This window comes from Scomber japonicus, chromosome 11 (assembly GCF_027409825.1).
Source record: "Scomber japonicus isolate fScoJap1 chromosome 11, fScoJap1.pri, whole genome shotgun sequence".
Classification (NCBI taxonomy): Eukaryota; Metazoa; Chordata; class Actinopteri; order Scombriformes; family Scombridae; genus Scomber; species Scomber japonicus.
In genome coordinates, this window is record NC_070588.1 from 29031428 (window position 1) to 29175606 (window position 144179).

Genomic DNA, 144179 nt, shown 5'->3' on the forward strand with positions numbered 1-144179 from the left:
AATAAGGTAAACAAGTCAGAATTGCAAAAAGTGTCCCACATTTCCCTAATCTCCCTAATCTCTATGTTTACCCATTAAGCACCAAAATCTAAATCCAGCAGTTTTCATGGATACTGACATGATTTATAAGAGAGATAATTTCTTATAAAGCAACATTTATCTCTCATTAGAAAATATATTCATTAGTTCATGTAGATTTTAGAATATAAAATAAAGATATTTGATGAATAAAGTCAAATGTCTAGAATGAGCTTAATTGGTTCTGTGACTCTATTTAATATGTGTGCTCCTAATAAGCTCATGCCATGATTTATTATTAAAAAAAAAACTCTCCTGATCTTAAAGGTGTGACTTCAGATGTAATCATCAACATTTTCATCAGTAACTGTAACAGATTTCACTTACATTTATTTTTATTAAATGGTAACCTTGGTTATTGTTTTAAACATAAGCATTCAATTCTATATGTTTCTTTAATCAAATCCCATGTGTGTGATGATATATCTTAGTCATCTGTTGTTGTCCAAAAACTATAAACATTACAGACATGTCAATGAGCCACACAGCTGTGCTGGCTGATGTTCCTTACCTCCAAAGACTAATAACAAACTTCTTTGAGAACAATGGACAATGTCTAGCTAAATTAAGAGGTTGTTATATGCAGCACAACAAGCTGTCAAACCCTTGTAAACAGAGCTGCTTGCACATGCTCAGTAGTGTCTACCATACAAAGAACTGCTCTCCAGAGAGTGAAAATGCGATCGCTGTTATTAGTCTTTGGAGCCGTTTCTACACAAGCTACACTACCTGAGGAATAAGATATATCATATAACATTTAAAGGACAAGTTTAACATTTTGGCAAACTGCATGTATAGGCCTGACATAGTTGTTTTACATCACTTTTTGTGTATGGATTAAAGAAACAAGATTTAGTGTGTCTTGCATCTCATGGTGAGCTTTAGGGCTGCTAGGTGTATTATCCAGCTGTTTCCCTCTGCTTCCAGTCTTTGTTAACCTAAGCTAAAAGCCTCCTGACACAGGCTCCATTCAGTGTCTGCGGAAACACACTTTTTTCACTCTGTTTCTGAGAGTGAAGCCGTTTATGAACTCCAAACATTTTCTGGACTTACCCTTTCACACATGTAGCACACACAGCAGTCAGACACGTTCTCTCACCTGCTGGAAATACTGCGTTTGGTTTAGGTGAGGGGTGCAGAAAGGAGGACATAACACAAAAAGCGTGCTGCGGTTGTAATTCGCTATTTTTAGGCTTTTCAAATAAAACGTTTTTTATTGTAAAATCACAGGACGTGTTCTATCTAGAGCTAGCATCAGAGTGGAACGTTGAAGCCCAGTCAATCCATGTTTAAGTTTATCTTCTGTCATTTGATATATTGCTCGTACTGCTGTGATTTTGTTGCAGACAAATGTTCAGGTTTGCAGCGTGAGAAGGTCTGGATAAGAAGAACAATACCATCCTCATGTGTGTGCATTACGAATGGAGCTGACACTAGGAGGCTGTTAGTTCAGCATAGTTTAATTGATGAAGACCAAAACTGAGGGAAAAGAAAAGTGAAAATATAACAAACACAACTCTTAATAAGTGCTAATGTTGTGAGGTTTGCTGCATGTGGATAAATAGGCAAGTGTTAGTTAACAGATCTTGCTTTGGAGTTATTCTGCCATCTAGTGGCCAGAAATTGATTAATGCAGCTGTAAATAAAAGTAGGTTTCAAAGATTAAAGATATGTTTAAGACATAAGAACACTCTGCTTTGAATAATAATGTGTGACAGATATAGTTTTTAAACTCTTAAAACAACCTTCTTCACTGAGAAGTCCATTGTCAGTGTATGAGCATTGGAGTCTTCTTATAAGTTTCCACATCATAACACTATATGTTATGAATTATTCAAAATGTTCTGAGTTTTTTCTACTTTGTGAAGTATTGAATAGTTTACAGTTGGCTGTAGCAGCACTGTGCGTTACTGCTGCTACTTTAAAAATGTGAACTGCTGTGAACTGTTGTATATTGTACAGACTGTAAATCCCTGAGGTAATTGTGATTGTAGGTTATATAGATATGATTCCTCCATGGACGGCGTGTCAGTGAAGCTCCATAAAGTCGCTGCTGCTGGCTGCGGTTGCTGCACCAGCGTCTTTACAGACTACATGCCAGCTTTCGAGGGCTTTGTAAATACCACAAGTAATGAAAAGAATGTAGACAACTTCACTGCCTGGTGCCAGTTCTCCTCATTACTGTCATCAGTGGCTTGCTGGAAAACCCCCCACATCACTTCATTTGCCAGCTCATTTTCAGTATTTGGCACATTCCAGTTGACAGCATACAACATGTGTCATCCACCTGTGCAGCACACCCTGTGTGCCATCCAGCACGTGCACACAGGATACATGACAAAAAGATATATATATTTAAACATGGCAGCATGTCTCTTTAAATGTGTTGTATGTATGGGCATCGCATAAAAAATTCAACACAATGTGGAAGTTGAGCAGTTACTGACAGCTGATTACTCACAGCTGGAAAATGTGGAGGGTGATGTGACAGATGTTTTCTGATTTGAAATTGACCTTAGTTTCTTGCAGGCTGGATTTTGTCAAGAGGCAAATTTGTTACTAAAATGTTATGGTTTATGGTTAAGTTTAAACATTAATCGAATGCAAAGAAAGCAAGTATTTATTATTGTTTGATTAAATGCAATTGTTTTGCATTGTGTCTTTAAATTAAGCAGATGAGCGATGTAACAACATCACTAGCTCAGACCTGTGTGAAACGCTACAGGGCTTTAACTTTAAGCTGAAGCTTTAACTGAAACGACGGATACAGGAAGTGCAGACACGTGGCGACCAAGCCTCCAGGAAGTGCGCTGGGCTTTGTCTGAAGCCAATTGGCTGTGTTCGGAATCACATACTAACATGCTGCCTACTACTTACTCAATCAGTATGTACTATACTGCCTACTGAATGAACCTACTGAAGCCTACTGAACATCAAATGTGCCATTACCTTCTGATTGTTCATATTGAAGTATTCTCAAGCAAGACACTCGTTATTGTATAAACTGACCACATATTGGGAATGTACATGGTAACTGTATCACCTGAAAAAATATTACATGTTAACAGTCCTACACCGAGCATTACAACAGCTTAATCTCTCCCATTGCTGCCACTTGGTACAAAATGCATCTTGGGATACTGTACATGGATTGGGCGGATCATGTGGGAAACACCATAGGGCTTTTACTTTGTAACAAAGCCTCCAGGAAGTGTGATTGTGGTCTAGCCAAAAATAATGCCATCAAAATATTTGGGGTGAGAAACTGCGCTAAAGCTCCTCATTCAATTTAGCAACTAATGCCTATTTTCTTTATCCTTTAATTAGACGTCTATTTTCCATCTATAAACTGTCAGATGAAGTTGAAAATGTCCCCAAAGTTAAAGTTGATGTCTTCAAACTGCTTCTGTTGGCTGACCAACAACCCAAAGACACTTAATGTCACCTAAAGCTAACGCTTGAGGTGTAATGTCGCCCTGTGGCTGAACCTTGACCCCAGGTAACCCTTCCCACCTGTCAACTTGAAATCGCTCCCAGCCATGAGTCCTCCCTCTCTTCTCTCTCTCTCTCTCTCTCTCTCTCTCTCTCTCTCTCTCTCTCTCTCTCTCACTCTCTCCTGGAGACATGTCGAGACAAGCTGAGAAACACTAGGGGAGGGAGGAGACAAGGGGGGAAAAAAACAAAAAAAAAAACAAGAAAAACCAGAGAGCACAAGAGACAGAGGACTGAGTGTGGGAGGTGTGGGGTTTGAACGGAGGGAAGGGAAAGAGCCCAGGACGTGAGAAACAAAGGGGGAATTCCATGCTGCGGCTGCAGCCGTGTAGGATCGATACAGGACAGAAACTGTGAGGGAAGACAGTAGCTGAGGACGGCTCAGGCAGGGGAGGGGTGAGATAAACTGTCATTATATATCTGTGAATAACATGCTGTCAGTTCCTCTATTGACTCATTTCTTTCTTGTCTTTCTGGTAACTGACAGAACAGCTCCAAGATCTGCAGTGCAGGAGCTGGCTCGATGAACGGCGCTAACTATGAATCCTCCTCTTTGCTTTGCGATGTCAAACACACCAACGACAAGAAGTCAAAGACAAATCCGAAAGAAGGAGGTGAAGCAGTAGCTGACATAACCTTTCGCTGACTCCCCCTTCTTGTCAGTCTCACTGGTGTAGACCTGCAGGGGGAAAGACAGTCACTGATAGTAATCACCTGATGCAACACTCTCAGGAACTGACAGACTGAGGAAATATCCAGGCCTTGTCCACAGCTGTCACGAACTAGAGTTATCACCACCTGCAGCTTAAAATAAAAGTCGGAGTACTGAAGGAGCATGGGACGTGGAGTTCCTAACACTGAGTTGTATCCTGGATGTCACAAGACCAGGAATCAATGAGCAGCAGTGGACTTGGCAGCAGCTCCAGCTTGCTTCAGGGCCGGCGTTTCTACTGTCGGGAATGGGCCCTGGACAAGCTGCGGCGTTGCCTGGACGCTCGCTCCATGCTGGGCCAGATGCCTGGGCTGCTGGTGATAGGGGGTCCCGGCACTGGCAAGACCGCCCTGTGCACCGAAGTGGTGTGGCCCACTTCGAAGGCAGGGATGGAAGTCGGGCTGGCACCTCGCTGCCTGGCATATCACTTCTGCCAGAGGGAAGACCAAAGGAGTACGGTCTTGTGGAGGTTTGTCCTGGGCCTGGTGGAGCAGCTTAGGGCCTCACCAAACCTCCCTTCAGGATACAAAGAGATCCTCAACAGCCCATCTGTATCTTCAGCTCTGGAACCTCTCGCCTGTCAAAGAGACCCTGATGACACCTTCAAGAGGTTTGAGTTAAAGTTTTTACTTGAAAGTTCTCAATGTGAGGATGTCATTTCCACATTTTTATTTTAGATGTGACAATTACAAGCTTGATGTTGAAAGATAAGGTTTTATCGAAGAAGATTTGAGGGGAATTTGAAGGTTGTCAAATGAGAGGGGAAGAGGAAAGTTGCCAAAGGTGCACTGCGTGTATGTGCATGTTCAAGAGAGCGGCTCATCCCTCAATAGCTCAATACAACAAAATATATGTGTGGTATCATGTAGGTTAGATGGTGATAGAGTAGCTGAACAATGTTACAACCAACATGTGTCAGCAAGTAAGCAAAAGGTTGATCACGTTCAAACAACACGCTGAAAACCGGTGTCAGTTCTTGTTTAGTAAATGGTCTGCTGTCAATATTCAAGTGTTGTGACTGAAAACGTTATTATAGACATAAGAGATCATTCATGTTTATACACACCATTTTTTGTTTTTTGGTGACATACACGCTCACCTGATGGTCCTTATTGACCTTAATGACAGTTGAAACTAGGTCTGGGAGATATATTAAAACAGTATCACAGTAAGAACATGTTTAGACTATCAGTATCAGTAATATCAAGGTTGGCTAATATGTAACCAATTATAACTGACGAGGTGTAAGTTCCATGATTGTAATCAAATCATAAAACAGTAAAATAAAGTGTTATCCTGCTTATATGATGGCTATAAATGACCATGGTATGAAACTAGAACATCAATCATTTAATTTAGAAAGCACATTTTTTATCTTTTAGGCCACAACAAACAATTATTTTCATTATTGATTCATCTGTCCATTATTTTCTTGGGTAATAGTTTGGTTGTTTGATCCACAAAATGTAGATCATTGTTTCCTAGAGGAAGATAACCTCCTGTGTAGTGTTGTCCTGACCTACAGTCCATAAACCAAAGATATTCAGTTTTGAGTCGTAGCAGACTCAAGAAACCAGAAAATATTAACAAGCTGGAATCAGAGAATTTGGAAATGTTCCTATTGATTATCTAAGTAGTTAGTGATCAATTTAATAGTTGGTAACTAATCGATTAATTGAGCAATCATCGCAGCTATAATTATCTTTTATCATTCGTTGAGAATGGTAAACAAACACCCACCTCATAGGTGTACAATTAAACTGTGAAGGTACTAAAGGTTAATCCACACCTTCCAACCAATTGGAATCCTGAATTTTCAGTAGCCATGGTATATGGCAGTATATACCATGATATATGAGGTCAACCGTCAGACACTCTGTGACAACAAGGTAGATATCTCTGCAGTATCTCTGATTATATGAGGCAGTTGGGGGTCATACAGTGAACACAACACACATATATATACACACTAGAGCCCGACTGATTTATCACTCAACCGATATTATAGGCTGATACTGGCCTACCACAGATATATTGGTAGTGGTGATTATTGTGGTTGGATATGTGCTAAACATAAACTGTATAATATCACAGTCTCCATTAGGCTATATACTGTATCTTTGTCACAAGTGTTTGATAGCCATATTTGTAAAAGAAAATGTGTGTTTATGTCTATGAGATTATCGGCCAATATATCAATATTGGAATTTTTTTATTCCCTAATGACGGTTTTGGTATCGGCCCAAAAAATCCAGTATCAGTTGGACTCTAATACACACATATAAACAAATATATCATGGAGGTTTTTTATCCATATCACCTTCTCCCAGATAGTGGTACAGTATATATTACCATATGGAAAATTTAAATAAAAATCATATATAAATACAATCAAACTGATGTTCACATCATGGATACATGGAATTATCAGTCGCAATATCAGCAACAATGTAATAAAACACCCATGTATAAACATATATGTACTCAAAAATGAGTGCGTGAGTGAGTGAGTGAGTGAGTGAGTGAGTGAGTGAGTGAGTGAGTGAGTGAGTGAGTGAGTGAGTGAGTGAGTTGAAAACATTGGCAGCTCCTCCTTGTGTCATGGTAAGAAGCCTTAAAGCTTTTCTAACCCGTAAACTCTTGAAAGGCTGCAAGCATTTTTTTCCTAAATAGAGGTAATTCTGTGCAGGTGTTTAGACTGTCAACAACCTGTAAATTTAAAGCCCTGTGGCTATTATCAGCAAAGTAAAGACAAGCAGGGGCAGTCACAGGAACACAACTGCACCACCTATTCTTCCTCGTCTTATATTTATTCCTCCTCTCATAATGTGGCCCATTCAATGCATACACAATGGGCCTCCAGTGTGAATGAATGCTACAGTGTTATTTACGACACAACATCCTTTCAGAGAGAGGGGGCAAAGAAGAGGAAAAAAAAGAACAAAGAGGTGAAAAATGCCTCTTGTACCCCGGTGACTGTCTCAGCTGCAGTCAGTGAGGTCACTCTCCTCACCAGGACTTTTTTCACTCTCTCCTGGTGTGTTTACTCTGCGATGAGTCGGAGCCCTTTTACACTCCTCCCGTGTTTGCTCTTCTCTGGTGTGAAGTACCTATCTGGATTCAACATTCCCCTCTGACTGGCTCGCGGCCAGCAGCTGTTTGTGTTTGGTGCTCCGCGGGTGAAACGCAGCCATGTGAGAACAGCCGTTGACAAACCGATGAAACGAGGGCTGGAGTTGGCAGTAAATGGGCATACATGGGCCCTATGCCTTGAACTGGTTGGTAGCTCTCTGTAGTCAACGGGTTCATAACCCTTCACTGAACTTCAATGTAGAGCTGGTGCCTCTGTCTCTAAGCTTCTGCTTTTAGATTTAAAGTTCAAAAGCTTGATCTCTTTCTGGGATTTCAGATCATAGCTGCAGAAGCCAGTGTGCTTTATCTTCTGATGGCTGATTTGGATGAAATACAGATCGCTTTCACACCTGTACTGTAGTTTTATTAATGTGGTTCTTCCAGTTCTGATGCTATCTGTGTTCATGAGTTATGCATGAAGACTGATGGACTGTGTTGGTGACAGGAAGTCACAAAAGACCTTACAAAGAAATAAATGAGGATAATTAGTCAGGACTATACAGCTGGACTGCCTATTGTACAGTATGTGATAAATAAGACTGTAATGTTACTGGGGGAAATGATGATGATGGTGATAATGATGATGATGATGTAGAAATCCTCGCAGACTGTAATAGAAAACTTCACTGGGAACTTATTATGTATTTTTATATATTGCTTATACATGTTTTCTTTTAGGTTCCCACTTGATTAAATAATGGTAAAATCACATCTCTAGGAGTTTAGGTCTACGCTCTACTCCGCTGATTTAGCATTTGCTCTATTATTCTTCTTTGTCCAAACCTGCTGCCTACATTACCCACAATGCTGACTGTGAGGTTGAGGATTTGGGTGTGTGGTAGGTAGTAGAAAAATGTGTCATACAACTATTAGCCACTAAGACCTTTCATGTGTAAAACTGGTGGCATTCCCCTTTAACAACAGCTTTTACACCAGTCTAAATGAACCAAACCTAACAGGCAAATGCAGCAGAGTTTGTCTGAGCTCCAGCTAACATGTTAAAGGTTTTCAAATGGAAACATCAGAGTAAACCTTTAGGAGAAGGTAGAGGGGATGAGCATTGGCTTAGCGTGAGATTTATATAACGATGGAGATAACGATATAGATCAAATACAAGAAAAGGCAAGAATTACAAAAGAAGAAAGAATATAAGACAAACTACCCCCATCCATCCATCCATCCACCCACTCAGCCACTAAGCCACTCAGCCAAAAACAGTAAGGAACCAGACATGCAACAGAGACACATATCCAGTCAGGCATGTGCAAACAATAAGTCATCATGAGTGTGAGGAAACAGAAAAGCTTTCACTTTTGCTTTTGAGCTTGAACTCAGGTGTGACAGATCTGAAGTCATCAGATAAGGTTCTAGAGGAGAAGACCAAAGTCATCTGGATGGAATTCTAGATACAGTTAGAAGGTGACTCAAGAGGTGAGACTGGGTTGTAGTCACTGAAGTTGACTCTGTATTTCACTGGAAACCAATGAAGTGGTTTAAGTACTGGAGTGCCTTTTCTTAGAAGGTTTAATTGTAACATGCACCTCTTCATAGTCCAGTTAAAGCTGGTGGTCACCCACAAGCCCATAGTCCTCCACCCTGACTGTGGGCTAGATGGAGAGACAAACATTAAGCAGTAATAAAAAGGAAGGCTACATTACACTTCCTCCTCTGCAGAGTGGAGCGTGTGCTCAGAGTGGGAGTGTCACTTTAATCAAATGACTAAAGCACACACACAGAGAGGTATGATAAGCTGGAGCTGTCACCCAAGGCAGGGTTTAAAGCTGCTTTTAATTGCAGGTTATGCTCAGTGATAAAAGTCAAAGGCTACTGTAATGTTTTAGTAATGAGATGATTCCCTGACATGAAGGCTAGTCTTTAAATATCCTCTACACAGGAGATTGATAGGAAAGTAATTACTGCACATGAGGATTATTGGTGTTTAGCACAGAGTTAATCATTTGAATTCATTGTATAAATCAAACAAACCTGTTAAACACTTGCTGCTTTTGTCTGTTTTACATCATTGTGAATTGAATATCTTTGGGTTTTAAACTGCTGGTCGCACAAAACGTCATTTATAGACTCTACCCTGGTATTTGGGAGCTTGGAGCATTTTATAAGGTGTAAATTACCAATAAATCAATCAATAATGAAAATAAGCCACCAAATCAGTTGCACTCTCAATGAGATTCAAAAAAATGTTGGTCACCCAAATGTCAATCAGAATTGTGAGACCACAGAGTTTCTCCTTAGTTCTTATAGTTCTGGTGGGCTTCCTGGCCTGACAGACCACCTCTAATTTAATTTTAAAAAAGTGAAATACAAATGAACCTGATCTGAAAAGAGCAGAGGCAATCTTTCTCATAGTGAATGTCATATATTCAATAAAGTGTGGCTGTTGTTTAGGCTGTCATCCAGTGGCTAAATTCATCATGAGATGAGATGCGTCAGGAGATGGGCCACTAAACGCCTCTGCTGAATAATTTCCTGGTGTACTCTTCTCACCAGTAAATGATGCTCTTCTTAAGAAGTGACATTAAATTCCGGTATGTGAAATTAATTCTATATTTTAAGTTTAAGGGATTGTTTTAGTCTTACTAATGTATGATTTCACTCAAACAAGGTTGATTATCATTTATCAAAGTCTCCAACATTTCAGATGACTCATCATCACTCCCTGCAAATATATGAGTCCTGAAACTGATACTGACTTGTTGACCTAGGCGTGTTAAGTTAATGACTTATTCTTTCAGCTTCACAGGTTCCAACTTCAGCCAGCTGATATTTTGGTGCATTTCTGGCACAACAGCTCTGTTTACAGCACAGATTACCTCTTCAAGCCGTCTTAAAAAAACCTCTGGCTGTTTCCTTCCTGCTACTGTAGCCGCCTATTCTGCTTTTACAAGATTGGAAGCTTAGCTCTGTTTGGATATCAACATCATATATGCTAAATACTCTAGTGATTTTCTTTTTTATCCAAGTTGAAAGAAAACCTGTTTTTTGGTGACTAAAGGTGACTGGACCCTTTGGTTCATTCTTAAACATAGACATTAACACTAATAACAGCACACACACACACCCTGTGTTTGTAATTGACTGGAGTTGAGCCTCTATTTGACCTGTGACCCAACACTGCGGTCACAGTTTAATCACTGTTTGTCACCTTTCAGACAAAGTCTTCTTCAGCATGTGTAGCTGTGTACAAATCACTGCTGAACACAACACAGGATTAAACCAGAGCTGGTGTAAATATATTTACTACACTTGTAGTTGACTGTCTAGTCAGTAAAAGTGGTGTTTGTAATGTTTGCAGTGGATATTCAGCATGTCATTGTGCTGCAGGTACATCGGTGTGTATTTGGCTTTTGGTTTATTGACACTAATCTATTAATTAAAATGCAACATATCAGAATTTGTAAGAAGATGTTATCCGTGATGCTTTTACAGTCTGCCAACCTTAAGTTGGATGGATGATCAGTCCATGTCTGACCTGAGAAATACTGGAAACTAAGAAATAAGACTGATAAACATGAGGAAAATTGAGATTTTTCTAAGTTTATGAAAAGGTCAGACGATGTTCCAATATAATATTACCATTTGTTACATTCAAAAAGCAACTTTTATGCTTGAGGCTGCTAAAATCAATCAGTCTTTATTTATATAGCGCCAAATCACAACAAAAGTCATCTCAAGGCACTTTCCACATAGAGCAGGTCTAGACCGTACTCCTCTTTAACGGGCTTTAGGTGGGCGACCATCTGCCTTGACCGGTTGGGGTTGAGAAGTCAATATAAGTTTTCATTATAGGATTAGAATCTATCATTAAATCGTCTCAACCCTGGTCTTAATCAAATCTCCCACTGTTCAGCTAAGTCAGTACAGGCTGAACATTGCTTTCTATAATAAGCAGGGATCGCTGTACAGTCAGCAGCATTACAGCTGTTAGAAAACATAGCTGATTGTGTGTTTTTGACTGCTGCAGCACAACAGTGGCCATCCGGCATGCATCGCCTTTGTTCTCAAGAGCCTCCACTTCCTCCACACAACTTACACTTTCAAGATGTTGTAATGGAGTTTTCATTCTCCAGCTAACCTCTACCTTATGTTAGCTGCAGGATTTCATTGTCCTCATTTAAACTTGCCTCATGCCTTGAATCTAGTTGTAACTGGAGTCAAAGAAACCCTTTGTGTTTTGTGTTTTTACACTGGGTTTATGTCCACATTCAGGACTTAAATTGCTTTCTCTCCCAACATTCCCTTCCTCTCCTGACCTGGATCTGTCTAGTAAGAAGTAGGAATGATTGATGCATTATAAACAGTGTATGATTTATGTTTATATGTAATTACTGTATCCTTTGAAATGTTTTAACTGATTGTGAAGTGAGTTTACGCTGCATCTCTACATGAAAGCAATGACTACTATGATTATCTTTGTTATTCGGCTGGTAAATGGAGTTCCAGTAGCGTGCAGGTGAGAGAGAGGGAGTAAAGTTTCGAATTCGAGCGTGTCAACAGTGAGGAAGTGTAAGATTTAAAGGTCAGGAAATGAATGTAGTCTGTGGGAGGACGTCAAAGAGAGAGATATAAAAGTATGCGCTGGTATGTGAGGATTGTGTGTTCACAACCTGTGTACACATAAACTCATGTGTGTGTGTGTGTGTGTGTGTGTGCGAGAGTGTGGCCAGGGTGGAGCAGGAAATTTCAGAGGCTCCATTAACCTGACTCACCATCTGATCACAGCAGGATGTGGGTGCTGATTGTGCTCTATAAAGAACAGTTACACTGTAACTCCATTTTTATACAAACTTAACATTTATTGCTTTTTTTCTTTTTGGTTGTTTGAATGCTGCTCTGTCTTAAAAACAAGATTTTAATCCCAATGTTCCAATGTTTAATTGCGGTAGACGATGCAGTATTTTGTATTCCATAATAAATACTGTTGTTTAAAGTTAAAGATAAGATATTCCTTTATTAGTCCCACAAACGGGAAATTTACAATATTTCAGCAGCAAATAAAGAATAAAAAGAGTGAAGAACAATAAATAAGTAGTACAAAAGCAATAAAAAAACAATAGTAGTTTGAGGGAAAAGTTTGCGGTAAATGCTGTCCTACACAACTTCTCACAGTAACACACATAAAAAAAAAGGGTGCCAAATTTAAACCATCACACCAGCCAGTGTCAGCTGTTGATTTCATAAACTATTGCTCGTAGAAGCATCTTGCATCAGCCGTCAGTTGGCCCTCTTGAGGTATTTGTTTGACTGGAATTACTTTCAAAATGTAAAAATAGGAAAATTGTGTACTTTAGTTGTTCACACGGTATCTAAAAGGCTGAGAGGCATTGTAAGAATGTTTTCAAAATATGTCAAATGAAAAAACAAAAATAAAAAAGCCAACAAAACACGTTAGTGCTTGAACTGGAATTGCCTGGAGTCATGGCAAAACGGCTGCCTGCATAGTGATGGAATGATTTCATTTAGTGTCACTGACTTTATATGCAAAATATTTGGCTTATTTGTTTATCTGTGCTGTAGCAGTCAGTATAAAAGAAAATGTTCACACTGTCACTAAATTTAAGCTCTTCCTCTGTTTCTGTCTCTTTTCTCTACATGTTCATAGGTCAGTGCTGGGACCCCTGTTGGACCTTCCTCCCCCAGCCCAGTCACTGATGCTGGTGGTGGACTCCCTGGATGTAGGCTATGGGATGGGCGAAGGAGGCAGGAAGAGCGGCTCCATCGCAGAGCTCCTGGCTGCTAATCAACACCTGCTGCCTGGCTGGCTGCTGTTGGTCTGCTCTGTTCGCCGCCACAACAAGGCCATCTGCAAAATGTTCTCAGGTATGAAGAAAGAATAACTCATCATACTTTAAGATATTACACTGTGAATTTGAGTCTGTGAGGGGTCTTTGTGGTAGATATCAAGCAGCCATGATCGGACTCTCAAGATGACTATCTATAGGCATACAGTAGATACCTTTGATCATGAAGTCCACCTTTTATTTGACTCATCCTGATTAAATCATTGTGGCAGGTGATCTTAACATTATCTTTGCCATCTGATTTCTTATTTTGGTACTGATTTCTTATAGCTGAACAAGTTGTTCTTCTTTGTTGCAGGTTTTCGTAAGCTCTGCCTGGATGATCTTCGGAAGCCCCCACCGGTCCGTGACGTGCAGCAGTACATCCTCTGCCGGCTTGACAAAGAAGCAGCTCTTCGCCGTCAGCTCACCCCCGACACTGCTGACATGCTGAATCTGCTGCACATCAAGAGTGGCGGCTGCTTTCTTTTCCTTGAGCGTGTGTTGGACGGCGTGGCGGCTGCCCTAGTGGGTCTGAGGGAGATCCGGGACATCCCAGGGACTCTCAATGGCCTCTACCTTTGGCTGTGCCAGAGACTCTTCCCCCGTGGGCTCTTCATCTACGTAAAGCCACTCCTTAATGTACTCTTAGCTGCCCCGACGCCTCTCACGCCCAAGCAGTTGTTCACAGCAGCCTGGACTCATGACACCACCCTCAGCATCGTGGACTTCCAGAACAAGCTCCGAACCCTCTCTCCACTCCTGATTGATGGCCCTGGGGGCAGCAAACTACTTTTTCACGCCAGCTTTGCTGAGTGGCTGACAGATGTCAAATACTGTACACAGAAGTACCTGTGTAGCAGAGCAGAGGGTCATAGCATGCTTGCCATGGCTCTGACTCTGCAGGGACCTCACCTGGACATTGAGGACACTTGTCAGCTAGCCACACATTTAGTTTGCTCAGGTCACCATAAAGATAATCCTTCATTATTGGCACTATGGATGCTGTGGGCAGGTGTGCCTGATCTTACACCTAGCTGCAGCAGTGCCCTAAGTACATCCTTAACTCAGCCTCCTGTTCTTGTCAGTCAGGATGTCCTCCAGCTGTTAATGAGGACTGGGCTCATCACTCCAGCCTGTTTTCCAAATGCACACTCAAGTGTTGGAGTGCTTTGTATAGGTGAAGAGGGAACTAATGTAAAACAGGCATCTGAGAGGGAGGGGTCTGTAAAGAAACTGCTGGACAGTGGAGTGTCTTTAAACCCGTTTGGATCTACAGATGGACAGACTTTGTTGGCCAGCGCAGCCCATGAGGGTTCTGTAAATGTAGTAGAACTTCTCCTGACACAAGGATCTGATCCATTGATCAGTGATCATCAGGGTCAAACACCACTGACCTTGGCTTCCAGGCAGGGTCTTGTAAAAGTGTTGTCTGTGCTCCTGGAATGGGCCAAGAACCAGGAGCCAGAAAAAGCAGCCGGGATGATGGAGCATGTCGACAATGAAGGCTGGACAGCACTGCGCTCTGCAGCTTGGGGAGGTCACAGCGAGGCAGTCAGGCTTCTGCTGGATGCAGGGGCAGATGTGGATGGATGTGACGGTGAGGGTCGAACTGCTCTCAGAGCTGCAGCCTGGGGGGGGCATGAGGAAACAGTCCTGACCCTGCTGGACTATGGTGCACAGGTTGACAAAGCTGACAGCAAAGGCCGCACGCCGCTTATTGCTGCTGCTTATATGGGACATCATGAAGCTGTGGAGATATTGCTGGACCACAATGCAGATGTTAACTTAGCTGATGGAGATGGGCGCACTGCTCTGTCAGTTGCTGCCCTCTGTGTCCCTACAGCAGCAGGGGTCAAAGGTTATGGGGAAGTAGCATGCCTGTTGCTGGAGCGTGGAGCAGATCCTGGACACAGAGACCATGATGGAATGACACCACTGCTCCTTGCAGCCTATGAGGGTCATGACGACATCGTTGAACTTCTGTTAGAAGCTGGTGCTGACGTAGATGAGACAGCTGGCCCTGACGGCAGTGCCCCTGCTGCAGCTGCTGTTACTCCCCTGCTGGCTGCTGCAGCAATGGGCCACATGCAGACGGTGTCACGGCTGCTTTTCTGGGGAGCAGCTGTGGACGCCATTGATTGCGAAGGCAGGACAGCACTGTGCCTGGCAGCGGCAAGGGGCAGTACTGAGGTTGTCCGCGCCCTCCTGGACCGAGGCCTGGATGAGAACCACAAGGATGACCTTGGCTGGACACCACTGCATGCTGCTGCCTGCGAAGGCCATCGAGCTGTGTGTGCTGCTTTGACAGAACGAGGCAGCATGGCACGTGTTGGCGAGCTGGACATTGAAGGACGTACTCCTCTTATATTGGCTGCCCAAGAAGGTCACTGGAGCACTGTCAGGCTGCTGTTGGACAGACGTTCACCTATAGACCATAGGGCTTACGATGGACATTCTGCCTTGAGTGCAGCACTTCTGGAGAGCCATGCTGAGGTGGCAGAGCTGCTTATGAGGCGAGGAGCTGACACTGATGTCCGGGACGCTGAGGGACGGCCTTTACTCTACATCCTGGTCTTGGAGAATCATCTTGAAATGGCTATCCTCCTCATTGAGAAAGGGGGGGTGCCTCTAGAGTCCCGAGATTCTGAAGGCCGTACAGCGATACATGTGGCCTCCTGGCAGGGGTGTGTGGAGATGGTAGAGCTACTTTTGAAGCATGGAGCAAACCCCAATGCACAGGATGCAGAGGGGAGACCCCCACTGCATTCAGTGGCTTGGAACGGACATGGTGAAGTGGGGCGTCGTCTCCTGGGAGCCAATGGAGTCAATATAGACCTTGCTTGCCACCAGGGGGCAACGGCTCTGAGCATTGCCGCCCAGGTGGGACATGCTAACATCGTTGCAATGCTTCTGGAGAGAGGTGCAAATCCCAACCACATGGATAAATATGGCCGTAGTCCTGTCAAAGTGGCAGGGAAACACAGGCACTCCAATATTGTCAGGCTTTTGGAGAGCTACGGAGCCAAGCCATACTTAGGCATGCTGCCTCACTCCAGTACTATCTCCCCTGCAAAACCCAATAAGATCCCATCCTTAGGCATCTCAGATAGTAATGGAGATGAAGTCGCAGCTGCTACCTCCTCCTCTTCAATATCTTCTCCCGGCTCCACTGCAGAAAGATTTCACTCCATTCAGAGCTCCCAGACGTCATCGACCTGCCACTCGCTTGCCACGGTGCAGACGGTTCCAGCTGACAGCCTCAGCTTCATCCAGCAGATCCAACAGCACTCCCTGCCCCGCAGCCGTAGCCGTCCCTCTACCCTCCCTCCTCCGGGGAGCTCAGGTATGGGTAGCCTCCATGGAAGCAGCCAGAGGCATCGCAAAGGCAGCCCTCCCCCTACTGTTTGCACAGTCACTGCCATGGTGCACAACTGTGAACTGCCTCAGAAAGGCTCCTCATCTGGACTTGAATATCACGACAAAATAAACAAACAAAACTTAATAACAGCAGACAGGACTGCTTACACAGGTGGTAAATGGCACTCAGTCATGGCTTCTTTGGGGATAATGCCTGGGCAAGACAACCCTGCTGTAGGTGCTAAAAGCAGAGAGAATCCTCCTGTTGGCTACCCATATAGGTTACAGAGCCCGCTTCAAGGGGATGCTTGGGATTCTCTACCCCATAAGAACATTCTGTCACCTTCTTGCTACAGTTTTGCGCCAGTCCCACCTTGTAGTGCCTTGCCAGAGGATGTTATGGTCACCATGACAACCACAGACCCCCAGCTTAATCTTAAACAGGCCATCAAACTGCAATTTGAAGGTCCCACCAGTTCAGCCTTATACAAAAGAGAGACACCCCTGTGACTGGTGCTCCAGTAAGTGACTTAAGTTAGTTATTATCATAATTGCTTCACATATTGCTTTTCCTTTGTTAGAGCATGTCGATTAATGCTAAAACAATTAGTTGATGAGTTAATTAAAAGTCATTTATCAAGCAAAACAGCTAAATGCTAAATTTTGTGGTATCAAAACAATAATAGTTGTCTTTGGGGAAATATTTTCCCCAGAGCATTTGGGGTCAAATATTAAATGACATCATTTTGTTTTGGGTTTTTTTCACAGAAGTGGATGGTGGTTTTCGCCATGTAAAATGACTTTATGCGTTCAGATGAGAGAGGAAGAAGAGAGGTGATCTCTTTCTCCACCCACCTTCAGAAGACCACAGGAAGAATGAACTGAATGGCATTGACGCTGACTTACATTCCTGCCCTTTTGGTTTCTGTTGTATACTGTATGTTAAGCAGGGCTCTCCGAGACTAGATGATGCTGATTCATTTAAAATGTAAAGCACAACTGTGTTCATTTTCATTATACTGTCATCAGCACCAATATGCTTTTTCTTATTTTATTTTAATTTATTTGGTCCAGTAAGACTTAAATCTAGAGCCATATGTTTTTTCTTAGCTCTATAGTGATTAACACTCGCTATTACGAGAGAAAGTCTCCAGGTTATGTTCTGAATTTTTTTTTCTAGCAAAGATCCTTTTTGTTCAAGCAGTAAACAACTTTAAGAGCTTTAAGCATGTGGCCTTGATCTTTATTGAAGGCTTTGATATTTACTATAAACTGTTCCCCCACACATTCATTGCTGACAACCAAAAAACAGTTTGTAAGAAAAGCGAGCCGACCAAAGCCCAACCTAGTGCGGGGTTTATGATAAAAAAAACTAAAAGACACAGCCAAGTTTACTGAACCAACTTGGCTTGCTCTGAGTGTGCCTGTGAGCAAGCTGGAAGGAAAATGAAAATTGGACTATAAAACCTGAGGGTGGATGTGGGAGGGTTGTTAATTCCAAACTTGTATGTGGCCTAAAGGAATTTCGAGTTCTTTGTCATTTTTCATTGGATTAATATTTAAATACATTAATTAATTAAAATCGCAAACTGTGCCGTACTTATCTACTCTGTTTGCTTTTATTTGAGACTGTACATGCAAATGTGTACTCTAGTTGTATTTCATGCACTTTACTCCTAAATGTCAGTGAGAGCTTCTGATGTGGTAGCAACACACAGAGATGAAAGACTGGCAGTGGGTTTATGGTAGCCACAGGCGATGATACAACAAGTGATTTTGGACAGTTTTGAAACAAGAGAAAGGAAGGCTCTACACACAGGTCCAGAAGTTATTTATGTTGTGTGTCTGTAAAACCTTTTAGATGTTAAATTGGACCTTTGGGACTACATGTCCCACGTGTACTTGCATGAAAAAATGCAGGTGTGTTCTATTTGATGTCATTAAAAGTTCCTCTTTTGTCAAACATTTGCCCTGACCAATGAAAGTTTAGCTTTATTATTTGATACAGTTGTAAGCTTATAGTGATCATGTCTGTGTGGTTTAAATTTATCACAATTAGCAGATTGATTATTTATATATTTGTTCTTTTTCTTTATTTCTCATGCATATTTACAATTTATTGACATTTGTATATTTATTACATGAATATAAAGTAATGAAGCAGCCAACATCACACTGAATTTTACTGACTGTTTCAAAATACAGTTCAGCTGTCCAACTTCCATTGCAACAAATCAGACAGTGATCTGGTTTCTCACCAAACTCTGATAATAATTCTCATTATTTTTAAGTTATCGTTCTGAATACAGGACATGAAAGCTGTTTTTTAAATGATTTTAGGTTAGTATTACATGCTGGGCCTGCTCCCAGCTTTTTGAGAAGTTGACAGCCATGTGGACACCACGGCTGGCAGAGCTAGCGGCTAAATGGAGCTAAGGACTTACCTCCTGTAATTGCTGGATTATTGCTGCTGGTTGTCAGATATATAAGGCAGTGTCTAAAACAGACTCATGTGTTACTTGAGAAACTGCAATTTCTGTAAATATGGTGACAGATACTGAGCTGTCTGGGATCAGCCAACTACTTAACCGGCAAGCTAAACTGCAGTCCAGCCTGGTTGAGCTGGAGACTAGTAAACAAGACCCAACTACTTGATTTGTAGTGGATTATATAAAACGACATTCTGTCCCGAACTTTTTGATCAATATAAGTGGATGATCACTGTAACTTTGATGATTGTAAGCAAGGACCAAAGTACTAGAATTGGACCGAAGTGTGCAGAGCCTTTCTTTCAACATATTTGATGTTTTTGGCTTTCCTGCACTTAGCATTGTGTCATGAGCACAATGAATTCTCAAAAGGATAACTGTGAAGTAAAAATACTGCTGGTAGAGTCATATTTTTTTCACTTATTTACTTACCTCCTGCACAATACATTATGCACAAGAGTTTTTTACGGTCCGTTGTACATATTGTATGACCTGGTCAGATGCTTTGCTTGGTCTCAGCATTTTAAATCTCTCTTTTGTCCCAACCCACTCTCTGTGATGATTTATTTTATGTTTCATAACCTCCCTCTTACTTAACCTCTTGCAAGGCTCCGTCCTACTTCTCTATATTTTCTCATTGAGGATTTCTTTCAGTTATCTCCTTGAAAAACTACTACAGAACACGGCAGTAAAATCTAAAGACCTCATCACTGTAACTGGCAATTACTTCGTAGGTTGTCCAGTGAACATTTCAATTTAATCACAAGAACTGGCTCTTAGCTGGAGCTGTTGAATGTGAACAAAATATGAACTACTTCTATTTTCCAATAAGGAGTTCAAGGTGTTCTGTAGTAGATACACATTAGCTTAGAGTAAATATGAGGAAGCAGATGGACAACTGCACTTAGAATGGCTTGATTGAGGGTCATAAAATGCTGTTTGCTAACCAAGGCTAATGGAGCTTTTCTATTATACAGTTCTAACACTACTTGGCTCGACTCTACTCGTTTTTTGTTTTTTTTTGCTTTTCCATAATGGACAGTACCTGGTAACTGGTACTTTTTTTGGTATCTGCTCTGGCGAGGTTCCAAGCGAGCCAAGCTGATACTAAAATGTGATGTCAACAGACTGCAGGCCACTGATTGGTCAGAGAGTGACGTCCCACACGAGAATTAAAACCCGTCATTTTTAAATACCAGCAACAGTAGTTACAGCGAGTTTCATGCAAGTTAACATGGCTCCTATGTGCAAAACTACACCGTGGTCCTTCGACGAGGTGCAGACGTTCCTGTGACCCCGCCCGTGTTGAGGAGGTACTATGAAGTAATGGAAAACGACTACCTGGTACCAAACCGAGTAGAGTTGAGTTGAGCCGAGTAGTGCTAGAAATGTATAATGGAAAAGCGCCATAACAGTAGTAACCTACATTTAGACCCTTGATCAAATCACAATGTTATTGCGCTGTTGTCTCAAAATTAGCATAGTGTAGTTTAGCTTATACAGCTATAGAGGAGCGAGGCTTAACACACACTTCACTCAAGCTACTACATCCCACAAGTAGTCAAATGCAGTTCTATAGCTATCACGTTTGCTTGGATACAGTTTTTTATACCGTACACCCATCATTACTTACTGACTTATTTAATAATTTTATTTGAATAGCATTTTTCAAGCTAGGAGCATAAAAACAATCATGAATACGAAAATAAAAGACACAAGAACAGCAAGCTATATAATACAAGCTCACGATTATAAGACTATAAAAGAAATATACAAATGAATCATCCAAAAGGTGAAATAAGTGAAACTATTCAACTTAAAATAACAACGTTGCTGTATTAATGGAAAAAAGAAGAGGATGGTTTGTAAAAATGTGTCCTAAGACAGTAAAAGTAGGAACAGTGTCAGCAGACTGAATACTAAAACTGATGTGCCAGTACAGCAAAAGCTCCATCACACTTTAAACTATTCAAAGAAATGACTTGTAACTTATATTTGACATGTAACAAGAGATATCTGAACAACACAGGGACACGAGGTTATGAGAAAATGTCTTTTTTATTTCTTAAAGACATCTCAGGGACATCTTGTGTGGTGTGTCTGGCCAGACTGAGCGATTGCAGAGAGTTGGAGGCAGAATGTTTCTGTTTGTTACACCGAATTCTCGACCATGTCTGTGACGTCTGTCAGCCATGTGTTTGCCAAGAAGCTTTTCTTCCCCTCACATATTTGTTCCCGTCTGATGATTATTTTAAAAAGTTCTGCTTTTAGGGGAGAAAAAAAAGTGCTTTGAAAATCATACACATTAGTGAAGACATTAAAAGGCTTCTTTCTGCATCCAGCAGCAGCGTTTAGCATCGCAGTCAGCACTGTCACCAAGGTGACAGACAAAGAAATAGCAGTGTGTATATGTGCTGTAGCCTACGTTAGTATGCATAGTCAAGACACTCTACTCCTGTCCTGCTGACAGCTGTGGTCCTGCTTTTATAGGACTGACTGAAAAGGTCAGCAGTAACTTTCATCCACTCTGCCTCCTTTTAAACCTCCTGGAAGAAACACTGTCTGCATGTAAGGTGAGAAACAAAAGACTTTGCAATTGTGAAAAGGATTACATTTAACATTTAATGAATTCAACGGAGGCTGGAAAAAAGGATTTAAAAAAAAGGTATTATTATCTACTTCACACTTATACTGGAGCCAAGTCATTTCCATTATTCCTCCTCCACACCTCAGTGTCAATTAAAGCAATAATATCAATGAATATAGCATGCATTCATCTGTATTTCAAATGACAGTGTGATTACTTTGTATAGAACACAATACAATCAGTTTGTTAGCCAATCAGCTTCAAAATAAGTGTTAAAATCTAGAATATAAGCAGCATGTGAGAGAATTAGCTGTGGTGAGAAGGGAAAAGGCTGATGTATGCAAAGATTGGACTTATTTTTGTGGTATAATGTTAGATCATTGGGGGAAAAAAAGAAATAATCTGGAAGGAAATGTAGATTAGTGGTCAGAGAAAAGGAGACAGCCACAGCAAGTGAGGAACAGGAATACTGGATGACAGACAGACAGGATGAGCAGCTGGCTATAGGAAGCAAGAAGGCTCAGTGGAGAACAATGAAGAAACAGGATAGTTCATCAGTTAGGAAACAGCTGATGGGAAGCAAGTGGACGTGCAGATGGAGAAACAGGAAGATTTACTGTGCAGAGAAAGAGGAGATGCAGTTCACAGAGAGAAGAGAGAAAGCAACACTCTACAGATGAATGATAAAAGGGTTGCTATTAGTGAAATGAGTGTCTTTATAACAATATCTACTGCATCTCCCTATTGTTTTTTTCCCCTGAGCTGTACAACCTACATCTAGAAATATACACGCAACTGACTTTGGTGAGCTAGCAGTAAAAAGTTAAGTTAGACTGCCTGGAAGTGGTCTCAGACTTTTGAACACTACTGTAAATGTATATACTTGTGGTTAAAATAAACATACTTATTCTTTTTTTGTGGAGCCAGCATAACATTTCTGCTTTTAATCCATAAAATGTGGTTTAACCATAAAAACTTTGTATCAAATAATTCAACTTGCTTAAAAACACTAAATATCAATAAAACACCGTATCAACTAGTTTGGCATGATCAGTGGTGGACAGTAACAAAGTAAATTTACTTGAGTACTGTACTTAAGTACAGTTTTTGAGTATCTGTACTTTACTTGAGTATTATTTTTGGGAGATACTTTTACTTTCACTCCACTACATTTGAAGGACAAATATTGTACTTTTTACTCCACTACATTTCTATTGATGCTCTCCTTACTTGCTACTTTTGAGCTCACGTTACCTGATGATTTTTTTTTTTTTTTTTTTTGCAAAATTCTGAGAAAAATAAACGTTCTGCTGATTTGCATATGGTTTGTCTTAGTCGTATTGCCGTACCTGTACTACGTCATGCCATACAAAGAAATGAAGAAACTCCCACCGAGCAGGTCTTATCTCAAACCCATGATTGAGATTTTTGTCACAAAAACTGATCACGGCCTACAAAAACTCGTCTTCCAACCTGAAAAGGATGTCGCGGTAAAGTAGCTACTAGCATTAGCTAGCTTAATGTTTGTTAAATTGCAGATGAACATTTTAAACATAAGTGTATGTGCTTGTAGTATCATAGTTGCCATTTTTAAACGGTTTAAATATATGGCAACTGTTGCAGTGCAGTTGAATGATTAAGTTGACTTTCTGTTCATGTTTTTTATATAATTCATATCAAAGAGTCCAAGGTAGGGGTTAGGGTTTTATGGGTTTATTTTTGAGCTATAAACATGTCTGGAGCAGAATCACATCAGTGTATTGTATAATGACAATAAAGCTACTTTCCTGTATTTTCTGAGATATTTTAAAATACTTTTACTTAAGTAATTGTTTAAGCAAATACTTTAGTACTTTACTTAAGTAATTGTTTAAGCAAATACTTTAGTACTTTACTTAAGTAATATTTGACAAGGAGTATCTGTACTTTTACTCAAGTAGTGAAGTTGTGTGCTCTGTCCACCTCTGGGAATGATCTTACATTATAACTTTTATATTAAATAAAGCTAATGGAATACAATTGTTCTAAATATTACATTTCATCTGGAGAATCATGGAGATCAGGAAACATTTATCATTATTAGTATAAGTCCACTTAAATACACTGTAGGTGGATAAAATATTGAATATTTATCATTCTTTTGTGGTTACACCATTTGACATTTTCAGGAGCATTCAGTCTTACTTTTGGTAAAAAATGGTGCAAATGTTATTTTAACAAATCTGATGCTGCTTTTAAAACAATTTTTTTAAACATATTTTTGAATTGCTCAACCTGCCAACCCCTATTGGTCACTGACCCACATAGCAAAGCCCTTAAAATGATGTATTACCTGCTGTGTAGAACCTTATAAAAGTCTGTATTGGCACACAGTTTGTAACCTGGTTCATAAATTCAGTGGGGAAAACATCCTTCTCCTTACAAAATAAAAAAATAAAGGGTTAATGTTCAAGCTTTGCCAAGGTTGGATTAGTACCCCAGTGGCCCCGGGACTTCATTTTTAGCTTATGTGAAAAAGCCACTTATTTCTCAGCTTTTGCTTACAGTTGGCGCTGTCCATTTTCCACTGGTTGATCATTTTTTCCCACACTGTCACTGATACAACCTACCCACAGTGTATTGTGGCCTGCTAACCAATCACCAGCTGTCAAATTGACTAATAAAAGAGTCAATCATGACACCGATCTTCTTTTAAAACAACTTTTTCTTCTGATCAGATTGGATAATGTTGCTCTCGGGTGGAAACCTCGTAACTCCATATTTTGTTTTGGACATAGGTTTGTTACGTGCCGTGTGGTTTCTTGCTTGTTTCTTGCTTGTTTTTCCTTTTCCTTTTCTACAGGGTTTTCCTTTTCTGCCTTCTGAGCTGTGTGCTGAACTGAGCTGTGTGCGTGATCCTGGTGTTGCTGTCCAGCTGTCCAGCTGTCCAGCGGTGTGGTTTGTCTGCCACTCATTGATCTTCCAAGAGTTGTGCAGACTGACCAGGGTACAAATTTCCTCTCTAGAGTCTTTAACCAGACCTTGCAGTCACTAAATATCTCTCATTTGGTGGCTAGTGCTTATCACCCAGAGTCCCAGGGAGCTCTTGAACGTTGGCATCAGACTCTAAAGTCTATGCTGAGTAAATTCTGTCATGATAGTGGTCAGGATTGGGATGAGGGTGTACCATTTGTGGTGTTTGCTATTCGGGGTGCTAAACAGGAGTCTCTTGGTTTCAGCCCGGCAGAACTTGTGTTTGGCTACAATGTGCGTGGCCCGTTGACATCTCTGAAGGAGCAGTTGGTAGGTGGCTCTTCACCTAGACAGAACATCTTGGATTTTGTTTCCCAGTGTAGAGAGCGTCTCCACCGTGCTTCCCTGCTGGCGAAAGAGACGCTCCTTAGTTCACAGGAAACCATGAAAGTTCCAGCCAGGCGATCAGGTGTTGGTGTTATTACCTACGCCCGGTTCTGCTCTCACTGCCCGTTTCTCAGGTCCCTACTCAGTGATAAGTAAGATCGCAAACACAGATTATGTCATCCGTACCCCTGAGCGTAGGAGGAAGACACGTTTGTGCCATATAAACATGCTTAAGGCATACCATACTCGTGAGGCCAAACAGGACCCAGTTGAGAGACCTGCCGTGGAGAAACTCGCCATTGCCCCTTCACTTGTGTGTGTGAAATCTGAGGAGGATGATGTGATGTTGCCCTCTGATGGACAGCAGTGTGGCAGGCTGTCTAACTCAGTATTTTTGTCTAGCGCTGAGCACCATCTGTCTTACCTTTGTCCTGCTCATAGACAAGATGTGCTTAACCTGCTTGAGGTTTTTCCCACCTTGTTTGGTGATGTGCCAACCCGCACCAATGTGGTGGAGCATGATATTGATGTAGGCAGTGCTATTCCCATCAAGCAGCATGCTTACCGCTGTCCTTTGGAAAAGAGGGTGGCGATGAAAAGGGAGGTTGCCTATCTGGTGGAACATGGTCTTGCCCAGCCTAGCTGTAGTCCGTGGAGTTCTCCATGTTTGTTAGCGCCCAAATCTGACGGAACTCCTCGATTCTGCACAGATTTTCGGAAGGTGAACGCTGTCACGGTACCTGACTCGTTCCCTTTGCCCCGCATGGATGATTGCATTGACAATTTTTGCCCCGGCTGCCTGTATCACCAAACTAGATCTGCTGAAGGGATACTGGCAGGTTCCCTTAACACCCCGCGCATCTAATATCTCTGCATTCGTCACTCCCAATGCTTTCATGCAGTATACGGTTATGGCTTTTGGCATGAGGAATGCCCCCGCCACGTTTCAGCGCCTGATGCAGCATGTACTTGGTGATGTGGAGAACTGTAGTGTGTACTTGGATGATGTTGTCATCTACTCCGATGAGTGGGAGAGTCATATGTCCAGCCTGAGGGATGTGTTTCAGCGGCTGGCTGATATGTGGCTGACGTTAAACTTGGCCAAATGTGAGTTTGGCAAGGCTACTGTCACGTACCTGGGGAAACAGGTTGGCCTTGGGCAGGTCCGCCCTGTCACTGCTAAGGTGGAGGCAGTGTTGACTCTCCCCACTCCCACCACTAGACGTGAGCTCAGGCGTTTCTTGGGAATGGCAGGCTACTATCGGTGTTTCTGTAGGAACTTCTCTGTGGTGGTGGCGCCCCTGACTAAGCTGTGTAGTCCTTTTACTTGGAATGAGGATTGTGAGCATGCTTTTGCTGCTGCCAAGTCTCTGCTCTGCAGCGCTCCAGTTCTGGCTGCACCCAACTTCTCGAAGCCTTTTAAACTGGAGGTGGATGCTAGTGCCCTTGGAGCTGGGGCAGTGCTGCTCCAGGATGACGCTGATACGTTGTGTCACCCAGTGTGCTACTTCTCCGTGAAGTTTAAAAAACACCAGTTAAACTACTCCACTATCGAGAAGGAAACACTTGCCATGCTACTTGCCCTACAGCATTTTGAAGTTTATGTAGGCTCAACCTCTATGCCCGTAACTGTCTTCACTGATCATAACCCGCTTGTCTTCCTTGCACAGATGTACAACAGCAACCAGCGGTTGATGCGCTGGGCACTCCTGGCCCAGCGTTACAACATTTTGATCAGGCATAAGAGGGGGGGCTGAGAATCTGGTGGCCGACAGGCTGTCCCGTGGATGAGAGTGGGTGGTGGTATAGACGTGCAAGTTTGTTGTTTTGCTAGGGCATCCTGTGGGATGTTGCTTTATGGGAGGTGGGGAGGTTGATTTTTATGGGTGGGGGTGTTATATATGGTTTCTTGCCTGTTTCTTTTCCTTTTCTACAGGGTTTTCCTTTTCTGCAGGTACCGCCCCCCCCCCCCACTGATTGGCATCAGCTGTGGCTCATTAGGCTGTCTGCTTAAGAACCCTGTGGAGTTGATGCCAGGCTGGCAGTTGACTTCTGAGCTGTGTGCTGAACTGAGCGGTGAGTCCGGTGTGTTTCACGGTGAGTAGTGGTGAGTAGTGGTGAGTAGTGGTGAGTAGTGGTGAGTAGTGGTGAGTAGTGGTGAGTAGTGGTGAGTAGTGGTGAGTAGTGGTGAGTAGTGGTGAGTAGTGGTGAGTAGTGGTGAGTAGTGGTGAGTAGTGGTGTCTGAGTGCCATCAGCCTGCGGTGCGTGGTGTGTGGCTTCCCCAGTTCAGTCAGGTGAGTGTCCAGCTGGGCTGAGTAATCGGCCTTTCCATCAGGCACTCTTTTGTTGTGTTGCCTTTTTTATTTTCGGGGTCAACTCCGGGCGGGGATGCTATTCTCCAGAGGGGGCTGGCTTGTCAGGGTTTCGGCCGCTGATGTTTAGGCCTGTAAGACGCCTCGAACCCGGCACACCTCAGAAGATAGTTTGTGTTTGGGTAAGTTTGTGTTAGGCAGGTTCTGGGGGGGTTTGTTTTTTGTTTGCACCATTGCTGTTTGGTCTCTGGCGTCCTATTTGCCGTGTTTGTGTCCGGTGGTGGGCAGCCGTGTTGCTGTGTGGTTACAGTGTGTGGGTGTGTCTTGCTTTTCCCAAGGTGTGTGGGACGCATGGCAACCTTTGAGATACATGTGTTTGTCTCCAACCCGTCTTTGACTGCGTTGGATAAATGCAAGAAAAGTGACTTGCATGTGATTGCGGATTACTTTGGGATTGATGTGTCACGGTCTCTCCCGAAAGCGGAGCTCAGAGCCGTCGTGCTGGAGGGTTTGTTGAGGAAGGGAGTGGTGAGTTTGCCGGCCCCTGGGGATGTGTCCCAGGTTGCGGTCGGGGCAGAAGCTTCCCCGGGTGTAAGTCACCAGGAAGCGGATGAGCTCTCGGCGGCGGTCTGCTCAGGTCATCCGACTGGAGGGACTGCCTGACAGCCAGTTAGTTTTACTCCGGGCATGCAGGGGGATCAAGTTATCATGAAGCCAGTGACGTTACCTCCTTTTGTTCCATTCTCTGCTGAGTCAAGTCCTGGCTCCAAATTGGATGCCAGATTAAAAATCCGATTAGCTCGACTGCAGTTGGAAAAGGGCGAGCGCGAGCGCGAGTATCAGCTTCGTAGAGAGATAGAGCTGAAGAGGCTGGAGGCAGACACCGCTGTCAGGCTGCGCCAGGTGGAGGTGCAGGCCCGTGCAGCTCTGTCCTCTGAGGTCCAAGCTACATCGGGCCCAGCTGTCTCCTTCGACGTGAGCAAACACATTTCCTTAGTTCCTACATTTCGCGAAGCAGAGGTTGAATCCTACTTTAGCGCATTTGAGCGTATTGCCGCTGCGTTACGCTGGCCGACAGATGTGTGGGCTATTCTGCTGCAGTGTAAGTTGACAGGCAGGGCTCAGGAGGCTTGTTCGTCATTGTCAGTGGAGGATGGGCTGGACTATGAGCAGGTAAAAGGCGCTATTCTGCGTGCTTATGAGCTTGTGCCGGAAGCCTACAGACAGCGTTTCCGCGGTCTCAGAAAAGCCCAGAACCAAACTCACATTGACTTTGCCAGAGAGAAGGGGATGTTGTTTGACAGGTGGTGTGCAGCATGTAAAGTTAGAGATCTTGCTTCGGTACGGGAGCTAATGCTGTTGGAGGAGTTCAAGAACTGTGTTTCCGAGCGTACTGCTGTGTACTTGAACGAACAGAAGGTCTCTGCGGCAGGCTGCCACTCTGGCAGATGAGTTTACGTTAACGCATAAGGGTATGTTTGATGGGCGTGAACCTGCCAATCGTGAGTGGTCTTCTCCAAGGCCTAGATCACCGGTACCCAGTGCTGAGGGTTCCACCTCCCCCAAGTCTGAGAGAAAGTGTTTTTTTTGCCATAAAACCGGTCACTTAATCGCCAACTGCACTGCCTGGAAACATAATCAGGGGGTCCCATTAAAACCGAAAGGGGTGGGGCTGATCAAAACCTCCCTCAGTGGCACCTCCAACCTGTCTGGGGTACCCGACGACTGTTTTAAGCCATTTACTTTCTCCTGTTACGTGTCTGCCACAGAAAAGCCGGAGGACCAGCGTCTGGTGAGGGTTTTGCGTGACACTGCTTGTTCTAAGTCACTTATTCTTGCCAGTGTCTTGCCTACAGCTGTCACATCTGACATGAGTGCTGTGATTGTAAGAGGGATTGAAATGGGTTTTGTTCCTGCACCCCTATATCGTGTACATATAACATCTGGTCTAGCCACGGGTTTCTTCCCTGTTGGTGTCCGTTCCTGTTTTCCCATCGATGGCATAGACTTCATCATGGGAAATGACATAGCTGGTGGTAAGGTGTATCCTGTGCCTGAGGTTGTCACCGAACCTGAGTCTAAGCAGGAGGGTCAACTCAAACGGCACCCTTAGTGGACGTGTTGCCCTCTGGTGACAATTCAGTAAACTGCAGGTTGAAGGAATCTGAGAAGGCAACTGAACCTGTGGTTACTCCTGCAACCCCCTTGCCCCTGGACCCTAAGGCGCTCATAGCTGCACAGGCAGCTGACCCTTTGCTTGTGTGTGCAAACTCTGAGGGGGTTGATGTGATGGTTTCTGGACAGCAGTGTGGCAGGCTGCCATTTCAGAGTTCCTGTCTGTGGTGTTACATGCTGTGTGGTGTTTTGTGCTATCTGACTGAGATGATGATGATTGTGACCATGTTTTTGTTATTGCCAGGTCGAGGTGGATGCTCGTGCCCTTGGAGCGGTGCTATGTCAGGCTGGTGTGGTGTCACCAGAGGCCTGTACTACGAAGCTGGATTAACCTATCCAGTCTAGGATAAGCGGTACTACGACGCTGGTTATCAACTCGGTAAATCAACCCAAGGTTTTCAAATCTGGATCTCTGTGCGCTCACATAAAGGGGAGGTGTTTGCAGCGTCTGACCAATCACAAACATGCAGAAACTCTGCAGAGCAGACTACTTTACCTTGGAGGAGCAGACAATTATTCTTCAAAAATATGAAGAATTCAATCACATCATCCAGGCCAAAAGCAACACTGTTGATGCAGCAGCAAAAACCAGGAAGGAATGCTGGCAGAAAATTGCCGACTCTGTTAATGTGTAAATTCATGAGATCATACAATATTAATTTATCGGACAATATAAACGGACAACACTCTGATCACACAATGCCACTTTATCACGGCACAGACGTTTGGGGCAGAGCGCTTCCTCAGTGCCCTTCCTTTCATAGAGACATTAAGTTAGTTTAATATTCAACATTCAAAATACAAACCTATTATGCTTCAACCATTTGAGTGAATGATTTCAAACCAACTGTATAACATACAGAATAATATAACTCATGTGCCTCAATGATTATTTAAATATATATTTTGGTCAATTAAAAAATTGCATCTATCACTAAACTCTTTCTCTCCTAAGCGCTCCTCTCGCGATCCGCGCACCAATGTTGACAGGATCTTATAAGAATGGGCAGGTCATTTTCTAAGAGAACTGATTGGTCAGGAGGTGGTGCTTTTGTACTCATTGATCTCTTATCCAGAACATAACCTGCTCCGGAGCAGGTTAGCCGTTCAGCATAAGTTACCATGGTGATTTACCCCGGTAAGAAGTGAACCAGCTTCGTAGTACGGAAAACCCAGGGTTTACCCTGAAGTTATCTTGATAAGAGAAAATCCAGCTTCGTAGTACAGGCCTCTGGTGTGCAAGCTTTATTGCTGTTATTTTGTTGGGATATCTTGTGGGATGTTTGTGGAAGGTGGGGTTGATTTTTATGGGTGGGGGTGTTACGTGCCGTGTGGTTTCTTGCTTGTTTTTCCTTTTCTGCAGGTACCGCCCCCTTTTCTCTCCACTGATTGGTGACTGGCATCAGCTGTGGCTCATCAGGCTAACAACTTAAGAACCCTGTGGAGCTGATGCCAGGCCCTGGCAGTTGACTTCTGGCTGTGTGCTAAACTGAGCGGTGTTCCTGGTGTTCCTGGTGTTCCTGGTGTTCCTGTCGTTCCTGTCGTTCCTGTCGTTCCTGTCCAGCGGTGTGGTTTGTCTGCCACTCATTGATCGGTTTCCCTTGTTGTTTTTGGAAGCTCGTCTTTAGTTCATCGTTAATAAATTGAGTTTTTGTTTTGGATCTCTTGTGTTTCGGGTATACTTTTTGTTTGTTGTTTTGTTTGTTACGTCCCCACCCCTAGACACAATCGGGGTCGTAACAGGTTTCTTACCGCAATCGTTTTTATTAACATTTTTTTTTCTCCCATCATTGAGGGCCCCTTCCTGCTCAAGGCCCCCTAAGCACTCTCCTAGATTGCCTTTATAGTTCATCCAGCCATGAGCTTTGCAACCAGCAGATATTACACTGACTGTGGGAATGTATTAACTTGAACCTGTGATTGCACATTACTTACCGTGGTGAAATGTACCACGACTCAAGTGTTAAAAAAAAAAAAAAAAAAAAGTAGCATGACTTGAATATGTTTTCTGGATTTACATTTCAAGTATGCCCCCAAGCATATTGCTCTTATCGTCATGGCTACAGCTCCCATCAGGTGTTGCCTGCTTTACTTTCATTTCTGTGGAATCAGTCATGAACTCTCAAGTAGAGTCAAACCTACTGTAGGGTTTGATCAGTTGCAAACCATCTTGAGTGAATTCATCTTTAATTGATGGAAGATCTTCTTAATTGGAGGACACTTTCACTGTGTGGCAACAGTTCCATTCCAAGCACCACAACTGTTCAAACCTATTGGCTGTCTGGCAGACTCACCTCCAAATATTTCTCGCTTGTGATTGGCAGTGCTTTTTATGTTCTGCTCAGCAATCATAGAGCGTTTCCAGGCTGTGAACACAGCTTTGAGAGGGAAGTGCTGAAATGCTGATTAACAAGGGGTATGTGAGGAATGAGGGGGTGTTTCATCTGCCAAGGGATGAATTTCTCAGATGTGCAGGAAATTGACTGAAAATGCAAACAAAGCTTTTGTGTTATTCTTCACTTAGCGCTTGCTGCATGAGTAAGGTTTGTTAGAATCCTCCTCCAGTTCTTCCTCTGTGCGCAAAATCATTCTGTGGTTAATTTTCATTGACATCGAAATTGTAATTTTGGTTGTGTGCTGCAGATTTAGACTCGTGTTTTCTGACTGTGTTGCAAATGATGGCAGGCATGCAGTATGTGTGACAAATAAATGAAAGAAAATGGATGATGAATAAAGTGCTGAAAAATCATAATGACTCAATATGATGTTCATATGAAGCAATACTCAAGTTACTCCACACACAAATTAACTATTGACTACAAAAGGGATGCGAAACATGTCTGTAATGTTCCAATAATCATTTTAACAGTAAAAAAAATCTGGATAATGTTTAATCAACGTTATGTTAAGGTTCCACCATTGTAATTCTTGTAATGATGCTGTAATCTTATAATTTTGCATGTGTTAAGCATGTGAGACAAAACAGTGAGTCTGAGGAAAAGATCACAATAAAAAAAACACAAAATTTGAGCCAACTTTTTTTTCCATTTTTACTCTTAACATACAAGTGGTCCCAACAGCAGATTTTCCTAGAATAAACACATCTTTAACACCATTATTTCCTTTCTCAGCCTATACCAATGACAACAAAGTGATAACATACTGTTAAACCAGCTGTTTAATAAAGGCTCACATCCACAACTGTACTGCACACAACTGCTGACGTATAATCTGTCTTGATGTATCATGGTTTAATCTAAGAGAGCATGGGGGTAGAAAAGCACTACAAACTAAAACGTCATCATAACCACAAAAAGCTCTATAACATACATAATTGCTGTATTAAAATGCTATCTTAACCCTTACATACTATTCAGGGTCATATTTGAATATTTTTTTTTACATGTGAGAGCTGTAAAAACACACTATACACATTTCCTTAGCTGGACATTTCCTAATGTTACCCACAGTATAGACAAATGTATATAAAATGCATCTATCTTTTTTTCTTTTTTTGTGTGTGCTGATACACATTTATAATTCAAATGTACACGTTAAACCTGTGTTTATTAAAACAAATCAAAAAATCTGAATTTAAACATGTTGTATTCATCATCATTTCTATTAAATGTTCTCCTGGATCATATAATAGTGATGCTGGATTTTTCCATTTGATTAATCAAACAGAAGGATTAATTAGCCCTTATAATGACTGATGGGAAATTTTTGAATGTGAATTGGTGTAGAGACTAATTATGAGTCAGAATATGAACAGTATGTGAGGGTTAAAAGCTGAACAAACAGTAGAAGTAAGGTAAAGTAATAGTTAAAGAAGTAGTTAAAGGTATAGACAGTGAAGATTTGTATTTGTAATTGTGTTAAATAATCTCAGTATTGACACATTTAAATATGTCATGATGCTGTTTAAGGATTTTTAGACTATAGTGATGTACAATATTATTGCTGTTGGCGGGAAACCTCAAACTCCAATTTGTGGATTCATATGCTTTGAGATTGTCCATTGCACTGGGTCAAACTAGGCCTTCAGGTCATTGTAAGGCCACACCAAATCTTAACTGTGAAACACTGTCTCCCCTTGAGACAGTAGTAGACAGTAGGTCTGCTCCTTTTGGGGAAAAACAGGAGACACCTTGATAGTGTTGCTATGGCAGCCAAATTCAGAGATGTGTGTTCCTGTCTCTCTGAATAGAGTAGAAGTAACTGTACTCAGAGATTGGATATTGTGGACCTTGATGAATGGAGGACAAGGGCACTGAGTTGCATTCCCAGACATTGCTCTCATCTGTAGACCAATAAACTAATTTCTATATGCTAGATGTATTGGATCTGACCATATTTGGGCATGGTTCACTTATGGCATTATCTGTGTGGCTTACTATAAGACTAACCCTGGAGGACTGAAACTCCAGAATTGAAGGGAGTATGAGAACAGAACATGTACTTATTATTCTTTCATTCTCCTTGATCAAATCTGTAAACCTTTTCAGCGTAAGACTTCTTGGACTCCTGTGCACTTTCTCCACTAATGTATCGGCTGCCGATTTAAAATCTACAAAAGAAATCAGTGGAAGAATTACAGGGTCCTCTTGAGAAAAATGCCCTAACCTCTTTCCTCCATCTCTAAAACTCAGGCTAATGTGAAAAGTGTATAATTCAGTGCTGACATAGTGTCCTAGATCTTAAGTGTTTATCTTACTATGAGTGTAAAATCTTCGCCTGAAAAGTAATGAGTCACCACAGCTTTTAGACAGATGTAGTGGAGTTAAAGGTACATTTCCCTCTGAGTGGTAGTGGAGTAAAAGTAGGCCATGTTTCCAAACTTTTTAAGTATTAAATAAGTTCTCTGCAGGGTTCCAAATATGCAAAGGTCCACTGAATGAAACATCTGCTATAAACAGATATACCTCATAAAAGTGAATCTTGAATGGCAGGTCTGTTTTTTTCATTCCCGATTATTCACCCACCCTGTTCTTTCTGGCAACAGCGTGTCCATGTTTTACATACAGAATCTAAGAGAGTGGTGGATAAACACGACAGACACTGCTGGTGAAAGAAGGGAGTGGGAGGACTGAAAAACGTTCTCAGTACAGATCAGTGACAGCGTGAAAAATTGTACACTAAGCAGGAATTACTGAAATGAATCATGACAAGATGCCACTGAAATATTTAAACCAGTCTGGTTTCAACACATCAAACTGAAAATGCCATGCTGGAAAATAAAGTAATCTCTGCCCCTCCATGTGAAATTATCAATTCTGTTCTCTTCTGTATGACAGTCTGTGTGTGTGTGCATTCATATTTCTCTTGGATCTTATAATCTTAGTGTTCAGGGCATCTCTGCAGATTAGCAGCTCTGGCTAAAAACCATGACACCAGGTGACAATGTCCGTGTTTTGGAGCAAGACAGCAGAACACAGAGCAGCACAGATATTTTACTGACTTTGATCTTAATGCAACTCATACCACTAAGGAAACTCAATTCTACTTGAACCTGAACAGTAAGAGCTGCAGCTGCTCCACTGAGCAATGTGCATTTTCAGCTCAGTTGTATCAAGTGCTTTTACAGTGGTAGATGCCTGAAAATTCCAATAATGAAAATACACTGTGGACGCCTTACCTCAGATATCAAAATGAAAAGTTCATGAAGGCAGAGTGAGTATATAGCTGAATCGGCATGTGGAGGAGGACAGATTCAGACATGAGGGCCTGAGGTCACCTCAGAAGTGGGAAAAAAGATTTACTTTTTTCATGCTAGGGGAATTATTCATGTGTGTATACACTACACTATTCTACACTATCTATTTCTAGTCCTGGGTTGCTTTGTACTGGTAAATCTTAATGCAGTGGTGCATGCTGTCAGACACAGCTAGGTGGCCCTCAGGCAGCAAGGTTAGGCCACGGGGACTACTTAAACCCTGGGATACTATGGGCCACCCCACTCCCTGGGCCGGGAATAACAGAACTCTGTGCTGCTCCCCCCAGTCTGCTACCAGCACATTTCCATCTGCATCGATACAGATACCCCAGGGACAGACCAGGACCGGTCCCATTCCAGCACACACACCCAGAACTCTCACTGTGTTCCAGCTTGGCTCTAGCACTTTGATGCAAGGCACACAGCCTGTTTCATTACCTCTTTCGGACACAGCTACCATGCCTGAGCTCAAGCAAGCTGCCACCAAGTACGGCCGGTGGAATCCAGTTACCACTGTGCGCTCGAGACGGGAGCCTGTCTTAGGGTCAAGCTTTAGGGCAATAAGGGTACCTTTCCGAATATCAGCTACCAAGAACTCATCCAGTTTTGTTACCGTCACACCCCTGGGAGCTTCAAGCTCATTTTTGGCAGTCCCAAAGCCTGATCCACCAAAGGTCTGGAGCAGGCGACCGTGACGACTGAACACGAGCAGGGCTCGCTCTGCTGCACAGCTTATTGCAATCAGACCCTTAGCATTGACAGCAATGTCAAAGTAGTTCCTACATCGCCTGGCAGACCCATCTGAAGTTGGGGAGGTCACTTGCTGGAGGACATTGCCCCGAGGGTCAGTCACCTGGTTAAAAGTTAAAATTTTATTTTAAAATCATTGCAACTACATTTTCCATAGTACACATGCTGCATATCGTACATGTCAGTAACACATTTAACACAACACATACCTGAACACGTGCATTCCCACAGTCCACTATAAAGAGTTGCCCTTGTGGTGTTGCATGGATACCACTTGGCAGGGTGAGGTCTGCACGACCTGAACCCTGCTTCCCAAACTGCCTGATCAAATGGACTCCTCTTGGGTTAAATACCGTCAAGGATGGATCTCCCTCCTCCTCTAACTCCACCAGGGTTGGCTCTCCTCTGCCTCTTTTTGTCTCTTGAGAGGAACCATCTATGAAAGACATGGATAATGACCTACCCACCATGGGTTGTTTTGAGCTAGTCACAGATTTTTTTTGCAGCTGTTGTGGAGTATTATAACCTTGATGTGTAGGATATGACAGGGCTTGTCCCATACCAGAGACCCTCAGCCCCCTATTGAGAGGTGGCGAGGGTGAGGTAGAGCTTGACATGGAGTTGAAGTTGTTACAATTCACCCTCCACACTCCTACATGCTCATTTGTCCCACCACTGATCAACGGGCGTGTATTGTGTGTCAAGTCCACTGCAGACTTTGATAGACGACACTTATAGTTCAAAGAGCCTTTATTCATACTGTAATCATGAGATGGGCTAACGATGAAGGTGTAGTTGGAGTCAAGGCTGTCTGTTGGTGATGGTGCTCGGCCAGAGTCACCATGTGTCCCAAGAGAGTGTTCATCAGAGGATTGGCTGAGGCAAGAGGGAGGTCGGCCTCTGGAAGTGAGGTCTAGGCAGCTTTGGCTAGTCAGATGCTCTCTTGAAGTTATCCTGGGAGATGTTAGGGAACTGTTGTCATACCTAAAATGTCTAATATTGGAATCATGATTCACTTTTCCTTTACATCCATCTTGGTCATCAAAACTCAAGCAGTGGCCAAGCTTAGGTTGCTCCCTTCTTCGTTCAGGTGAGGTTGATGGCTTCTGGCCAGATACCACAGTAAGTGGCTTCCTCTGGTTCCTGGAAGAGTAGTGTTTTCCATTATTATTCATTCTATACACATGCTCCTTGCCTTCAGTATCCATGTTTTTGAGCGCTGTAGGGACAGCCAGAAAAACATCCTCTCCTTGTGGCTCAAAGGAAGCTGATTCTGTCTCATCATCCTGGGATGACTCCCAGTCAGACTGTTCGAACTTCGGAGGCTGGCAAGAAATCTTTGGTGAGGACATTGTTGGTTCCTGCTCTGATTCCAGATCACACCGGGTAGAAAGACTAATCTTTCTGACCACCCGGCCTGTTGGTGAGGTCCAACCCTTTCCTTGAGTGTTTTGCTCTTCTCCAGCAGCATGCTGGCTTCTGTCCACGCATTGCATCTCCTGTGAATGGAGAGCACAGAGCTGCCCCTGTGGCCCACAGCCTCCAACATGCAGGCACAGGCTATGGTCTTGCACACGAATATCTCCAAAGGTGACAGCATTTGGTTGGGAGCTGGGCTTAAAGTTCACTTTCTTTAAGGAAATGGAGACTTCCCAGGGTTGAAGGAACTCTGTAACCTCCTTCAACAGCAGGTTCTGGTTTGGCCCACTTTGATCTACACCTGACTGCTGACCCACCGTCTGGATTTGCTGCTGAAGAAGAACTAGTTTACGAAGCCTTTGGTCCAAAAGGGACTGGCTGACCCGCGCTGCTGCCATGTTCTCTCTCTGGACCTGCTCCAGGTTCTGCTGAGAGTCCCGATGGTCTTGCTCCACCCTCTCCAGCAGGCGTCGCTCTTCTCTGCGTGCTCCCAGGATGGCCCGCTCTACACCCCGCTTTACGGATTCTGTCTCAGTCGCATGGCGCTCTTGCAGGCAATGCAGCTCTGCCTCTGCCTGGGCAAGGTCGCATTGTGCCTGTGTTACCCAGCATGGAGGGGACTGAGGCAGGAAAGCAGGGGAATGGCCGTCTGACTGACCATCAGAACCGGGGCTGTGAGCTGGAATAGGGGAGTTTGGATTGCTACCCAAAGCACTTCCCACAAACATGATGGATGGATGGCCGTTTACTTCTTTTTCTAGGATTCAATTTAAGTTCCTGTGGAAAGAGATGAAGGGAAAGGGAGTATAAATGCAGACACAAATAATAAAATCATAAGCACAATGTGTGCCTTATGAACCATGGCATGCCAGGTTGATTTTTAGTATGTTTTCTGGGTTTTGATTTTCAGTTTATTCTGTTTTCCTTGTGTGTTCCTTTCTCTTGTGTTCATATGCTCTTCCACACCTGCCCTGAATCAGGTTCATTAACCCTGCCTTGCCCTTAGTGTTTTTCCCGAGCCTTCACACCTGTTATGAATCAGTCTCATCAGCCCTGCTTTGTCTCCAGAGTCCTCCCAGCCAATCAGTCCCAGCCTGCACTTGTGTCTTATCACCTGTGCCCCATCTCCTCATTAGTTCTGTTAGTATTTCAGTCATGTTATTCTGTTCAGTCTTTATTGGATCCTTTGTCTTGATTAGTCGGCTTTTGTCAGGCTTGTCTTAGTTGGTCAAGTCTGCTTGTTTTTGTTCTTCTCTGTGCTGTTTAGTTTTTGTTACACATTCCTGGGAAATAAACCTTTTTCTGCAGCTCTCTTGTCTTTGGGTCCACCTGATCTGCTCCCTTACATGACAAAATCAAAATCAACCAAAAGGCTCAGAAACGATAACCAAATGAACTCTCACACTGGAATTTGACTAGCCAACTGGGAAATAAAAACTGTTTTGCCCAATTATATGGCTCAGTGTTTTATATTTACAGTAGTTAAACTCTTTGGTACTTTTTGAGGGTGTAATTTATGATGGTGTAGCATTGAATTTGTGTCGTATAGTGTCAGGTGTACCTGTTGTAACCACTGTGGCAGTCAAATTTGAAATTTAGTTGCAGCAGACATGACCAAAATAAAGAGATTCATTCCTCTGTAGATAATAATAAGTGACAGACACACTAGCAAAAAAATAAAAAATACAGTCTACCAAATCCAACATGATACCAAAATGTCAAATTCAGACTGAACAAGCACATTTTTTAACTACTGGCACAAGATAGGTCTCATGTTGGAGCTACTGCTATGCTGCCAAGAGAACAGCTGTTCATGGAAAGGTGCTACAGCTATGATGAAAGGCCATAAGAGACACGAGTCTGTGGGAAGAAAGAACTAGCATTGAGGAGGAAGGGAGATTTGAGTTTTGCACCAAGAAATCTATTAGCATTTCAAATAGTGGCAGAGAGCCAGAAGCATCCAGTGAGGGCGCGAGTGGGAGGTAAAGAGACGTTCTGAGTGTCAACATAACAATACTTTTCAACTCCCCAGTTCTGCAAATAGACCCCCGCTTTGATATTTTATTCATAAGCAGATCAAAGTGTTGTAGAGAAACGGCAGTGAAAGATGTCTGTCCTCTGTGTGATCTGTGGTGATAACACTGGAACACCAAGGAGTCACCAGAAAGTAGCGTTCTTACTGGGAATAAATCAGGGAATTGATGGCCCCAAGCAATTTTCTCATGAATAGAAATGGGTACTGATGCCAGCCCTATGTATGAATATCATACTTTTTTTTGCTATTTTATATTTCAAATGTTAGAATGGGACAACAAAAAAAGCTATTCATACAATTGCTTTTAACATAGCTGAAAAAGAATTCAGTCTAACATGAACAAAGTTTGAGTCAAATTGACAAATATCTATTTAAACATGTTGGTGTTTCACAATTAATACTGAGAGGTTTAATTTTCTCCAACAGGTTCTGTTCCGAAGAATCTGTTTCAGTGTTGTCATTTTTGAGCTTCATGAAACTATGAAACTAAATACAGTTTACAGTCACAGCTGGTGAATGTGGAGCCAGTCAAGTTCTATTGTTATTGTTATGAGTGCAACAAAAGCTAATTAGTGTGCAAAAGTGCTAATTTCGAACACACAGTGGAGATATTACAATAATTATACAGTTTTTTATAAAGAAAGATTAATAGTATAGATAGTATACAGAATTATACTGTAGATGATGTAGAAAGTGCTTTTTCTGTTCTCAGCTGCTGGTTATAGGAACAAGATATATTTACTGTAGGAATACTTCACTTTCACTGGCTTGACATGAACCTATAAATTAAACTCAACAGACTGTGTGAGCTGGGGGTACATTTAGTTGGGAGAGAAAGGTTTTTTCTTTTAGTGTTATGGTGCACCCTATTGGCCAACCCATAAGTGCTTTTCCCCACACATACAGCCAACAACTGAATGGATAACAAGTCTGAGTTATAAATATAAGTCAAGTAAGTGATGTTCAACAGTTTAGAAACAATGAACATGTTACATAAGAATTATGTATATTTATTTAAAAATATCACAATGTGGTACAAAAAATGCAATTCAGTAGGAATGCAAACGATTAAACTGAACTTCCAAACCTTAGTTTCTTCATGAGGTCTTAATCTGAACTCAACATGATCTACAAACACTATTTCAAACCATAAATTTAAGCTTAATTTGCATCTTTAGCTTTACGACTGGAGTTGCACCATCACAGAAAGTGTCAGCACATACCTGTCCTGTACATCCCCGATAACGATATGCTTTTTATGGTTTTAGCTCAGTGTTGAGTAGGTGGGATTTTTCCATCGTCAGTGCCAGTCAAGTTATTAATATTAGAGGTAAGTGACAGGTGTATCTGAGGCACAGTGCCAGTCCCATCTCTCTGTGAAACAGAGCAGCTCTCTGCTCAAATTACCAAACTACATTATAGATGACAAGGCTCCATTGCTCATCCAGTGAGTGTTTGTACGATAACTGGGTTGGATCAGAAGCACAACCAGTAAACAACTCAGTGCTACTACTACATGTCTGTCTCTAAGAATTTACTCAGCTAAAAAAAGTACCAAAAATGATTGGTTATTAACTATGAAAACAGTTGCATTTTCATTTTATTTATTTTATTACCACCGAAAAAAGTTCAATTACCTTGTTAAAACCCAAACAATTACATCTGTTCCTTTTCTCTAATTAAAAACACAGAATCTATAAATCGGCAAATATTCAGATTATATAAAATACATTTAATAAGTTTAAATGCTGGACAAATAAGTTGAACTGTTTCCTACTTCACTGTTGAGTACATTCTCAGTGTTTGAGCACTGGAGGCTTCAAATTTCTATATTAAATGTTTGTAAGTTGCATACTGACATCCTGACTAGCTGTGATATCACATCATAGGCTCCAGGTACAGAAAGTGAAAGCCTAAAGTGAGCATGGGAAAATTCATTCTACACAGTGAGTTGAAGGAGCAAAAAGTTGAGTGTTGTGGGCCTTTAAAATATCATTTAGTAGAATGATAGATCAACAAAAACACACGTGTGTCTTACCTGTAGTCAGGTACCAGCACTGTTCACCTTCATGCTCCTCTCTTCTTCACTTCATCTCCTTTCCTCCCTCACTTTTACCACCAACCTCTGGCCCTCCCTCTGAGCAGTCCCCTTAATTGTTGGCAGTTGCTAGGAGACAGCCAAGCCAACTCCAGTTTCTTCTGTGTGCGAGCTCAGAATGTGCATCAACACTGGATATTTTTAGTCTCCCTGCTGTGAACTACTGTATAAGCTTTACTCTGTGTGTGTTTTAGAGAATGGGCTTTGATAAGAGTCATTAGTGAGTATTATGAAAACAGTGCACAGCTTGTGGTTATTGTGCACTAAAATGGGAACTTGATACTGTTGGTACTGTTCTGGTTAGGGTTTACCTGGCCGTCTGCATGAATCATTGATATGCAGGGTCGGTTGCAGATGCTCAGTTCATGATCCAGTCCTCTTTTCATGTTTCTCATGTGGCATACTGGTGCCTAACCGATTCTTATTTTCATGATCGGTTTCATTGGTCAGTAAAATGTCAGCAAATAGTGAAAAATTGTCATTGGAAGTTCCCAGAGCCATTAGTACCTCCAGGGGCCCCTGGGCACCGAAGCTCATGTTCCCCAAACAGCTTTTATTTTTTTCTAATTGGATGATGTTGCTGTTGGGTGGAAACCTTGGACAATGATGATCATTGTCAGAGAATGGGTGAAGCCTTGTGTCATATTTCTGTGGAGCCTGATTTAAAAAAAAAATGGAAATCATTGTGAGCCCCCTTTTGCTCAAGGGCCCCTATGCACTTTCCCAGATTGCCTGTATGGTAAATCCAGCCATGTCCAGTCCCCATGGTGATGTTTTTAAATGTATCCTTCAGTCCAACAAACTAAAACTCAGAGATTTGCTTCACTATAACAGAAAATATTCACATTTGAGAAGCTGGAAGCAGCTGATCTTTGCTAAAAAAGTAGTTTAACAAATGATTCATCATCAGGTCTTTTTAGATGAACTGACACATAGTTTAATTTCTACTGGTAGATGGAGTAAAGGAAAAGTAATGAGAATGAAGATGGGAGTAATCTGGTTGTTCATGTCCTTCTAACAGAAGCCTCTCCAGGTTTCTGATCATATGGCGTCTGACTCGTCAGCATCTCTGTGAAAGACTTCATCAAGCAGTTGAGGAGTTGATGTACCTGCTTTGATATATGGCTGTCTGGACTCTACTGCGTTTACCACTCTGTTATTTTCTTCTCCATCTCTTCAACCGTAATGGAAGATGAGACACGGAGCGCCAAATACATTACCGGCGCCAGACATCGTGGTTAGATCATTTATTATATATATTTTTGCTTTATTTAGCTACTACATACGGTAATTGGAGTGGAAGATGCGCCCGCACACTGCAGACAGAGATCAGAAACATGGATAAGCTGTTAGGCGGCATAGTGTCTTGCTTTTTATCAGAATTACTGTTTCTCAGAAGCATGGATGCTTCTACTGATTCCTGAAACCACAATATGAGGTATACACAGGTGCAAACACAGGATACTTCTAATACAACCTGATAACCAAGGCTGCATTAGTACCTCCAGGGGCCCCTGGGCACTGACGGTCATGGGCTTTTATTTTATTCTGATTGTGTAACGCTGCTGTTGGTAAAAACCTTGTAATTCCACTCTGTTTTGGATGTACTAGGTTTGCAACAGTGACCATAATCATCAACATCAAGAGAACCGAGTTGAACTGTATGTGGGGCCTGGGTCAAGCCTTCATTGAGGGCACTTTTCTGCTCAAGGGCCCCTGGGCACGTGCACAGATCCAGCCATCCCATAAGTACAGTGGTTCATAATTCCGCAATATGTGAGGAGTCTCCACATACTGTTCTTTGTCTATTTTTGCTTTTTTTTCTCTGTGAAATATTGGCTGTTTTTAACTTTTTGGTTGAGTTGCTCAAACTTTTGTCCACACTTAAGTCATCATTTGTAATACAGGGTTGACACTTCTTAAAGAACACAAGCCAAAAAAGTTGTTTTATGTGAGACAGGATATATGAAGTTCAGTTCAGCCATGAGACGACAAAGAAAAGACACCAGGACACGTGTGATATTGCTAGGCAAAGAATTTATAAATTAATAAAAACATTCCCTTTGTAGTGTTCTTCTGACAGCTTTTTCCCCCACATTGTATTTTTGTCCTTTTTTTTTTCTTCTAATGATTTTCAAAATATAGAAAAATATTTCTGACAACATTCATCGTTACATTACTTGAGCGTGATTTTCATTCTGCCCTGTTGGTTATGTCACATACTTCTGCATTTTTGACCCATTGTTTTTTTTTTCTTTTTTCTGTTTTATACAGTATTTACACATTACACCAGTCCACGTCATTTCACCTGCTTCAACCTGGGGCGCGGGGGGGACACCAGAGCATGTTTTGCATAGATCGCAGGGGAAAAATGTCAGAGGGGATAAAGTCGAAGCTTTTCAAAGAAAGAACGAGAGAGGGGAAAAAAAGGAGAAGATACTGTACATCCTGTAATGAGCGTTACAAATCAAAACGTGAAAGATCTACATGGAACATGGCACAAAGTGTATGGAACGTGGAAAGGAATGGAGTCCTTCAGAGGAAACTCAGGTTTAAATTGTCTGCAACTCAAACTGTGACGTGAAAGCTTGTGAATCGTGTCGCCGTTTTGTGATTTCAAGACGTTTGAACGTCTATAATTCAAGTGAAAGTCAGTGATGGTGAACCGCTTTGGCTTGCTGTGTGAAATGCATGTACTCTCTAATATACAAAACATAGAAACTCAACACATGAACATCTGCCTGGAAAAAATAAACACAATTATTAAAAAAAATGCTTCAAGCCATCACATTAAAACATTTTTTTGATAGTTTGGAGGCCCTAACTTGTTACTTTGACATTATATAAGAGTTTTTGGTTGAAATTTGGTTTTCTCACTTTGTTACATTGGTTTCCATACTTTTATTCTCAAATGTAGATTGAAATGATCAGTACTCGTGTCCATAATTCCTTCTGGTGTCTGCAGTTGGATGGTTCACTTTTCCACCATCTGCTGCCCTTCAAGTATGAAAACCCACTTTCATAAAGCTCAGTAATTCATCACAGTGAACATGATGCCTTCAGTATATTTTATGAGTAATGTGTTTCCATATCGGCACCGCCCAATAACACCTTAGAAAATCATCTCTTTGTATTGTCTTTGTATTCTTAAAATTAAATAAGTATTTCTTTAAAAAGCAGTGAGTGTGAGCTACAACCCCCCAAGAAAAAATAAAATAAAATCAGTAGCACAAGATCAATGCCAATAATTGAAAATATGAGTTTCAAGTAATACTGAGTAACTCCCTTTTTATCAATCAGGGTTGAATCTCATCTACACCCTCATCTTATTTTGTAGGTCTGGCTGTTGGTTCTATTATCCAAGTATGTCGCAGCAATGATACCATCTCTCCACATCTGAGCAATTAACAGTGTTTTTATTACAATGTTATCTGTCTTTTCCTTAACATTTTCCTATAAAAAAGAGGGAGGCTGTTAAATACCACCGTTCTATTGTGTTTGGACTGTAACCATTAAAACACTACTTTTTTTTTCTCCATTTAGTTATATTTTGAACATTTTTAAAAAGTGCTTTCTATACAAGGTTTGTTCCAGTGTTCACATAGTGGAACTTTAAACTGTGTATGATTGCTTAAAACAGAGACACTGGGAGTTTCAGGTATTCACAGATTGTCTTTGGTGTCCACACAGAAACACAGATAGCTGATAGATGAAAATGTTCGACTATAACCGAACGAGGAACTGAAAAAGAAGCTGAACATTGACTTTAACTGAACCGCTGAGAAAAAATGCCCACAATCTTAAGAGTAAAAGTGAAAAAGTGGAAGGAAAAATGGAATTAAATTGATGTGTTAATCTCATTCTCAACACAGGGATGTGCTGCAGTGTGGCTGAATTAACGGACGGATGGCAGTGAGTAAAATACAGCAGGGGTTTTTCTACAGATTTAATCTGCCGCCACTAATCTCCGCAGGCAGCCGGATGACTCACGAAAAACACTGAACGCTCCTGCACGGAAGCTAATTTGAGTTTGGCACTGTTGCACAAACCGGTAAAACTCACCCTACACTACATAGAATTATAACCCTGGCTTCATATGGTACTTTACAAAAAAAAGAAGAAAAAAAACAGAGGGGGTGATATATATTCATTGTGTAGAAAACGTGACTTACAGCAGTGATGGAGCGTGTTTATGAAGACGACTACAGTCGCTTATGGCTTTGACAAGTTGGGGAAAAAACTCAACTTGTTAAAAACGTCAAGACACTTGGAAAAAAAAATAAAAGATGGCGTGTCAATATGAGTTTTCAGGTGTAAGACTTTTGAGGATGGCAGGTAATTTCTCTACTGCTATGAGTCGAGAGAGGATGGCTAGCATGTGCAAAAAACCTTCCGTTATTTCACGAAACGCTGAGTCATAAGTAGGTGGAGCTTTTATCTTACACCTGTCATTTCTTACTCATTCGGTTTCCTAGGTAGCGTTTGGAGATACACGTTAAGAAATGACGTGTTACTGTCATAAAACTAGCATACTACCAATGCGAAGCTTCTAAAAGATGCTAACGTTGAGGAAGAAAAGACGAGCGCTCGAAGCTAATGTGTCTTTTCTGAAAGCTTTTAACACTGTGTGGCTGCTCCTTCATTCAACCTCACACACCGAAATAAATTAAACGTAGACTCCTCCGCATGCTCACATACACATTTATACTTGGTACCTATCGAACAAAGAGATCGTAGTGTTAGTGTTTTTAAAGTAAAATGAAAATAGCAGCATGTTAAGTTGTGTGTTCAGTTTGGCCTGTCTCACCACACGGACACAAGGTAGGGACAATTATTTTTTTTAAATAAAATTGAAATGTTGTTTTTAGCTTATAGCTAAACAGACAAAGATATGCTCAAAGAAATGTCAGTGAATGCCTCAACTGTCAGTTTAAAGGGAATGCAAATCAAGCTAACGTTCCCTAAAAAGAAAAACAAATACTTTCCCTTCTCACCTTTTTGCTTGCAGCGTTCTTAGTGTTTTTTTAAAAAGACTAAATGACACATAAAAAAAAGGTATGAAATTGTAAAGCCCACAGCCTTTTCCATGGCAACAAGTGAACAGCTTCCTGATGGAGAGGAGCTGTTTTTTAAAAAATAAGAAAATGTTATTCTGCCGTACGCGAACATACACACTGGCTCCCACGTTTATGATATGTCTACAAAAATGGTGTGATTTCCAAGAAAAAAAAAACACACAAAAAAAGTATGAATTACTTGAAATGTTTTTTTTCCAGTACATTTTTGTTGGTCGTGTTGATATACAGGAAGTGGAAGCGGTGCTCTTCCTCTCCTCTGTTTTCCAGTTTCCATCTCGTTCATTGATTTCAGTCGTAATGGCAGCTCAGCATTTTTCTAGATGAAACAGAGATAATGCGCTATTGTTTTTCAGTGCGCTTTCTCTATTGGCCGGAAAAACTGATGTCAGCAGATGGCAAAAGCTGACAGAACTGACTCACCTACGCTTTAAAACTATTTTTGGTGTCGGGCGTTTTTGTGCAGCCTCACCTTCAAGCGTAAAGAGTATCGACTAGCACCGGTATGTGCGCCTATTTCTGTTATCTGTGGCTTCACTTTGTCACCTTTTACCATGAATATGGTACCATGGTACGTGTATGTACAAGATCCCAAATCTCAAGCCATCTACTGAGATTTTCTGTGTATACAATGTAAATATAATACATGATATGCACAATATCATTACAGTTTACAGAGGAGTAAAATCTTTCCAGTCCTATAGGTATCCTATAATGATTTTGGTAGAAAAATGCCACTGTGTTCATCTTGCTTCTGTCTGTCAGAGCAGACGGTAAAGTCTCAGTTCTCTGGTCCGTCCTTTAGAACTCTGTTTACAGCCAGAATGACTAGAAATGAGAGCTAAGAGCTGAAATGAGTCTATGTTAAGGTCTATTCCTCTGGCTCTTGGCTGTGAGAGAATGGCAGACTGACGGCGTGCTCTTGAGCCAGGGCGGCCAGCTCCTTGAGGAACTCGCAGAAGATTACGGCGCAGTAGACAGCGTTCTTCACCCGCAGGGCCTCCGCCTGTTTCTCCAGGCCGGAGGCTCCTCCACCGCTGCGGAACAGAGCACTGTGCAGGGATTGACCCCCGTCCCGTACGTGAGCGAGGGCCAGCTGAGCGGCGTGTCGGGCCCGAGTCGGGCTGTTGGTGTGACGGAGGATGAGGTCACCCAGAGATGGTTTACGACTCTTCACTGGAAGCAGAGAACATTTAGGAGACATTTAGGAGTTATCGCAGTGATTATGAAGATATGACATGACAAAAGCTGCTCTACTCCACTAAATTAAAAAACTGGTCCAGAGCTTTCAAAGAAGGTCACAACTCAAACTTACAAGTCAAGAATGAGTGTTTACAGGTTAGGTTAAGACGGATGTGCTCTAAATTACTAGTAAATGTCACAAACTGTATCACAAGGCTTTTCCTCTCAGATTAAACCTTCAAACTAAAACAACACGTTCAGCTACAGCTATGACATTTACCATCTCCTTCCAATCCAATGTGATTCAGAAAGTCTGTGTTAAAAAAGAGATTAGATAAGAGAATTCACATCACAAAACCCAAAAAAACTCCTTTAAAAGAAATGTTATTCTTTATTCAGACTGACTTTAAAACTCTATGTTGCTTTTTCTGAATAATTTCCTATAGTGAATTAATTCAGTGTCACTTTTATGTATTACTCTTATTCATCAGCTGGTTTTATTATCAATGTTAAAAGTTAATGTGTATGTAACTGCTGCACTGTATGTATGAATTATGCAAAAGTAATTAAATAAACTTGGCTTCACTTGGGTATTATTTCATTTTTTACAGTGTGGAAACAGGCAGTGACTTTCTTTATTACATATTTTAGTTCTTTGATTAACTGATTTACAAAAGAGGTTTCTGACAAACTGAAGCAGAAACTCAACCATCAACCCTCCTCCTATCTTGTTTCCATGCTCACCAAGTGAATCAGAGCGCCTCAGGGTGGGGACACCGGGCGAGTCGGTCCAGTCCACTTTGCCTCGAGCCACCAGGTACTGCTGGGCTTTCTTCAACATGGCGGGGAAGTCCTCGTGGGAGGCTGCGAACGCCTCGATACGGTTCTTTACAGAACCTAGAACCTGAGGGGAACAAAGCAGAGACATTGCTTTAACAATATAAACACCCTTAAAAGTGAAGGTCTAGTGTATCTAGGGTGCTGTACCTGGATCAGTGACTTGACACTGGGCTGGAAGACCATGTTGGTGTTGAGCAGGAAGGAGCGTAGGAGGGGCTGAGGATAGCAGGCCAGTTGGGCCACGATGCCCGTCAGCAGGATGTTGACGTACAGAGAGTTTTGGAGCATGTTCTCCAGCTTGGTGAACAGAACCACCATGAACGGACCTGCAGAGTGAGAGAGAGAACGTGGAACTTAAGCTCAGCTGCATGTGAACACAAATTTGGGATGAGAACAGAGCGATATGGGCAGAATCAAACACCACGATATTTTTGACCAAAAACCTCAATATCGATATTTTGAAAATATTGTAGTGATGACTATTTTTGCTAAATAATCATCAGTAATGTGGATATAATGATTAAGTGGATAAAGATAATAGAACAGTCTGTTAAACTCAGAAAACATTTTTACTGTAATGCAGCCTTCTATATCACCATATTCAAACTCTAAGACAATATCTATAAAATATCACAATAACATAATTATATCGATTTATTGCCCAATCGTACTTTCAAGAAAGCGCATTACAAAGTAGAACAACTGTGTAGTCTTGGGGTGGATAGTCCTGACCAAACTAATTAACCAACTAACTTTCATTTTCAAGGTGTGAATTAGGTTTCAGTCACAGATCAGACCAACTAACTTTTAATAACACGCTTTGCATTTAACACATTAGAGGGTTTTATTTGATGAACATGGGGGCCGACACACAGAAATTAACTTAATGGGTTTTATGTCTGTTTTAAAAAAAGCTAAATGACAGCGGGGGTGTTGTAGTCATGTATGGCTGAACACTTTGTCTCACTGGTGACACGTTTAGCTCAGAACACCTGTTGAGACCGTTGCACTAATAATGTTCACTGTGGGCCTCAGCCCTGGATCCTCCTCCATCTTTTCGTTCTATTGGCTGATGAATAGTGGGACTTGCGGCAAATCTGAGCATTTTTACTGCCATATGGGAGTTATTTTGTTCCTCCATCATTTTGTATGTTGTTGTCAGGTTTAGTGATTTTTGCTTTTAATTTTTTGTTGTTGTTTTTTGTGTATGTGTGTGTGTTCAGGGATAAAGTTTAGAGTTGCAACCTTTTTTCTGTAGTTTATTTGGTATTGTGGTTTATTTCTACTGAAGCGATGGTTGGTTTCATTATCTTGCTGAATGCTGTTCAAGCTTCTATATCTGGATGTAAAAGATTAAAACCTGATAAAATAACAAAAAAATATTCTTCTTCATGTCATCATGTTATTCCTCTCCCCTACACCAGGCATTATAACTACATAAATGATAAATTACAACCAATAAGGCCATTCAGACTTTTCATGTTGCCAGAGAATGAATGAAGAGAGAAGAGAGTGTTACCTGTATACGGCTGAGGGGCGGGCTGGATTAGCGGTCTGGCGGGACTGCAGACGCCTGCTGCGGAACAGTCTCCCTTAGCGTCAACCGTCAGCTTTGCCTCCATTGCCGAAGGCGGTTGCTGTTCCTCCTCCTGCCGCTCGGAGGTCAGGGACGCTCTGGTGCTTTCGTCCAGCTGGCAGGCCGCTCTGGCGCGCTCTCTCACCCGCTCCTCCAGCTCCCTCAGCTCCTGGGTGAAGGCCTCGATACTGATGCCCTGGCCGTTGGAGTCTCCAACGGCCAGCTGTGGGTCTCCTGGCGCCTGCTCCAGCAGCTCCTTGATGAGACTCTCTACGGACTGCTGCGTCTGGTTGGCTTCTGGAAGATCTGTGGATGTGCCGTGCAGGTTTGAGGCGTCGCACGTCAGCGGTTTGGTGTCCGCCGTCGGCTGGGCGACCGAGCTCTGAGAGGGAATCTGGTTGGGGCAAAGAGATTTTGAATCGTTCATCTCACTGTTGCTAAATATTGACTGTGGGAGAGCAGCGCAGCTTTGGGAGGGGCAGCTGACAAGGGATCCATTCTGATTCGCGTTTTCGTCCAAGTACTGCTGCTCCCCCAAGTCTCTCTTGACTTTCTTTACCTCCAGTCCTCTATCTCGACTGTCCATGCATCCGTCCTCCGCCCCCGTTGTTCCGTTGTACATGGCTTGGTAACTGACAGTGATGGCAGAGGTTGGAATGTGGGGAGCCGGGGACGAGGCGGGGTGGGAAGTCGATAAAGGGGCAGCTGAAGACGAAGAGGAGGAGGAGGAAGGGACGAGGGGCGGCACTGGTTTTGGCAGGAGCTCCTCTCTCTGCAGGCTGCGCTTCTTGGAGCGCGGCGTGAGGCTGATGCAGTTGTTTTTGCCGATGGTGACGTCCCACTCCCCACTGTCACGCTCCGAGGTGCTCCACTCGGACCGAGCCGCCGCCACGACGGCTGCCCTCTGCTGGCTGGGAGAGGTGTTGCTGCCTCCTCCCTGCTGGAAAGAGAAGTGCTCAGGGAACATCGCTATGGAAGGAGTGGAGGTGACGGGAGGCGGGGGTGTAGGGGCCGTATTCGGGGAGGGGTTTTCTCCGTCGTAAGGGGCCGACCAGTCACGGCAGGCCCAGGAGCTGAGCTCGATGCCCCGTCGGGCATCTTTGAGGTACTCTAGGTAGCCCGAGTCCCAGTCCAGACTCTCTGTGTTGGCCTGCTGCTGGTGCATGGGGCTGTCGGGGGACAGGGAATGAGAGCTGGGGGGACCTGACTGCAGCGGTTCCATGCTGGTGGGGGTAGAGGGACCCCCTCCACCTGATCCGCCTCCGCTACTCTGTTGGCGCATGAAGAAGGCTAAGCGGGACGGTGTGCTGGGTCTGGGCGGGGTTGGAGACTCTGTGCTGGGGCTGTTCAGCACTGCAGGCAGACACAGAGCAGAAGATAAGAGAGTCAGACAGAAAAACACAAACTCTGACCTTCCTTTCACTTCATCTGAATTACAAATGACTGCAGGTGGAAATTTTGCCTGTTAGAGAGAGAGAGAGCAATCTATGACTCATCATCTTCACCAACATGAAACAGAGTAAGAGATGTTGGGTGTTGATATCCACAGTTCTATTCCTGTTTACAAGCACAGTTCTAAATGTGAGACAGTTGTTGCTCACCTTTGCCCCAGAAAGCAGAGTCCTCGTCCCGATCAGCAGAGGGCGCTGCACTCAGCCGGCAGCACTCTGGGATCAGTGCCAGGAACTTGTCTGCTGACTTTCCGTACATGTCCGTCTCCCTGATGGCACGACGCTGACTCAGCATTACATGGGTGCAGGGCAGTAGATACCTGGCAGCGAACCACACGCATACATGAATCTTTGATTTGATTTGACATAGTGCAGTCCCCATTCAGGCTCAGATAAAAGTAGTTATTTGGAAATATTAACTGATAACTGTCGTTATTGTCTCTATTGAGATTCAAAACTGGATCTAATGTTTTAGTTTCGGCACTCATCCAAAATACTTTATAGTCAGAAATTTGCATTGAGGGGATTTTTCATATTTATCACAAGAAAAACAGACAGTTTAGAGACAGAGAAAACCTGCATAAATTCTGCATAAATACGACTTAAAATGTGATTAGATATAGATTGATAAAGAGACATTCATGAAACAAATAAGACAAAAACCTTCCACTTTAATGAGGGAAATAAGAGTTGGTTTCAATCAATGAGAAGATAATGAAGTGTGAGTCTGAGAGGCCCTGTTTTATTCAAAGAAGCGAAATTTGGGTCTTTACTGTCAAAGACTGAGCTTCACAACAAGACAGTTTTTGAGGACCCATACTCAGTACTAGCCTGAAAATGGTTATTAATCAAGAGTTTGAACTCCACCAGTCAACAATCAAGCAGATTGTGTAGGAAGTGAAGGCATCAAACACCATTGTTATCATCCCAAGGAATGGTTGAACAGCAAAAATCACACCAAGAGCAGGTGTGTAAAAGTCCAGGAGGCCATGAGGGACGCCAGGGTAAAGTCTAGGAAACTAAAGGCCAGTGGCTACAGTCAATTTTCACAAGTCCATCATCAGGAGAACAATGAACATCAATAGTGTGCATGGCAGAGCTGCATTATGTTTTGTATATAACGTAAACCAATATAAATTAAAACACTACCTTTAGGAGGACGTGCACGTACCTGAGAACAAGCTGCAGCATGATGTCTTCGCAGTTTAGGGAGAGAAGAGTCCTGAAGAGGCTCAATGATACCATGCAGAGCTGCAACACAGTTAGAAAACAGTTATTAGCCAATAAAAAAAACAATTTGCATGACACGTCCAAATAAAATTGTTCTCACATAAAAATGGTGATACTTTTACATTCAGAAAACTGTTTGCATTGTTTTAAGGCCTGTGCTGTTCTCACTATTCATTAATAATGTAATCCAGCCTACTGGAAAATGTCTTTAAAATCATTTATATGCAGATGATACACTTCTCAATGCGCCCTGGAGATCTGGATGTATTTGAGTTTATTTAGGACTGTGGATGATGTGCCATAAAAATGTGTTTGCTATAGTCAATTCTGGATGTGAAGAAGGCGTGGATCAAAGTTTCATCAGCAGAGAACGGGTTACGTTACTTAACACTTTCACCACATTTTCGAACTGAAGATGAGAGAAAAGGACTTTTGCTGTTTAATCAGCATTACTAGATAAACACTGGATATCTTAGATCTTTGGCAATGTTTGAAGTTAAGTGATGGGTTTATGTATGATGAAAAAAAGACTTGATTGATTTAATTTGCTGATTCCTAATGTCACCTTTAGATACATCTACTCAATGCTTTACTCATGTGCCAGAATAATGTGATATTTTTAAGTATCTTAATTTGGGGGCTTTTCCAAGCAAATATTGACATATGTGATTGATTGTGATTAAATCAGCATATATCAGACATGTCCAAACTATTCCATAAAAGAGCCGTGTGCCGGCAGTTTTTTGTTCCAACCAAAGAGCACACATGATTTGACCAATCAACTGTCTGAAGACTGGGATCAGCTGATTAAATGAGTCAGGTCTGGTGTACTCCTGCTTGGTTGGAATGAAAACCTGCAGCCACATGAACCTTTATGGAATAGTTCGGACATTCCTGGCATACTGCATATTTCTGCCAGTCTCAATGCCAGCCCATGAATATTTCTCTAGATCCGCCCCTGCCCACGCTGTATAAATAAAGCTTGAATGAAAGAACGAACTGTATAATAATGATGCCAAACATTTTGATTTGACTGATTTTTAATGTCCACCTCAAAAGGAAAAACTTGCAACATGATATTGAGATGAATCATGTTTTTTTGCCCCTAAACACAAAGGTTTCTGTGACTAGAACATATTTATTTTGAGGGATCAGAATTTATTAAACTGAGACTTTTGGCACACATTTTAGTGTGGATTGTTTTACCAAATAAAAATAATGTGCAACAGCAAACTTGATGACATTTACTTTTAAGTGTTTGCTCTGGGGAAAAAAAACAACTTCTACATTCTGCGGAAATCATTTTCAGTTCATTCTTTTGCTCGCAGCCCACTCATCGCCTACACAACCAGGTTCATCGAGGCTCTGTCACAAACACATGTGCATACATACATGCACACACACACACACATATATGTATGTGTATGTATGTATGTATGTATGTATGTATGTGTGTATATATATATATATATATATACACATACCCGTGAATTGCTACTGATGCGTGTAAGCAGTGTGTCCAGGATGGTGTCGTTGTCGTGGCGATGCAGCAGGATGAAGCGCAGGAAGGTTTTAAGGAGGGAAGTCTCCGTCACGCTGCGTAAGAAAAGGTCCAGGTATGCAGTGCTGGCGATCATCTCATCCACCGACGACTAGAAAACACACACACACACAATGATCTCAAAAGTGCATAAGGAGGCAATCTGAAAACAGTCTTGTGAATACGATGAAGTCTGTGATTAACATGCAATGAGACAATTTCTTCAAAACATTGTGAAACAGCTGTTTGCTTTGACTCGTGACTGTTGAGTCGTCTTTTGAAAAAAAAAAAAGTCCAGCAAACAACTCTGTTCACACAGTTGTTTTTTACTCTTCTTCAAAAACACTTCCACAACAAAACATGTCTTTAAGTTACTCAAGAGGAGCAATAACAGAGTGGTCATCTTCAAATGTGGCAAATCATTTGCGGTACACCCCATCCTGTTTTCCTTAAAGAAACAGTTTACACAGTTTTCTATTTTTTATACAGAAATTACACTTTTCCCACGAAGTCTGAAACTGAAAATCTTGACATCAGTGTGTCTTTCTGGGAAACAATGTCCATATTACTCAAGAAAACTACCAAACATCTGTTTACCATGGAAACTATTTTCAAATGACAAATGAGTCACTATTCCAACTGTTGACAGGGAGCTCTGCAATTATCCAGAGGAGCCTGACCTTGTTTCTTTAAAGACCTGAACTCGTCCTTTTCCTACCTTATGCAGGGCGGGACCCATGACGGGTACGAGGAAGCCATTGTGGAGGTAGTCCAGAAGCTGGGAGCGGACCAGGGGATGAGAGACCTGCACCACAGCGTTGCAGAACTCCAGCGAGTTCATGAAGAGCACGAGCGACGACACGCCCATCCAGTCCTCCCGCCGCAGCGCGTGCCAGTCGTCGCCTCGGACCTCGATCTTCCTGGGCAGCGAAGAGTAGAGAGCACTGAGGCCCGTGGCCAAAACCTGAGAGAGGCACACGGAGGGTTCATGATAGACTGTTGATCCTGGTGAACACAGAACCTCCACACAAACAAGAGAGTCCATCCTGAAAGATGAACTGCATGAAATGTGATCAGAAAGTTTTTTTTTCCAACTTTGTCTTTAGAATATGTTTTTATAAAGAACACAAAATACACAAAGCAAACACAACTGACAGTGTCATCTACTGCAATGCTGGATATCAGGAGCTAAATAATAATATATCATCTCTGGTTCTGCTGCATCAATTTGGTCACTTATTTCAAAACAAAAAACTTATTTAAAAAAAAAACCCATCATGATGATGATGGACAGAGTAATGTGAAGACTTTTACAACTGGGTTTTTTTATACACCAACAAAAAAACCTTAAATAATGAACTTGATAAAAACAAGTTATTGTGGTTATATCCTAACTATCATAACACACAACTGAAAAGACGATTATAATTGTTAACTGCCTGACCCCATCCTCCATGTTTTTTGTAGAAAATGTCATGTTTGTACTGTAAATACTACTAGAGAGTGCTCACATTTTATTATAATAACACCACCATTGTTAGTGAGTGTACGGGCAGCAACTCAGTAAACTTAACTGTTGGAAAATAGGAATTGAACAAAGAAAAATACTTCCCAATATCTTCTGTATGGAGGGTTAGGGAAAGACTTCTAATTTAAAAGTAGTCTTAGGTGAATGACCTTACATATTTTATTACAGTTTGTTTTTTTGGCTTGCTGGACTTTTTTATATATATATATATATATATATATATGAGGAAAACCTAGACATGCTTGTGGAAATAATTCATTGAACCCAGCTCTTAAGACAAGAGATGCAGTGTTTTTGTGATGAGCTCAAGGGATTCATCATGGTCGTCTAACAATCTATTTCTACATCCACAATGTCAGAACAAGGTCTACTGCAGAGTGTGAGGGAGCACAGTGAGGCAATGAGGCAAGGAGAGGATCATTTGGTCTGTGATGCCACCTCCACTGGTCCCTCTAGTCAGTAAGTAGGTCAGACTGAAGCTGCTGGAAGGAGGACGAGCAGAAAATAGCTGAGCCAGCTCTTTAAAAACGGCAGAGTGTGAACGGGCAGAGTAAGAGATGAGAGAACTGACCGCAGCATTAAAGCATGAACTAGACTGGAACACTGTTCACTCTCATCATGCAGAGCTGAAACCTGAATGTCAGTCTGTTGTAACACTTTGAATAGATGTATGAGTGTAATCAGTTACACGTGGCTCATTAGTAACACCTAGTGGCAGCTGGAGAAAACTACAGCGAGAAAACACTGGTGCTTGGTCTGGTTTTCATTCACAGCTTTCTGTAATAATTTCACTCATTTCCAGACTATGTGACAGTAAGTTGGAAAAAGACCCATAGAAAACATCCTGAATTTTAAAAATAATCATTTAAAACATGATTACATATTGAGAAAGATTGTTTATTTTTTAAAATCTATGTAGGAACTTGTAGGAAGTCAAATGTTGGTAAGATATCTTGGAAGTTACACACTATTTATTTGTCTGAAGCATTCTATTAAAGAAATGCAACCGGCTTGGGAAGTCAAGTTAGTAGATGCTTTTTCCCCCTTTATTTAAATGTTGACAGGAAATGTTCAAGGTTGAGACAGAGCTGGGAGGATGTAGATAAGTATGAATGTTGTGTCATAGTCATCTCCTTCCCTTTCCGTTATCACACTCCATCACTGATGTATCAGAATTACACAGTGAACACACACACACACACACACACACACACACACACACACACACACACACACACACACACACACACACACACACACACACACACACACACACACACAGCTGTCCTTGTTAGGACCTTGCATTGCCTTCTATTCATTGTTGACAGCCTAACCCGAACCCGAACCTGAACCTCAACCAGGACCCTCAGAAATGTTTCTTCCTTAGGACTGGGCTTTGGTTCCCGTGAGGACTACCAGTCACAACAAGGTGGGTGTTTATACCAGAAAAGGTCTTAATGAAGTGACACAAACACACACACAGCCAAAAACGACACCATCAAATTGCTTCAGTCAACTAATAGATATTTGATTCATAATGATGCAAAACAGAAAAAAGCGGTAAATGGTCTAATCGGAGAAGCTATAAACTGATGTTTTTGCTTGATAGAAATGTAAAAACAGTGTGTGCTATGCATTCAGAAAACAAGGAATAGGTTAAGAATAAATAAGCAATAAATAAATAAATTCTGATTTCTTTTCTATTTTTTAAATTGCTTTTTGAAGTGTCATATTCATAAAAGGTGTACTCATATATAATGGACCAGGTGGAATCCATTATCACTATTATACAACGGGCAATTACTCTACTTAAATTATCAGTTATAATTAACCGCTAAAAAAAACACTTCAGTTGTGTTGCTATGGTTACCTGCAGTTTGATATCAGAACTATGCTACCTGCCAACCAATCAGAAATGAGTGTTTTCTGTGGTATGTTTGAATTATCTTTCAACTTTGCTTAGAAAATGATTAAATATACTGAAAAATACATCATTCAGCGTAAGTGACAGGTATTTATATCTAGATTAATATCATCTGTAACCACATCCTTCACAAAAACCCATTCAATACAACACTTTCCATCACATTATATGCTTTAAAAAGGGTTAGGGTTAGGCTGTTTCACAAGTGCCGTCACTCACCGGGCAGAAGTAGGAGTTCTCAGCGATGTAGCGGGCTACGGCCTCGTGGCTGGCCGACGCCGCCATGACCAGCAGCAGCGCGTCTCTGGCCTGCTGTCCGATGGCTCCGTCCCGGTGGATGAACGGCACGAGCAGGGAAAAGATCAGCAGGTTGGTGGAGCCCTGCTGGGCCGGCGCCGCGCGGAACAACATCTCTAGAACCAGCGGCTGGCGGGCCATGGACACACAGACCTGGAGGAGGGTTTGCAGAGTTGTGAACAAAGTGCTGACACGGTGATTACACATTTTGAGAACCCTACATTTTTTACAGTTTCCATACATTCTTCTGACGACACTGCCTGGACTTTGTTTCACATGAAAGACATTAAGTGAGGACACAGATTACAGTCAGCTGAATTATAATTAGGATTTGACCGTCACAGCAGTTCAGACTGACTTGGACCTCACATTGCCTGGAGCTGGCAGCTGGGAGATTAAATCATTGCGGGTGACGTTTACTCGTTGTAATGGTCTGCCCTCTGATCCGCTGCCTGTTTCGGTTTTATTCTAAACAAGTTTATGGGATGGGATTGTGTGAGAAACCCTGTCTGAAAAAGACAAGTAAACAGTAAATAATTCAGTCTGATGCAGGTGAAACTGAAAAATATGTATTTCATCAGATTTCTGTGCATGTGTTCTCCTTTTCTCCTCTCTGGGGTTGCCTAGCGACACAACTCAAAGTCTACTTCAGTCATTCAACACGTGCTGTTTTCTGACTGTCATGGAGACTAGAAAAAGACTAGAAGAGAGTGAGAGTTGTGTTCTGGTCTCTGGTCTTTGTGGAGAGTGTACCTGATTGAGCAGCAGTACCAGGCTGTTTTCTAGGGCTGAAGGACAACCGAGTTCTGGGTCACCGCACGCTCCCAGCAGCCTCAGCAGGGGATGGAGGACGGCCGTGTGCTGCAGCAGGGGCTGCTGGGATTGGCCGATGAGCATCTCGAACAGTTTTAACAGCGCCCCCTGGCTGTCCGGGTCCAGGCCGCGGCGGAGGTGCCACTGCACCAGGTGCTCCAGGATGTTCTCAGTGACCACCAGCTCCAATATGGGGCCCATGGGCGTCACAGAGGCGCCGCCCTCCGAGACCTCTGCGGGCCGCTCCTCTGCCAGCAGACACAACATCTGGTCAGTGTGATTCCTCACCGCTGTCAGGTCGTCACTGGAGGAGGACGGCTGGTGCTGCTCCAACACCCATGAGACCTGAAGAAAAGAACAGAAGAGTGTGTTCTAGTGTGATGTTTAACTCTTAAACAGCTGTCCTACTGTCAGCTATTCGAGAACAACAAAAACTTCAACATCAACAACTTTTAAGTTCTTTACACAGACATGGTGAAGAAAATCTGCTCCTTTATTCATTTATTGCCATGACATATTTGTAACAATCAATCAGACTTGTTTATATAGTTTATATATTTTTTTAAATAAAGAAATGAGGAAACATTATCATAACTCATGAATCTGCAATGAGGAAAACCAGTGGTAGAATAAAAAATAAAGATTAAGAATACCTAAATAAAATAACATAATATAAATATAAGATGCATATAATAATTTAACAATGATAATAATAATAATAATGATAATAATAATAATAATACTTATATGTATAAGATCTTTGCTCCTTTAAAGTGTTGGCTGTACTTCTCACCATTAATAATAAATTAACAAATGATTACTTTATTATTGATCTAATGTTAAGTTAATTTAAAACTCAAAATTGTGCTGCTAGTCTTTGAACCAAAACAAAGCAGAGTGAGCGTATTACTCAGCTTTTAGCTTCACTTCATTGACTCCTAGTATCTTTTAGAACTGATTTGAAGCTTCTTGTACTGGTTTTAAAGCTAAAGCTAAATGGTTTTGGGACCAGCCTACATTACAGACTCTCTCTGTCCTTTTACAATCCTTCACCAGCTCTCTGATCATCTACTGCTGGGTTTTTAAATACACACAATTATACACACACAAGAAAATAGCAACTTGCTTTAATTATGCTGTGAAATGAAAGAGATGTGAGCTCTGTGAACATTTTTGAACGGCAGCTGAACATTTATTTATTTAATCTGGCTTTTAATTACTGTCATTTTAACCTACTTGTACTAAATGTCTCAATTTATAAAATCAGACAGAATAACAGGGCTGCAACTAACCATTATTCTTATTATTGAATTAAATGATTGATTGATTGATGTCCTAAAATATACAGTTTTGTCCCAACCAAATGTATTCAGTTTACTGTTATTGAGGACTGAAGAAAATATTCACATTTGAGAAGCTGGTATTTTAAAACTCAGTCAACTAATGATTGCAGCTCTACAAAGTGACAAACAGGCCGGAGTTTCATAACATTCACTGAGAGGTCTACATGTCAGCATGACCGCAGCCACGGTGATGATGATGATGATGACTGTGCTCATCTGATAACAAAAGTGTGTGTGGTAATGTGTGAGCTGAAAGTCAGACCCCTGTGATAAACAGTGTTGCTGGGAAACTATTTGGTGAGTGTTTCCCAGCCAGCATGTTTCTATACACTCTTACACTTTTCACACTAAAACCATTTGTTACATTATTTCGTATTTTCTCATCAGCGTCTCTAAAGTCCTCTTCACTAAAAACATGGAGGACTGACTTGGTGTTGGGGTTTCACGGTATGACGGTATTTTTTTTCATGCATAATCAGGTATTCACAACATCATCTACTGGTTGAGAGAGGAAGGATGGACTATTTTACTGTCATGATAAGTGAATATTGTAGAATTCCACACAAGTAGTAATATCAGAGCTGCCAACATTCCCGTTTTTCCCGGGTTTCTCCCGTATTTTAGACTCATCTCCCTCGGCTCTCCCGTTTTGTCTTTTCTCCCGGGAATCTCCGTTTATTTACAGCCCCACCTTTGTTTAATGATAAGAAGAAGAGCACAATAACAAAGGTTTTATTTTGAAAGCTTAGACAGGAAGCCACCGCAGCTCCGTTAGTTTGACAGAAGCTGAAACACACAGCGAAATATTTTAACTTTAACTAAAAGTGCAGAGTTTCCAGCCTGCGTCAGACGAAGCTGAGTTTACTGACTAATTATTAAAAACCAGGAAGTGATGCGTGAACTATCGTCATTTTAACTCACTCGGCAGGCACACATCTACTGCTGTTTGTCTGTCAGCGTTCCTATCGTTGTGTGATGAAACACGCCGGTTAGGGTTAGGGTTGTTCTCTTATGCTGCTTCAAACGCCACTGTGTAACCTATAAAACTCATGAAAACTCCATCAGCCAGTGATTGGACATCAGCCAGTACTCTGACTGACCACTCACAGCAGCTCCAGCACAGCAGGCTGAACGTGTGAGCGTCCACAGTGCTGCAGGTGTCTGCACACATAATCATTCACAGCCTGTAAACTCGCTGCTTCCTCCACCATTTACTATCCACACTAAGTGATCTTTGAGCTTTTAATGTCAGTGCTGCTCAACAGACAACTAAACATGTCCAACAAAAGTAGTTATCATGACAGGTCTGCCAATCAGCTGATCAGCAGAACATCTATTATCGTTACTATCCTTATAATCGAGTAAGTAAGTCATTTCAAAAGCAACATCTGGTTCTAGCTTTTCAAATGTTAGGATGCTGAGTATCTCTCGATAGTTGGTTGAAAAAGAAGTCGCCTTGAGCTCCAGGAAATGATCCATTATTGCAGGTTTCACTGTTTTCTGACATTAAATAGACTTGAACAACACAGTTACATGACTGTTAGTTAGCTAGTCGTCCACATGTTCAACTCACTGCAGTCTACAGTCACAGCTTTGAAAACAAAACAGTTGAACAACACAAGCAGTGAGACAGTCAACATCAGTTCATTTTAACTTAATTGTCTTTTTAAGTTTTTGTTGCGTTTGGTCGTCTTATTTTCGCTCTGTCTTTGTGTGCGTGCACTTCTGTGTGGTTGGGCAATTAAAGTAGACCATGTGATTTCATTTATAGGGGGAATAATAACTATGTTGAAATATTATATGTATTGTGCCCAGACCCTTACTCACTTCAATTTTAAGAAAAACAAAGGCGATCACACTGTGTTCTACACACTGCATGCACACACAGTTACAGTGAGTACTTTCTTTTTTAAATAAGTGGTTTGGATAATACTGCTCAAGTGGGGGCTTGTTCTAAAAAGCCTGTCTGATGGTTTTTGTGGTGGACACTTTAGAGCATAGATGACACGTCTCCACATTTCTGCCGAGTCAACTGTTATTCTGCAAAACTAGCAAAGTAGCAAAGTTGAGACAGCAAATGTTAAAAACTAAACCTATCATTTCATGGAAATACAAGAGAAGAAGAAGAAGAAGATGATGATGAAGATGAGGTGCGTCTCCAGCTCACCTGTCTCCAGTGATTCTCAAACACCATGAGGCAGGTCTCCGGGTCGGCGGTGCAGGGGCTGGAGGGGGTGGCGCTCCGGCTGGACCGGCTCCCGGGAGCCCGCGGGTTCAACCTGCTCAGCCAGCTCATACTGGAGCCGCTGGGAGGAAGGTCAAAAGTCGTGGGGGGGGCTCAGAGATGGGGGAGAGAGAGAGAGAGAGAGAGAGAGAGAGACAGAGAGAGATAGAGGGAGCTCCGTCGAAAACAAAAATCCAAAAAAATTGGCAGAGGCGATAGAAATAAAATTAAAAAGGGAAAAATAAAAAAAACGGAAAAGATTATGCAGGGAAGGAGGGAGGGGGGAGGAAATGGAGGGGGGGGGGGAGAGGAGGAGGGAAAGGGGGGGGGTGTATCAGCGCGGAGAGAAGGAGGTCGGCTGTCGCTGCCGCTCAGTGCGCGTTTAGGGGGGAAAAGGACTGCTGCCCGCTTTAGAAAGTGTGTAACCCTGTCCTCCCTGTAGACCCTGTCATCCAGTCTGAAGCCAACACCACTCCATAGCCGGTCGGGACGGGCACTCTGCTGCGCTCTGTCAACACAAACACAAACAAAAACAAGGTTCACATCGAACGCCAATCAAGACTTTTCACAACCTTACAGACTCTTACTGATAGAATATCTGATGGACATTTTTCACAGGTTTCTCCCATTTCACAACAACTGATAGAAAATGTATTTATAAGTGTTAATTAACACAATTGATAAATGCATCTTTAAACCCCGTACACCTGACAAACATCAACTCATGTTGTAGAAACTTGTCATCCAACCCTGCCAAACGCACCTTCATTCACAAAATCTATCATCTGTGTAGCTCCTTCTCCAAACAAACACGAGTCTGCCTTTACAGCATGCTGTTACCACGGAAACCATTCAGTTCTTCCATGAACAGCCAGTCCAGCTTGTGAGAGTCACTGTCAAACACATTTCTTAACTGACCTTCAGTCGTGATCGTCATAATATGCAGGATGCAAAACCTGTATTCAGTATTTATATCATTACTATGCATCGGTTTTTAAAAAGGTATATTAAGTGGCATCATTCAAAATTGCTGCTCGTACTCCAACTGCCCAACCAAATCACAATTCATCACAAACTGCTGAGACACTGGCACACTGTGTGTCTGTTTACGTTCATTATCAAGAAGCCCTCACACTTCATCTAACAGACAGGAGACTCTGTGTGTGTGTTTAAGTGGCTTCAAACTGCTTTTCTTCACTGGTTTAAGAAGTTTAAGAAATACGCTGCCAAACATTCACCTTGCGAGGCAGCTGGATTAGAGCGGTCGCCACATCACATCGTGACATCATGCCTCAAATCATTCAGGTTAGGCTTTTCCAGTCATGCGCTCGGGACCGATCGGCATCCGATGAGGATACTCTCATCTTGTGATCTTGTGAATCCAGCTGCCTCTCGAGGTTAGACGGTGATAGACGGATGGTTCATCCAATCACCTGACGCATCATTTTTGACAGTGCCTACCCTTTTCTGAACAGCGTCTTACGTACATCGGGTTAGCAAAACATTGTTTCAGTGTCTAGTAGAGCGCTCCATCTGATGAGTTTGTCCACATCAGAGATAAATGCATCACTTCTGTGTTTTGCATTATGACTGCCTCTGCTCTGTGTTTCTGTCAGTAGTGTACTTAGTGATTATTTTTGAGGATTACCCACTGAACAGATGGATCAACAGTGTGGAGAAGTGGATTATGCTGTAGGACTCTTTTGCACATTTTGACACCCCTTTTTTGGTTTTTTGGGTTGTTGTTTTTTTGTCCATCATAACAGCTGTGTGTGAATCCAACCTGAGCACAGCTGCTGCTTCACCACGTAGGAGCAAACAACAACTATCTAAACCCCACCTCTGAAGACGAAAAGGCCTGTTTTATACTCATAAGACATATTTTCAGTGGCGTATCCCTTTAAGAAAAAAACCGAGTTATCACAATTAGATTTCAGCTGGAGGAAATTGATTTCACTGTATCACATTTAGTTCAAAGTTAATGTTGAAAGCATTGCTTAATGGCATTTGAAATCCATTTATGTGAAGCTGTTTGCTTTCATCTTCTCTCACTCTGCTAAGTGCAGAGACAATAAATGGGTTAATGAGTTTGGTGCCACACCGTTAGCATGGACGTGTAGATAAGATTACTAAAGTATTTGTTATTAAGTTATTACTGAGTCACATGACTTGGTCTTGGGGTCGGACACGAGTAACAGATTTGACGACTTCTGGCTCAACTCGCCTAAATCAATAAGTACTCTGTGTTTTCTTTATTGAATTACTCATACAATAGTCATGAGTAAGCACACACACACACACACACACACACACACACACACACAGATTTTACCTGTGTGTGTGTGTAATACCCAAGCAGTGTTTTTAATGAGTAATCCAACCTCTGCAACACCCAGACATGACAGCAGAAAACCAGTCAGTCTCAGAAGACTGAGATCGGTTAATTTAAATCAAGCCTGGCGTGATCCTGCCTTGGTTGGAATGAAAACCTGCAGCCACATTATGGCTCTTTATGGAATAGACAAAATTCATCAACCGTAAATCTGCTCATAAATCCAGTTCAAAGTTCAACCCGCATTCCAGTACAGGGAAGCACCTTCGTAAAGACGAGGGAGTTTGTCAAAGGTTAGCCATCAAACACAGCGGACTACACGGCTACTCTCCACAGTCTAAAGGTCACGTGACGCTTCTCTCAGACGTTAGGGAAGTGGTGTGAAGCTTGTTTGAAAAAGTCTCGACAAACTGTCGAACTGCCACGCGTGCTCCAGGTGTGCACACAGGTGTGAAAATTACCACAAGCTCTCTGGCCAAGTAGTCCATACCAGAGGGGAGAGGGGGAGGGGCTTTTCATTCACCTGCTGTGTGTTTGAATTCGGTGGCAAAGCTTCGTCTTCAACACACTAGAAAAATGCGACTACCTGTGTGCTACCTGTAAACATGAATATTTGATTTCCTGTAGCTTGTTTACCGTTCCCTTCAACTAAAACAAACACATCTGCTGTCACCTCCACCCCTCACTATGACAACCAGCATCTCAACCCCAGATGTGGCTTCACAAAACGATGTGAAACTTTATTTTTTCTGATGTGGTGACACATTCTGTTAGCAGAGTAGATTTTTTGCCTTAAAAGGCACTGCAATGGAAAACCACTATATAACAGACAGCTATGTATGAATATCGTCATGCTGTACTTAGTTGGGTCTGAGTTGTTTTTTTTTGTCATATCTTCTTTATCCTCTGCAAAGTAAGTCAAACTCCACAAATGCTTCCATCTGTCTTGATAAAACAAAGACTGGATGATTTGATGCATACTTTTTTTCCCAATTCATCTGTAACTTATAATATAGTGAAACATTTCCGTCACAATTTCACTGAGCCAAAGATTATATATTTAAAATATTTAGTTTTTTCCAACCACCAATTAAAAGCAGATATATTTCATCTATAAGGATTAAAAAAGCAATCAATTTTCATATTTGAGAAGCTTGAAAGACATCATTAAAGCATGGCTCATATTCATCTTTATATTTGTGTTAAAAAGGTATAGACCAACTGCTTTTAGCCCTGTCAATAATGGGAAAAAATAAGGATGATGAAACAAAAACATAATGAAAATTACCACAACATCATGTCAAGTGTTTTTTCGAGGTGTTCCTATATATAGAAAATAATACACCAGGTGGAGTGCTTTATCACCCATATCGCTTCATAGCTCATTTGCCCAAAGTCCAAAGATAATCAATTTAATGCAACAGAAGACAGTTTAATCATATCAACTCTGACCCATTTTAAAAACAGCTAAATTAAGATATGGTTAAACATTAGTGGTGGATCTCGAGCTAACCTTATCTAACTAAAAAGATAACCATTAACATTAGGAAATATGCAATCATAGAATGAGCCAGGAAGAGCCTGAGCAAGCATTTGTTGCTTAAGTTTTCAATATTAAGTATATGAGATATAGTGCTTGAGTGACTTCATGTGTGGATCATGATATATCCTGTTAACGTGTTGTAATCAGAGTGGAACTTCACCCACCAACGCCTTTGATTACCAGAATTGATCCACTCAACGTTCAAGTGTCTCCAGATTGTAGATTATTAAAGAGTGCATTGCTACTGTCGCAGCTGACAAGCTTAAAGATAACAGCTGAAGCACTCTGGTTCCTGCGTTTCAAGGAAAATATGATCTAATTATTTCATCTTGGACGCTACAGTTCACACAGATCACGCAGAGCCAGGCATCAATCACTGCAGTGTTTTGGGTCATGTGTCCCCTCTAGCACCTATGTGCTCCTGACTGCAACCACCAAATAGTACGCCAAATTCAAAATGACCTTGGCTTTAAACTGTCTGGTTTATGCAAGTCACCTTACTTAATCGCATTTGTGCTTTATTTATACCTGATCTTAGAAGTCACCACCCCGCAAACCAGATCTAACATTAGCCAGGCGAAGATGATGTAGCAAGCTAGTTGGTATACTGCAAAAGATAATTAGCTGCTTACGAAATGTCAACCACGTATATAGTTAATTCATCTCCTTAAAGTGCTGGTGCTCTTTTCTGTTAAGTTCTAATGAAGTTACTCACCTTAAATATATATATATATATATATATTCGTAGGGAGTGTCGACAGTCGCTGCGAGGTGCTTATATCCACTGGTACCTGCTAGCTGCTTGCTATAAGTTAGCGCTGGTCGGTTGCTAACGACTAGCTGCTAATGAATTCCACAATGTCAGAGCAGTAAACGGAGGGACAGCGCTCAAGTAATCCGAAGACAACTGGCCGGTTAGACCGTACTGAGTCGGGGAAGCTAACACATGAACCACTCCTTCGTTTGGGCTGCTGTGCATCCTGTTAGCGAGAGATAAACATCCCATTTGATGATTTCTCAAATACTCTTCCCTCTCCCGCAGCCATCTTACTTGAACTCCTCCCACACGACACCCACACCTCCTCACCGCTACACGACGCTCCTCTCTGTTCTATGCCAAAAAATGAAGGAGTAAACACTGTGACCCAATTCCATGCTAATTCTGTCAAGCGTGTACACTGTGTACTAGAGTTGACAGGGCACCACCGTTCTGACAGTTAGTTTTAAAAAATGATGACTCATTTCTGAGCATCACTCTTGACTTTGGCTATAGTAGTAGGCTACTCTAGTCAAAAAGTCGTATAGGATTCCAAAAAGAACTTCCAATTAGAAAGTCTACTTTTGGAAACAATCCAATAGGACAAAATCCTATTCCTATAGCATTCCAATACAATAAATAGGTCCTATTGGATTTTACACTATGGGATTCCTATTTGAAGTCCTATGGTAGGATTTTAGATTAGATTAGATTAGATTAGAATGTACTTTATTAATCCCACAACGGGGAAATTCACTTGTAACAGCAAAACAGAAGCAAAAAGATGTGTGATATACACTACAGAAAAGAAAATGGACATCCACAACAAACAGAAACCCTTAAACATAGAATTTAGCGGCCTATACAGTACATATAAACGAGTGCTAACCAAGCTAAAACAAGTACTAGAAGTAAAAAGTAAAGTGACCGGAATATAAATAATATTGCACATGATAAACAGTTTACAATGTGAAAAATATAAATACAGATATAAATATAATATATAGTGAGTAGTGGTGGTGATTGAGAGAAGAAACTACACTACGCATGTTCAGGTTGTGCAGGAGTTGTAGAGTCTGACAGCAGTAGGAATGAAAGATCTGCGGAATGTCTCCTTCTTTATCCAATAGGAATCCTATAGTGTTGACTATAGGATTCCTATTGGACTTTATCAAACAGAATTGAGCCTATGATTGCTCTAGTCTATTACTATAGCACTGGGATAGCACCTATTCACAATTGGGTAGATTAGGGTAATGTGGGACAACTAGACTCCAGTGCATTTATCACTTGTTCTATACAGTTATTTTAAAGCTAACAAGTATATGCAAACTGTGTAAGTTATATTGTTTAACATTACACGTGAACATACAGGCTACTAGTTTTTTTTTGTTTGTTTTTTTTTTAAACTTTTTTGATGAGAAAGCAAAAAACAACAACATACAAGCTGAAAGTTTAGAATCAGAAAATTTTGGCACATACGGCTGCTAAGCCTAAGAAATAGTCTCCCACATTACTAAATCTATACATTCTGAAATGAATTGACACAATGAACATAATAATGTCCTTTTAATAATTTTCTTTTTCAGTACAATATCTAAAAACTGTCTTTTGATTAAACAAGGAAACATCTCAGGGATTTCATAATGATATTAGGTGTTGATATAAAGTATTGGATTCATATTTAAATAAGGTAAACAAGTCAGAATAGCAAAAAGTGTCCCACATTACCTTAATCCACCCTAGTGACAAAACACTCTTTCAATGTGCTGTATGACACTGTCTTCATCAGTTTTCCAGTTTGCTTGGTTGTCATGGAGAATGATATGATGTTTGGCTAGCTGTTTGAGGGTTAGCTACATCTGGCTTAAAGGGGCACTCCAGCTATTAGGTGATCATGAAGACAGATTAAAAGTCAAAACTGATGCTGCATAGGATGAGATACTCAGCCCCTTAAGGCCAACACACAAGCCCCAAAACACTGTGTCCTACATTTCCCATAATGCAACACACTAGTGTCTTTTATCACATTCCCCTGCCTCCTAAATACGCACTACATACACACACTTATACTGCAGGTTTCCTGTTTAAAAAATAGAACAATAGAGATATATAACTGATGACATCCTTTGACATCATATTTTTTTCACTTTGGAGAACAGCCTGGAGCCACAGAGGATATCATACAACAATTTCCACATGTTGAATAGTGCTACACATGATGTGTAAACTGAACTGCATGTGAAAAAAACACTAAAGCGTCCCTTTAAAAGTTAATAAAAGTTTACATATTCTTGAGCTTGGAAATAATTTGACAATTGTATGAACTGTGTGATATGGTTGAAAGCTCTCTAAGGGGAAGTGGTAAACATGTTAGGATCGTTTTGTGTAACTTCTCATGGTGGTTGATGAAAACAGCCACGTCTTTGATGCTCTACGTGATACTTAAACCTCTCTGGTCAAACGGACAGAAATATTACCAACAAAGCATACAACAGTTTGAATAGTGTAACTCCTCAGGTATGGATTTAGTTCTGTGGTAAAAGTTGAGCAAATTTAAACTATAGTCTGTCGAATAAATGTAAATGTGAGTGCCAGTGGAAGATAAGGATGTTGTATTTTCAGTGCTCTTAAGATGTAATTGAGTCTTTTCATTTAAACTCAATCTGTACTTTTCCACTGCACATGTCCATGTGAGCTTTTTCATGTTTACATGTCATTTAATTTCATTTTTTATTTTAATTTTAATTTACAGTGACACATTTTTCTGTCATCAGGGCTGTAGGCTATAGTCCAGTCCTTGTTGTCTCAATCATTATCTGGGATGTGTGGAATAGGATTTCTCTGGTTTGCTAGGAGGGAGGAAGAAATTCCCAGAGGACACAGAGCATCTGTTGTGGTTTTCTTCCATAGAGACCAGCATCACCAGGCAGTGTGCAGTTAGACCTGTTGTATTGTTAGGTCAACCACGTAATGGTGCCTGATGCAAATCAATGAGGTTGTCTGGATTATTATCCAAGACTTTTTAACTGTGAGGCAGGAGGGACCAAAATCAAGAGCAGTGGCCGTCCTCACATCGGAAAAATAATGTTTTAGTTGAGGACAAAAGACTTGAGAATGGATAAAACAGAAGATGTTGGTATCAGGAGATATGAATGGCAGAGACTGCTCAGGTGGCATCAGAGGCAGAAAGTGAAGGACGGAGAAGAAGCTGGCATCAACAAGGATGAAGGGTTACGTAGCAGCAATCTGCGTCAGAGGTTGAAAGTTAAGTGAGTAATTAAGGACAGACAGTTTTGACAGTTTAATGGATTAATGGATTAATAAATGGTAGTAGTAATTTAAGGCAACTACATTTAGTTTGACGACACTTATTTACATTAATTTATTCAGGCTTCATCACTTCTGAATTGGTGAAGAACTAACAAGTGGATGAGAGATTCATAACCCGAAATCCAGCTACCTCTAATGTACTCTAAAACATGTCTTTCAATTGTAGTTCCAGCATTGTTCTTGGAAAAAATTGAAAAATCATGTTCATTCCACTGTGGCAGGTGTTTTTATTGTAGAATTCAACTAGAACAAAATCCTATAATTTTAGATACAGAGATGTCATTTCAAGCACTTAGGATGTCATTTTTGTCAAATTTAACTAAACACTCATTTGGGTGTGATAAAAGTGGATTACAATATATTAGTATGTGATAATTCCCCTCATGTATGACTGATCAGGGAGTAAATTTATTTCATTTCCCTCTTCTTTGTCTTATTCATCATTTCCCTCTTAGTTGGAAAGAATGGGTGGTTGATCCAGCAGAACATTTTTATTATGTCTGGCTACAGGTCATGATCTTCCCCATTGTCTACAACTGGGTGATCATCATTTTGAGGTACATGCACGGTATTTGATGAATATCATATAGTAATCATTTGCTATCCCCAGAAACCCAGTCTTAATGATTATGTTTTCTCAGGACATGTTTCACTACAATTGCACTGAGCTACCTTCCTGTGTGGCTTACATTGGACTATCTGTCAGACCTCATGTATATGGCTGATATGATCATTACTGCTCACACAGGTAAATGAATTACTTTTAAGGGTTTGGATTTATTTGATTTTTGTCATTTTATGCAGTCAATATAATACAATATAATATAAGTGTACATACAGCAATCAACAAGCAATAGAACAATCATGCCATAGACAACACTGACATGTCATGTTAAATGATGCTATATAATATGGAAGTGCACAAGAAAAAGCAAACAGGCATGCCTCACATCATCCAAAGTCCATGGTTCAAGGTAATAAAAGTACATGGTAAATGACTATAGTGCCATAGTGTAACCCTCACATGGCTGTTCTTCAATAATACAACTGTCTTGAGTTGTCAGATGACTTGAATGCTTGCAAGTTATAAACATAGCAATCACTATCTTTTAATCATGACATGAACACTGTTTATTCTTGCAAAGGGGGTCAACCCAAGCTTTGACAGGGTGATTGTAACAGTCTTGGAAGTGCACTATGGGATTTGTTAACCCTTGTGCCTCCCTCTGCAGGTTACTTGGAGCAGGGCATTCTGATCAAGGATGTAACCCAGCTAAGGAAGCACTACATCCACTCTAAATATTTCTTAAGGGACCTGGCCTCCCTGCTGCCCACTGACTTCTTCTACTTTGTCTTAGGCATCCAAATGCCAATAGTGAGGATTAATCGCCTTTTACGTACACCACGACTCAACGAGGCCCTGGATCGGATGGAGACAAGAACGTCCTATCCCAACACCTTCCGCATCTCCAAGCTCATGATCTACATCTTTGTGTTGATCCACTGGAATGCCTGTCTCTACTTCTCACTGTCCAGTTACATCGGCTTTGGAAGCGATCGTTGGGTCTACCCCAACATCACTGACCCAGAGTTTGCCTCCATGCGGCGTCAGTACTTTTACTGCTTCTGGTTCTCTGCCCAGATTTTCACCACAGTAGGAGACACTCCTCTACCAAAGCGGGAAGAGGAGTACTTGTTCATGATTGCAGACCTGCTTATTGCTGTTCTGGTATTTGCCTCAATTGTTGGAAATGTTGGCAATGTCATCACCAGTCTAAGGGACCGTGATAATGTCTTCTTCCCTAACCATGAGCTGGTAAGTTGGATGACACCAACTTCTCAATTGATGAAACCAAAGGGTATTTTTTCTTATGATACAAAGTAAACAGAAAAAAAGGAATGTGAGGAAGCTTGTTATCTAATGACATTCGTCTTTCTGTTTTTCAGGTGAAGGGTTACCTGCGTAGCCATCACATTAGCAAGGAGCTTCGACAGCGCATTGACAACTGGTACCAGCATCTTCACATCAACAAGAAGATCATGCGAGAGAATGAAATCCTGCAGCAGCTGCCCTTACACCTGAGGACAGTGATCGCTGTCAGTGTTCATCTTCCGACGCTCTCCAAAGTCACCATCTTCCAGAGTTGTGAGAAAAGTCTGCTAGAGGAGTTGGTGCTTAAACTAACACCTCAGGTCAGGCAGAAAACATACTGTATGGTGCAAGTTGTTGATAGCAAGACTGGATGTGTTGGTGGGGGCATGTACTCTAGCTATGGATACTAGAGAGAAAATGGAATAAAGAGAGGTTTGCATTCATGATGCAGTATCAGTTTGAACACATCCTTGATGATCCACATGTGCTAGACACTACTGATGTATAGGATTTTGTAATATGTGAGATTACTCTTATTTCAAAAATTAATTATGATATCCTGTCATTTCACTCTGCCCAGAATTATTAAATAATTGTGACTGACCACCAAGACTGAAAATGTTGCACTGTGTCATGAGATGGGAAAACCAAGGGACAGGACTGGACTAAAGAGAATTCAGTTGGTCCACATGCTGTAGTAGTTAAAGCATGAGGTCATGATGACATGATTCTTTGCTCAACCTAAATTTAGGGGTGATTACAGGCGGTTTGATCCAGATCTGTAGACACACAACTGAGAATTGTTCAATGTAGGTTCAAAGAGATGCCCCACATTATCATTTAAACATCTAAATAGGTATCCTAATGTGTTAAGACAGATCGGAAATTGAAGATTCTTCAGGTAGAAACTGTAATAGTCAGCATGGGAGGTAACAATTTAGGAATGAAAGGAAAGATGAGAGACCAGGGTAGAAAGAATTTAGCTAGCAACAAATTAAAACCATGGGAATCAGGAGAAAGGGAAAAGGACCAAGCAAGGCATTGTTTTATGATGCTTTTTGTCTTTAGCTGTTGTAAAGTATAATTTTAATGTTTCCAGGTGAATTTGTGTTCTTTTTGAATATCATCGCTTCTACTTTGCCCACACTGAAAGCCTGCATTGAGGGAGAAAAACAAAGTTTGAAGAGGTTGTTATGCATTTTGTCTTGCAGGTGTTCAGTCCAGGAGAGTATGTTTGCAGGAAGGGAGATGTGGGCCACGAAATGTACATCATCAAAGAGGGAAAACTTGCAGTTGTAGCAGACGACGGGGTCACAGAGTTTGCTGTGCTCAGTGAGGGAAATTTCTTTGGAGAAATTAGTATCCTCAATATCAAAGGTAAGTCAAGTGTCAAGTGTATGTTCATACAACATTCATCAATTCCTATAGGGAGGAAAAATGAGCAAATTCATGACACAATAAAAGCAAAAAGGCTGAGGCTGAATTCTTTATCTTTTACTAAAACACACTTGAAAAGGGAAGTGTCAAGTGCAACAAACAGGAACACCAGACTATTACGGGTGATTCAAACCGAAAAATACATAAGAGAAGAGACAATGTGGAGCTTTTGACCTTTATAATACATTCAGATGCATATCATGTAATGTACTGAAGGATCCAACTAATGCCAACTAACTCCCACTGTGTTAAGACTGGACAAAACTTGGCAGGTTGTAAGTTCTAGCTGGTCCTGGAACTGGTCAGAGTCAGAGACTAGGCATGAGAAGATTCTGTAGACAAAGGTCATAAAAGGAAATGATTAGTCCTTTGAGGTGCAGCAATGAGGTTGTTAAACCAGAGTTCAAATTTAGTGTAAAATAACTATGTGGTGTGAAATGCATGTTTTGAAATAGAGTGATGATGTTCATATCACAGGTCATTAGTGCAGCTGAAGTTAGGATACACTCCATTGGGCTCTTTTGATTTGCTCTGGGTGAAACTCTGGTAAGAGACATTGCCCTTTTGATAACCTCCATGATTATCCCAGTTTTAATTCTTGAGTAAGTAAGTTTTTCTGGCTGTCTTACAGTCACTTTCAACAGAGGTGGGGTTGCAGTTTCCCCCTATTTCCAGTCTTTCCACAAAGTTGAGCTAAACAGATTATGGACTTATCTATTTACTGGATGTACAGCGTTGGAATTTCATTTATTTTCAGTTTCATTTACTTATCCATATAAGGGCAATGGACATTAATTGTTAATGTGTTCCTCTTTGTCTATCATTCTCTTTTTCCTCATGTTATTAGAGTTCCTTTGCCAGGGAGAGTTTTATAAGATGTGCAAAGGGTATTTATGGCTGTTAGTAATTTTCCAGCTCTGGTGAGGATGGGTGATGGGGAGATGGGGGGTTTAGAGCGAGTGTTCAAAACACTGCAAAATACTCTAACAATGCTATTAAATCTAAAGTTTTCTCTATGCATGTCTTAAGTAGTAAAAGCTGAGTGACATCAACAGACTGCCAAAGAATACCAGAATGTATCCCTCCACCACAGCTCAGTGAGGAACTTCATTCCACAGAAACAAAAAGAGGGAATTCCCCTCGAGGGCTGTCCTTCATATCATACAGTGTAGTCAGTGAGAACAGCTTCAGGACCGGTATGGAGGGCGACCAAGATGCATTTCCACTTACAAAGGTTCACATCAATATTGTCTTAAGAAAAACTTGCAAATACCAAAATGTATCCTTCATCCTCTGAAATGGGCTTGTATTGGATAATGGAACACGTGTTGGTCACATCACATCTTTTATTTGATTGATTTTTCTAGGTGAATATTTAAAGTTTTACTGAAATGACAGCATTTCATTTTAGGTAACAAGTCGGGCAATCGTCGCACTGCCAACATCCGAAGCATTGGCTACTCTGACCTGTTCAGCTTGTCCAAAGAAGACCTGACAGACGTGCTGTCTGAGTTCCCCGCAGCCAAACGGCACCTGGAGGAGAAAGGAAGACAGATCCTCACCAAAATGGGCATGTTGGAGGAGAGCGGGGAAGCAGAGGAGGGTGAGGCAGAGAAAATCGAAACCAAGATTATGAGACTGGAGAACAACTTGGAGGTCCTTCAAACGAAACTAGCTCGACTCATGGTGGAATTAGAGTCGAGCAACCACAAAATGCAGGCCAGGGTGAGGCAGCTGGAACGGGAGGTGGCAGCAATGGACAACCAGCTGCCAGAGAGGGAAAATGGGGAAGATGGAGAAGAAAGAGGACAGGGTAGAGGTGAAGGGGTAGGAGGGGAGGTTGTATGGGAACGAGAAGAGGCAGAGGGAGAAGAAGAGGAAGATTTAGAGGGAAAGGTTAAACAGCAAGGGCAGAGAGAGGATAGTAATGACATCACCAAAGAGGGAGACGGAGAGAGTACGAAAAGTACAAAAGAAGATGGAGAAAATGTGATAGAGGGAAAAAAATGCGGGGGCGTGGATAATCAGGAAAAGAAAAGCAGGGATGATGGGGAGAAAAACAGAGAGAAAGGCGATGACAGACCGGGGAAAGGAGATGGAGCTGAGATTGTACATGAAGATAAAGAAGAAGAGAAAGAATCTGAAGAGAAGAAAGAAAAGGATAAAGAAGATTCAGAAAAAAGAGGGGTGCGGGAGAAGGATGAAAGGCAGGAACATGAAAAAAAAGGAAAATAACTATGTGTTTTATTTCTTTGTTTAATTTAAATAAAATATTGAAATCCTCAACACCCATTTACACATTTTCTCCAAAACCACTTTGTACCGCTAGATGGAAGTATTGTCAAAACGATCTTTAATGCCAAGTGTGTTTTACACATATATAGGAATTTGAGCCTTTCAATGTAGTCACAAAATAACAACACAACAACCTTAAAAAATGTGAAAATGGAACTGTATACAAGTGGACTAGTTTCTGTGAAAGAGATGTGAAGAGTGCAACAAATGTGGATCAGTATTAAATGGTAAAAAATATGTTTCTTTATATTCATATAGAAGGTGGTACAGTATATAGAGTCAACTCATATAGACAGCGGTGAGTTAAATGTATTGCACATTTTGTATTTTAGATTAAAATAAGTGGGTATTATAGTGTTCCAGGGTTATTACACAGTAACAAAGTAAGTTAGGCAAAAGGGTAGAAACTAACTCTCAGATAAAATATTTATTGTTTAAAACCAACGTAAAGACATTTTGAGTTCACTTCAGAGTCACATGATTTATTAAACCATGTCAAGAACTGTCAAATTTGTTCAGCAGAATGACCATATTCTAAAATCTATTACTTACTAAAGATTGTGATGATCATTTATGAGTCATGTCTAATAGCTTACTCACTATAAAAAGTCCATAAGTATAATGATTTAAAAAGTTTTAAATAATCCACACAGTCTTAACCCTCACATACTGTTCATATTCTCAACCATCACAGTATTTCCTCACACAATTAGTCTCTATACCAAACTTCTGAACCATAAATCATTCATAAAGACCTGTTCTGGCAGTATTTTGTATCAAGAAGCACAAAGTTGGTTCATCAGTTTAATACTTTCTTGCCTGTTTGCTTATTCTACAGTGATGTACTGACAGATGCAGCATGGTTCTGTGTCAGAAGGTTAACACAGTGTAGCAGATTTAACATTAACCTGGCCAATGTTTAGGATGATGTCTTAACAGGGTTCGAGCGTTCCACATATGACCTCCACCTACAGCATGATGGTGAAATTCACAGATGATTGTTGGGATGATGAAAGAGGCCTGATGGGCCTACTTGAGAATGTTTTACTCAATTAAAGACAATGCCAAATACCTTTCATTTGATAGCAAAGGTTATTCTCTCTTGTCCCGTTTTTATAAAGTTGTGAATTAATTGGTCCTGTTGTTGGCATTTTCTAACTGTAGAAGATTATAAATACTTCCACATTAGAAGAAAAATTGCAGTCTTCATTTTCCATGGTGGTCCAGGACCTTGTTGTCTCTCCCCACTTCTTCTTCCTTCTAGTATTTTGGCTAAACAAAGAAAATTGAGGATATATCTTGATGATGAAGTGAAGAAAGCCCTCCTTGAGGTAATTTGTTCAGCTGGGATGATCTTTTTTTTTAAATTATTATTATTGTTGAATAAATTGAACAAACACTCAGTCATCCTATTTCATCAAATAAAGAATGAATATATACAGAAAGGCTCAAAATAATACTTAATATCTATAAAAAATAATATCAATGATGGAGTTGTCTTAAGTATTCTGGCTCTACAGATGTGAAATTTACAAATTAACAAAATAAACCAGTTTATAATTTTATATATACTGTAGCGACTTCAAAGAACAAAGGAGTTGCTGAGGGACTGAGGTTGGGCCTGATTGTCTGACGCACTTAACAAAAGAAGTCAGTGAGATTTAATTATAATTAAAGTAATCATAGTGATCAAAGAAAAATAGCAGTCAACAAAAATGACAACGATCCAGCTCACCCTCTCTCTCTCTGACAATGAGAAATGAACAGGTGACTACTCAATATGACCACATAAAAAATTATATCATAGCCAAAACAAACAACACCAAATAATAAAAATATCCCTTCACCTTATTACTAATAGAAAAAACACCTGCTAATTCATTCATGGCTCCTACATATATTATCTTTATAATCAAAATAAGAGACAACAACTCTTTCCCTAACTCTCCAAGTCCTTCTAAAATTCAACACAAAATTGACAATTACAGAATAAATTAACAGTATGTTTAACAGTATTGTACAACAGGGTATGCAAGTGATGTCACTTCCAAATAGGCAGTGCCTCTACATTCAAAATAGATTTAAAGATCCTGTGTGCAGAATTTAGTGAAATCTAGTGGTGAGATTGCAGATTGCAATGATTCACTGCTTTATATTCTACACTAGATAAAATATGCTACATCATTAAGGGAACTCTGGAGACTCACAGAAAAACACTCCAGCATGCTTCAGACAGCATACCTACCATCACCACATGGACTTCCTGAGACACTGAGAATCCACGCCGATCTGTCAAACTGAAGGCCAGCAAGAAATCAAAACACTGAGTCAAGTTTTTACAAACTGATCAATTAAGCCCACAAGGGTAGGCAAAAATTATATTTATATTATAATTATAAATATATTATAACTAAAACTAAGTCAGTTCTTCAGCTGTAATACACTGTAAACAGAGACATTGAATGGCAGAAGTTGGCAGCAAGCCCTTCTACAAGACACTCTTTGTTGAATCTGATAAATCCACATTTTTGCTTTGTACATTTTAATGTAGGTTTGGTGTGGGAGGCTGCTTTTGTTGTTGTTTAAGAAAATCTAAATTCCTTTTTGAAATAATGATCTAGTTTTCTGACTTGAATCAATGGGATTATTGTACATATCAGGCCGCTATACCAATGTTGGGAGAAAGGTAAGCCTTATCAATTTAATCTGTCACAGGCAGGGGCAGTGCCAGACATTGTAGACAAGCCTGGTCTTACTAGGGGGGTCAGGGGGTATGCTCCCCTGGGAGAACATTTTGAAAAACAACCCCTTAAATAGTGGCTTAAGGGGACTTTTAAGAGACTTATGATGGCAACATTTAGACTTAAAATGTAATTCATTCAAGTTACTGTATAATCAATTAAGGGCTTATACCTAATTAAGGTCAAGAGGCCTAGTAGGTGGCTCACTGGAATTGAGAGCACTAGTGTAGTTCTATTTCAGGTATCTTTTTCATGCTGTTACATTTGTTGTCCACTAGGTGGCAATGTCCAATAGATACAACTCATTTCAGCTAATGTAGTAGAAACCATAGCTCTTATATAAAGTCTAAAACACATTCAAGGTTACTCTTCAAAATCCCTATTCAGTTTCATTTTGTCTTCATTCATTAAATGATTATGATGACTATTGTTACTGCTGTTTTGTCATGTTAATGAATCAACATTAAATAGAGGGATTGAGAGGCTGTTAGTGCAATGCAAAATTATTTAATGAAAAGAGTAAAAGATGCAAGTTATGAAAAGGTACTCTCTTTGCTTCATATTGAACGAATTGAATGAAAGAACAATGATTACATACTCATTCAAATCACCACACCATAAAAACTGAAATTATTATTGTCTCACTGTTATAACAAAACAATATCTTTGAATAGCTTCAAGCTTCAGGTATTCATGCTACATCACAGCTCTGCTGCATCTTGGACAAAATGAGTGAATGAACAATGATGATTACAAACTCTCACTCAATCACCTCATTATAAAAACTGAAAATATGATAGCCTGTTGACTTTAACACTTTATCTCTTTTGTATTCAGTCAGGCTACCTGTTTAGTTGGCAGTGCAGCGTGGCAAATTTCATTCATTCTTTTGGTTTTCTTTATAATAGGGGTATGATTGATGGATAGCTTATTTTCCCTGTAATATGCTATATGTTCCTGAGCCATTAATCGTTCCGAGGATGATTTAAAAATAATAATAAATAAAGAAGTAAAGAAATACAGCTTTAAAAAGATCCGGGGCTTTTGATGAAAGATCCGGGGCAGCAGCCGACTATTTAATATAAAGTTCCTTCTTTTTGTTACTATCCTTCCACTGCAGCTCAACAGGGAAACACAAAGAGGAAACTTAATACTAAAGAGACTTTTACAATGAAAGATATCCACTTTATTTGATGAACTCAGGTAAACTTTTTAATGCATTTTTGTACAAATGGATGACCCCATCAGTTACACTGCAGACATACTAAGAAGGGCTCCTTTTTCAGTATTAACAGGTGGGGTGATTTGAACAAGCAAAATCTATTTCAAAGCACATAGGTACCTGACTAATATTTAACGACAAATTTCCAGTCTGTCCTTTCAAGTCACGTTTAGATGAGTGCATAGAATGTATAAAAATAAGGTTAAGGTTAAAGAGGGAGTACAGCACAGCGAGACTCCCTTCAGCAGATGAATATGCCAACTGCCCTCTAGTGTCAAACTCTGACTCATTCACAGCACAGTGAAGCTCACATCTCCAACTGAGGAGACAGCAAGCAAAACAACAATTTTTATTGTTGGGGTACTTATTCCATCACTGTAAGACACACACACATAAGCTTTACTTTTCACCTCATAGCCCAACTCTTAAAATAAAAAAACACCTGGAATTTACAGTGTCATTAAAAAAAAAAAAAAAAAATCATAGGTTGCTCCTTTAATGACGCATAGGTTACGCACTTCCCGGAAGTGCAGTGGGGGACACAGGCCCCGTCGATTCAATGCAACTGCTCACATAAGCACTTACTAATAATAAAGCTGTGTTTGTATGTCATTTCCATGGAGTGCTGCCGCTAACACATATGGAGTGTCAAGAGGAAAAGCCGATCATCTATACTATGGAAAACAAGCCGATTGTAACATGTGAGTGTTTGTTAAACGTCCACTCCTATTTTATCTGCACTTGACAATTAGCTTGCTGGCTATGTTCATTAGCCTGCGTTAGCTACGCCAGCAGGTAGCTCAGTACTGACGAGACATTGCGTGTGTGTGTGTGTGGCTCTGTCTGTCTGTCTGTGGCATTTGGCTGCTTAATTCCTACATGTCAATGCTGTGTTATTTACATACTGTTACACTACACTGTCGTCTGTGTTAAATATACTAAGTGACGGAATCTCCCGGCTAGCTAGCTGGTAGCAACACTTATTAATAGGCCTAAGCTAACGATAGAACGTCACGGCTGGTTGCTGCAGCTATGGGAAGATAACACCTTGTTCCCCCGCTGGACAACCACTGTTCCCCCCTTCTCTGTTAGCAGCTCAGACAGCAGTCCCTGTTGACGTTTAAAGGGTCGGCAGTGAGGGTCAGTTTTCCATTCATAAACCCCCTCTTCGGAGGCTTATGGAAGCTCGGAGAGGTTATTTTAAGAGCCGACCCTGGCAGTGGGCATCACGCTCCGCTGCACTCCGCAGGACTGCTCCATTTTTAGGACAGAGCGGTCCAGAGGTGCTCCAGCACAGAGGCACCGGGGGAAGTCTGAATATGAAAACATGAAAATATGAAAAAGGAGTCATGGGTGTGACAGTTTACATCAAGGCTGAGGGATTTGTTTGGTTGGTACATAGTCAGAGGTTGCTTAAAGTGAGCTTCAGGATCACCTAGGTTCCGTGCTGGGGTGCCAGGTGTCCTTCCACAGGTGTAAATCGTTGCTTTCACATTAGAGAGATCACCTCTAGACAGGTGTTAAGACATGCATATATACACTATGTGGCCTCTTTATTAGTTAGATCTGTGTTATCTAATTCAATCCAATAAAAAAGGCAGTATTAAGCTGTGTTAGTGTATCGAGATGCATTATAGGCTTCTGACTGGTGTTCCTAATATTTTTTCCCTCCCATGTCTGTTAATGGAGTGGACAGAATATTAGGAACACCATTGAATATAACGCATCCTAATACATCACCATCAACCTCAATAATAAACATAAAGTAGAATGATCACCTTCCTAACAGTAGAATTTATGGCAGAGCTGTTGTATTGTATTGTATTGAATCATTAGGTATTGGTGTACCTAATTCTCAGTGTTTGTGGAAGTGTAGATGTTTATATTGGCATCACATAATAAGCTTCTGAATCACAAATGAGTGCGAGGAAAAGCTGGCAGCTCTTTTGTCCTGGCAGGACTGAGCAATAAATCCAATTAAAAGTGATGCATTTAAATTTTTTTTATTTAGTTTGGGTGAAATTTCTGCATCTTTTTTTTTTTGTCAGGAAGCACAGATAGTGTGTGGTCTGGAGCTCTGTGCTCTCTGCTTTATTGAAGCAGCTGGTACTGACACTCCACAGCTCTGTGTGATAATAACCTGCAGTTTAAACATGCTCACGTCAATAACAGCCTTCTGAAAAAAAGAGTCAAGATTTTTATTACTGGTCATATCACCCAGCTGATAACTTTGGTGTACAATATTTAGAATATTAACAAGTGTCTCATAACTCTCCATTCTTAGGTTGAAGTAAGCGCGTCACACTGGACACTGTCCTCTGGAGGAAGGCAGCTTTTTTCTGTAAAGGAATTCTCGACTGTGATAATAATGATGATTACATGAGAGGGTCGACAGAAGCTCCAGCAAGAAACAGTTGACAGTTTATGTTCAGCTGTGAAATGTATTCATTTTCACAGTGTGTGTGTGTGTGATGTGTGAGGGTGTTGCAGGTGTTAGATCTCTCTTTACTTGCTCTCTTAATGCTTTTGGATCAGATTGCAGACTGTCACTGATCACGGAAGAAGTTCACATGTGCTATAGGTTTATTATGAAGGTAATTTCATTGTAGGTTTAAAGTTAGGACTGTGAAACTGGTTCAGGTGCCAACTCAGTCCAGTTTTAGAGGATTGACAGGGAGGAAAGATGACTGTAGGAGAGCAGTTCATCATCTTCTCCTTGTTAATGTATTGATTCTACATGCTGACATCTTTTGACCTATGCCACATAAAGCAAAGCTATTTATGTCCATGCATTGACATAGTTCAGTGGATTCAAATGAAACAGAGACTGTGAGGTTATAGTGCTGACTTTTCCTCAGGCAGGATATTTGAGACTGTTTACATCCACAGTGAAGGACTAGTGGTCCTGTTTACCCTTTGAGTGGTACTTATTAAAAGGGCTTCTGTTGGGTTTATGAGATGTGGCCTAGTTACTGTCACTGTTACTTTTACGGCAACACACTCAACAGTTGTTAATGTTTGTGTAGAGAGATATCAGCTGTCTGATTGAAGCGAGGCACAGGCGAGAGATGAATCACCAGATCATCACCATGTCTCATCGTCATTATTTCATTTTAAAATGATTTGTGTTTGAGTGCAAAACAGCTGAAATGCTTCAAGCCACAGAATCCTTTTGACTGTGTGAATTAAAGGTGCAACGTGTAGAGTTTAGTGGCGTCTAGCCAGGAACAGACATGGCAGAAATGGAACATAATCATGAATATTAATGTGTTTTAATTAATGTAGAATCACACAAAAAATAAGAATCATTGTGTTTTTGTTGCCTTACTATGATCTACACCTTAGAGCCCAACCCATATATTGGTCAACTGATATTACCAGCCAATATTGGCCTATCACTGATATTACAGTATCAGTGTTTATGCCGTACAATATGTGCCAATATTTTTTAAAGTTCTAAAGGCAGCATTTTATGTATATTTGATCCTTTTTCTCAATTCAAGTTTAATATATGCATGTTGTTTTTGTTCTGTTCATTTTATTCATAGCTAATTATTATTATTGAATTCCCAGCAGTGTTTACTGTCATTTGATGCAATGAAGTTTATTGTTAAACTGTAATATATCAATATCCATTACCTTTGTCATGTGTTTGATGCCCACATTTGAGGGATCATTGCAAAAAAAAGTGTTTATGTATATATTCTATACATACAACACTGTGGGCCAACATATTGATATGGGAATTTTTGTGCTCCATAGTAACAGCAGCAGCCCCAAAAATCCAGTATTGGTGGGGCCCGTGTGTGTGTGTGTGTGTGCGCGCGTGTGCGTCCATGCGTGAGTGTGTGTGTGTGTGTGTGTGTGTCTACAGTTCCAGTCAAAAGTTTGGACTCGCTTTCTCTATACCGCCATGTTTCTACAGTAGCCCAGAATGGACATACTAAACATCCGGGGGACCGATTTTGAACTTAAAAGCAAAGAAGACATTGAAACAAACTATGGCTTCACTTCCTGTGTGGACCCTGTCCTCAGGTCTGGGTCAGGAGGGCAGATCTCTAGTTAGGTGTATAATCAGGAGAACGTGTTTGTCTTTCCGATGGGAATGACTGATACAGCGTGTGACTGCAACGCTGCTGTGAAGGACTGAATAATATACAATATACTATGATAGCAGCTGCAGGTGCACTGATGGGCTTTTTGCCATACTTTGTACTATTTCACTATTTTTGTAATTGTGTTGTCGATGATAGAGATGTATTTTTATATGATGATCCCAGCTTTGTGGTGTTAAACCAAATGTGAGAATAGAAGCTCTGGTATGATGGATGTCACAATACATCACAAGTCTGTCTCTTTTATTACAGTAGCAGCAGCATACTGACACTTATGTTACTGAGGCAGACACATTCCCTTTACTGCACACATTTAAACCCTGATCCTTCCTGCTTTCTGTTCATTTATACTTTTATAGCTGTGTGTGTGTGTGTATGTGTGTGTGTATGTGTGTGTGTGTGTGTTTGTGTGTGAAATAGCTCTGTGCATTTGTCTACAGATCGAGGGTTGCCTGCTCTTCATAATGCAATCAGTACACACAGCATTGGTTTGATTCCTGCTGTGTGTAAAGGATCGATATGTTAACACATGCTTTTATGTTGGTTTTAAGCAGCTGTGCAGATGACTATGTTAGTCAGCATGAAGCACAATAACAGCAGCAGAAAGCATGAAATGTGCTGAGACATGGATTATAATACAGATATCTATGCAGGCGTTTAGCAGCGTGTCAGCAGAAAAGACATCAATGAAAATCAAAATATCAATAATCAGTAGAAATCAGTAGTAAATTCTCTAAGTTGTGTGATGTCAGGTTTAAATATGGGCTCATGCTTCCTGTGTCATTTAGTTCATTAGTTTGGTGCCTTTATTATATTGTAAATGACAAAACTAGTAAATTAAAAACATTATACAACATAAAATTGTCTAAGTGCCGTTGAAGGTTGATCAGAGTCTGAGAGAAAGATGAGGTTTACTTCTTCAATGAAGTACACAGATTATAGATAGATTATTAATCCCTGGAGATGATAGCAGCCAGGTATGGTAAAACATAAAACAACAACAACAACAAAGATACAGTGATATACAATAAAAACAAAAGAGAAACATAAGGTGTACAGTAGAGGTTTCAGTATGTTAAAGTAATAGATGAAATAAATCATAATAAATATATCCAGATGCAAACAAAGTCAGAGTGACTTCTTAACATAATTCATGTATATAATATAATATAATATGATACATCTTCTAATGATACGATATGATATGATATGATACAATAATATATATGTTCCAGTATTGCATTATTGCAAAGGGCAGTACTATAGAGTATAGTAGTAGTATATAGTAGGAGAGTGACATGAGTCTGATCAGCTGGCAGACTGAATGACTTCTGTATTGCTGATGGTGCTCTTAGGTTGGACCAGCATTATATGAAGAGGATGAGAGACACAGTTCATCATCATCAAACATTCTTCCAGTGTGAGCATGAGAGCAGGTGAAGAGACAGACACAAGCAAATGAGATACAGTCTAAATGTCCACTCTTCTTCTCCTCTCAGGTGCTGGAGACCAGGGCTTGTTTACGTCTCTCTATACCTCATTGGCCCAACAGCTTCCCCGGGAGCCAATGGAGTGGAGGAGGTGAGTACTGACTAATGACTGATGCTGAGAGTGTGTTAGAAAGAGAAGAAGAGCCCCTTTATGTGTGTGTTAATAATGTGCTGCAGTGTAGTAATGCAGGAACACAGTGTTCAGGACAATGTCACATATTATATATGACAGCACAGTGGAAATAGAGCAGGAGATAAAGGAGCAGTCTCACACTTTATCATGGAAATACACTCTCTCCTGGAAATACACAGGACTTATTCTACTCCTTACTCCTTACTCCTGACACATTGGTCCATTTAAGTCAGGGGTGTCAAATTCATTTTCATTCAAGGGCCACAAACAGCCCAATTTGATCTCATATGGGCCGGACCATTAAAAAGATGGAAGGAAGGAAGGAAGGAGGGAAGGAAGGAAGGGAGTAAGGACACAATGAAGGAAAAGAAGGAAGGCAGAAAGGAAGGAAGGACAAATGGAAGGAAGGTGAGAAGGAAAGATAAGGAGAAGGAAGAAAGGACAGGTGGAAGGAAGGAAGGGGAAAAAAAGGATGGAAAAGAAGACAGGGAGGAAAGATGAAAGTGATGAAGGAAGGAAAGATGGAAGGATGGGTGGAAGGAAGGAAAAGAAGGGAGGAAGGAAAGATGGAAGGAGGGAAGGACAGATGGAAGGAAGGAAGGAAGGAAGGAAAAAAAGACAGGAAGGAAAGTGGGCCGAAGTGGACCCCTCGGCGGGCTGGCTCTGGCCCACGGGCTGCATGTTTGACACCCCTGATTTAAGTGACATTAACCAATGAACGCAGCCATGACAACTGAAGATTAAAGAGAAGGGTGTAATGTTAAAGAAACAATCCAGATGTTTGAAATCCAGGTGACAGATGTGGTTTAACATCATCTTAACAAGCTGTGAATGTTTTGGTATTAACCTTCATGTCCTCAAACTCACCCCGTCTGTTTTGACTGTTCCTTCTTTCCTGCCTTTCCTGCCTTCTTTCCTTCCACCATCCCCCTTTCTTCCTTCCTTCTGTCCTTCCTTCCTCCCTCCCTCCTTCTTTCCTTGCCTCCTTCCTTCCTTCCTTCCTCCCTCCCTCCTTTCCTTCCTTCCTTGCCCCCTCCTTTCCTCCCTCCCTCCTTATTTCCTTCCCTCCTTCCTTCCTTCCCTCTTTCCTTCTTCCCTCCTTCCCTTCCCTTCCTTTTTCCTCCCTCCCTCCCTCCTTTCCTTCCTTCTTCCTCCCTTCCTTCCTCCTTTCCTTCCTTCCTTCTTCCTCCCTTCCTTCCTTGACTCGAGGAGAACAGGAGGGTTAATCAAAACTATAACAATAGACTCAGTTAAATTGTAAAGTTTGACTTGTATGAGTACAGTGACAGACACAGAGCTCATCATTCCTCTTTATGTGAGACATTCACTGTGTTTATGCTGTTGGAGGTAAAGTCTCTGAACAGCATGCAGATATGATGCAGCGGGGCTATTATCAAAATAAAATGTAAATCATCTCACAATAAACAGCGTATGAGCGTATGACGTGACTGTGCCGTGTCCTCCCTGCAGGACATACGGCCGAGCTCCTAAAATGATCCACCTGGAGGCTAACTTTGTTCAGTTTAAAGAGGAGCTGCTCCCCAAGGAGGGTAACAAGGCCCTGCTCACCTTCCCCTTCCTCCACATCTACTGGACTGACTGCTGTGTGAGTAGCTCTGACACACACACACACACACACACACACACACACACACACACAGTGTTTCCGGATGGCTGTGTCCATGTTGTTGATCAGAGCTCAGTGATATGCAAATCACTCTTTACTGCAGTGTTGTTCATCATTTAGAGTCTGTCCAGGCTTTGTGTAGATTACATTGATAATTACCATTCTTGGCTTTTTACACATGACACATTTAGTACATCTACTGAACGTTTACATGTGTAAAAATGTGTCTAACGCGATGCACTGAGGCTTGTGTTTTTCAAATGTGTAAGATAATACACACTGTCCATTTAGTTTGTTTGCCTTAATGAATATGTAATATGACGTTTTTACCCCAGTGTGCAAAATGCAAATATGTTATTTAGCACACAAATTATGATTCACCAAACCTGAAGGTCATTTTGGTGAAGATAACAGTGTTGGCACAATGATAGAATACACAGAACAGTTTTTCCCACTCATGTTAATATTTTTGGTTTGACTAACAGCATTGACTTTGTCACAAATACTCTCCTATATGGAGTTTTTGTCTGCTAATATTTAGATTTTTTTTGCTGTGACTCAACAATACTGCTGTCTGCACCTGTTGTCATTTCAGCAATTATTGTTATTGATCACCCGCAAAACACACACACTAACCAAATGTGCAATCTGTTGGACTACAGACACAATTTAGTACTCTTTATTTGGGATCTTAGTAAATCAGGCCCTTAGAATGATGTAACAACCACTGTGTGTGTCTCCTCTGCTGCGCTGCTGCTCTACACATGTGCTATAACTGTCTATATTTCAGTTATTTACCACATGTGTGAGCATTTCTTTTCATTCAGAGTCTCTGCTGTCCTTTTATAGAGGCTCTGCTCTCTGTGCTTGAGTGTGGGCGGGGCTGAGCACACACCAACTGTTTATTCATCCAATTAAAATGAGCCGTATCAGGATAGGTGTCATTATCAGATGATGAGATTTTGGTCATATCAGCCAGGCCTGTTGTTCATAACTCATCATTTGTCATCGATCATTTCAGTGTGTGTGTTTTCTGACAACTATACAATATGTACTATTAATACATGTGGAAGCAAATCACTTTATTATGGTCTAAATCATGAACTCAGCTGATATCATACATGTAAAACACATTCACAAGAACTCACTTTTTATTTCCACACAATATGAGCAGCCACAGAGAGTAGACTTATTAATATGGAAGATATTTTCTAACCTGGATTTCACAGGTTTGTTTCCACACTGTATGCTGTATCACTGACCAGTGTGTCACTTACACACTGAAGAATCTGACCTAAGACCTAAGAATAGACGATGACTTGATGGCAACTTATCTGTGCAAAAATAGGTCACAGACAGCTCTGTATGTGAGATATGCAAACTCATAATGTGATATATATATAAGTCATGCTTCTGTTCACACCTCATCAAATACACACGCTGGAGGTAGAAAGGTTTAAAAAAAGTCCATTATTTTACACATAGAAGCTGCAGTCATCTCCACAAACAGAAAGTGATCCTGACAGTTTCTTTTGTTCCACTGCTTCAGGAAAAAACAAGATTCAAAGCAGGAACCTGCTGCTGCTGACTGAGCAGCTGCTGAGTTTAAGGAAGTGCTGCCATCAGCTCATGACTCATGACTCATGACATTTCTTAAAGAGTGTGACTCCAGTGTAGAGTAGTAGAGTATATTAACACCTGCTCAGTGTTGCACCTAATACAATAGACCTGCAGTAAACACAAGCTTTGTGAGAGTCCAGTCATTCTAAAAAAGGGAACTCATTAATAATTCTTTTGTTTTGCCAGGTTTCCTTTTAATTGCCACATTTATGAATGGACCATTAAACAAAACCAAAAAGCTGAGTTGAGTCCTGGTGGCTCATTTCTAAAAGGATGTAAAGTGCGATATGGATCTGAGGCCAAAAAAAAAGGGCTGTTCCGTTGTTGTCAGACCTGTTTATCATGTGCCACCAGTCACTGGCAGTCAATGAATGTAGCAGTTCCTGTGGTTTGGATACTTGTTCCACCTGCAGACAGTGAGTAGGTAGAAGGAGCTATGCAAACAATGACATCATGTGATCAACAGGAAAACACAAAGGATTATAGAAAAAAGGAAAAAGAGGGGTTGATTTGTGAACGATTGCAGGTACTGAGAGGTGAAAAAAGAGAGCATAGGAAATGTAAAAATGCGTCAAAGCGAAACACTTTATTACAAACTGACACAGGTGATCATGTGACAGTCAGCAGGGGAGGGTAAACGGTAGGATATAAAAAGGCATGATCATCTTCACTTCACTTGAAACCACAGTGTTTAATTAGTCACTAACCCTACATATAAACCAGGAGTGTGCACGTGCAGAGAGACCAGTATCGGTATTTGTTGAGTCAGCATTTGTTTTATTTCTTATTTAATTTTATTAAAATAACAATGGAATACACATTGAGGCGAAGCACACATCACACATACAGTCTATACAACTCAGAAATAAGTCACATATGAGGAAATAAAGAATATGACACAACAAATAAATATTTTTGTAAGAGGTTTCAGGGTAAACTTAATTAGAGTTCAATTATAGGAGGAAGGGTGCAATTTTAGGAAGAATTTCTGTTTATGAATAAAAAGTTTGGCGTAAAGAATAATACAAATAATTAGATATTCTGCAGCAGTATTTATATCTTAGAGGGTAAAGGTGTATTTAGAGTCGACAACTTCAGAGAGATGAGACTCCAGATCAGTCCAAGATTTTTGGGGCTGGTACCGATATTATGGAGTAAAACAATATTGATATGTATTAGCCGATATATACTTATATACATGAATACACAATGATTTACAGTGATCCATCAAATGTGGTTATCAGTTGTGACAAAGATATGTAATGGAGACAGATTTTACAGTTTAGGAATAAAATTTAAGAGTAATCTTCACAGAGAATTTAATAATTATCAATAACTATAAACAAAAACCAGCAAAAACATGTATGTATATCAAACTTTATTTAAGAAAAATAATCAAATACACATAAAAGAAACATCAATTTCATGAACACCGATCAGATAATTAGTGTGATTTTGTGATTGTCCAGACCCTCAGAGACGATGATGTCACCTCGCTACGACTCCACCCCTAGCTGCTGTGACATCATCACGCCAGCACAAGCAAATTGAATAGCGAGTCTGTTACGTTAGGCCCTGAAAGTTGCCACGACAACCTGTTTACAATAATCAGGCCACAGCTCAATCACCATTATGTTCCCTCATTCACTCCTGAAACGTTGTGTAACGGCAGGCTCCAGCTCCTCTTCCTGCCAGTGATTGTTACATAACAGCTGACTCATCAAATTATATCCCACCTCTGCTCAATTCCAGCCAATTTAAAAAACAAACAGCAGCCATCTGCAGCCGTTGACACAGTGAATCCCACAGATACGCAGGTGGAGCATCACATGGGAACAGGCTGGCCCCGAAATTCAGTTTGTTTCCCTCCTCTGATGTGGACACATCCTCATTGGTTGCGTGGTGCATGTCATGTAAAGGAGAAGTGTTGTTTCCTGTTCATTCAGCAGAGTTTTTATGTGATTCTGAATATGAATCTGTCAAATTCTCCCAAATTCACTAGATTAGAATTGAATGTGTATGAAACTTAAAGGGATATTACCTCTTTTTAACAGTGTGATGTTATTAGCTCATTTGGCCCAATTTTCAAAGACTGAGAGGATTATTTTAACTTCGCTGCTAGTACAATGAATGATTATTTACTACATATCATGGAGTAGAATTCATGAATTCATAGAGAACATTTTTATTTTACATACTGTTCATATTCTACACCCTCAGAGTATGTTCCGGGTCAATATTGACCCAGTCTAGAAATCTCCTCATTAAAAGTGTCTATACCACAGATGTATTTAGAAAGCATCAATAGTCGATCTGACTGATCAATAAATGTGATTAAACCTTGATTCATGTTTCAGAGAGCAGAGAGAGTGTATTTTTTAGCTTTTACACCAAAAACAGCTCCTATCACACAATATCATGTCCTATTTTACCTAAGACATGAAAATATAACATAGCAATAATGATGGAAATGTATTTCATGTAAAGGTAAAATGAGCAGAACTTTATGGAAGTGTGGGGGTTATTGTATAACCATTAGAACCATCAGTCTTCACTGCTACATCATAAAAACTACTATCTTATTAAAACTATGAACTATTCATTTCACTAAACAGTATATATGAGTATATAAATACATATTTTTCTGCATGGTAAATACATCTCCATACATTACCTGACTAATTAGAACACTGTGCTTTTCTTGTAGGACACAGAGGCATATAAGAGCACGGTGAAGGAGGATATGCTGCGCTGGCAGAACAGCTTGCGGACTCACAGCTCAGCAGACTGGGTCATCATCGTCGTGGAGACCAACGACACGAAGAAGAAGAATAAGACCAACATCCTGCCTCGCTCGTCCATCGTGGACAAGATCCGCAGCGACTTCTGCAACAAGCAGAACGACAGGTGAGGAGATGGTCGAGTCATCGCTTCCTCCATCACAACCCCATTGTTCTGCTCTGTTAAAGAATGATGTCATCAATAACGGCTGAGTAAATGGAACTTACTGTGCTTTGATGCAGGTGCGTGGTGCTGTCGGATCCTCTGAAGGACTCCTCCCGCTCTCAGGAATCCTGGAATTCCTTGCTGCTGAAGCTGCGGACCCTCCTCCTCATGTCCTTCACCAAGAACCTGGGCCGCTTTGAAGACGACATGCGCACGCTCCGAGAGAAACGCACACAGCCTGGCTGGAGCTTCTGTGAATACTTCATGGTCCAGGTAGGAAGAGGAAGAACTGTCTGTGCTTTCTTCTCTGTGTCTGTGCTTTCTTCTCTGTGTCTGTGCTTTCTTCTCTGTGTCTCTGCGTTCTCCTCTGTCTGTGCTTTCTTCTGTGTCTGTGCTTTCTTCTGTGTCTGTGCTTTCTTCTGTGTCTGTGCTTTCTTCTCTGTGTCTGTGCTTTCTTAGCTGTTGTCTGTGCTTTCTCCTCTGTGTCTGTGTTTTCTCTTCTGTGTCTGTGCTTTCTTCTCTGTCTGTGCTTTATCCTCTGTGTCTGTGCTTTCTTCTGTGTCTGTGCTTTCTTCTCTGTGTCTGTGCTTTCTTCTCTGTGTCTGTGCTTTCTTCTCTGTGTCTGTGCTTTCTTCTCTGTGTCTGTGTTTTCTGCTCTGTGTCTGTGCTTTCTTCTGTGTCTGTGTTTTCTTCTCTGTGTCTCTGCGTTCTCCTCTGTGTCTGTGCTTTCTTCTGTGTCTGTGCTTTCTTCTCTGTGTCTCTGCATTCTTCTCTGTGTCTGTGCTTTCTTCTCTGTGTCTGTGCTTTCTTCTCTGTGTCTGTGCTTTCTTCTCTGTGTCTGTGCTTTCTTCTCTGTGTCTCTGCGTTCTCCTCTGTGTCTGTGCGTTCTCCTCTGTGTCTGTGCTTTCTTCTGTGTCTGTGCTTTCTTAGCTGTTGTCTGTGCTTTCTCCTCTGTGTCTGTGCTTTATCCTCTGTGTCTGTGCTTTCTTCTCTGTGTCTGTGCTTTCTTCTATGTGTCGGTGTCTGTGCTTTCTTCTCTGTCTGTGCTTTATCCTCTGTGTCTGTGCTTTCTTCTCTGTGTCTGTGCTTTCTTCTCTGTGTCTGTGTCTGTGCTTTCTTCTCTGTGTCTGTGCTTTCTTATCTGTGTCTGTGCTTTCTTCTCTGTGTCTGTGCTTTCTTCTCTGTGTCTGTGTTTGTGCTTTCTGTTCTGTGTCTGTGCTTTCTTCTCTGTGTCTGTGTCTGTGCTTTCTTCTCTGTGCCTGTGTCTGTGTTTTCTTCTGTGTCTGTGTTTTCTTCTCTGTGCCTCTGATGATGTTGGGATTACTTACGTGTGTGTGTGTGTGTGTGTGTGTGTGTGTGTGTGTGTGTGTGTGTGTGTGTGTGTGTGTGTGTGTGTGTGTGTGTGTGTGTGTGTGTGTGTGTGTGTGTGTGTGTGTGTGTGTGTGTGTGTGTGTGTGTGTGTGTGTGTAATTGTGCAGGAGGAGCTTGCCTTTGTATTTGAGATGCTGCAGCAGTTTGAGGACGCCCTTGTCCAGTATGATGAACTAGACGCTCTTTTTACCCAGTACGTCCTTAACTTTGGAGCTGGAGGTACGTATCCAGCACCTGAGTGCCAAAGTAACAGAAGTATGAGCCACATTACAAATAAACTATACTAGAGGGTAAAACTGTGCTTTTTTTTTTTAAATTCTCAAACAATCAAACCTTCATTCTTCCACAGATACAGCCAACTGGCTTGGCTCGTTTTGCGCTCCGGTGCGAAGCTGGAGCGGCTTACTGCTGCGGCGGCCCATCGACATGGAGAAGAGGGACGGGATCCAGCGAGGGGAGGCCAGCCTACTAGACCTGAGGAGCTACCTGTTCTCCCGCCAGTGCACTTTACTCATCTTCCTCCAGAGGCCCTGGGAGGTGACTCAGAGAGCACTGGAGCTGCTGCACAACTGCGTCCAGGAGCTACGTCTGCTGGAGGTAAGCACATAGAGGGGCTTTAACTGTGATGGCGATCTCTGGTGCAGACAATCTAACGTGTGTTGTGGTTCAGGTGTCGGTGCTGGAGGGGGCGCTGGACTGCTGGGTGTTCCTCAGCTGCTTGGAGGTTCTACACAGGATCGAGGGCTGCTGCGATCAGGCCCAGCTGGCTGCAAACTGCTCCCACACTGTCGGCCTGTGGGCCTACGCTACTGACAAGGTGACACAAATGTTGCGTTGTGAAGCTTGATGAGTTGTGTCACTAAAAGCAACAGTCTTTATTTGGTCTTTTTAATGCCTAATTAATGTAGCACTTTAAAAAGGATAAAGAGAAATTAAATATTAAAATCACATTTATCAGCTCAATAAACAACTGAGACAGTCAATAATAAAATCCCTAAATAAACCAGAAAGTGTCCAAATATTAGGTCAGACTATATGAGAGTGTCTGAGAATGGAGTATCATCTAACTTCATCATCATCATCATATACAGTAGTTTTGTTGCTAGAAACAATAGAGATCAATAGAAAATGGGTGAAGTGGACTCATTTTCATCAATTTATAATATAATATCTAGAGCCTGACTGATATATCAGACAGCTGATATCAACCTATCACACATATATTGTATTGGTGAATATGTTGTACAATATGTGCCAGCTTTTAAACTTATGTAGGCTGCATTTGATGTAAATGTGGCCCTTTTTTTAATTCAGATTTAATATATACGTATGTTTTTGGGGGTTTTTTGTTCTGCAAGTTTTGTATTCATACCTAATTATAATTTATTCAGTTCCTAATGAAGTGTACTGATGTCTTTTTATACAATAAAGCGTGTTAAAGTGTAAAATATCACAGCCTCCCAGTATAATCTTTGTCACAAGTGTGTGGATCATTATGATGAAATGCATATACAGAAGATATATAATGGAGGTATGATCAGCCAACATATTTCAATATTGGATTTTTTTTACTTCCTAATTTTGGCATCGGCCCCAAAAATCCAGTATTGGTCGGGCCCTAGTAACATCCATGCCCCAATTAATACTACTGAAAGTTATGGTTTGAGCCTGGCATTTAATAGGATAATATTACCTACTCATTCATTTAAATAAGGAGTATTCTGTGTGTTTTTTCTGTGTGCAGTTGAAGTCTCTGGGTGAACTGTGTGGCCTGGTGTCAGAGAAGGGTCCCACGTCTGAGGACCTGAACAGGACCGTGGATCTGCTGGCTGGACTGGGAGATGAGAGGCCTGAGACTGGTATGTTTTCAGCCGTGTGTGTTTGTGTGTTTGTGTGTGTGTGTGTGTGTGTGTGTGTGTGTGTGTGTGTGTGTGTGTGTGTGTGTGTGTGTGTGTGTGTGTGTGTGTGTGTGTGTGTGTGTGTGTGTCACAACTGCCATATATTTATTGTGCTTTGTGCTTCTCTATATATTTCTATGTTTTTCCTATATTGGCGTATATTGATTGTTGATGAGTTTGTACTGTAGAATCTAATTAGAAAGACAATAAATAAGGTTTTCATTGTGCTCTGTCCCTCACAGTCAACAGTCTGCAGAGCCCTTACAAGAAGCTAAAAGAAGCGTTGTCATCAGTGGAAGCTTTTGAAAGGCACTATCTCGTAAGTCACTTCCTTCGCCGCAGCTCAGTGTAGTATTTCAGCAGAGAGAGGAAGTTAACACACACTCTCTCTGAACTCATGTCCCAATTTTTCAATCGATAATTTTTCCTGAGGCAATCTTCAGGAAACTTCACTCATAACAGTCGAGTTGATTGTCTTTCTCCTCTTCTTATTCCACTGCCTCCATCTGCCCCCCCTCCTCCTCCACCATCATTGGCACCCTGTTGTATCAGGAACTATCTCATGCTGCTATGGAGATGTACAGGGCCATCGGTCGACTGAGGTCCGCCAGACTGGTGGGAAAAAGCCTGGCTGAGTTCTACATGTAAGGAGGGGTACACACGGGTCTGGAAAGGGTCTTTGAGGTCTCTACACAATCCATGGCAGAATGAATGAAAACGTATAATGAGTGTGTAGGGGATTAACAATGTGGAGACATGGAAGTGCAGCTTAAACACTTGGCCTGTCACAATAATGATGTTATCGACTTATCGTACAATAACATAATTATCAACATCATCATGTCTATATATGGACTTATCATATGATACATACATGGACATCACCTTGATATTTTTTTTGCCTCAGTATTGCTACACTTCACATTAGCAGCTAAGAGGCTATTCATGTCACATTGGCTAAACAAGTAGTGTCCTCCATTCCTCACTGTGTACGTCCTGAGTGGAGACTGTAGAAGCATTAAAGGTAATGCATTATTATGCTATTATATCATCATTATATCAGTGGTATAAAATTATTTTCAAATGACAATAATATCGTTTATCGCAATTATTTTTGAGACAATATATCGTGACAGGCCTAATGGAGAGCACTTTGTAACACTGTTTTGCTATATAAATAAAGGAATTATCAGTATTATTATTACTATGCAACCTCTCAAAGTGCAATAGCAAAGATAGTATATAATCATTATATCAGTGGTATAAAATGATCTTCAAATGACAACAATATTGTTTATCGCGATTATTTCTGAGACAATATATATGTCCAATAAAAGTAGTTATCATGACAGGATTCATATTAGAGATGCAATTAGGGACCAACCGATACTGGATTTTTGGGGCTGATGCTGATATTGGGGAGTAAAAAAAAAATCCAATATCGACATGTCAGCCAATAATCTTATTTATACAGAATATATACATAAACACACATGATGATATTTTACAGTTTAACATTAAACTTAATTTTTATAAAATGACATCAGTGCACTGAAATAGTAAACTTGAATTAGGATAAAGGATTAAATATACATAAAATGTGGACAATATATCTTGAAAAAAAAAACAAAACACAGCATCAACACAGATACTGATATATCTGTGATATCTGTAAATATCGGTTGAATGATATATCAGCCGCGCTCTGCATACAACGCATTGACAGTTTTGCTGTGTGGACTGTAGATTATATAGTCAGGCAGTTAAGCATAAAAAGGTGTGAACATGGTCATAAAAAAAGAAGGAAGTGAACTTTAACTGTCAGCTGATGTCTGTAAATGCAGATCATAAAGCCAACAGCACATTTATGGATGCTTAGTGACACCAGCACTGTTTTGTGTAGAATCCTAGAACTGGAATATGTATTCTGTCTCATACAAAAGCGTACATAACATATCTAATATATAAAAGCAAGGTGATGATGAGTATGTGTGTATGTTTCTTTCATTAGGAGGAAGGGGGACCCTGAGAAGGCAGAGACCTTCTTACAGGAAGCTCTGAAGTCGTATGTATCAGAGGGCTGGAGTCTCCCCGTCACTCACACCAGGAAACAGATCGCTGAGTGTCAGAAAGTGCTGGGCAGAACTGTAGAGTATCCTTTGAAATAATATAATATCATTCACATATGAAGTCATCATTTGAGACATTTACATTTACACTACAGTCGTCTCATGTATCTGTGTTTAGCAGTAAGAAGATGAATCCCTTTTCACACCTTACCTGCCACAAAGGAAAGAGCAGAGCACTGTGTTTTTAAGGTGTTGTTGTACAGTGTCAGTGAATGCAGCAGGTGCGTTCAGGTGTCCCGCATAGTGTTCCGTTTCCTTGACGACCCTCCGCAGCTACCTGCAGACCAGTGCCTTGTTGGCAGGCGATGTGAATCTGACCACAGAGGAGAGGAAGCACTTTTGTCAGGAAATTTTGACCTATGCCGGCAAGTCTGGAGATCAGTGTAAGCACTTAAAGGAATATACCGCCTTAAATACTGTTTATCATCAATATGCAATGCTGAGTGCTTTCTAGGGTCATGTAGGTCTCCGTTTCTAGTCCTGGTAATGATGTCAGAGATTTCCCACAGTGCTTTTAGACAACAAACATCATGTTCTTTGCTCCTTGTCCATTATTTTCTTATATCAGCACACCTCGTAGTGCATCATTAAAGTCAGTGTAAAGTAAGAATAAATATGTGTTCTGAGTTTGACATACCACAGAAAAGTGTGTTGTTAACCACCCTGCCAAATTTGAATGATTAAAAAAAATCACCAAATATATGAAATTAGGCTTCAAAGTTGTGTAAAACTCAGCCTCTTTCTCTGCTCCCAAACGCTGTGGGAGATACTTTCAGACTGCCCACTAAATCCTGAACACAGAAATCTTGAAACAGAGTTTGTGAAGCCTAGCTCCACAATTCAAATCTAAATGGTTGAAATGCTTTTTACACCTTTTTTAGAAATACATTTAGGACCTATTTAATGTGTTTAGAAGAAAATGTCTGAATTCACTTTACACAGTCTTTAACATACTCATTCTGTAAACATCCATAGTATCAAAATCTGTTAACTAACTTCTCTTCTCCTCGTCCACAGCTAACAAAGTGTCTCTCAGCATGGGCGTCTTCTCTCAGCTCACGCGGCTACAGTTCCGTCCAGCCACAGCTTCCGTTCACTCCGGAGCCGTCCTGCAGGTGGAGCTCACCCTGCGATGTCTGATGCCCGTCTCGGTGCACATACAGCAGGTCGCCGCCAGCATCCACTTCGACCTGGAGCACGCAGGGACTCACGGGAGATCCAAGGGAGCTCAGAGACAAACAAACCCAGGGACAGTAGACTTTAACCAGGTCAGCTCGTCGGCGGGGCCCCCCTCTTCCTCTTCCTCGGTTGGGGGCCCCCCTTTAGAGCTGGACGAGATTCAGGACAGGAGTCCGTCGGACAATTCTCTCAACTCGGCGGGGGTTGTGTGTAAGAACACTCACCTGATCATGCGTCGCCATGACAGCAACTCGCCGCCAGACACACCCAACTGTGTCAGCCCTCCTGCTGTTACTATGAAGGAAGGAGCACAGATGCTGAAAGTGCAGGATGTAACGTTAGAGCCTGGAAATAACAGCATCGTATTTACAGCACCAGTAAGACACTACTAATGATTTGAAATGTCTCAACCTTTGCTGACACCATTTTATTTTCTCACCTTGTCTTCTGTTTTTCCCCTTCAGAGTGGACAGCCAGGTACTTACACGCTACGTCAGCTGTGCGCCACAGTAGGTCAGGTGCAGTTCGTGCTTCCTCACATCTACCCATCGGTCCAGTATGAAGTCTATTCTCAGGAGCCCCAGCTGACTGTGGAACCTCTCTCAGGTCTGATTCTTTTTTTTTTTTTATGTGATAGCAGGGAAAAACCGCTCCAAATCATTCCCATCATTTCTGTGTGTGTCTGCTCACGCACCACTGCAGCCGTTTCACTAGGAAACTACAATAAGAGAGGAGCTGCAGATTGTTTATTCTTACTGAAAGGACAAACCAAGACATGACGGGTTTGAGGTTAATACAGATGTTTGTAAAAGTATCAGTCTTGTCTTTAACTTGCTAGAAATGGTCAGGGTGACACATCTTATGTTGGCACCTCACAGCACATTTCTCTTATGAAACAATGTAGTTTGATGAGGCTGATTTCAAACGGTGAACTTAAATGACCTTCTCCTATTTTAATGCATCTATTTTTGGTGTATTTTTACATATATAACCTTGGTACATTACTTTTTTACCTTCACACATAAAAAGTAAAATGAAAGAGTGCTTCAGATTTGACCATCGTGTAATGTTTCCAACCCAAACTCTACTGAAGTAGCAGCTTTACTACTGAAGTAGAGTGTCATGGACATGTTTCATAAATTAGTGTGACGTCCCACTAAATTTGGGCTCAGTTCATCTTTTAGAGTTTTTTTTTATTAATAAGAGCAATAAAAAAGTTGTTTGTGTAGGTTTTTTTTGTTTTTCTAATGTAACTGATAAATAAACCCCAAATGATGTTACGACCATCTGAGCTTGTGAGAAAGAGAGCCAAACACAACAATGAAAGTCAGGACTGCAAAGAAAGGAACCAATTAATTATCAAAATAAACCAACAATTTCCAACCAAAACTGACAGACACAAAGTACTGCTGCCAAAGCTGGGAAGTGGAAGAGAGAGGTAGCCAAGTTTATTCCCCTTTTATAGAAGTCCTGTCACAATCTGAATCAGGGTCACCTGGGAACAAACACACACACAAATGTAAAAATAAATGTAATATTTAGAACAATAGTATTCCAGTACCTTTATTTAATATAAAAGTTATACTGCTTTGGAGTTAATTATTAAAAATCAATTTTTAATAATGTAGCATATGAAGGCTTTTTTTTTTTTTTTACATCATTAGATCTCTCTTTCAAAATCTGTTTCATATCCAACAATTAAAAATGGTTCTGAAACAGAAACAATATGGAATCTGGACCTTGTGAAAGAGAAGAATGTGTGTGTGTCGCTCACCACTGCCTGTGTGTGTGTGTGTGTGTGTGTTCAGAGCCGCTGCTGGCTGGTCTGCCTCAGACGGTGAAGTTCACTCTGTTGACGGGTCACTACACCGTGAAGAAAGGAGACGCTCTGCAGCTCAGCAACACAGACACCATGCCCATCCTGCCCTCCAACAGCTGCACCGCCTCCATCAGCAACCCCGCCGCTGGTGTGTACAGCCCCCCCCCCCCACTTCATCACACACACACACACACACACACACACACATGTTTACAGGTTAACCCAGACACTAAACACTTTTCCGTACAGAGGTGGTGGGCGAAAGCGTCCTCTCCATCCAATCGTCCGAGAAGGTGACCAGCATCAGCCTGCCCCCCACGCCCCCCTACCACACCCTGGAGTTCCAGCTGGAGGTCCTGTGCATCATCCCGTCCGGGTTGGACCGCCCCCCCAACGAGAGGCTGACCAACGGAGAGGTCCGTCACCGGCCACGCAGCTACAGCCACCCAGACACGCCCATGACCGCCATCGACCAAAGGGTGAGAAGGGCCTTCAAGATACGCACACACACACACGCACACACACACACACACACACACACACACACACACACACACACACACACAGAGTTAGAATACAAGATGAGTCACAGCTTTAGTTTAGGAAAAGCTAATTTTCACATTTCAGTAAGCATGACTCATTTTCTGTTTCCATGGTGACGACTTCCTCATTTAATCTATCAGTTAATCTTTGTCATATAATCATTTAGTGTAAAAATGTTAAATGTATTGCTTTTTTTGTCTAACTGACAAAGTCATTTAAGTTTCTGAAGACAGAAGAAAAGCTGAGAAGAGTATTTGAATATCGAATTTGTCTTTACAAAATGATTTATTGTCTTTATTATCTATGATTGAAGAATATGTGATGGAGAGGTGCAAAAAACCCCTCAGTGCACTCTCCAGTGTGTTCCTTAAATCCATTAAGAGGAAAAAATACTATCTTTGCTATCGCACTTTGAGATGTTGCATAGTAATAATACTGATAATTCCTTTATTTATATAGCACTTTTCTAAACAGTGTTACAGAGTGCTCTCCATTAGGCCTGTCACGATATATTAAACGATATATTGTCTCAGAAATAATTGCGATAAACGATATTATTGTCATTTGAATATAATTTTATATAACAATACTAAAGTCAAAACAATGATCAAGCTCATGTCCATGTATCATATGATGAATCCATATATAGACATGATGATGCTGATAATTATGTTATTGTATAAGTTGATCATTATTGTGTCCATAAAATGAAGTAAGACATAGAAATCATATCATAAAACAATAAAAGCATCAACAGACAAAACCATGAAATATAGAATTAAAAACATAACATTTAGTAAAAAACTAGTAAATTCATAGCTGTGTGTTTGTCCACAGATGTCTATCGACTGTCCGTGGTCCATCTACTCCACGCTGCTCGCCCTCACCTTCTACATCCCCTTCAAGACCAAACACTCACTGCTTTCTGCTGGTAACAGGTGAGCCATCCAATAGTCTGACCACAAGTTATGCTCATTCTCTAAAGGGTCACATCTAACATCTTTAAAGTACAAGAAGCTATAGTTTGCCTGTTTTTAACATTAACAGTCCCACACATCTGTCCTCGTGATTTGACCTCACAGGAAGTACATCCAGGTGTGTGTGCAGAACGTGTCAGACGTGAACTTCACTCTGGCAGAAGTGAAGCTGACAGAGAAGCAGCACGCCTCGCTGGAGCTGCAGTCCCTCAACACTAAAACTAAACAGGTACACACACACACACACACACACACACACACACACACACACACACACACACACACACGTCAACAGCTGAAGGAGCATCAGTTCAGGCTTCACAGAATGAAAAGAAAGCAGTTTCAAAATAAAATTAATTTAAAAAAAATCTAATTTTAGTAAATATGTAATACATTTAATTTGTATTACACGCTTCATTTATAGTGAAGCTCAAAGTGCTACAGTGAAATATAATAGATTTTTTAATAATAATAATAATTAATAGAATTCTTTTTTATATGAATGGTTATATCTTCTTTTCAGACTGATTGATTCAAAGTCATAAACAGCCTTTAGAGTTTCACCTGTATTAGTGTCTAAGCAGTGTGTGTGTGTGTGTGTGTGTGTGTGTGTGTGCGTGTAGCTTTTATGCAGTAAGCACAGTGTGTTCTGCTTGTGGGAGGTGAGGTGGAAGGACGACCTGCCTTCTTGCCTCCAGTGCGTTTTCTCCGCCAACTTCTCTCCGCTCGACCAAGACGTCTCCTCCTTCAAACCCTTCCACTACCAGTTCCAGCTGGAGAGAGTCACGGTAAACCCCCCCCCCCCCCCCCCCCCGCCACCTCCGTCCAACTTCCTGTTTTTTTGGGTCGCAGGTAGAAGGTGAAGTATAAAAATAACGGCAGGTTCATTGTTCTCAGACGCTGTACAGTGTGAGAGCTGAGATCCTGCCTCCTGCCGGCGAGCAGCACTGTCGCTCCGGTTTGCTCTGCGGACTGGAGGTGTGTATCACACGACTGAGCGAGCCTGCTGAGGGAGAGATGGCTGAGGAGAGCAAGACCGACACTGATGGCCTCAAAACCACCAAACTCATGTATGAAGGTATGTGAGGAGGAGACTTTTTACTATTTACACAACAGCAGAGCTAATAAGAGACCAAGCACTGGTGAAAAATAGTCCATTAATTTGAAAATCCCAACATCTACTTGTACTTGTTTGTGTAATTGTATTTCATTTAAACTATTTCTTTTTGCTTTTTTACTGTTTTGCTTTTCTCAAATACAAATAAAGTTACTAATTAACTAAATATGTTAATTTATCCAATTTCCAGCTTTTTCCCCAGCTACAAACATGGTTTTTCTTTTCAGATTAAAAGATGCTGACAATAAACATGTATATTTGCCTTTTTCACGTTACACAAAAAGGAAGCAAAGTAAATGTTGCAACAGTTAATTAGTTCGCTGAATGACAGAAAATTCATTGGCAGCTGTTTTCAGTAATCAGTAATAGTTTGAACACTTTTTCAAATAAAACTGCTCAACAGTTGTAGTTTCCATATCTACATTTGCAGCTGTTCTCTTGCAATCAGCTGCATTTCACTCATTCCTGATATGTGACATTTAATATACTTCACAGTGAATTGAGTACATACATTAATGAATAATTGATAGACTCATTTTGAATGAAAATAATAGTTAGATACAGCCAAAACTGGTGTCAACTATGACTCATCATTTCCTGTTTCTATCAGTTTTCTTGAAGTTAAAGGTTGAGTTTGTAGATTTTGAGCTTGTACTGTATGTATTTTGGTAGATTTGTGTATTTTCCCCTCACTGTGAACTCTTCAGCTGATGTTTAGAGTCATTATTGTAGAAACAGTGCAGTTGTAGAGTATTATATTAAAGTATGAAGTGTGTGTCCACAGTGGCAGACAGCAGCAGTAACTGGGCAGTGTGTGGGAAGAGTTCAGGGATGGTGTCCATGCCCGTCTCTGCGAACGCCACACACAAGGTTCAGATAGAGGTGATGCCTCTGTTTGCTGGACATCTGCCTTTCCCCAAGATCAAAGTGCTCAAATACCTGCCACACACTGCTGCAGTGGCTATCCAGCCAGACCCTGGTAAGAACATACACATACACATATACACACACATACACACACTCACACACACACACACACACACACACACACACACACACAGACACACACTTACACACACACACTCTCTCACACTTACACACGCTCACTCACTCACACACACAGACACACACACTCACACATACTCTCTCACACACACACACAGACACACACTCACACACACATACTCTCTCACACACACACACACACACACACACACACACACACATACTCTCTCACACTCACTCACTCACTCACACACACAAAATATGGTCCAAATCCATTGTGATCCTCAGTGTGTGTCTTGTCTCTGGATCCTCAGACAGCTGTGTGGAGAACGACAGTCTGTCTCTACTGGATAAGACGCTGGATGACCAGGGAGACACGGCCAGCATCCGCAGCCGAGGCAGCGTTCACTCTGTGGGCAGCGGGGAGCAGCAGCAGAAGGGCGTGGCCATGCCTCGCCTGGAACCCTTCAGCCCAGGACAGGTATTCAACCACAGCCAGACCCGGCAGGTCCTGGTGCTGCCCGCCACCGACGACCACATCATGGAGGTCAACGCTACATGACCCTGGTGCCCGGACCACCCGCCCCCCTTCTCATAGGACTCAACCCCCAGGCCCTGGATAGACTCTGCTGAGCTTTTCTTTTTTTGTTTTGCTCCAGGGCAACAGGGGGGTACATGAGTCCATTTCGAAAAACTGCTGCAGATCGCTGTGACAGACCCCCCCCTCCTCGTCCTCCTCGTCTAAAGCATGAAACGTTCACATCACTGGAGACATTATGGACTAGACACAGTGAAGAGCCAATGACATCTGCTGATACATTTAAATAAAGAATTTTTCTTTGCCATACTTTGTACATAGCTCATTGGATGGATTTATAGTTATAAATATATAAATATATATATGGACTGAACCAGATGGGCACCCGTAGTGCTCCATTCGAACTGAAGAATAACACTCCTGATTGTCCCATGATGCACCAAAGCCCTACGTGTGTGTGTGTGTGTGTGTGTGTGTGTGTGTGTGTGTGTGTGTGTGTGTGTGTGTGTGTGTGTGTGTGTGTGTGTGTGTGTGTGTGTGTGCGTGTGCGTGCGTGCGTGTGTGTGTGTGTGTGCGCATGTGTGTGTGTGTCAATCAGCTTCTCAAGTACTGTAACTCTTGACTGAGTGTGTCCAGCTGTGAGTCTCACCACTCCTGCAGTCTTTCGCTTTCACATCTGAGACTTTTGCCTTCGATAGTTACATCTGAGTCACAAACATACGCTGCTGTTTTTTACTGGAGTCGGGGGGGGGGGGGGCTTGTTCCTAAATTCAGGATCATCAGACTACACAAAACCAACCTGATTACCGGCTCGTCGTTATGAGGAGCGTATCATAGTGGAACACGTCTTTTAACCTCCTGTGACCTTGCGTCCTCATTTGTTGTCCTCATTTGTTGGACCTTTTACTTAACTTTGCTTAACTTTGACCCGTCATCCTCATTCGTACACACGTTTCTGTGCCACCTAGTGGTCGCAAAAGCACATTACAGTGTAAAAATCAGTGAAAATGAGACGGCAGGCAAAATGTTTTATTCATGCTTAAAGTCTGTAGTTTCATACAAATTTGAGTAATTTTAACAAAAAACAACAAGCTACGACACTGCTAATCAATACATTTGAGGATATTGGGACTTTATTATAATTGGTGTAAATGTAAGGAAATAAATAGCTTTATACACTGGGGAATTATTTGTGTTAAAACCGTAAAATAAACCCATTGTCCCCCATATGAGGGCATTATTTATTTCAAAATCTACGTCCTGTTCAAAGACGAAGACTACTACCAGATATCTAGGAGACATTTAAAAAGCATGCCAAATAAAAGCTTGGGTCTCAGGAGGTTAACGTCCAAATAGAAAGATGATGTGTGGAATAGTTCTGCTTTTGCTTGGCTAGTTTGAGAACGCTCTGTCATGTAGAACAGTATACACACTGAGAAGTAAATTATTGTGTAGTCTGATTCTGACATTGATCACACAGATTAATAAATTAAAATTGGACTTGTCTTTGCACTGGAGGAATAATTCTAGTAAGTCCTAAAATGATCACAAGTCCAGCAATTAGACACTTCCCAAGTTCTCGTGAAGTTCAGCTGCTTCTGCTATCTTCATGTAGTGTCTTATCTGAGTCATAGAACCAGCTCTACAACCACTCAAATGTAAATTCAGATAGATTTTTAAAAGAATTTAGGTGCTTATTAGTTTATTTATTAACCCTTTTAGGCCAGATCTGATAGAAATAAAGCCTCAGTCAGTAATAGATGCATTCTGGGGTTTTTATTGCTTGACAAAAAGGGCAGAAAATTAACTAATTTATAAAAATGAAATTATTTAAAGTTTCAAAATGAATTTATATGTGTATACAGATTTAGATAAAGTCATAATATCCACTTGTTAAATGATTTTATATTGGATAAAAACAGTCATTTATGTTCTCTGACTCAAATATCAGCACAAAACTCTCGGATAGAAAACCACAGATGACTCAAGAGGCTCAGACTGTAGCTGTGTGTGTGTGTGTGTGTGTGATGTGTGTTTCTGCCCAGCTGTAGTTGTGTATGTGTGTGAGGGTCTCAGTGTATGTGTGTGTTGGAGTGTGTTTGACCAGGTGATACTTTGAATTAAGGATCAACCAGTGCACATTATTTGTCTATCTATTGTCTTACCTTTCAGTGGATTGTTCACATACAGTGTGAGTATATTTATTCTGTGCGTGTGTGTATGTGTGTGTGTGTGCACGCGTTGCCAATTACGTGTCCGAGCTATGCACACATAACATGAGCTGGTGAGTAGATGAATGAAATAAATGAATTACTCTATTCATTCATTTATTTGAAAGAATGAATGTTAATGTTAGCTACTTCTGTCCCCTCTCACATAACCCCCCCCACCCTCAGACACACACACACACACACATACAGCGTAACTACAGCCTTGTGCTCCTCTTCGACCACTGTACATACTGATCTGTAAATAATGATTCAAATCAAAATCATCTTTGATTGCCAACTATATTAAAAAATCATTGGAACTGACTCGTTGGTGTGATAATTAAGAAGATAATGACTGGGAAGTGATAGGTCAATATGAACTGATTTACACAGTATGCTATACACTACATGGACAAAATGTATGAACACCTGAGCATTGTACTGTCACTTTTCACATCTGGTTTCAGGGGTTCCAGGTGTTGACTGCAGTGATCATATTCAGCCACAAGAGCATCAGTGAGGTTCAGCACTGATCAGTCTGCTAACACACATGTTGGAAGATTGTGAAAAATAATTTTACACTGTAGAGATTAAAGGAGAACTCTGTCAATTTTACATATCAGTGTAGTGTGTTTACAGGTGTTGAGGAATACTGCTGCATAGATGTCTTTTGTAGCTCCAGAAAAATCAGATAAATTGACTTGAGTAATGTGACTTGAGTCAGTATTGGTTGGGGCTGAAATCTACTGTGTTTCAAATCTCATACTTCTGTACTATAAGTGTGTTCACTCTGAGAAGTATGGAAAAATGTAGCACTATGAGTACCTGGATGGTGCACTTAAAACAGTCAAAAAGTTGAGTGTGTAACTATGGACACTTCTTATTCTCAACAGTCTCCATCTTGTCTATGTAGCAGTGGAGAGAACACTATGAACATCACCCCATTATGCAAACCAGGGTTATTATAGTTTTTAACTTTTCATTAGTTTGTATTTTTATTTAGTTTTAGTTAGTTCCAAGTCTGAGTAGTTTTAGTTTAATTTTTATTTAATTTTAGTCTTGGTTTTAGTTTTCCAGGTATTAGAAGAAGTCAAAAACGAAACAACAAAAATGAAACTGACTTTATCTGCAGTTCAGTTAAGCTTTAGTTAGTTTTTATTTCAGTTAACTGAATTATTTTTTTCACTGCTAGTTTTAGTTTTAGTCTTAGTTTTAGTTAACTATAATAACCCTGATGCAAACGTATTTCTGCACTAAGCACCACTATGCTGTTTGGTTGATTTGATATGTAAAAGAATGCTAATGCTAACTAGCTAATTGTCATTTACAGCAAGTGCGCAACGGCCGTGTTCTACACAGAAGTGTACTTTGTGATTTGGAACAGTGTATGAGTGAGAAAAATAAATAAATGTGGCAGTGTGGAGTTAGACAGAAGTGATTCATCTCTACTAGAGGATAACTGCTCCAAGCCACATGCTGCTACTAGCATAACACACACACATCTGTACAGCTGAATGAGTTGAGTTACATTATGGACTGTATAGACTTCTTCTAGATTCTGATAAGGAACAAGATACAGGGGATGAAAAGAAATCAGATTTCCCTGCATTGATTTTGATAGTATGTCATATCATAGAGTACAATGCTAAATGCTAAATCTGTGATCTCTAAAGATGTTCCTTCACTGGAACACAAACCATGAAAAACAGCTCCAGACTAAGCCTTAATAAAAAAAGTGTATGGACAAGTTTGGTGGCCATGTAGTCAGGTTGCATGCTTAAAAATCTCATATTTTTACAGAGTTGTTAAGAATCTTAACAGCGTGGATGTTTTTAATGAATAAAAATGAGCACAAAGAAGCAGGAGCAGTTCAATTATCTCTCCCTTGTCAATGAGTCCTATAGGATTCTCATCTTTTCCCACAGGATTCCCATACATTTTTAAGGATCCTATGGGAATTCTATAGGGAAAGGTTTTGATTGTTTTAGGATTTACACAATCCTTTAAGAAATCTGTTTTTTCTCTATTGGCTCCAATAAAAATCCATTAAGATTCCAATGAAATAAAATAAAAAACCCTAATATCTAAGGGACTAGTACTAGTATTGTTTGTGTGTGTGTGTGTGTGTGTGTGTGTGTGTGTGTGTATTCATTCTTATTATGATTATCATTATTATTATTATTTAAACGTCAGGGTAAATAAAAGACAGTGCAGCAGATTTGTAGATCAGTGACAGTACCTCCAATGAACACTAGATGGCAGAACAGACTCACTGCTGAAGCACATGAAGCTGGCAGTGATCAGACTGCACAGAGCACATTGTTTTTTCCTCTTATCATTTCAGCCACAATTACTGTGTGCAGAAGATAAATCCTACACTGTAAAACATCATACAGGAATTTAGTGCAATCAACTAAATGCCCATCATGATTCATTCAGCTTCAAATTTGTCATTTTCATCCTCACACCTATTCAGAACGTATAAACATGAGCTCACCTGACTTTGTGTTCAATGAATGAACTAATCAGACTTCACTCAACTCACAATCACTAAACTCAATAGCTCAGGATTATTATTATTATTCTCTAGTTAAGTTCATTTTACTGAGTTAGTTTTACATTTTCACAACTCATGAGATGATGTTCAAACTCATTTTTCAACGTGAAATTGATATGTTTACATTGAAGCTAAAAAATGCATAACAGTGCTATTTCTTTGGTGGAATGTAGCTTTCTGGGAACAGATTCTGCTTTTGACATTTCAAAAGTGCAAAACATTTCATTTTTTTTATATTTTGAGCACCACATATAAAATCCAGACAGAAGAATAAATGGGAGATATTTTAACATGTTTGTTTTGGGTTTTTTTTTTTGTTGTTGTTGTTATTTTTCCATTTGTTATTTGGGTGAACTGGTCCTTTAACCACAGGAACAAGCCTCAAATAGCCTAGCTGTGAAAATTGGGGACATTATAATAATTAGTCATTATTCATCAATGTATTGTGCTTGTTGTAGCTGCCAAATGATTACCTGACCTGAGATCAGTCAGCCTGTCTTTCCCCGCCCTTCTCACCCTCTTATCTGGCCTGTCTGCCCGCCTCATTAGCATAATTATGCAGCTGCACACCGGGAGATTTCACACTTTAAAACAAACGTCCCTCGGGCCCGGCAGCCGTACAGGTGAGGGCCCAACAGAGTCAAACATGAGGTCAAACATGTGGCCCGCGGTGCTGGCGGCGGTGTGTGTTGTCGGTGTGTGTGCTCTCTCACATGTGGAGGAGATGGAGAGTCAGGAGCAGTTGTTTCGTAGCTCTCTGGGTCTCTCCGGGCGACCCCGGCCCGCTGGGGGCCACCAACCCCGGCGCAGCGTCCCCTCCCAGCTCTGGAAGATGTTCCGGGGATCCGAGAACATCAAGGCCCGGGAGAGCGACCCCTGCACGGTGTCAGAGTACGGGGTCCCCGGCAACATCATCAGATACGTTCAGGACCAAGGTAGACCTACTGTCATCATGTTTCATCATTTAAAGGCACAATACTTACCCAAGGCCAGCAATTAGACGGGTCCTTATGTGATTGTGTTGTTTTGTTAAAGCATGAATGGAGCTGCAAACTGCAAGTCTGCTATTTTTAAACATTTAGTTTCATCAATCAATAATAGCCTGCAGAATATTCCTCATTTAATAACTGAAAAACACTAATTAGGACATGAATTATGTTTTTAAAGGTTTAATCTCTTAACAAATGCGATTATTTAGCTAAAACCACAATAAAACATTAGATAAACACCAAAAAAAGTTGTTTCTGTTCAATTGTAGAGCGCATACAAAAACAAATTTAAATGAATTTATTTCCAACATGACAGATGTTTGTAAAGTTTGTGTATGTCAAGTTACATCCATGAATACAGGGCTGCAACTAATTATGAATAAATCTACAGAATATTCCTCATTTCATCAGTAAAATGTAAGCAAATAGTGTAAAATATCCAGTTTTTACTTTCAAAAAGAACAACGAAAACATATGAATTATTAATGTAACTGGCAATTAATTTTCTGACTCATATTTAAAGCTCTTGTTGAATAACAGAAAAAAACTGAACTTGTGTTATCTGTTGCCCAACGTGCCTGTGTGAGCTTTAACTCATCATATCACTAAACTAACCTACTTAAACAGTTGAATAAATATCAGATCATGAGTGAAAGAGTACAAATGAACCCAAAACGATAAAAAATATTACATGAGAGTGAGGTGGAAGAGTGTCCAATGTCCATTAATATGTTTAACATCACTGTGAGTCCCACATATTACTGTAATCTCCAACAATAATGTTCACAGCTTTAAGGAAAATTGGCAACAAGATACAGTTTTGTTGTAAATTGCATTTTAAAATGTATAAAAAGTCTTCATTAGAGAGAGTATTATACACCATGTCTGTCTTTCTGGATGAAATAACTTTAAAGAGTTAAATGTGAGCCTCAGAGTGTGTGTGTGTGTGTGTGTGTGTGTGTGTGTGTGTGTGTAGGCAGGCTGGTGTCTGGCTGGAGCAGCAGCTGTCAGGCGTGTCTGGAGAAGCAGCTTTTCTTCAACATGTCCGTCCTGCAGCCTGTGGAGCTGCTGTCTCTGGCTCAGCTGGAGGTCAACTTCCACTGGAATCTCTTCACGTCTGCAGAGCTCCTGCGGGGGCCCCGGGCCCTCAGCGTGTCTCTGTACAAAGTGATCCGAGCCACGCTGAGAGAAACCAATCCTCAGGCTGGCCGCAGACTCCTGCTGTCCCAGTCCATCCGTCTGCAGCCAGAACCGTCCTCCATCACCATGGACCTGACCTCATTAGCGGAGAGTTGGCGCAAACCAGGACGCAACTACGGTTTGGTTTTAGAGCTGCTGCCTCTGAGCGCAGGTCCAGAGGAGATTCTTCCTTTTCGGCCTGGTAACTCTCTCCCGTTAGAACCGGCCTTCACCCTACCTCTGATCCAGGCCTCTCTGGTCGCCGTCTCTCTGGACCCCCACCAGTGTCGCTCCAGACAGAGGAGGAGCGCCGTCCACCTCCCCGTGACGCCCAGCAACGTGTGCAAGGCTCGCCGTCTCTACATCGACTTCAAAGACGTGGGTTGGCAGGACTGGATCATCGCTCCTCAGGGTTACATGGCTAATTACTGCCACGGCGAGTGTCCGTTCCCTCTCAGCGAGAGCCTGAACGGGACCAACCACGCCATCTTGCAGACCCTGGTTCACTCCCTGGACCCTCACGGTACGCCCCAACCCTGCTGCGTCCCCATCCGCCTCTCCCCCATCTCCATGCTCTACTATGACAACAATGACAACGTGGTGCTCAGGCATTACCAGGACATGGTGGTGGATGAGTGCGGGTGTCGATGAGGTTCAGGGTCCTTTTTTGGAACGTCCACCTGTTAATTTTTAAGTTCTTGGTCCAAGTTTTAATGTGACTTGTTGTTTGTGACTCAACATAAGATGAAATTTCTGTGTGGTGAATGGATTTTAAAGACTGTCACATTTGTGTTTGTCTTTTTTTTCTCAGTGATATTTAGAAGTATTTCTTTAATATGAAGGTTGATGTTAATACATTTTGCAATAAAACCACAATGAAGGATTGAAATTGAAGCTTTCTTTATGAATCCACTGTCAAAGTCTTGTATACTGTAGATACCGACTGATATGTCGGAAAGCCCATAGTATCGGCCGATATTGACCTTATCACAGATATATCAGTGTTGGTGTTCTACAATATGCACCAATATCTTTATTTTTTGGTTTTTTTAAATTTGTAGATACAGCATTTAGGATTATTTACATAAAACTCACAAAGATCAATACATAAATATTAGGTCTGGTCAGAATTTATGAGAATGTCTGAGAGTAAAGGATAATATAACTATAATTTCATACAGTAGTTTTGTTGCTAGAAAGAATAGAGATCAACAGAAAATGGGTAAGTGGACTCATTTCCATCAATTTATAATATAATATCTAGAGCCTGACCGATATACCAGATAGCCGATATTATCAGCTGATATTGACTTATCACAGATATATCGTATTGGTGAATATGTTGTACAATATGTGGCGGTTACATTTTTTTAGTTTTTAAACTTATAGGAAGCATTTTATGTAAATGTGACCCTTTTTTAAATTCAAGTTGAATATATACATAAGGGTTTTTTGTGCTGTTCTTTTTATTCATACCTAATTATAATTATTCAGTTCACAATGAAGTTTACTGATGTCATTTTATACAATGAAGTGTATTAAAGTGTAAAATATCATGCCCTCTATTACATATCTTTGTCACAAGTGTTTGAAAACCACATCAGCCCCAAAAATCTAGTACTGGTCGGGCCCTTACCTTGTATTTCACATTTGCATTGACTTCAATAGAAGACACCTCTCCCATGTTTCATGTATTTTCTCTCTTAACACCTGACTGTGTTTTTATTTTGTCATTAAGATGGTTGGCTATCATCCAATAAGTAACCAAATCTAGAGACGTCTGAGTAACTCCATCACATAATTTACTGATGCATAGTGTGAATTAGAGTCATTTTAAAGCTCCTTGAATGGTAGCTGGTTTGACATTAATGTGTGACTGTAGAATAAAAGCATTGCAGTCCAAATACAGTCCAGACCATGTATTGATCGAATTTGGTCATTTCACTGCTAGAACTGCAGAATTAGCTGCAACGAACATTGACTTTTTCTCTCATTTAATCTTTGACTAATCAATAAATTGTGTAGTCTGATAAAATATGAGCTAATTGTGCCTGAGGGGACGTCTTTAAATGGCTTGTTCAACAAGGACAAGGAAGTATCAAATCCTCACATTTGCAAAGCTGGGATCCGCAGCGGTTTCCAATCAATTTCTATCAATTGACTAATCAATGAATGATCTATTCAAGACTATTGTAGCCTGAAGGTAAAACTTTCATGTTGATTTTAAATGAAAAATGAGAAAAAGAAATTCAGAATCCCTATATACCTTCATGTAGTCATATTAAACATTTAAGCACAACATATTGATACTGACTGATCAGTTCACTGTCAGCAGTGATTTACATGTTTCACTGACAGAGACCAGCCACTCGTTTATCTATTAAATGAGAGATGAACTCTTCTTATCTCACCTTCCTCTCTGATAACCCCCACCCCCCCATGCAGCCAGCCAGCCAGCCAGGAAGACGCTGGTGTCGCCATGACGACGGTTGCTCATCACAGCGATTGGGAGAGGCTGACAGGTTGTAGTAATTAGTGAAGAGAAGGCAAGGAGAGAGTTTAGGGTGTGAAGGAAAGGAGAGAAGAAGATAACAGTAGGAAAGTGAGCAGTTTTGGAGGATAATGTTCCTTTAATGTTCCTTTTACTTTGAAAAATGTGTGTAGTTTGATGTCTTATTGTTCATTCAACAAATATTCTAAAATTCCTTGACGTATCTCATAGTGTAAACTGTTCCCACACATTTGTTCCAACAATTACAGTCAAATAGATATATATCCCAGAAAGGAGGGTACATTGTTTTTTTTGTTGTTTTTTGTGTGTGTGTGTGGGGGGGGGGGGGGGGTCTATTTCAACAATACAATACAATACAAATATCCATAAAATATCTGGAATATAAATTCAAATAAAGTTGTGTGAGGTTTAAACAGTGACTATCAGAGCCCGACACTACAGCTGGACATTTATGGTGACTGACCATCTGGTTTATTTTAATCTTATCTAAATCAAAGAACACTGTAACTATTTCAGTGTAGTTTCAGTCAATGAAAACTTGACATTTAAGTCTTTTTAGTCTTCAAATTATATTGAACATTTCAATCTAGTTAAGCCAAAACCAGTATTATCATTTTAGTCAAACTTGTTTCACTTTCAGATCTTATTATCTGAGGAGAAACACAGGACGAATGACGATGAACATACTACAAGGGTGTAGAATATGAACAGTGTGTGAGGGTTAATATATATATTACAAGTCAGTATATCTGGTACCTGATGTTACTATGTGATCTGTATCTAATAGCATACAGTGAGTGTTTGCATTCACACCTACTCACTAATGACATTCCCATCAGCCTTACAGAGCTGCTAACATGGCTGCAGACTGTTAGACACATTGAAACATTTCTTAGTTTAAAATGTGAACAGGTATTTAAGGTATGGTTTAATGAGGATGGTGATAATGATTCATGCAGCAATGTATAAATCTATAATCAGCATTATAAGGGCTAATGAGATGTTTTAATGATGCACCTGGCTCAGACTGTTTCTTATGGAAGTCAATGTGAAGTGTGTAGATTATAGAGCAGGCAGTGGTGTTACAGTACATTTTTGTTATTCTATAAAGGACTGCTTGTAATGTCTCTCATTTGAGACAAGTCTGCAGAGTCTTGATTGTCTCATATTGTTTATTGATATATTCACTGATCCTCTTAGAGATTCCTACAACAGGAGTCCTCAACAAACTTTGCAGTTTTTTAATGAATATAATAAATATTTGTATGTGTGTAATCCACTTATTCCCACATGGAACAATTCTAGCGCTTGAGTTCCACCTGGAATGGTTTGGAAGTGCACTACTCAGCTGTAGCATGCAGGTAACATGCTCATGGATGTATACCACTGGTAATACCACTATTAGAGGAAATATGGTAACAGTAGTTTCCTTTACAGCACTATTCTAGTTTATTGTATTGATACTATACACAAATATTATAAAATAATATTTTAATAAATTTTTATCTATATATAAAATATATATCTATATATCTATATCTAATATTTAATATTTATCTTATTTTAATACTTTATCGCAAGAAAAGAAAAACTGCCAAAGATAAAGCTCATTGAAACCTGAAACTTGTTCCTGTAACATATACTGCAGTAACTTCTATAGAGAGGTACACATGTTACTGTTGTAATAGTACACATTTAGTATATACATTTCTTATACTATCAGCTATTTAAAAACAACATATACTAAAATAAAGAACCAGAGATTATAAAGTGTTTGCTACTGCACAGACTCTCTGCTGTGGATCACATACTGAACCCCAAATTGCTCCCAAAGGCTGTGCCATCAGTGTGTGTGTGAGTGTGAGTGAATGGATGAATATGGCTTGTAGTGTAAAGCTTTGAGTATAATTGCTGTCCATTTAGCATAGGTGGATGCATCATATGTTGTCTGTTAGTGTTTTTGTTATCTCGTGTTTTCAGCTCTGTTGGAGAGATTTAATTTTGTGTATAAGATGATGTTCATAAGTTGACTGGATGAAGAGTTTTGAAGATACGGACTCTGTATTGAATCATGCAGTCATAACCAGTCATAAAAAACTGTAATTAAAGTCACTAGGCTATGTGTAGGATTTGACACGAGTCCCATTTCAATTAAGGAAGTTCTGGGTAATATTTAGGAGGCAGGAACTTTACAGGAACGTCCTCTCACTCTGTCCTATCAGCCGTTGTGTCTCCATTGTAGAGTAGGACCTTGATAGGACCCACCGGACTCTGGAGATGACCTATCATTCTGCAACAGTTTCGATCATCACATAATTGTTATGTGACAGTTTTGACCATGATGTCACGGAGGTGATGCACAGCTCAACAAAGAACAAGACAACGAGGAGGTCAACATGGAAGGAGCTTTTGGTTCCCTTATCATACGTCTGCTTGTGCATCTCCATCTTCTACTACCATTCTTCTTCTACTGAGTTTTAAAAATGGCGCTTATTTTTGGGGCTTTCTGTTGGCGTCACATCCTGCTTTGAGTATACCTAATCAGAGTCAACCTCAAGCCCCATCCAAAAATGTTTCGGGGCTGCATGGAGTACATAACCCAAGGTAGGGACTCATTTCGCCCATGTATAAGTTCCAGGAGGTTGTCCTTCAGGGTTGGTTCCTGCTATGGAGACACGTCAATGGTCACGGCCCCATAAAATTACCCTGAAGTTCCTGCAGTGGAAACAATGCTCACAGGGATAAATGAACTGAAAGCAACATGTAGACTGCACCAATGTTTATCCAGATAGCTAACTAACACCATCAGGTAATGGAATATCAAATTCTACTCATCGTGGCTCTAATTAGAAATAATTCCAATAATTCAATCATGATCAAACTGTGTCTATCAGATCATCTTAGATATAAAAACCTTCTTTAAATTCCTCCCTCACTCCTTCAAATTAAGATGTGTTCTGCAGGGTTCAGACACCTTTATCAAAAATGTAACATTAGTGATATTAATGACTTTAAATTGAATTAAACAAATAAAAGAACCAAACAAATTCAGCATTCCTGCTCGGTGAAGTGCACCGTTCACACATTGTTGTTAAATCGTGCTTTCATCGCCTGGTGTTACATGTGGACAACACTATTGGCTTTCCTTCTCTTTTCCTCCTCTCCCACATGTGCGCAGTCAGTCAATGAGAAATGAATAATCAATAGCAGTCATGATGGAGCCTGTGGAGCTGCTATGACTCAGCCATCCGGACTGGATGTGGCTTCGTCCGTCCATCTGTATTTCTGTCTGCAGTCCTGTCTATCCATTCCATTTTTTTTCCATCAATGTTTTCTTTTCATCTTGGTGCTAAAAATACGACAGTTTAAACAATATTGTTCTTCCAAAATTGAGTAAAAAGCTTGAAAGCAGATGAGTGGAGGCAGCAGATGGATGAATATGGTTATGGAATGACATTGTCAGCAATGCTTTGATATTTCAATGAATTCTAGTGCAAATGTTTACTTTGACCTGACTTTGGATTGACTTTAGAAGTATTTTAACATGTGTGATGTGATGCTTTTATTCTGGTGAAGGATGTGAATACTGCTGACACTCACAGGAAATATAACAGTGTTTGTTCTCTTGAGCCAACAGGGGGCAATGTGGCTTCAGCTGAAGCTCAGAGCAGACCTGGCTGTTGAAACTGTCTTTGTGTGTGTGTGTGTGTGTGCGTGTGTGTGTGTGTGTGTGTGTGTGTGTGTGTGTGTGAATACTCTCAGCATGAGGTAGCTGGTTAGAAGTGGATATGTGCTGAGCTGACCACTGCAGAGCCCATCAGCAGTGAATCTCAGGGAGGACTTGGATGTGTGTGTGTGTGTGTGTGTGTGTGTGTGTGTGTGTGTGTGTGTGTGTGTGTGTGCGTGTGTGCGTGTGTGCGTGTGTGTGTGCATGCGCGCAGTTACCCTGCAAGGCAGCAGGATTTGTGAGATTGTGAGATCACGCTTGAGATCATGCAAGAAGAGTCTGGCGCGTCAGGTTATATGTGTAGGGCTCAATTTAGAGTTTTGATCATTTTGATAATCCTGATCATCAACAGTGTTGATTGACAGGTATTTAAATGCAGAGACAATACTTATCACCCTTTATGGATGAATTTATACACCTTTATTATTTGAATATATGTGGTTAGATGTGTATATTTTGTCAGTTACAATAGTTTAGATATGCACAAAAAAATGCAGCTTTTCTATCTAAACTCTTTAATTATGTCAATTATAGCTTAAATGTTTGTGGCAAAACATAACACAGATTGAACCTTTAATGCAACATTATTAATTTCCAAAAAAACATGTTTGCAGTTTAGATGGTTGGTGTCTGATTATTGGGTAGATGGTGTAGAATTTGGATAATGGGTGTCTGGTCATTGGGTAGGTGGTGTACAGTTTGGATGGTTGGTGTCTGGTTATTGGGTAGGTGGTGTAGAGTTTGGATGATGGGTGTCTGGTCATTGAGTATGTGGTGTACAGTTTGGATGGTTGGTGTCTGGTTACGGTGTAGGTGGTGTACAGTTTGGATGGTTGGTGTCTGGTTACGGCGTAGGTGGTGGACAGTTTGGATGGTGGGTGTCTGGTTACGGTGTGGGTGGTGTGGAGTTTGGATGGTGTGTGTCTGGTTATGGTGTAGGTGGTGTACAGTTTGGATGTGGGTGTCTGGTTACGGTGTAGGTGGTGTACAGTTTGGATGGTTGGTGTCTGGTTACGGTGTAGGTGGTGTACAGTTTGGATGGTGGGTGTCTGGTTATTGGGTAGGTGGTGTATGGTTTGGATGGTGGGTGTCTGGTTATTGGGTAGGTGGTGTAGAGTTTGGATAATGGGTGTCTGGTCATTGAGTAGGTAGTGCACAGTTTGGATGGTGGGTGTCTGGTTATTGGGTAGGTGGTGTAGAGTTTGGATGGTTGGTATCTGGTTATTGGGTAAGTGGTGTAGAGTTTGGATGGTGGGTGTCTGGTCATTGAGTAGGTGGTGTACAGTTTGGATGGTTGGTGTCTGGTTATTGGGTAGGTGGTGTAGAGTTTGGATGGTTGGTGTCTGGTTATTGGGTAGGTGGTGTAGAGTTTGGATGATGGGTGTCTGGCCATTGAGTATGTGGTGTACAGTTTGGATGGTGGGTGTCTGGTAACGGGGTAGGTGGTGTAGAGTTTGGATGGTTGGTGTCTGGTTACGGTGTAGGTGGTGTACAGTTTGGATGGTGGGTGTCTGGTTATGGTGTGGGTGGTGTGGAGTTTGGATGGTGTGTGTCTGGTTATGGTGTAGGCGGTGTACAGTTTGGATGGTTGGTGTCTGGTTACGGTGTAGGTGGTGTACAGTTTGGATGGTGGGTGTCTGGTTATTGGGTATGTGGTGTACAGTTTGGATGGTTGGTATCTGGTTATTGGGTAGGTGGTGTAGAGTTTGGATGGTGGGTGTCTGGTCATTGAGTAGGTGGTGTACAGTTTGGATGGTTGGTGTCTGGTTACGGTGTAGGTGGTGTACAGTTTGGATGGTTGGTGTCTGGTTACGGTGTAGGTGGTGTACAGTTAATGGTGGGTGTCTCCCCAAGTGGCCAAAAATCTGTAATTACAAATTTAAGGATTATACCTTTTTATACATTTCATGGGATTATAACAATAAGGGCAAAATGACGTCCTGTAAATCTACTCAGCTGTATGCTGTCTTGTAACAACCGTAACAACACAAAGTTAGTGGAAACCTTAAATCGAGTGCTCAACAGCGTTCAATAAGTTCAACATGATTTTTATAAGAAGCATAGACACCTGAGTACAGTTTATCATGTTTCAGACGTGTATACTTTTGTGCTATTTCGCTAATTAGCAGTGTGTGATAACTAAGCGCCAGCATCGTATTAGGCTGGGATACACTTGCTCATGCAGCCCCAGGTGTTAAATAATGAATCAGTGGGTGGTAACATTGAAATTTCGTGCAATCCTAAAATCCTAGTGTAGACTTTGGTGTGTCTGTCAGTGTTGTAGTTCTGTACAGCTGCTGCTAGATGTAACTTAAGAGCCACATTCACTGCTGCCACCTTTAACACGGTGATAATGAGCAGAGATGACAGCGAGGAACTTATTCTATCTCAGGCATACACACACTCATCGTTCCATTGACCTCCATAGTGAGTACAGTAATACAGTCTGATACGACAAGCACTCTGACTAATGTTCAGTCTCCACACACACACACACACTCATATCCACACACATTTCTTGGCGCCTATATTTCTAATCCTTTTAGAGTCTGTGTCACACTGACACACATTTGGCACACCCACTCTGTCACCTAATCAATGATAATGGAATCTGTGTGTATCCTGCCTAGTAACACAAGCCTGTATGTGTCAGGAACATGTTAACCTACCACTGACGGTCGCACGCTTACACATGTTTGCATGTCGGAACATGTGTACATACAATCATCAGCACAATGAAGCAGATGTTTGACAGTAGATAATGTCGCCGCTGCAAATCCCAAAAGAGAATTCATTACACTCAAAGCTCCACTAATCAATATTATACTAACAATGAATCAAATAACTGTGTGATGTGGGAAGCGTTGCACACTGTGAGGAATCCAACTCAGCAGGCGGCCTGTTTTCATTGAACATGCTCTGATAGACCCACAGTAACAGCAGACAGACACAACTGCTGAAGAAAGTGGAGAATCGAACAGCTGAAGATTCTCAGGAGTCAGTGTAGACATAACCAGATGTAAAAAAGAGAATGAATACTGAACTTATATTCATTGGACTCCAGGTTAATATTGCTTCATGTCTGCTGTGCTAGATGTGAAACAAGTAAATTCTTTGCCAGCGCGTGTTCTGCCCCCTAGTGACAATTAATAATAAATGCAGCTTTAAAAACTTAAAACAATTGTCCTGTTCAATAGATCTCTTCATGATGCACTTATAAAATCCACAGTCCTTCATCTGAAGTTAATAAGAAGCTTCAGCCGTCCAAATGAGTCAAATCAAGTGTTCTATGTTTCAACGTTACAGTCTTTTTACTACCAAAGTCCTTCTTTTTGTTACTATACTTCCACCACAGCTCAACGGGAAACACTAAGAGGGAATTTGATGCTAAAAAGACAGTAAATGTGTCAGATATCTACTTGATATGACTAACTAAGACTGCTGAAGCTGAATGTAAGCTTCACGTCAACTTTTAAATGCATTTTTGCACCAAATGACTGTGTGGACATTGTGAGAACAATGTTATTGCTTTCAACAAGTGTCATTATTTTCCATGAATCGGTTTAGTTTCTGATCCTTGTATCTGTTGTTTTTGGCATGCTTTTTGTGATGTTATTTGTCCTCTTATGTACTTTTATATGAAACCATTTTTTTTATTTGTATGCTGCTATCTTGACTAGGAGTCCCTGGCAGTGTCTTTGTGGAACCTTTCTGGTCAAATAAAGGATAAATACCACGGCTACCATACGGACAATTGGGGCAAGAGCCCAAGGGCCCTTGAGCAGAGAGGGGCCCTCAATGGTTGGAGAAAAAGAATATGTGCTCTAGAGATATAAACACAAAGCTTGACCCATTCTCTTTATGTTGATAATTATGGTCACTGTCAGAAACCTACTACAGTATGTCCAAAACAAAATATGTTAATTAAATGTGAGTTAAAATATGAGTTTGATGCTAAAAAGACTGTAAATGTGTCAGATATCACTTGATATGACTAACTCAGAATGCTGTAAACTCATGTAAGCTTCACATCTACTTTAAAATGTAGTTTTGTGGACACTATTTGGTCTGCCATCACTTATATTCAAAGTGTATTTGAAGGGGATCTTTCAAATGAAGCTTATTCAGCGAACTTTCAGGAGCTTTATTCATGATTCTTTTTATCCTTCATAGGGTCCTGGAGGGGGGTCCGTTGCTATGGTGGACTCCCTGTGAGCTTCCCCCATAACGCAGGCAGCAAGCAGTAGACCTACACACATCAATTGTTTTTCTTTATAAATCATTTACAAGGCGTCTTGTTGATGGTGTGATCCTTGCTAGAGAATGATTACAGTGAAGAAAACCTCTGCCACTGTTCACACCTGACTGTTGTCTTAAGACCTATTGTGTACCTTGTAATCTTTTAATAGTTCTGAAATGACAGTTAAAACATCTTGAGCTTCTGTAATGTTAGATATTCCTGAATAAAACAGATATACAGTGTTATTTTGTGCAGAATTTGATCAAATTGTTCAGGGATTCGATTTGATTCCTCAAAAATCAGCATTCTTTAGCAAGTCTCTGGAGAGACCAGACCAGATTTGCCAGCTAAGCTACTTTCACCTTAGATTTGATGAGTGAGAAGACCCCTGTAACCCTCCTGTAGTCTTCCTTTTGACTATGCAACTTTTGACCTCCCAGGTCAAAATTGACCTGGTTTGGTTTGACTGTTTATAAAACATAACGGTATAAATTATCACCCATCTCTGTGTTAGACTATTCCAGCTTAGTACCACAAATTCTACACATGTTTTTGGAATTATGGTCAATATACTTCATTTAAATGAAATTATACCTATTTTTTGAGTTAAGGCCTGTTAGGTCAAATTGACCAGAGAACAGACTTTTTTCCCCCCAAAAAGAGAAGAGAATCACCAGTAGTTCTCAGTGAATGAGTACTAATGTGGCTCTCTGGACTGACTGTGTTCAGTGGGCAGGACAAACAGCAGCATCTTCAGTTGACCAACCATTAGCCACTGATCCCTGGTCCCCCCCACTGTTTGACCACATGACTCCTTTTTCTTTGTTTCTATACTATAAATGAAGTCTCAGTGGTAAGCACTGTTGCTTCACAGTAAGAGGGTCTTGGATTCAATTCCCAACGCGGGAGTTTACAAGCCCCCCTCCCCTTGTGTGGTTTCCTCCCATCAGCAGAAAACATGTATGTTAGGTTAATTCTCCTGTCAGTGACCTTCACTAAAAGCTCTGACAGAACTGGAGTTAGTTCCTGGGTGCTGCACTGCAAGGCATCACATTTCACTGTACAACTGTATGTGTGACAAAATAAAGTACATTTTTAGTTTCAACTTGACTATTTAAATTAGATTTCTTTTTGCACTGAGATTACAATGAGTGTATTCCAGTGTCTGCATCCTCTCTCACAACACCTTAGTTCCCCAGTCTAGTCAAGAGCCTGCATGAAAATGATGCAGACTGATATAGTTGATGAAATGTTGACTTTATTTTCTTGCCTTCATTTTATAAATGATTGTATACATGTGTTTGTAATATTAGATAATCTACTCTTAAATGCTTTTCATTACAGTGACACACCAGTATAGAAAGTCGTATTCATGCCATATCCACTGCTCTATTCTGTCAGATGATAGTTATTGTATAGTTATATTAAGGTACGGTAAACTAAGCTAAGCTAAGCTAAAGTAAGCTAAACTAAGGTAAAGTAAACTAAGCTGAGGTAAGGTAAGGTAAAGTAAGCTACGGTAAGGTAAGGTAAGCTAACCTAAGCTAAGGTACGGTAAGGTAAGGTAAGGTAAGGTAAGCTAACCTAAGCTAAGGTAAGGTAAGGTAAGCTAAACTAAGCTGAGGTAAGGTAAGGTAAGGTAAGCTAAGGTAAGGTACGGTAAAGTAAGGTAAACTAACCTAACCTAATCTAAGGTAAGGTAAGGTAAGGTATGGTGAAAGTGATAAAAATAAATAAAATAAGATAAAATAAAAATATACTATATTCAGTAAACAATCTCTGTGAATAAAATATAGATGTGCATTATGCATAAATTCCTGATATTATATACATATGTGTAATGTTCCTGGCATTTACATAGTAAGGACAGCATCAGTCTTCTTTAGTAGGAGTGGGAGGTACTGTACTGGGTGCTGTACACTTATACTACTGATGGGATGCGATCAAATTGTGTATTTTAAGAAAAAATTATTCTAATTTATTATTCATTTGATGAGTCTGATAACAATAAAAAAAAGAAACAGCGTGAGGTTGTGTTTCCCTCCATCATTTCAGCACCAGTATCACATAGCTAAGACTTGGCTGCAAAACTGCATTTCAGTCTGAAGAAATTATATTTACAACCTGTATGACTGCACATGAATGCACCATTCCTGTAGCCATTTCATCAATGTGTACTACTAACTGTATTTCTATATAGATGTCTAGATGTGCCGATCATAGTGTGTGACATCATCTAGAAACTTTTCCATCAGGCTTTAGCTATTGATAGTTGCACTATTACCATTGTTCTCTCCATTCCACTGCAAAAGTTGCTCCCGGCAGTGTTGTGAAAGGGTCTTACTAGAAAAAAAACCCTCCTACCTCAGAACTTTTTGGTGCCATTTAGAAAAACTCCTAGTGGTAAAATAAAGTACTCCGTGAACACAGTCCCTGGTTGTCAGCGTGAGTTGTGGCTGGCGGAGTGCTGTAATTAGGTGACAGCAGGTTCCAGCAGTACACACTTTAACGCCTCACATGAACACAGGCACACACACCACACACACACACACGCACACACACACACACAGAGGCAGAGGTGAGCCCATTATGCTTGACCCTTCAGCCTGAATCTGCATGTGTGTGTTCACAGTAGGAGGGGCCGTGGCTACTGTGTTTCATTACAAACCATTACTACTCAGCTCTAGCTTCACGCTGATACAGTTCAACACATTCACATTCATTATTACACAAATATGATTCTAATGAGCGTCTAACATCAGCGTCACATATTCAGACTCACTTATATGGTCAGTGACCCTCGTCGGGGTTAATGCGTCCTGCCATATTTATGAAAAACATTTTGGTTCAGTGGAACAGCTTCATGACAAGAAGTCTAAAGTCTTACTTGACCTCCATTTACTTAATTGCTGTAGAATGAATTGGCCCTGTTGATCTCATGCTGTTATTAAGTACTTTTGACTAAGGACAGAAAATGACCCGAAGTCTTTCTGTTCTTCTGAAGTAATGCATGTTTTTGATGGCTTATATGATCTATAGATGCAATGTGAAATCAGCCTGTGTATGTAGTTTAATGCTTCAGTATAAAACTCAACCCAGCTGACACCTGACGTTAATGCGGCATTAGAACAACGTTGTACTCCAACGTTAGATTACCATTGGTAATGTTTGGATGTTGTCAATATAACGTTTAAACAACATTGGGCTTTGGTTATTTACCTTACAACTGAATGTCAGAATTTTACGTATATTTTACGTAAACAGGTGAGGTTGACTAGACGTTGGATATTGGTTGCACGCCAACACAACTTAAAACCAACTAAATAACAACGTCAGCTTGACGTTGATATTTTTATTTGAAACTGACGTCAGCTTTACACGTTGTCTCAACGTTGGCTTTTAGTTGTCTGATGTTGCAACTGATATCCAACCAAGAACCAACGTTAATACAACGTCCTGTGTCACCTGGGAATGCACATGCTCACGAAACCTTCCTAACTTCTGTAATACATCACAGTGAATTTAAGATTTTGACGATTTTGCAATACTGTAGCAAATCAATCTGTAATTTAAAAGTTTAAGCACCCAGTGATAATGTAGATTGGACTGTAATCATTACTGGAGCAAGGCGAGAACAACCACACACATGCAACACACATATTGTACGTATGTTAGCTTCAGCCAGGACTGAAATCACTGATCAGCACGTATAATATTAAAATCACAACCTCCGTCACAGTAAAGTAAATCCCATCTGATTGAAGCTTTAGTCTGTCTGAGTCTGAGGTGATGGTGATGGGGGAGAGTCGCTGCCAGGAAACCTTGACACACACACACACACACACACACACACACACACACACACACACACACAGCAACAACCTGAACTAGAGGAACAACAGATATAGATGACAGGAAGACCTATATATAGATCTGGTAGCTGTGTGTGTGTGTGTGTGTGTCTGTGTGTGTGTGCGTGCTGGTTGTTCTCTGCTGGGACTCTCAGGCCAGCATGAGTAAGCAACCGGTCGGATTTACAGTCGGATTTACAGCATATTGATTAAATTAGCATTCGTTCCACAGCCTGAATATTGACTCACACAACCATACACACACATACACACACACTTATGTACACACACATTTACATACACAGAGTCCTATTAGAAATTCACACACACATGGACAGGCTCCCACAATAATCAAGAAAAGATTAATTTCTCCTATAGAAAGAAAAAATAACTACAGAAAAAAAGGCTGTCATGACAACTGAGGTGTGTGTGGAATAAACTGTGGAATAAAATGTGAAAATAAACGTATGAATAACTTGCACACATTCTTTTTTGTGGACCCAGCATCAAATTCTGCTTTTAATCCATCTTGAGAGAATATATTAGAGGATGGCAAAAATGTCTAAGTGGTGTAACCATAAAAACTTTGTACCAAATAATTCAACTTGCTTAAAAACAGTAAATTCTGAATAAAACACCATATCAACTAGTTTGTCATGATCTTACATTATAACTTTTTATATTAAATAAAGAGAATGGAATACAAATGTTCTAAATATTACATTTAATCTGGAGAATCATGGAGATCAGGAAACATTTATCATTATTAGTATCAGTCCACTTAAATACACTGTATGTGATAAAATATTGAATATTTATCATTCTTTTGTGGTTACACCATTTGACATGTTCAGGAGCATTCAGTCTTACTTTTGGTAAAAAAAAATGTGCAAATGTAATTTCAGATGACAGAAAATTAGCAAAATAAAAACAGAATATCATACACAAAAACACTATAAAAAAATAGTCAGCATAGATAGATGCTGATTCAGTTGATCTAATACTGAGGGGAAGCGTTGGAGCTACAACAGTAAAAGCATGGTCTTATTTTTAAGCCTGGTCATTTAATGACATTCAATTGTCTGATCGGTGCAGAGTAAGATGTTAAGAGTTCTGAAATGTAAAGAGGAGCCAGACCACACATGATTAAATAAGCCTGGTTCTCTGAAGACATACAGATTTAGTTTTGACAGAGAAATAATGATGTCACACAGAAATATCAAAGAATGAATGAGGACAAGAAGACAGGAGAATATACTTGACTGCAACTCTCTCCTTTACATTATATACAGTCCAACAATCCAGTTCTCCCAATGTAAGTTAAACTAATTAATTACACTCATATACTGTCCAACTGTCAAACTCTATTAAGCACATATTGGTTGAATACAGTTGAAACAATCTAATTAACATTCATGAAATACCTTCATTTATCCACCTAGCAGGGAACTAATGATGTGCTTTAATGAGGCTTTGGAGATCATTTGCAAAAGTTCCTTGTTTCCTCTTCAGAGATTAAGATCAAGATATACTTCATTTGTCCTGATGGGGAAATCTGTTCTGGACTCAGCACTATGGTTCCAGAATAAATGAAGAAATAAAGAGCAAAGTGCAACAAGGCAACAAATATGTGAAAAAACAGAAGCACACATTATAAAAGAGGCCCATTCATTCCAGTCAATTATAGTGAAGTTGTGCGCTCTGTTTGCTGATCTCTTTTTTGACTTTTTTCATTCATAAATTTCCTGTCTGTCAATTTTATAACCCCTAACCCAACTCTAACCCCCTTACCCAAACCCCTTCACACTCTTTCTAAATGAATCAATGAATACAGTAAATGAATAAGTCCTGAGCTTCGGTGAGCTTGGGTGTCCCCTTGCCTCCACTAGTCCATACCCTGACAATGTGCAGCAATGCTCTTCTTGGCATCTACCTCCATATCTGACCACTTTGTTTAATTTGGGACTGACTGCATTAACAGCTGCTGCAGCTGTCAGTCTCTCACACTTTCTTCTGTTACTGCTGCCGTTCTTCACAGGAACATGTACATCAATATTCATGAGGGCTTTTGCATTGGGCAATTATGATTAATTGTGGGAGGGTAACGGTGAGATATGAGGTTGGCCTACGTGAACACATTTTCAAGTTGTGGTTTGTACATGCACACACTATTAAAACTCTTGTTTTTGGTGCACAACATTTTTGGCTTTTGCACACAGGTACACTGTTGGTATGGATCTAACGCACTGTTTTATAAATGAGGCCCCTGCTCCCTTGATTTCTCTCCCTTCTTTAAAAGATAAGAAAATCCAACCCTTCACCACACATTAAACCCTACTATGCTCTCATCATGCTGAATGCAGACTGATGATTAGAAGTTCACTGGCTGCACCGGTGGGGCTTACACAACCGAGACACCAACTTTATCTGCATGCAAAGCGTAATAACATTTTCAGGGTTACTTTTCTGGAATTGCCTGAATCTTCCGAGGCGACATCAAAGTTCAACCTGTCTACCTTGAAATCGGTTATCCCTGAATATCTGCTATTCCCTGGCAGGTTAAAAGCAAACAATCAAACTGAACATTATTGTTTGTCCTGCAGAGGGTCAGTCAATTCAGAGAACAGCAGATAAATATGTAGATGTCTCACCTTGACTGAGATTCATATGCTCCCACTCTTTTGTTAAAGCCTGTGTATTGAAATCACACCACTTACCCATGTTTTAGTTTGTACCTGTTTGACACATGAGAAAATGCAAAAGGTTCCAGACAGCAGCAAGGACAGTGAATTGAGAAACAAATTATAACAGTGTGTTCAGACAGGATGCAAAAGGCATACAAAGTCAAACTAATAGAACAGCCTCAGACTTAAAAAAGGTAGACGGGAAAGAAGAAGTGTGTAACATTATTGCTAAAATCAGAGATTGGTCACAGTCTGAGTTGTCTCACAAAAACATGCACATAGAGTCAAGATGCTGATGTTCAGCTATTTCAGAGTGAAGCATTGAGGTTCTGGTTCTGGTGCTGGTTCTGAGGAATTAACTCTATACCAGTGAGAGAATATGTACCAATGAGAGATATAATTCACTGAGATACAAGCAGCCTGCAGATACAGCACCTCAATTCCCTCCTTCTTATTTGCGGTGACTTTAATCATGCCTCTCCATCCTCCACTCTGCCCACACTTGCTCAATATGTTACATGCCGCACCAGAGACAATAAAATACTGGATTTATTCTATGCCAACACCAAGGAGGCGCATAACTCATCACCTCTCCCTCCCCTGGGAAGATCTGATCACAACCTGGTGCACCTCCTGCCTGTGTACATACCTTTCGTACACAGGCAGCCAGCTGTCACTAGCATGGTGAAAAGCTATCCGACATGAAGGACTGTTTTGATTCAACTATGTGGGAAGTTTTTTTGTGATGCTGATAAGGGGAGGGTACTTTTATAGTCTCACACACTGTATAATGGACTGTATGAACTTCTGTGTGGAGAATGCCACCAGGACTGGTTGGCAAAGTGTTTTTCCAACAACAAACTCCAGACATAAAGGTTGTCCTCAAAGAAAAAAGAGGACCTTTATGTCAGGGAATGAGGAGGAGCTGAGTAATGTGCAGAGAGAGCTGAGGAGGAGGATCAGGGAGGGAAAACATAGCTAGAGGAGGAAGATTGAGGATCAGTTGGAGTTTGAAAGGTCTTTCAAACCATGTCTGACTACAAGGAACCCAACTTCCAGCCTGTAAGGGGGAACTGAAACTGGGTGAATTAACTTATTATTCAATAGATTTGATCATTCATCTGCTCTCGCCCTGTACAGTCCTCCCACCTGCAACTCCCATTGTCTGCACCCCCTGAAAAGTGCCCCACAGACATCCAGCCCCAACCTGTACCTCACAATGAATCAGTTGAGGAAAGAACTCAAGAGGACCAAAGTGAGAAAGGTTTCGGGTGTGGATGGCATCGGCTCAATGCTTCTCAAGTCCTGTGCAGACCAGCTGTGTGAGTTTGTTGAGCAGTTTTAAACCTGAGTCTGAAGCAGGGGAAAGTACCACAAACATTTTGTGTCATAGTAGTGCCAAAGACCACATACCCCAAGGCACTGACATCGCATCTGCTGAATACCCTGGAGAGGCCCTTATCCATCTCTGCCTCCTGCTGAGCCCATCAATGGATCCATTATAGTATGCCTCTCAACCTGGAACAGTGGTGGATGCCGCTTTCATCTACCTCCTACATAGATGTTCCTGGTAAAGGCTAGGAGCACTGTCCAGTCGTCCGTGCTGCAACCTGTTTACACTCCTTGAAAAGTGTCCCACTCCCACATCCACAACCTCCCCACAACATTCAACTCACATACACCCAACCCCAACCTGTCCCGAACCAATATGGAAAAAGACTGCAGGAAGACCAAGGTTAGAAAGGTTTTGGAATTGATGCCGCTTTCATCTGCCTCCTACATAGATGTACCTAAAAAAGGCTGGGAACACTGTGGCATTCATGTTGTTTGACCAACCAACCATAGAATGTGAAGATACACGATTGTGAGTCCAACATGGTTGTCTGCAGCACGGGGGAACAAGGAACAGTTCTGGTTCCCTTCTTCTTCACCCTCTACACTGCAGCCTTCAGGGACAACTCAGCTAACTGCCATCTGCAAAAGTTCTCTAAAGACTTCACAATTATTCTGTCCCGTCTGATTGCAACTATTTGTAACACTTTTATGAAGGCCAAAGTGGCATTGGAATTCTGGTGTCAGACAATTTAAAGAAAAATGGAAACCTGTGTCCCTAGAACTGAAAACACAAACCACACGAGGAGGTGGTCTAAGACAGCAGGGGGAGCTGGCTGTGACTGATGGTCAGCTAGATGAAGAGCGTTGTAAAGAAGTCATATCCTTGATGAACCACACCAGTGACAGAGAAATTATCCTGTAGAAGATGGAGACCTTTGAGCACAGACAGCACCTCATTCACAACCCCAATGAATCACACACTGTACTCTCAGTGGTTCCAAGGCTGCTGGATATGAAAGGGCTGCTAAGTATTAATTATTATCATGTTCTGTAACTACAATTCATTGCTAAAAGCTTCAGATAATGTACAATATATTGAACAAAAAATGTTCTTTAGTCCTTGTTGCTGCAGATACTTCAAAATTTTAAAAGTGACATACTTCATGTAAAGGAAAGATGATCAGACAAGCAAAGAAATGTTTTCTACCCCAGTGCTCCAGAGTCTGCCAGAAATGATTACAATTATGAATCCTCTGAGAATCATCCAGGTATTCAGTTAGAGGCCAGATTAAATCATTTCAGAACTTAGAACAGATTTTTAAATCACTTTTCTTGGCTGGAAAGTTTTACAAATATGACACCTCCATGAATCAAAACTTAACAAAGTCATAATTGCAGTTCAAGGTGTCCTGTCAGTTCTACAGACGTCTCTTTTACAGTGCTGCAGGGGGATTTTTCGCTGCAATACCGTGAGTAACCACTTGGAAAGATTGGCTGTAAGGCTAAGTAGCAGCACTCTATCCAGCTCTTATAATACATGAGCGCTCAGTGTTCTCGGTAAACTAACCTTAGCTTTGACCCAAGGTAGCGGGGTATGTTTCTAGAACATGAACAGCAACACCTTGCACTCCTTATTTGGAAGGTTCAAATAAGGGCCCTCCAATAAATGCTAGAATTGTGAAACCATGTGGCTCGAAGCAGAAAACAAACAGCAATCTCCTGTGTTAAAGTCTAGGTGTTTTGTTGATCCATCCATCCTCCTCCTCCTCCCCCTCCTCCTCCTTATACTGACTTTGTGGCTCTATAACATCATCTGATCCCCTCCTTTCCTCTGGTCATAATTACTCTGGCTGCTGGAAGGCTTCTGTCACATGAGCGTGAATATATGTTGTTTTGGGGTGCTTGCAATAACGACTGATCCTGTCATCTTTCTTGTGCTGACAGTCTCTGTATTAAGCTTATAATGGATGACAAGGTGTATTTTCAACTGCAAAGCCCTCCAAAGCTTTATAAGTGAAAACAACGATTTTGGGCCAAGGTATGAAGATAAAATTGACTTGATCTGACTTGATGGTGGATGTGAGTTTCTCCATCAAGTGAATCAACCATTTTTGTGTAATTGAACTTATTAAAATTTTAAAATCTACTTTGTCATGTGAGGTTTTACCCATGATTAGGTTGGTTTCCTTGAGTCAGCAGGTGTGAATATTGTAGCTATAGTTACTTCAGTTTATTATACATCACACAGTAATTAACAGTAATCAAACTGTCAAGAAGAACTATAGGATCAGTTTTAGGTTTATGTGAGTGTGTGCATCTGTGTTCTTTTTGTTTTTTGGCATTATTTAAATATCATTAAAGACTGTGTAAAGTGAATTCAGACACTTTCTTCTAAATCCATTAAATAGGTCATAAATATATTTCTAATATAGGTGTAAAACGCATTTCAACCATTTAGATTTGAATTGTGGAGCCAGGCTTCACAAACTGTGTTTCAAGATTCCTGTGTTCAGGATTTAGGGGGCGGGTCTGAAAATCTGCTGCTGTAGAGGTATAAATACATTCAGCGTGCACTACTACTACTACAGTCTACAGTTAGAAAGTTAGCTGAGAGTTAGCTGCCGAGCTAGCCGCAGAGCTAGCAGCCAGGTTAGCTGCTGAGTTAGCAGCAGAAAGCTCTCGGACGTAGCGTCCATGTTTCTGGTAGAGGTGGTGACTTTGATTGACAGGTGACACTTAGTAGGGGGCGGGGTTTCAGCAGACTCGGCGGGTACTCCCACAGCGTTTGGGAGCAGTGAAAGAGGCTGATTTTTACACAACTTTGAAGCCTTATTTCATATATTTGGCGATTTTTTTAATCATTCAAATTTGGCAGGGTGGTTAACAACACACTTTTCTGTGGTATGTCAAACTCAGAACACATATTTATTCTTACTTTACACAGACTTTAACATATTCAATAGTCATACAAGGCTATTATCTATATTTATGCATTCACTGCATCTGTGCCTTGTTCTACTTGAAGTGCATCTCATGTCTTAATGTGCACATTGTGATGAAACTGTATCCCCCTCCTCTGCCTCCCTCCTCCTTTTACAGCTTTCTTCACTGCTGCAAGATGTAACATGCAAATACATAACAAAACATGAAATGCAGTTATCACCATGGAGATCACTCGGAGATGGACTCTCTGGACAATGTCAAGAGTCCCTAAGTCTCTCTCTTTCTCTCACTACCCCCCCGCCCCCCCCCCCTCTCTCTCTCTCTATGAAGATTTGATTCCAGGCTTGAGAATTGCCGAGTGCCAAAGCAGATGGACGAATCCTACAAATGCCCACACTAGAATACAGACAGAAAAAGCGAATGCTAAATGAAGTCCTTATATGAAACACTGGCTCAGCAACATAACACCAGCCCATAAAATATCATTCAGGGGTGTCAATCTACTGCATAATAACCTATAATATATGTATATATATATATATATATATATATATATATATATATATATATATATAAAATATATATAGTTACTATAATAAACCACCTATTTACAAAACAGATGAACAGCCTGAGATGTCTTAAGAAAAATGAGTGAATATTATGTCTTAGTCTTTTACAGATTATTTTCCACAATGTTCAATATGTGAATGATTTAAATATGACCACAATATGTATTCATTATTTTTCAGAAAGCTGTATTCTGGTCAGAATGGAAAAACATCTGAAGGATCATTTTACATGTAGGTCCTCACAGTTTAACTTTCTCCTGAAACCTGCCATCTTAATTTGCAAAGATATCCAGTGGATAGCCGTTAAAATGACTCCACACTTTAGCAGCTGGCTAGACGATCTTCAGGTTTCATGTAGTTCCACAGCTAGAAATCATCTTTTTACATATTGATTCAATGATTTTATTTCCTTGCCTGCTAAACCATGAAACAAGCTGATAACAGTACTGGGAGCTTCATCCAATCATTTTCAGGTTCTGTTAATCATTTCACAATATATTAACAATTGTATGTGGCGATAATGAAGTCAATGGAAAAAATGGAAGCATATATGTTGTGTTAATTAAGGGATTCAATTCTGTGGGGAATTAGCAGCCAAAACAGGAGCCCTATTGGACATTGTATGACATCACAAGTGTGCACAAAAATTAAAAAAACAAATAAACAAAGGATTTGAGGATTTTGACACAGGTGTCCTGGCATATATGATGATTTTTGTGAATCCTTCTAACCCCTCTGTTGTGCTCTTTACCTTAAGTCGCGTGGGCCATTTTGGCTTTGTCTCGATTGTTACAGCCCCCCCCCCCTTTTATAGCCTACTGTAATAAAGTATGATTAAATTAAAGTCTATTAATGGTACTCTATGAGATAATAGAGCCGAGAGGGAGGGTTGAAACATCTGTGAGCGTGTTCTCGTAGCTCCGGGAGAACAGAGATGCAGACAGAGATTGAAAGAGAGAGGAGAATGAGAAGGAAATAAGGTCCAGTGCGTCCTAGAATAGAAAAAGAAAATCCATTTATTCTGAGAGGCCTGCGGGGCTGGAGGTAGCAGGAGTCCACTGTTACTCTACTACACGCACACACACACACACACACACACACACACACACACACACACAGACCTCTCATCCTAGTGGAGAAAATTAATTCTACCTCCCCCCCCCCCACCTTTAGATTTTTGCCTCTGTCAGCACAACCACCATAACACCAACCTGGGCAAATATCCCATATCCCATCTCTCTCTCTCTCTCTCTCTCTCTCTCTCTCTCTCTCTCTCTCTCTCTCTCTCTCTCTCTCTCTCTCTCTCTCTCTCTCTCACACACACACACACACACACACACACAGACACACACACACACACACGCACATGCACATGCACATGGTCAACCCGCCTGAGGGCTTGTGATGCTGTTTCACTCTTAGCAGGGGTCTCTGTTTCCTGTCTGGCCCCGGCCACAGAAGATAGGAGGCCATCAATAACCCTGAGGAGAGGAGAGAGGAAGTGAGGAGGAAAGGAGAGAGGAAGCAAGGAAAGGAGAGGAGAGAAAGTGAGGAGGAAAGGAGAGAGAAAGCAAGGAAAGGAGAGGAGAGAAAGTAAGGGATATGAGATTAAATAAGGAGTGGGGAAAGGAGCCAAGAACCATGAGAAGAAAGAGGAGAGAAGGAGATGAGAGGACAAGGAAACGAGGAGACAAGAAAAAGAGAGGAGATAGGTGTAGTGAAGCAGATGTAACTTTGGGCATTTCTCTGTTCCGCCTGATTCATATGCTGCTCATTGAAGGTTAACAGCAAACACACACACACACACACACACACACACACACACACACACACACACACACACACACACACACACACACACACAGAGGAATAAATAAAAAGATAAAAAAGATCTCTCTTCATTACGCTCCTTGCTGAGTTGACTCTCCTCCCTCTCCTCCCAATTTTACCTCAAATCCTCTTCTCCTCTGCTCCCCTCTGTTCCGTTCGCTTTCACTCGCCAAACTAAATCTTTCTTTCCACTCGCCTCCTCTTCTTCCTTCTCCCATCCACCTATCCTTCTGTCCCCCGTCAACCTATTTCCCTCTCCTCTAATCCGCCAACCTTCAAACCACCTCTGCACCTCCCTCTAAAGGCAAAAGCAATTTTATTTATATAGCACCGCTCAGACACACGGCAATTCAACGAGCTTCACAAGGGCACAAAAATACACCGAACATAAGACTTTAAGAAGGCATTAAAATTGAATTTAAAAAAACAATAAAAACTAAAACAAGAAAGTAAAGATTAAGATGTTATATATTTGAACCTTACATACAGTACATATCCTGACTCTTTATAGTATGGAGTCTCTGGAGTATGTATATTGTATCCATACATATCATTTCAGTCATTAAATTCAATGTTTCAGAAAGCAGAGACAGTGTTATTTTAAGGTGTGACACTTTGTTTATAGAGAAAATACATTCACACTTACACTATATTATAATCTGATTGTTATCTAAAACAGAGGAACACAACAGTCACGTGATTTTTGAAGGATACAATAACATTTTTGAATGGTAGGTTTCATTATAACCAGCAAGGACTCCTTATCAAGCTAAATAAGTGAAGTGTGGATGTTAGATTGACTTTCTTTTTGGCAGGACAATGGAGGTTAGGGTGGGAACAGAATAATCAAGAGTCTACCAGGTAGAGAATGGAAATCCACATGGCAGTATTTGCAGTTCGGTATTATTCAACACAGTGTTGGGAAAGTTCACTTTCTACATGAACTAGTTCAAAGTTCAGTTCACAGATTTTAAAATGAACTAGTACAGTTCATAGTTCATAATTCAAAATTTTGAACTAAGTACACAGTTCCAAACATGAACTAGTTCATATTTCCTTTTTGTTCAATATGTTGCTGCGAGCTATTATGTTTCAAAATGATTGCCACATATGAAGATGCAGATGGTGGAGGCAGAGTCTGAGGTAGTGCTGCTTGTTTTTGCCTCCATGCTTTACATTTTGATGACGCATGCAGCGGTGCGACTCTGTGGTGGCTGCTGTTGCCAGATTGGGTGTTTTTTCCACTACATATTAAGGCCTGTTTACGGTCAAAATATGAATGAGTTAATGAACGATCATTCATTGAATGCATTCAGACACAACACTGATTCAACATTATGATTAATGATATTTTAAGGATTAAGGATAAAGGTGTAGGGAAGTTGTATATGCAGATGACGGAGCCTTTTATATTAGGGAATGAAATCTAAGATGTATACAAAAGAAAATCCATGGTGTGATTGAGAAAGTTGATTAGTGGACAAATAAGTGGGTGTTTAAATGATCTGTAGGAAAGACACAAGTGATATGCTTTTCCAGACGTACTAATACAATATCCTTGATATTATAAAATGATATGGTCAGAAGGACAAATATAAAAAAATATAAAAAAGATCTCCTATGCTTGTCAAGATGAGACTTATAATTAGATTTGACTGTGACTGCTGTGGCTGGTGTGGGGGGGAAAAGTGGTGTCACCTTTTCATGAGAGAAGTCACAAGGATCTTTCCTACATTTTTCTTTGTTTTCCTCTTCTTCTAACACTGTCAACTCACTGTCTCATTTTTCATCTTGGAATAACAGATCCACCACATCACTCCTTCCATTCCACCAAAATCAGTCTGAAAGGGGCTCAGCTATTTTTTTCATAGTCCTTTATGAAAGCTGCCATCCACTACAGGGAGAACTATGTTGGACATCCATGTCAGCTGGGAAGGATTTAATGGGTTTGATGTGTTACTTTGTTAGGCTTGTTTGCAGGTGCAGATGCCCACCTAGGTAGGAGTCCTGGCAAATGTAGCAGTGTGGTAGGAACATTAGGTCAGTTCTCAAAACAGTGTCACGGTCCCTATTGGGCTCTGTCCCCATTGTCCCAATTACAGACATGCCAGTCTAAGTTTCCACATAACTTAACCACTTAACCTTGATTTGACCACCTTCGTCCGTATTGAAATAAATATGAGTCACATTTGAACCGGGATACCTTCTATGTATACATATTCATACCAGCTGACCAAAACTGAATCATTTTTTATATATTGTGAACCACTTTAGGAAAAGTCATAAAATTTCAGACTTAAGAATGTCATTTAGAGTGTTTTTCCGCGTTCAAATCTCAAATGGGTCAAATTGGAGATGAACAGTATGTAGGGGTAATTTATTGGAAAGACACTTTAGCAGCAGCATCGGAAAGAGCTTTAGCAGACCTCAGGTTTTCAGGAGGCTTGTTCCACAGTTGGGGAGCACAGAATCTAAAAGCTGCTTCATCAACACTGAATAAAGCTGTCCCATGATGACCAGAAGGGTCTCAATGCTTTGTAACCTACAAGCAAATCAGAAATGTATTTGGGCCGGAGACTATTTAGTGCGTTATACAGTAGTAATAGGATTTTAAAAATCTATCCTTTGACACGCAGGAAGCCAGTGCAGTGATTTAAAGGACTGGTATAAAGTGCTCCATTTTCTTGGCGTCAGTGAGGACTCTGGATGAGCTGCAGCTGTCTGATTGATTTTTGCTAAGACCTGTGAAGACACCGTTACAATAGTCTAGCCAGCTGAAAATAAATGCATGAACTAGTTTTTCTGTATCTTGTTTAGGTTTTTTTTTAAATCCAGAAATACCCTTTATTCTACTCCACCTGCTTAAATATTACCCCATACCTTTAACCCACACCACGTTTCCCACTCAACTTATTGTACATTTTCATTTTAAACATCGCAAAACATGAAAAACATGAAAAAGTTTAACTACTTGAAATTTGAAAAAACAAAAACAAAAAGGAGATGTCATGAAGACTTATGGAGTTAAATATGATAGAGGTAGAAAGCACCACACTCACTGGTGCTCCATTAATTACATCATCTTGTCATGTTCATCAATTCAACATGTGGTCTATGTTAAGCAGTATATTTTAAGGTTGCAGCAGCCTCATTGCTCTAAAACAATAAATGTTGCAGATACAATAAAAACAAATTCAGAAGTAAACTGCAGTAAGACAAACCATTCATGGCAATAACCCAATCCTTTCAATCATGTTTATTGGCCTACATGTGTCAGAGTTACTTCGGGCCAGTCTTTTAGTGCCGAATATACTGAAGTTCCACTTTTCCATCTACAACATAGTGGGACTACTGCTTGAGAGTGATCATTTCATTTCTTTTTGGTCCCTTCTGGCTTTTACCTCTGATGGGATCCATTTAAGGGGCACTTCAAGAAATAATTACCCATCTGAAAGGAAAACCTTTAAGAGGATAAATGGAGTCCCTCCCACCTTGGAAGATCTGACAGGCCACATAAACATGTCCATCCACGCGTATGGGTTCAGTTTAGTGCAGGCTGTACATTGACACACTGACAGAAGCTAAAGTGCAACCCAGCGAAATAAATACTGCCTTTGTGAAGTTTATAATGTTATTATAGTGTTATTGTACAGTACAATCACAAAAACCATAGACAGAAATATTTCAGTATTGTTGTACAACCACCAGAGTCTCATCGCATCCTCAGGAATGGTGGCTGAGAAAGAAAACAGAATAAGAAGCACATTCATCAATTTAATAGCACATATAGAATAGGTTTGTAAAATAATGTTTGTCTGTTCTGGGCTACTGTAGAAACATGGCAGCAAAACATGGTTTGCTATTGACCCATTTTGCTGGCATGTTTCTAGAATGTGCATCCATATCTACATAGGGAGAGGGTCCTCTTACATTGGTAAGAGGACTCTCTCTCTATGTAGATATGGATGCACATTCTAAGGTAACAAAAACACAATGAGTCTTATTTCTATGTGATTAAACACTAATTAAAACATACTTATCTGTACAGTCTCTTCCGCTAGATGCCACTAGCTTCTACACACTGCACCTTTAAAGGCTGTAATAAGTGGGTTTTAGTGTAATTCTGAAATGTCCAAAGTCAGATTGGATCTCAGTGCTGCCATGTGGATAGCTGCAAAGAGGGAGTTAATCACAGACATGTAGCTTGGTAAATAAATATATCAATAAGTTGATGCAAAACTGACACATTATGGTTTTACAGGTTGTTATGATCCATTCCAGGCTAGCTGTTTCCCTGTTTGCAATCTTAAAGCTAAGATAAGCTAACCAGCTGCTGGATGTACCTTCAAATTCATCCTCCAGACACAGCTGTATTGATCTCATCAAACTACAAAGCCCATAAGCATATTTCCCAAAACTGCAACCTATCCCAGCATGCACTGGCTGAGAGATTCCAATTCACCTGACCTGCGTGTCTTCACCCTTTGTAGACACAGTGTTAACCACACTCTTCTGATTAATTGATGATTACTTGTTAATTAAAACGAACGGTCTAATTAGCTGGACTTGCACGTGCAGTCTCAGAAGGGTAATAAAAGTCAACACAGGAGAACAAAGCATCAGCGAGGCTTCATCAGTGTTTCCACTCGGGGGGTGGTGGGGGGGGGGGGGTCCATTTAGATACGAAAAGACCCATGTCCAATTCTGGTTCCCCAGGGCTGACAGTGTTTACTGTTTTAGAGCTACATTTAAGCAGTGCCCCTTTCTCAGTATAACGCTCTATAAATGTGCTGACAAGTGTGTGATGGGTATATCCTATCATCAGTGACTAACACTAGTGGTAATTTTGGCTTTACACCCAAAGGAGGTTGGGAAAGTTTAATAAATCTTGATCTTGAGAGGAATGATAATGACCTCTTAAAAAAGGGTGAAATTGTCTCGTCTATCTCGGTGTCTAAAGTACTGACGCAATAATTTTCAATGGGAGTGAAGGAGATATACTGTATATCGTAATCATTGTAGACACACACACTCACACTCTACTTCTGAATGTCTCCAGAGAGGGAAAAAAGGAGATAATTAGGGAAATAAAGTGAACTATGTATGAGCAGTTTGTCTTATTACATTAGTGGTGTGAGGTAATATGAGATAGTGTTAGTAAAATGATCAACCATAAAAACGTAGTCTGGATTAGAAAGAGAGAGAGAGACTACATTGGTGCCTCTATATCCTGGACCTACTGACACATTGGAGACGGGGAGGAATTAGGTCAGGGCTTGAATGTAGAAGGTAATAGATGGCTACAGCAAAGATTTATGTGCGACACCCTCTCTCAAGAGAGAAATAGAGAGGGGGGAGACAGAGAGAGAGAGAGAAAGAGAGATGGGAAGTTGGTATTGGAGCTAAATCAGACTGTCAGTTGGTGCTGAATTCTTCCTGAGGCGACAGAGGGAAGGAGGGAGGGAGAGAGAGAGAGAGGGAGAGAGAGATGGAGGCAAAGGGGAGCAGAGCGCTACAGAGAGAGAATTGGGACATGGGAGAGGGAGAAGAATAATGATGGAGAAAGCAAAGAGGCTGGAAGAAGGATCAGGGTGGTGGAGTTCATGGGGCAGAAAAGAGCGCAGCCGGAGTGAGGACACGGCAGAGATCGGGAGGCTTTTAGATGATGTAACTTGCTCTTGGGTGGCAAAGGAGGAATATTTCTGGTGTCCAGGGCTCCAGACACATAAGGTCTGATCATTTTCTGTGTATATAATGCAAGGGGACTGACAGTGGGAGCACTTCAAGACTTGGATGGATGTAAAACTTTCCTGGTTGTACCATTAGTACAAAAATTATAACTGTTAGAAAGTCAAAGGTTCAAGCCTCTGTACATAAAAATGGCAGTGGATGTTTTTTTGGTATCAAACATCCAATCAACCCATAGCTCTGCATAAAAAATCATTAACTAAGATTTTGTGTAGACTATTGGAAGCTAAAGATGCTCACTCCCTTCCTAAAATTGACGAAACTTTGACTACATTGACAAAAGCTACTCCACTCTTGATTTGGCTAGAGCTGCTATTGGCAAGTGCGAGTTTCTGAAGTTGATAAAGAGAAAAGGGCATTTTGCATCTCTTTTAACCCGTACCAATTTGCAAGAATTTGGCCTGTGTAATCAGTGTTTGACTTGCTGCTAGTGACCCTTATTGAATGCTTTGTTAATGATGACTTAAACAAACAATTTGTCATTATCTCCCGTCGATAACTTTTAGCAACCACGAGACACATCACCCATTACAATTAAGTTAGAAATATTAGGACTGCTGCTATGACACACACTGTCCCTGTGTGTGTATGTGCTTGTGCTAATTAAGGTATTGAAATTTCCATTAATATGTGTGATGTCTCAACACTAGGAAAGCAATTGGGTTTATGAAAGGCTCATTGCTTTCCATATTTCAGCCTTAAGCAATATAAATGTTTATGTGTTTGCTCATTGACAAGTCCATTTAAAGCAGCTTCCAAAGCCATGACAGCCCATAACTAATTCTCTGAAGCAGCAACCCACCAGGGTTACACTGACACACTGGGCTTCTCATATAATGGGCTGAAAACAGACACAGTCCAGTCAATACCGTCCACTGACGAAATGGCCAAAGGTTCATGGATACCTGAAGCCTCTACTGATATTGTATTGTCTAAAATTTCATTCCAAAACTATGGGCATTGATCTGCTGCTATAACACCCTCCACTCTACTGCTTTGATGCTTTCCACCAGATTTTGGAACCTGGCTGCAGGGATTTACTCCCATTCCACAAGAGCATCCATGAGATCCAACACTGATGGTGAACGATAAGGTCTAGCTCAAAGTCAGTGATGGATGTGGTTGAGGTCAGTAATCTGGTGTGGAAGAGCTTAACTGGTCTGCACAAACTAAGAAAACCACTGCTTTATGGAGCTAGCATGCACACGGACAATATCATGTTGAAACAGGAACACATGGGAGCCAGTCTTAAAATACCTGAAGGACTTGAGAGAGGTCAATGTTACAATATGAACAATTTCTCAGCACAACTGTGTGATGATACTGACTATAAGCAGGTCCTTTTTTTCTGTTATGTTATTCATTTCATCTGTTATCAGATTCATGGCTTCTGCTTAGTTCTTGCTGTTGTCGTTGTCCTGTAAATTTCCAGCTCATTGCACATTTTTGTGTCTTGTATTTTTGTTGTTGTTGTTTTGCTACAGTACCCAGGTTGTGCAGAAATCCACCAAATTGTCATTTCCAGTCTATTTATGTTTGATATTGCTGCTGTGTTTTTTACTTTTTTTTTTCTCTCTCTCTTTACCCTTTACTTTAGTTCTGTATATTACAAAAAACATGTAAAACTATGATTGCTTCGTAAGTAACATGTATTCTATCCAATGTGCACTTGGCAATAAAGAGAATATTAAAAAAAAGAAAAAAAAAGAAACAGGAACACTAGAAGAACCCTGTTGTCTAAAATATCATTGTCATATTAATGCTTCAGCATTTAAGATTCTACTTCATTTAAACTAAGAACCCTACAGTCCAAATAATGGATTACCACCAGAAGTGAATAAAAGTAGAATACCTGGCAAGCAACATCTGTATACTTGGTACATTGGCTGTTTGCAGTAAATAAACACTGCAAAAGTACTCTAGGGGTCATAATCGGACATACCTTAAAGAAGGAGGGTTGGGTGTTCAAAGCAAGCCGATTTTATACAGGAGATAGTGTTTTAACAGTCAACATATGTTTTTTTTTAAACATGACTGTTTGCTATAGCCTCAATCAAGTTTTAGTTGCCTGAACTTAAGCAGACATTAACCATAAAAGGTGCTCGAACCCACTCATGTGAGTAATTTTTTGGACGATTGTTTCAGGAGGTACTGACAAACAGCCGATTTTGTCGGTGAGATATATATGTTGTTTGCTCAGACGCTTAAACACCCTGTTCCTGGCAAACAACATCTGTATAGCTGATACACTGGCTGTTTGAAAGCGAAAAGCACAGACTGGAAAAGCTCTCCAGGGGTCATAATCACTTTGCATTCAATCTGAACATACCGTAATGAAGGAGGGTTGGGCATTCAAAGCAGGAGACGATGTTTTAACAGTCAACATATGTTTTTTAAATCATCACTATGATCTTTTATTGCCTTAATCAAGTAGTTTTTGTAGCCTAAACATTGCCTAGACATTAACCATAAAAGGTGCTTGAATACACTCATATGAGTCATTTCTTGAACAGTCATATCGTTTGTTCAGACTGACAAACAGCCTTTCTGAATGGATATGATGCAGTATTGATTATATATTCATTATGGGTGGATCAATATTAAATTGAGAGCTAAAAGGTCAGTGCACACAAATTACAATAATGATAATGTTCCTATGTACCTATTTGGGTATCTAGTCATGGAGGTAGCTTGATTTTATTGCCAGAGGTTTTTGTAACAATCTGCACACAGTGGAGGTAAATGGAGTACGGTAAGTGGTGCTTAAGCAAATTATTTTTGGGAAAAACTCAACAGCAGCTTGTTTTTCCAGAAGCAACGTGTCTGATTAAGTTCTTTAGCAAGGTTCTTGGATGATTCCGGATGACAGGAACATTGTTTCTGAGAAAAGGTACGTTTTTAAATGTCATCATGTGATATGCTAATTAACTTCTATTTAGCTCCATGTATTGGGGAAGTGATAGTTATCTAGAAACCTCACACTGCATATAAAACTTAAAGCATTATACCAAATGCACTAACATGATGTCTAAGTGCGAAAATATGTTTTCAGCGTGATTCAAGAACCCCTAAAGGAAATCTCTAAATCTGTGTGTGGGGAAGTGATAAAGCTGCAGAGTCGGAATGGTCTCAGTGCCCTCTGTGTTTATTTGGCCTCCATTATGTTTTATTTGTAGCCTGATAGTGTCTCTTGGCAGGAAATAAACGGGCTGTGAATCAGAGATGTGTTTGTGCATGGATATGAGGGAAT

At 40.8% G+C, this 144179-nt stretch overlaps 5 protein-coding genes across 5 annotated transcripts; 4 read left to right on the forward strand and 1 right to left on the reverse strand.

The window, feature by feature from the left end:
- Positions 1-4443: 4443 nt before the first annotated feature.
- Positions 4444-17751, forward strand: ankrd50l (ankyrin repeat domain 50-like). The gene is made up of 4 exons (XM_053329003.1): positions 4444-4892; positions 13035-13252; positions 13532-17093; positions 17341-17751. Exons 1-3 carry the CDS (start codon positions 4444-4446, stop codon positions 17080-17082), a joined length of 4218 nt encoding a protein of 1405 aa, XP_053184978.1. The 3' UTR covers positions 17083-17093; positions 17341-17751.
- A 25567-nt stretch (positions 17752-43318) lies between these two features.
- fhip1b (FHF complex subunit HOOK interacting protein 1B) lies at positions 43319-62735 on the reverse strand. Its single transcript, XM_053328601.1, has 11 exons — positions 62459-62735; positions 58889-59293; positions 58058-58288; positions 55105-55350; positions 54331-54498; positions 52788-52867; positions 51767-51936; positions 50109-51518; positions 48737-48915; positions 48494-48653; positions 43319-47743 (listed from the first exon to the last, which is right to left on the reverse strand). Exons 1-11 carry the CDS (start codon positions 62585-62587, stop codon positions 47439-47441), a joined length of 3483 nt encoding a protein of 1160 aa, XP_053184576.1. The 5' UTR covers positions 62588-62735; the 3' UTR covers positions 43319-47438.
- A 7613-nt stretch (positions 62736-70348) lies between these two features.
- On the forward strand, positions 70349-76025 carry cnga4 (cyclic nucleotide gated channel subunit alpha 4). Its single transcript, XM_053328304.1, has 7 exons — positions 70349-70419; positions 70936-71037; positions 71122-71228; positions 71713-72296; positions 72428-72673; positions 73565-73730; positions 75202-76025. Exons 2-7 carry the CDS (start codon positions 70994-70996, stop codon positions 76023-76025), a joined length of 1971 nt encoding a protein of 656 aa, XP_053184279.1. The 5' UTR covers positions 70349-70419; positions 70936-70993.
- Positions 76026-80604: 4579 nt separating this feature from the next.
- On the forward strand, positions 80605-105508 carry trappc10 (trafficking protein particle complex subunit 10). Its single transcript, XM_053328922.1, has 23 exons — positions 80605-80749; positions 85663-85744; positions 87257-87392; positions 91741-91940; positions 92057-92252; positions 93458-93569; positions 93700-93947; positions 94021-94167; positions 95095-95209; positions 95491-95567; positions 95801-95892; positions 97260-97400; positions 97651-97760; positions 98395-98933; positions 99021-99162; positions 100365-100523; positions 100625-100854; positions 101756-101856; positions 102001-102124; positions 102519-102683; positions 102793-102973; positions 103797-103991; positions 104332-105508. The coding sequence occupies exons 1-23, from the start codon at positions 80689-80691 to the stop codon at positions 104577-104579; spliced, it is 3801 nt and encodes a 1266-aa protein (XP_053184897.1). The 5' UTR covers positions 80605-80688; the 3' UTR covers positions 104580-105508.
- Positions 105509-109980: 4472 nt separating this feature from the next.
- Positions 109981-112141, forward strand: gdf3 (growth differentiation factor 3). Its single transcript, XM_053328845.1, has 2 exons — positions 109981-110257; positions 111288-112141. The coding sequence occupies exons 1-2, from the start codon at positions 109981-109983 to the stop codon at positions 112139-112141; spliced, it is 1131 nt and encodes a 376-aa protein (XP_053184820.1).
- The last annotated feature ends 32038 nt before the right edge of the window (positions 112142-144179 follow it).

Coding starts and splice junctions, on each gene's coding strand:
- fhip1b (XM_053328601.1), bottom strand. CDS start 62,587: ATGAGCTGGCTGAGCAGGTTGAACCCGCGGGCTCCCGGGAGCCGGTCC. Junction 59,294..62,458: donor TTGAGAATCACTGGAGACAG/GTGAGCTGGAGA, acceptor TCTTTTCTTCAG/GTCTCATGGGTGTTGGAGCA. Junction 55,351..58,057: donor AGAACTCCTACTTCTGCCCG/GTGAGTGACGGC, acceptor TGCCTCTCTCAG/GTTTTGGCCACGGGCCTCAG.
- gdf3 (XM_053328845.1), top strand. CDS start 109,981: ATGTGGCCCGCGGTGCTGGCGGCGGTGTGTGTTGTCGGTGTGTGTGCT. Junction 110,258..111,287: donor CAGATACGTTCAGGACCAAG/GTAGACCTACTG, acceptor GTGTGTGTGTAG/GCAGGCTGGTGTCTGGCTGG.
- cnga4 (XM_053328304.1), top strand. CDS start 70,994: ATGATCTTCCCCATTGTCTACAACTGGGTGATCATCATTTTGAG. Junction 72,297..72,427: donor TCTTCCCTAACCATGAGCTG/GTAAGTTGGATG, acceptor TCTGTTTTTCAG/GTGAAGGGTTACCTGCGTAG. Junction 72,674..73,564: donor TGCTTAAACTAACACCTCAG/GTCAGGCAGAAA, acceptor TTTGTCTTGCAG/GTGTTCAGTCCAGGAGAGTA.
- ankrd50l (XM_053329003.1), top strand. CDS start 4,444: ATGTCACAAGACCAGGAATCAATGAGCAGCAGTGGACTTGGCAGCAGC. Junction 4,893..13,034: donor CCTGATGACACCTTCAAGAG/GTTTGAGTTAAA, acceptor ACATGTTCATAG/GTCAGTGCTGGGACCCCTGT. Junction 13,253..13,531: donor CATCTGCAAAATGTTCTCAG/GTATGAAGAAAG, acceptor TCTTTGTTGCAG/GTTTTCGTAAGCTCTGCCTG.
- trappc10 (XM_053328922.1), top strand. CDS start 80,689: ATGGAGTGTCAAGAGGAAAAGCCGATCATCTATACTATGGAAAACAAG. Junction 85,745..87,256: donor GAGCCAATGGAGTGGAGGAG/GTGAGTACTGAC, acceptor TCCTCCCTGCAG/GACATACGGCCGAGCTCCTA. Junction 97,401..97,650: donor GTGCTGGGCAGAACTGTAGA/GTATCCTTTGAA, acceptor GACCCTCCGCAG/CTACCTGCAGACCAGTGCCT.